The sequence below is a fragment of the Takifugu rubripes genome, chromosome 6 (assembly GCF_901000725.2).
Source record: "Takifugu rubripes chromosome 6, fTakRub1.2, whole genome shotgun sequence".
NCBI lineage: Eukaryota > Metazoa > Chordata > Actinopteri > Tetraodontiformes > Tetraodontidae > Takifugu > Takifugu rubripes.
In genome coordinates, this window is record NC_042290.1 from 4,827,922 (window position 1) to 4,972,100 (window position 144,179).

The 144,179-nt window shown below is 46.0% G+C and overlaps 2 protein-coding genes across 5 annotated transcripts in view; both read right to left on the minus strand.

Moving 5' to 3' along the window:
• Window positions 1–20,341: 20,341 nt before the first annotated feature.
• brinp1 (bone morphogenetic protein/retinoic acid inducible neural-specific 1) lies at window positions 20,342–82,762 on the minus strand. Its single transcript, XM_029837933.1, has 8 exons — window positions 82,414–82,762; window positions 64,811–65,078; window positions 53,354–53,544; window positions 48,377–48,546; window positions 39,297–39,402; window positions 29,723–29,959; window positions 28,123–28,345; window positions 20,342–22,798 (listed from the first exon to the last, which is right to left on the minus strand). Exons 2-8 carry the CDS (start codon window positions 65,026–65,028, stop codon window positions 21,664–21,666), a joined length of 2,280 nt encoding a protein of 759 aa, XP_029693793.1. The 5' UTR covers window positions 65,029–65,078; window positions 82,414–82,762; the 3' UTR covers window positions 20,342–21,663.
• A 41,464-nt stretch (window positions 82,763–124,226) lies between these two features.
• The window catches only part of eng (endoglin), a 26,392-nt gene continuing 6,439 nt past the window's right edge, over window positions 124,227–144,179 (minus strand). The window contains exons 3-14 of one of the 4 annotated variants that reach the window (XM_029837502.1): window positions 139,657–139,799; window positions 135,013–135,126; window positions 132,505–132,673; window positions 131,284–131,461; window positions 131,110–131,206; window positions 130,716–130,911; window positions 130,409–130,557; window positions 130,079–130,309; window positions 129,885–129,951; window positions 127,474–127,584; window positions 127,337–127,384; window positions 124,227–127,257 (exon numbers count right to left, since the gene is read on the minus strand). In XM_029837502.1, coding sequence (XP_029693362.1) covers window positions 127,136–127,257; window positions 127,337–127,384; window positions 127,474–127,584; window positions 129,885–129,951; window positions 130,079–130,309; window positions 130,409–130,557; window positions 130,716–130,911; window positions 131,110–131,206; window positions 131,284–131,461; window positions 132,505–132,673; window positions 135,013–135,126; window positions 139,657–139,799 — 1,625 coding nt within the window. In that variant the 3' untranslated portion in view covers window positions 124,227–127,135. Of the gene's footprint in view, window positions 127,258–127,336; window positions 127,385–127,473; window positions 127,585–129,884; window positions 129,952–130,078; window positions 130,310–130,408; window positions 130,558–130,715; window positions 130,912–131,094; window positions 131,210–131,283; window positions 131,462–132,504; window positions 132,674–135,012; window positions 135,127–139,656; window positions 139,800–144,179 lie in introns of all 4 variants that reach the window. The other 3 variants (XM_029837501.1, XM_011604532.2, XM_029837500.1) reach the window with 3 other exon arrangements.

Below are 144,179 nucleotides of genomic sequence, written 5' to 3' on the forward strand. Positions count from 1 at the left end.
TGAACCTTAACAGTTGGAGCAGAATCACTCCACAAAGTCTATACTTCATACCCCAAAAACATGTGTTTTCAAGACAAAAAAACTGCTTTTGTTGTTTAGTTACTCTTTAATGACAGCGGATTTCTGATAAATGTGATGATTTCTGTTGATTATCAGCGGTTTCAGACCCGCAGTCTCGGTGTGAAACATCAACGGGGCTTATTTTGTATGCTGGTGCAGGTGTGTGTTTGCATCCTGTGTTGGGTGAATTTGAATGCTGTGACTTGTGTAGCAGCCTGTTCTCTGACTCAGGGTGACCATCTGCGCCGGCTCTGACAAAACGCTGACGTTTCTGCTGCGCTCGCTGTGTCAAAATGTTGCCTCCGTTCATGTCGAGCTAATTTTTTCCCCCCATCAAATGACTAAAACACCAGTGGGACCATGATGAGGGCCCAGAATTATCTGTATCAGGACCATCATCCTACCGACCCCCCCACGCCTGCCCGCATCCCTCTGTGGCGTCTCTCGGCTGGTCAGCGCATCATTGGCAGCCCTCTGTCACATCAGTCTTGCTGTTAGTTATGGGGTCCCTCTCCATCTGTCAGCAACAGTGGCCTTCTGGGAATCTTGACCAGTTTTTGACCCGCCTTTGAGTAAATCCCCCACCCCCCCAGGCGAGCCGCTGCTGAAACCTCTCAGAGCCGAATACGTCTAAATCCCCAACTGGACTGAAGGGTCCGTTGTAACAGGATGCAAAACAGTCCATCACCATCTCTTTTCTCTCTAAAATATTTGATTACTTTTATAAATTCGCCACACGAGGCTGCAGGTCCGGAGGGGAGGTGGGGATTCATTCACTCACACATATATTCATTTATCAAGCTGTCTCAGAAGGGGTAAACGACAACGCCGCCCAGCTCGGGAGCGGTCCACAGGGAGGAGCGGGAGGTGTTAGTGGCTGACAGTGGGGCCAAACCATCAGGGCCCCGCCCCTTCGGCTCTGATGGCGCCCCGTGGTATCATTGTCATCCTCTAACCTGAACGGGGACAGTTAAGGCTCCTCCTAAATCCTTTATTTCTTCATTATATTTCCCCTTTTTTAAGTTTTGTTTCTGCTATTTTTGCATTTAGGCATCTGAAAGAGAGTCTCCGATCACAAAAATTCCTTCTTCCTCTCGATTAACTTGGTATGCAAATAAAGACCAATGGAAACTGATAGAATTTTTTCTAAATCTTAATAGTAATTAATGATCACAACTTCTTTCTCATATTCCTGTGCACCAACTGGGTCCACCTGAACAGCCTTCAGAGGAAACTACTGCCCATTCCTCCTCTTAGCTTTGTTTTCTGTGCGCAGGTAGAAACAAATTCCAATTCATGAAGAACCAAGGGCAGCAGCAAATATAAAAGTAATAAAAGATATCCAGGAGATCTTATCCCAGCTCTCATTTGCAGGCATCACGCTGCAAAGCATGCATCACGCTTTTGTCCTTGAGACATTTTCCTCCCTCCATCCCTCCTTTAATACTTGCCCTATCACATGAAAAATGTGATTAAACTGTTGTAGCAGAAAAAACTGCAGCCATATTCCCACAGCCTATCTTTCTGTCTGAAAATATACTCTCCTGCACATGCTTGGCTTTTTTGCTCCTTGTAGTCTAAGCATTCCCATGCATGTTTTATTAAAATTGTCAATTACTGTAATGTGCAAAAAAAGGGGCCAAAATGAGATAAAATGTAATAAATGTTCTGCTTTCTGAAAGTTCCCTCAGGGAAATAATGTGACAGAAGCACCTGTTTGAGGCTACACAGACATACACACACACACACCATTGTACTTCTATCTTTATGAGGACTTTCATGGACATCATAGATTACTCAGCTCCCTAACCTAACTGTAACCATCCTAAATAACCCCCTAACAATCACCTAAACCAAATTCCAGCTTCAACCTTAAAATCATGTCTTAACCCTCCATTGAAGTTGTGAGGACCACCAAAACAATGTCCTCACTTTGTCAGTAGAATGAGTATTGTGGTTCCCTGTCTGTAGCACGCACACAAACACAAAGACTTTGTCACGTTTTCTCTTTGGAGAGACAAATTACATTATCCAGCCTAACCTTCCCATATATATAACTCCCTAACTCTAACCCCCGTCCTAACCTAAACCCAATTCTTACATCAATATTATCCCTCAAGCTGTCCATTGAGGTCGTGGCGCCCAGCAAAATGGCTCCACTTTACCACCATGGCCCCATTTTGCTGGTAGAATGAGGACCTTAGTTCTCACTATGCGAGGAGACACACACACCCGTACGCACACACACACGCGCTGAACACCGTGTTTCTTGTGTGTACCGTCTGCCACGGACAGACTGGAAGTCAGATAGGAGAAGTGTGGAAAGGAGAAGTCGATGATAGGAAAATGGGATTAAGGCCGGACTGAAAGGACGGAGCGAGAGAGTGATGGATGGAGGGAGAAAAGATGAAATGCCGAGAAACAGCAAGGAAGGCAGGATCGGTGTGAGAAATGGATGGACGGCCGGAGCCAGGGAGGAAAAGAGAGGCAGGGAAGATAGAAGCAGCGACAGAGTGAGAGATGGCCGGCTTGATGGTGCTGCTGCCTCCCTGGCCTTAAGCTTTCATGATGGATGGCGTGTTTTTTTTCCTTCCTATCTGGTGTGTCATGTCTGGCCATGCACTGAGGAGCTGTGTTTAGTGACCACTTCAGGACAGAGCAGATGCTTCAGTGAGGGTTGAGAGAAGAGGAAAAGGAGCACGCGAAGCAAAATCCCCCGAGATTTGTTTCCTTTTCTGGGAGCTACCATGACAGCAAAGACAGGCGCTTAATGTGGAGGAGCCAAAACAGCTGCAATAAGGTTAACAGCTCTCACTTTATTGGCTCCTAAACGTTACAATTAATATTTCATACATTAACAAGCATTTGAATGTGGTTAGCCGCTGTTCTAATGACTCGTTTGTTTTTCTAGAATGTTTCGGGAAGACATTGTTTATGTAATTTCCAACAACGGGCGGCTGGCGCGTCCTGTGATCCGCAGTGTTCCGTGTATTCTTTTTTTAATTTTTCATTTAATAGAGCAGCTCAAACAATAACAGGCCTCAATTAACTAAACTAAATAATTTAGCAAAGACTGTTGCATCTTTTGACTCACAAAACCCTGGAAAAAAAATGAGGAAGAAAAACAGTTTTAGACAACAAATTGGCTCGTTCCCTTCAGCTGGGAGTAATGTTTTATTAAAAGCATGCTTTGTTTTTGCATCCTATAACAATTTTTAGATTTAATATCACTTTAACACAATTGTTCATCCTAAACAGCTTGTTCTGAAATAAATGATGGTTCATGCGAGGTATAATTGCCAATAAATCCAGTGGGAATAAAACAAATGTTAGAGGTTTAGACGGATTTATGTGAGTGTGCTGATTTAAGAGCATGCATTACTGCCCGCATCGACATGAGATCACACCGATGGCTCCTGGAAAGATCACAACATATCTGGCTACACAGCCGAACACGTGTAAGCTAGCTAATTTGTCTTTGTTTGTACTAAAATTTTCCATTACGGTGTCCCATTATGCAGCACAGGAAGAATGTTTGGCGATGTTAGAAACAAATGATATCAGGAGAGTTAAATCAAAGGTACGATTTTCCACATCTCCAACCTGGTTTGAGGTCCTTGAAGAAGCTGCACGTCGCATCAGCAGTCCAATCATTTCCAAAGAAAAAGAGAGAATAAACCAATTCTGTTTGCGGAAGGGATCGATGTGGGTGAATTGAAGTTTAGGAGAATGGAAAATCAAATCTGAATGATTCCATCACCACTGTTTCCACTTAGAGGAATGTGCCCGTCATGTTTGGTAATACGCCCATCAAAGTGGATTATTCCTCCTGCACCCGGGGGCCAAATCTTGTTTATGCCATTATCTCTTTGGATCCACTTAGTTGAGACAACTGGAGGAGTCACAGTTGCATCAAAGTCAAAGTGGGGGATTTTTGGGTTAGCTGTTATTATCATCACCACAGCCTGAACCCACTTCTATGAATATTGTCAGCACTGTCGAGGCAGAGTGAGCATTAAAAAAAAAACAAAAAAAAAACAGTGTTTATCCCAAGGACTTCACTGATGCTCCTCTTCTGACCTGCGTTATTATATCTGCTTATTTACACTTGGTTCCTGTGAATCGTAGTGGAGTGTATGTTAAAGTTGCTGCCTGAAGTGAAAAAGAATCGTGGCAGTTGATAGAGGAGCTGAAGCACTGGAGAAGAAGCGCAGAGATGGGAGAAAGAGAGTCTTTTACCCAGCTTTACAGTCTTCAGCTTGGAGGAGAGGGAGGTTGTTTCCAGAGAGACTTTTACAGAAATATACCTGCAGCTCTCTGACTTCAGCTCTCAAGAATGGAGACCTATGTTATGACACACAGGTGTGGGCGGGAGACACGTAATAAAGGAGCAAAATAAATCTGGGTACAGGTTAAAGTCTTTGGATGGATGGAGCGTGGTACCGTGGAGTTAAGCACATCTGCACCTCTGCTTCTTGGGTAGGATTGAGTGAGACACGAGAGCCTCAAAATTCCTCATTATTTTGATCTTAGATTTACAAACCATTTAAAATATCAATGAGAGGTCCTCATACGGAGCTCTGAGGTGCCCCATATCCCACATCAGAAAATATTACCTTCATTCTCATCATGTACTTAAATATTTACAATCTCAGCATCTTCAGCCAGTCTTAGAGATACAACATAAACAGGTTTATGAATATGTAAGATTCACATAATTTCTAAATGAGAAGGTTATAATCTACAACTCCTAATGGAAAGCCACCACCTCCTTTTACCTAATTAAATGACAAGAAATGCTTAGTTTTTCTTTGAGTACTTAAAAAAAAAAAAGGTTATTTGAAAAGATCCGTGCTCAGCACATTTAGCTCATGAGTGCACCTGTTATTGCCCCAAATATCACTGAGCAAACCATTTAAAAAGGCTTTAAAAACACGGCTCATTTTATCTCCATAAGAAAGATCTTTTATGATCAAGTGCTTTTATTTTGGAGGTCATCTGGAGCAAAAGTCAGGGTTTTTTTTTTATGAATTTGTTATACAAAAGTATTGTTTCTGACCTGGATGCAACGGTTCAACCTTTTTAAAACCACATTTACATAACTGGGACAGACTGAGTCCAACTTCTCCGACAGCCGAAATGACTCAAGACCTCGCGGCTTCTAAACTCGGGATAATATCTGACAACTTCCAGCGGAGGTCGAAGCCGCTAACTTGGCAATTTAATTGAGTGTTTTTCTGTTCCAATGTTCCCTGCAGACAACTCTACCAACTTACCAAACAATCTGGTCCAGCCTTGCCAAATCTCAGGCCCTGATGATGAAATGGATTTACTTTGAATTTCCCAGGGCCTTTAAATTGAAGGGCCACACTATTCTCAAATGGAAGGAGGGGAGGTTAGACGCTCCTGTGTCAAATTACCTGGTGGCCTGTGGCAGCGGAAGACAGATTACTGACAGAAATTCCGCTGGTTCCTTAACAACTACAGGGCCCTGCCTCCAAATTCTTTACAAAAGGAGCAAAGAAAGCCAAGATGAAGCGAAATCTAGCGTCCAGATTAAGGTCCATTTCATAGATATCATTTGATGCCAACTTGAAACCCAAAATGACCATCCATAGCTTAGCTTTGTGAATTCTTGGTTTGAACAGTTTCTGTGGCCTTTAAAGTCACTGGAGCTGAAATCTTCTTTAAAGATGATACATTAATCCAAGCTAATTAATCTCTAAGTCAGAAGCTTGCAGACTGTTCTTTAGTTCCCTTGAAAGTGTATTAATTTTAAAGAGAGAAAGAGGATTTGACATATTTCAGGCATGCGTAGCGATGTCTGAACGTGTGCGCTCTGCAGGCAAAGTAAATTAAAGCACAGGGACCTAAATCATTTAAACAAGGCGGCTGCCTATATATTCTTTACATTATTCCCTTTCATTAAGGGGATCGCAGGGGTAATTAATATTTAAAGTCAACCTTCGCATTGAAAGGTTCACAAATTAGCTCTCTGCTGGCTGGATCCGATCGGGCCGCACCATTTCTTCTTTTGTCAGGTGACATTTGTTTTTGATCTCATATAGATGTCACACGGCGCAGGTAAAACTCGCAGACAGAAACACTGAGACCTTTGCTGACCCAACGTCCCCGCATTACAAATCTCATACTAAAACCGTCATTGGCTGGCAGCAGAGAGAGACATGAGAGATTGGTTCTGAAGGTGAACAAGGCGCCAGAGATTTATGAAAAAGCTCTGGCGCGGACCTGTTTGTACTTGGGACACCAAGTCAGGAGTTATTTAATTCTTTACCATTTTTCTTCTGCCTTGAAACCTCCAAATGGAATATAGAACTCGCTGAATGAGTTCTTCTTCCACCATGTCAGTGATGTGTGCGGCGGGGGAAAAAGCATCCTATAAACTCTTCTGATTGATTCTCATGCCGACTTTTAGTTCCCCAGATCTTGAGACGACAATGTTTCCATCTTCTAATCAAATCAATCGGACGACCTGGATCCCAAAAATCAAGGTCCAGGGCCGTAAAAGATCCGATATGTTAAAGAAAGCAAATAAATAAAGAGGCTTAAATTACTAATCTGGATGGCCTCATCTCCTGCCAACCCTAAAAGCCTCTTATTCTTCATCATGGGCCAATCAGAAGGGCCCCAGTTGAGGATCTCAACCTCGTATGAGGTCAACAACTCAGCCAGGAGCATAAGAGCTTTAAAAGTATCATGAAAAGTTTAAAAAACCAATCATGCCTGTATTCCACTAAAACGCACGATTTGACTGTTTGCAAAAAGCATCGCAGGACAATTGAGGCAGATGAGCAGCGAGCAGATAAAATGTCAAGGTGACGTTCGGAACATTACCGCAGTTCAGACCCGTGTCAGCTAAATTTGAATAAAATGGTTGGACTAAAGGCAGGGTGGGGGGTGAGGGGAGGGGGGGGGAGTACTTGCTTCACAGTTTTATGTCCCCAGAATGTATAAAGAGGGACGCGTTGACCTCATGTTCAGCCAGGAAGGACAACAGATAATGTTGCCTACAGCAGCTCAAAGCTGAGCCCATTTCACATCAGAACCATCCAAAATAAAACGCTTTCCTCTTCCTGACAACTTGTTCCGCGCTCGACTCTTTGCTGCCGCGCTAACGAAGCCAGACGCAGATTGCTTTGGACGTGAGATGCGCCGCATTATTCTTTTTAATTAGGGACCTGATGCTTTGAGGCCCTAAACAGTAACTCTAGATAATAGTGTATTCATGTCCAGTTAATCAAAATCCTGTTGGCAGATAATGGCTGCCGGGGGCTCCGCAAGGTTTGCTGAAATTTAATTACCAAGACCATGAATTTTCCACTGTCCGTCGCTTCTTCGCTGGTGAAAGAGGACTGGAACAACGGCCAGTTTGAGCTGGACTATGGCGATGTCGCCCGTCTGTCCCTGGGGGTATTACAGGTTGTTGCTGGGGCTAATAACTGAGCTGGTAGTTGGCTCAAAAAGTTTAACAGACTCTAGGTCACTGTTGATCGGTTGTACATTGTCACCGGTTCATTTGGAACTCTTGATTCAAGCAATAAAGGGTTAAATCTGTTGCGGGGGGGGTCAAAAATGCTTAACGGCTCAAATAGAATGCTATTGGATTCTCATAAAACTGAAACTTGTAATTGTGCACATGTTACAACAATCTTGAATGTCGGGGGTGGGGTGGTGGTGAGGGTGGGGGGGGGGTCTTTTTTTGTTTGTTTGTTTCCAACCGCTTCCTGCAAAAGAGCAAATGATTTCTGGATCCACGTCTCTTCTCTCTCAGCCCGCCGCCGTCCAGACAAACAAATGGAGCCCCAGTCCAGAGCGCGAGCCTAATGCACCACGGAGAGGACATTAGAAACACATATCCTGTTTTATTAATGTGGTCAATACAGTCCATTAGGCCACGGATTTGAAAAGCCACAGAGCCTTTTTCGCGTCCATTAATATTTCCCTCTGACCCACGTTAATCTTGTTTTTATTCTCCCAAAGATCGCAATGTTACTTTCCATCCGGCAGGCTGTACACCAACATGGAGATGTCTATCAGATTTGTATGGTATTTTTGTGTTTATATTATATTTCCCGCCGAGTGGTGAGACGTGTAATGGATATATACGGTTTGTTTTTTTTTAAATGTGAGAGAGGTCAACGCTAAACACAGACACCACGTTTGTCTCGCCTCATTGAATCTTCGAGCTGACAGAAAGAATTGTGGGTCTCTCTTCATTTGGCGTTGCATGAGACTCCACAGGGCCTATAGGGTTAATCAGCAGTTGGGAGGATGTATTTATAACAGCGGATTTTGGTGGTTCGTGAATTATTAAGCGCACATTGCATTAAAATTGCATGACAGCTCTGAAGACTTGGCAACAGAGCTCATGTGAATTTCGAGCATTTCAGTCAGTCGATGTTTTATGATAATTACATCATTGAAATGAAAAATATCCCCGTAGAAGCTCTGAGAAGTAGGTTATTATATACAAGTAAACATAACATTCATTATTGCAGTGTTATATCATGTTTATTACCTGCCTGCTATTAAAAACCTCCCCTTTCCTACTGACAGGACGACCGACGCGCTGAAAGGTCACGACTACCCACAATGCAACGATCAATTAACTGCCTTTACAGACACCCCCAAACGGAATCCCGCCATAAACAGGAAGCCAGGTCATATTCCTCCACACATCCACTCACAGGCTGCGCTAGTCCACCTGTTATGACAGCAGTGGGTCTTCTACAGTCGGGAGCTGCGTCCCCGTCGCTGTGCGGCGAGGCTGAGCCGACAGCGGCGCAGCCCACCTTTCCCCAAACCAAATCTCTCCTGATTCAAAGAGACAAGTGCTGCGCAGAGCTCCTCGCTTTGTCGCGGCCTCATTCCGAGGATCTGAAGCGTTAACGGAGGACGTTCCTCTCCTCTCTTTTGTCATGTATCCCCCATCTCAGATAGCCCTCAGAGATCCTCAGAGATGAAAGCCCTCGATTCATCAGCAGATTTGAAAAATGTAAATGAATTCAGGGCCATTATGTGACTCTTTTAGGAGCTGAGGACTGAGTAAAACGCAAGTCCTTAAACTTTACCAATAATGCCGTCCAAACCTCAAGTTTACACTTAATCAAAGCTATTAAATAGCTTTGCAATGATGCATTTGTGGATAATCCGAAACGATCGACGCGCTGAGAGATGGGTTTGGCATTGGAAAGAAGCAGAAAGTTTTCAGTGTTTTACTTGTGTTTGACCCCCAGCGGCTCCCTGCAAGGGTAACGCGCCCCACCCGCCATGTTTATCAAGTAGTACCAATACATCACCAGTGACACTGGGAAAATTGATGTCAGTCCGATCCTGAGCCCGGCGATGCCACTGATGGCACCGAGCTCGGTGGACGGACATTTACACATCAATTTAGCTCCTCTTAAAAGAGGAAACCTTAAAGAGGACGGAAGCGTCCGTCTCCTCCTCTCACACTTTTCATTAGAGGAATCCTCAGCAGAGCGCCGCGTCTCCGTCTCTACCGCTATTACAAAAGGGCGTCGACCTTTTTCTGGACCCAGAAACGACTCCGGCTGAGATCACGAACTGTTTTCAAATGAGTTTATTCAGCGCTCAGCTGGAGTCATAATGGCAAGATTAGTCCTGGGTTTAATTTTGAATAATTAATATTATATATCTTAGAAAAACAATTACTTTGCTGGGTCAGGACCGCAATGATGCTTTTAACGTTCATATTTATGCTACATTCTCCACTGAAGATGGTGAAAAAAATAAATAAAAAGAGCCAGTGGGATGATGCAAATAGCTTTATTAACATTTGGTCTTCGTAGAGTGTCACACATGCGCTAATGAATATGAATGATTAATGACAAAGTCGCCTCTTTTTAAAAGGAAGTTATGGGCTTTGCTGGCGGGTTGCTGTTGTGTAAATACGTCTGGTGTCTCGCACAAACAAGATAAAGAAGGATAGAGAGCCGAGGAGGAGCAGGCACCGCTCCAGCATGCAGTAACCTTGATGACACCCTTCATTACTATGTGCAGGCTGACATCCTGACAGAGGCATGCAGCACCAGATGGAGGGGAGGGACGCAGCATCCCTCCCACCCTCCGCTTGTCCTTTGCGAAGGGGCGGCAAGACGGAAGCGAGGGTGGGCAGGAGAGACGGGGACAGGACAGAAGTTGCATGGGTGCGCAGCTTGACTGACACTGCAGCGGCTCAGCTCTGCACGGCTGCCCTCGTCCTTGTGCTCGGACGGCGGGGGGGGTCAGAGCTTTGGCCCCGACCTTGCCAATTCAGAAAGCTCAGCCCAGCACATCTCCTGCTTCAATCTGCCCGGACCCTTGTGTGAAGACTCGCGGGGCTGTTTGGATCCACCTCGGGGGGCGGGGGCATCGGTGCTGGAGGGCTTCATTAGAATTTTTAAGATCTCAGCAGGGTAATGATGGCGGGCTCGAGCAAAACCTTCGGACTGACCATGCTGGGCCGCCCCGCTTGTGATCCTAAAGGGCAGCTGAAGCTTTACCCTCCTCTGTCAGGGTCCAAAGTTAGCTTTAGCAGTGACGGGGTTGCGTTTGAATTAAAAGTCACCTGCATGTTGATCCATCAGAACAGCGAGATTCTATCTTCCTCCCGTCAAGGACAATTGTAATAGCGCAGCTAACAGGATTGGAGACTCGGCCACTTTTCTGCGTAGCATTCTGCGGCTATCTGACCTTGGATTCACTCATTGCTGCAGAAACAAGGCTTAAATCCTCATCCACCGTGGTAACTACATATCTTTCCCGGTGCAGCGTAGTCCAAAAAAACCACACAGACATGTTCGCACGGAAGATGTGGATGTAATGGAGGGGAAACCTTTGCCCGATAGCTGAAAATACATACAGTTCTCGATAAAAGTTTGCTTTTTTCCCCCAGATAAGAGGCGACAGAGAGCAGCTTCACTGTGGCGACATGACACAAAGCTGTCCAACGACCCCAGAGCTGTGGGAAACAGTCACGGTGGACTGATCAAAGGTGGCATTGGCAGCAACTACCCCTTTAAGGACATTGGCAGTTAGTACCGGGCTGCCTGGCCGCTTTGTCTTCCTGGCAGCGCTTTGATGAGAGCCCCCCACCCCGGGTGATTCACTCTTACTTACAGAAGTGCACATGGCTGTTGAATTGGATCAAAACAGATTGAGAGGGGGTTGAAAGCACACAGCGGAAGAGTAGAGCAAAGGATTAAATTTGGAGATAGATGAAAAAAGATAGAGAAACAGCGCCTCAGAAATATGACACGCAGCACTGGGCAGACAGATTTAACGTTGGGGGGGGGGGGGGGGGGGGGGGGGGGATTAAAATGTTGAAACACTCAGCCCCATTCATCAGCCCCGAAGGTCACGAAAGGTCAAGTGGCCAGCACGAGTCGCTGGAGCGCCTCGCCCAATCATCCGCGCTCGGCCTTTGCTGGGTGGCAGTTCTGATGGAGGCGCAGAGGGAACCCGGCTCTCCACGGGCTGCCATTAGCATGCACACCCAGGGTTCTGCTGGATCTGATACATTTTCTACAATGATGAAAACTCACTGACACAGATGAGTGAGGATGAGTGGAACATCCTCACCAGTTTGTAGCTGAACGCCGTAGGACAAATAAAATAAAAGGCAAAGTCTCGTCAATTTCTGGCTCCCTTATCGATATTGAATCAGCATTAATTGATTTCCCTCCCCTTTTAGAGCCAAGTTCAGGCAGAAATTGATCAGCTGTAGACACATGCACGATATCTGCATCGGTTCATATCGCGTTTTCATTCTACAGTTGGAGAGAGTCTGACGGGGCTAAACCAAATCAACAGGGTTCTCAGGGGCCCCCGCTGTCCAATAACATTATTTATCACAACACTTTGCTTTGAATAACATGGCTGTTGCTATGGACACGACTCTGGAGGACGTGGCAATAATACCACGGCAGAGATTTAAGTCAGAGTGAGTTTAACAATGCGAGCTGACTGAAACGCACCTGGGAATAATAAAAGGAACACGCGCTTCTGCTCTGGGAGACCTGTCTAACTCATCTTACCAAATATCAGTTCTGTTGTTATCACTGGAAGTCCTCTAAAGTTATTTCATTGTTAGCCTAATGGGTTTTCAGCTAGATAGCTAGATGTTACAGCGTCACCAAATGGCCCACTTTTACTTCGTCAGCAACCTTTTTTTTGGTCCCTGTTCGTCATCCCTCCCACAATCTTTGTCCTTTTCATGCAAAGCGTTTGTGCCCTGATTACTGTCACAGTTTTATTGCTGCTGGCTGTGCAACAAACAGGCCTCCGGGTATGCTAACGACTACCTTGACCTTGAGGCCGGTGAGGAGGGGCCCCAAGGCTCACGCATGGTTAGCTTCCTGCGGTTTATACACAATCAGCAACCGTTTCACATTGCTTAGTCATGGCCGACAAGCGGGAGACATAAAACACAGGAACGCGGGCGTCGTCTGCCTGGTTCGGCGGCGTTGTGAGGGGGTCATTTTTCATCCCGTCATTTATTGGCAGCAGGATCAGTTGCTGGAGACGCATCTAGGTTTTTTGACAACAGATGGCAAAACTGCGTGTTCCCCCACAGGGGGAGGCCAGCTGGCCGCTCTTCACCACGAGGATGGGCAATAAAGTTGCTACTCTGTGTATTGAAATATGAAACATCCCTCTCCGTAGCCACGTCGCACGTTTATGTGTCGTAAGTGATTCAGTGTTTTTATTTGCCGTGCAGTTATCATTGCTGTGTGGAGGGACAGAGGTGCCTGAGGAACATTTAATATGAAATCTATTTTTAATGGCGGCTGTGAATCTGCTGCGGCGTTTTAGAATTGAATTAGGTTTTCATAATCTCGCATTTTTAATACGCTCTCCAAAACCTCACCTTATTTGGATTCACTAGCGCAGTTCGCGTAATGCTAATAAAAGCAGGAGTGCCACGAAAGAATAAGAAGAAGGAGAGTGAAAACAGCCCAAAGACAGAGACGAATGCGCACGGCTGAGGTTGCCTGGTGACGGGCTCTTCGATGGCACACAGGTAACAGAACCTTTGTGATTTACTACAGGAGGTGAGCAGGAAAGAGACCTGACAGTTGCCAGAGTCTGGAAGAGTAAAGTCGAATGTTAATGCGACTGCATCTGGTCCGGATTTGCACCGTGTTTACACAGACGGCCCTAAAAGCATCACGTCAGAGCAAATATGGCGCCTTAAAGGGGCGAATATTGTTAGAACAGTTCGCAGACGGGTTGAATAGACCCAGCTACGCGCTGTGAATCTGAATCTCCCGTCTTTATCTGCACTACGTTGATGAGAAATCCTTATTAGAAGAGAAGCAGCGCTCATAAATCAGCCGTCCTGAGTAATGTTGCGGCGGGGTTAGCGGCGCGGTATTGTTTTAAATGTAACTCTGTTATTAATGGCCTTTCTTCAAATGCAAAAGGCAGCAAAATGCAAGATCCATAGCCAGAGACCTCGCCTGATAATCAGAATGAATTAACCCTTTTGTGTTTGTCATTATTCAATCTGATGTTTGGATCCCTCCCCCCAACGCAGTTAGAAGCAGCGGTTAATATGTTTGAAGTTAATGATAGAAAAGTGGGAATTAAAACATAAGTAAATTAGTATGGTGAGGAAATGTGAAGCCTTCGACGATTCTCTGAAAGACGATGTTTCCCTTTGCTCTTCGACGCCTGTTAGCGCTAGCTTTGCTGTCACGATGACATTTTCTTTTAAATGTTTGACCAGAGGGACGTCGACACAATTGCCAAATCAATTTATGTTGTCAAATATTCTCCCAAGTAGCATGCACAAAACAAAACAAGACCAAAGGTAGCAAATTGATTAGTGTCATGTGAACTGCGCACCTTTTAGCGACAAACTGAGCGCACCATCCCATTAAAATTAATTAATTACCTTTTGCCGTTTGGGAACCATTTAAAAACGGTGAAACGGCGCCTAAGCCAGGCAAGGTTAATTGGGCATTTAGCTCTCAGAGCTCCCCCTCAGCACCCAAGAGGAGCTTGTACCTAAAACAGAAGCGAGTGCTTAATAAAAGTAGCACAGTGACCCCCTCCGATGGCTGCCTTCTCGCCTCAGACCCCGCCCACCGGCCCAAACGCCTCCGCATCATCTCCATCCGGGCTACCACAACTCTGAGCAAGAGGAGGATGAAAGCCAGAAGAAGCGTTTCCTGGTTAGTGTTTGCAAACTGTGATCACAGTTCACGTGTTTACGTGTCGTTACTCCCCCCGTGACAGAGACAGATGGCGGAGGAACCACCACATTTACCAGAGGAAGCAGTTTGTGGAAGACCGTCAGGGGAGAGCGGACGCTCGCTCAGATTCTGCTTTCACGTCACAGCCATCAATCTGAGCGGAGCACGCCCGGATCGAGGAGGCTCCGCTGCTGGTTTGTCAGGGAAGACGAGCCGGAGACCAAACAGCCGCTAGAGGCTTAACGGCACCAATCAGGAAAGGTGATGTCATCGGTCACCGGGCATGCAAATAAATGCCCCCCAGGGAGGAGACGTAGAGCGATGAGGTCTGGTTTAATGCCACACATGAGGCCACATGTTTACCAAATGTCTCTACGGCGACCCCAATTTTTGTTCTTAACGTCTAAAAAGAGACAAAAGTCTCCTCTTCCCAACTACGAGTCCACATTAATGTACTTCAGCAGCCCAGGAAACAGGAAGGGTTATTGCCGTCTATTCCTCTGACAGCAATAGTTTGTGAAGCCGTAACGTTATTTTTCTTCTTTTTTTCCCCCCAATAAATGTGAATGTTTCAAATTCCATTATCTCGGTTATTGCTCGTGGACCTGCTGCGCGATGTCCCGCCTTCACCCAGCTCCAAATCTGATTGGACCATATGGCTAGCCAGGCTGCGCCGGCGTTAAAATTTCAAATTAGTGTTATGTTCAATATAAAGAAATAATGTGCACTGGAGGTCCAATAAGGCCTAATCCTATCTGAGACCACCAAAACATGTTTTTGCAGCAACAAGAAGAGAAATAAGAAATCCAGAAAGAAAAAGGAGGCGTCTTTTATGACTGTTAAACTCAGTTCTATCAGTATATTGAAGGGATATAGTCACTGTCCAGATATTTATGAGTTGATTCTGCTGATGCTAAAGGTTAATATTGGCCTAAGGCACTCTAACTTGCTTAGTTTATATAGCAGCTATTAATGGAAAACTATGCACCATCTAAGTCACGTGCATGTCCTTGTTGTTCATGTAAACATCATTTCTGTTGCTAAAGTGGGATACACACAATAATGATAATGAGGCTATTTTTGTCCCCATTCCTCCTTCCTACAATGGCGAACGTCCAATTATCTTGTCTTATTGTTGTCTCTTATTTTCTTTTTCTTCCTGCCAGAGCTCAGACCAAATGTTTCTTATTTAGGCTGGAACTGTGATGAGATCTGACCACCAATCTTAAAAACATCAGCCCCAACGCGGACCCTCTTCTTGCCTGTCCGTTATGTTGTGTGTTGGGTTTTCTGGTGGCTGCTATGCTTCAACATCTTAGATCACGTGTGACCGCGCAAGAGTTCTGCCCCAGCGCTAACCCCACCAACACAGAGCTAATCCAGAATCTTGGAGGACTTGCTGAGCACCACACAGCTGCTTCACACTGTGCTGTTGCAGCACAGGCAACACCCAAACCTAAACATTAGACTTGGTCTGACAATCAAGCACAGCTATGGCAAATGAGGGGGCGGGGCCAGTGAAGCCGACCAGGTGTAACACATGAGGGTCACATGATGAATCATTGAACCATGGAAAACCAGAAAATTAAGAATAAATGAGGGGGAAATAGTCAGTGGCTTTTATATTGAGGCGCTTGATGCTTTTTTGAAGATGGAAAATTTCGGCAATAACAATTATATCACTTCTTTTGGAGGTTTTCCTCATGGATAATAGATCGCAAGGCAGCATTTGCTGGTCTTCCAGGCTCCAAGTGATGCGGAGAAAAATGACAATAAATGTGTTTTTTCCCCTCTGCTTTGGAAGCTTGTTTTGACGCATTTCTCCCATTTTCCCTTTCGCAAGGATGTGACTCTGCTGTGCACCTGGGGGCTGTTTCACCACTGCCGAACCCAACCAAAAAAAATAAAAAGAATCACGATATTAAGCTGGTAAACGGCCCTGGCTTCTGGCATCCACGGAAAAGCATCAAGGTGTTTTCAAGTCATTTTGCTCTAGCTGTGAGCCATCAGACTACACTTTCACCCAAAAAGAAGCTTTGTTTTTCTGCCTCTTCCTTCCTTTGTGCGTGTCAGGATTCGGTGTTTGGAATGGCCCCGACGCTGGAACTTGCATTTCTGTCATCCACAGCTGTTAACAAGACTCCGGAATAACAACAGCCTTAAGGTGTTTACGGTTGCAGTGTCTTCAATTATCAGGAGAGCCACCCGCCAGGTTGCTTCTAATTCCTTGCAAGGCGAAACTGTGCACTAACAAGTGTGTTTCTCCCCGTCTGCTGCCATCTCTCCTCACCGCAGAGCAAAACTGTCCACGTTTCCTGCTGATGGGCTTTATTTAGCTGACATTTTGGTGCCCAGGCCAACTGATCTGGGTTGGAACGCAGCCCTTTTTGCGGTTCCACCATCCCAGTTTTCATCACCGCCGTCTTCTTTCCTGCCGACCGCAGGCCGCCGGTTTTATGAACTCGAAGAAAAATGTGTCCCGTCTCCAAAACATAATCAGGTCCGGTGAGCCTGAGGGAGGAAATGGACTCAGAACCAAGAACAACGCCGGATCTGGCGCTCCCTCACTGTGTTTGAGGGCTATTTTTCTGTCCTGATCACTGTCGCCTACGCTGGCGTCATAGTAGCGCAACCCTGCCAAAACCTTCGTGAATTACCTTTGATCGACGGCGTCCGCTTCCTTCCTTTTCCCGCTCAACAGCTCTGCCAGGTGCTGCCCCCCCCCCCACCCCAAATCTATCGAATGACATATAAATCAGGCCCGAGATGAAACTTTTACACACTCAGAGGAAAGAAGAAGTCCTGATATTGATTACTGATGCATTCTAGAAAAGGAAGTTGTCTTGAATTTAATTTAAGAGCCATTTAAGAGCATCCTGGCGAAGTTTCTAAATGGGCTTTCATCTCCCTTTTTCTTGCTATGTTTGCTCGTCACGCTTATCCTGAGTTGGGCTTCTTTTTTGGGCTTTTTTTAAAATTAGCTACTCGATATCAAATGTGATTCCCGGCATCTGTCAGCCTGCCTAAAACACGCAGTAATTCACGGTTTAATTACGGGAAGTGTATTTTAACACCCGCAAGTGCTGAAGTAAAAAATCAGCGTCGAGGATTTGAAGATTTGAAGAAACGCTGCGAAGTCGTGTCTTTTAAAAACGGAGACTTTGGAGGAACGACGGGGGGGCGGATTGGATCTGACAGCGGGTGCAGGGCAGGTGAGCAGGTGAGATGTTGGCCTAATGGGCCAACATGTCTGTCACACTAAGAGAAGCTGGAACTGGCGCTCCCGCAGCAGGTGGACGCCCTTCTGAGAACACAGCTCATTAGATAAATTGATAATGTCAAGTCTAATTAGGTTAATTGTTCATTAATTGCAATCAAGTGCGGCTTTACAGAATGTTAAGAAAGCATTTGTAGGCTGTGCATTGCAGCTTTATTAGCACAAAAAATTACGAGATTTCCATGACGACTTGAGTCAAGCTGAAGTTTAGCAGCTAACTTTGTGTTAGCTAGGTAACATTTTTATGAGGGCTTTATCGTGATTTCAGTCAGAGTGTGTAAGAGCGGTTTTACGGCAGGGGGAAACTTCCCCCAAAGTTCCACCTGATGCTGTTGGTTCCAGATACGCCTGCGGCTTCAGTGGCTACCAGCAAAAGTCTGGAGTTTTTCTTGCTTCTCTTTTTCCAGTATGAATGGGAATTCCATAAAATCCTATTTCCCCCCCTCCTGTCCATTTATATCCCATTTATCCTTTCATTTTATCCAATGTTTCAAAGCAGCGAAATTCTGCAGCGGCATGCTAATGCTATATGCTAATTGACTGACTCCCCTGTTTTAATAACATTTCCTGGGTTAAATTACTCTTTTCTTGCAAACTATGAACCCTAATAAATAGTCAGTCCTGTTTATGAGCATTACATGATGCCAGCGACACTATTTGGATGTTTTCTGAATGTTTGGACGTGCTCTGTACATCATTTTCACTATCTGCAGAGATTAAACAGCCCAGATGACATGTTCACAACATTCCTGAACGCGTGGAAACACCTTTTCTGAGTGGATGTCAGCTCGCGAAGGACTGTACAGCTCTCCCTCGACCAGCCTGCCATTCAGCCAACTCGTTCCCAATCTTCTCCCACACTGCACCTTTCACTCTCCTCTGTGCATGCTTAAATCTGGGTCAGAACTCGCAGCCTTCGTCTCTCTGGCTACTTATTTTTCGACAAAATGCGGTGGAATGAAAGTGGATGTGGTGCTGTCGGTGTTCCCCCCCTTTGCCGCTGCCTTTAGCCACGAGACGCAGCCGTATCTTGCACATCGGGATGTTTCCTTTGTTCCCTTTGCTGTTTGTGTGCTAAAGCAAACCCGCCTTTTCATGCAAAACCATCTGCTGCAACACAAAGTAATGCAATGCACACACTGGGGGCACGCCACCGACGGCGTGCAATTCTCTTGTAACTGAGGCAATTTGAAAGAAGGGTTCAAACCAGAGCTGCAGCTTACATGATCTTAGTATAATTCACCCGCCCCCCGGAAAAAAAAATGTGATGAATTACTGTGTTTTATACCGACAATATAGAGATAAAGTGTAAAAACAAGCCGTGGTCTTCTTATTAAATATAGGCTTTTAATGAGAAATAGAATATTATATGAAACATTCATTTGAAATAAGCTGATATTATGAGCTTAACAAAACAGCAGAAATAGTACAGAGGCAAGGTATTAGGTGTAAAAGTCTGCAGACACATCCATGGATACATGTAAGCGACAGCGCGGTAACAGAACAGCGTGGGAGTAAATGTGCTTGTTCGATGGGCGTTTTGCTCAAAACCGATGCACAGTTAGTTTGGACGATAGAAAAACAGTCAGAAATCGAACCGGACACGCGCGGCGGCGCCGGCCGGACTCGGACCGAGAGCCTTTGGGGGTGTGGAGTAGCCTTTATCCTGTCAGTGCCGTTACACTTTGATAATACTGCAGCGGAGCGTGGTTACTGGTAATATTTACAGAATGTACAACTGGGGACCAGAAATAGCCACCGTGACTGCAGGCTGGGGTTGATTTCCCCCACACGCACAAACCTCCTGAAGGAGTTCTCAAAAACAAAGAAATAACACAAACGTGTTCAATTGTGACTGGTCCAATTATTAGGTTGCTTCTGCTTGTTTTGTTATTTTTAGTCATGTTAAAGGGATAAAATGTGTAACAGGCACTTATAATAATAATAATAATAATAATAATAATAATGTTTTCTTCTGTTTCTTCTGTTTAAGAATGTTTTAGTCTGAATATCTTTGCGTACATCCTTTAGGATGTTCACGAGGGGAACTAGCATGGCTGCGCTGCCTCATTTGACTGTTGACATCCCAGTCAGAGGCTGCAGGACAGATCAGGAGTAGCAAAATGCTTAATTGAGGTTAAAAACAATATGAGAGGAAAGAAAATTATGGAGGAGCGTTCAGGGGAAGTGGGTTGACGTGGGCCGCGATCACCCGTGCACACCCCAGCCTGACCTGTTTATTTATTTTGCCACCATTACAGCGTGGCCTGGCACAGATAAACAGCCTTTGGCCTGTTCCCTGCAGGCTGAGCAGCTCTGCCCGGTGCTAAATAAGCACTGTTGACGGTAGGAGGTGGACACTTCCCAATGGGGATTTTCAATTCCAGGGGTTTGAAAGTTGCTTAAGTTCCAAATTGTTGTGAACTAGTTTAGCCAGAAATGCAGGAGCTTCCAGGGCTCTCGGGTTTAGCCGCAAAAACCGAGGTTAGCTTCCCAAAACGCCGGTTTAAGCTCTGCGTGCCAATAATAAGAATTCACCATGGCGAAGCGAACAGCCAAGTTTGGTGACAGCACAGTTTATTCTACATTAGAGCTGAACCAAGATTGGCCAGAATCAGAAAACAGAACAGGGGGAGAGGGCCAACTTAAGAGGACGGATGGAGCTTTTGGAAATCTATGGATGGATGGGAGTGACATGAGTAGCCTCAGTTTGATGTTTTCAGCAACGCCCAAATAATAAAACCGTATAGAAACCGTTACACCGGGCCACAGAAGCTTGCAGATTAAACACTGCTGGGTTTTTTTTTTTCGAGCTTTAATATGAATTCTTTTTTTTTCTTTTGCGTGGCACAACAGAGAAATGCAATGGGTTCACATCACGATTCTTACGACATAATACGCATTCTTCACGCACTTGACTTCTCCCTCCTGTGCTCGTGTCTGCAGCGACTCAAATAAAACGCACACAAGTGTGAGACTTCTTATCCCAGATGTTGACATGAAACAGGGATGTTTACCTCGGGGATTCGTATGGCTTTAAGTCTGTCTGATGTGCCCGATTAATAAAGGTTAACACGTTGCTCTTGGTGCCGGAAAGCGTCACAAATCAGCAGTCACAACATGTACGTTTCTGCAAAAAAACAAACAAAACAAAACCCCAAAAAACAAAGGAAATCTGTACAAAAACAGCGTCCATTGTTTGAGTTGTTTGTTCTGGATCTTCAGCTCACGATGCTGCGGGAGCCTCATCTTTAGCTTTGTGACGCAAAGAGGAGGAAAAAGGAAAACCAGAAAGGACACAACTCGAGTTGCAAACGCCGGAAGGAGCTCTCCGGGTCCGAGGCTCGTCCCGAGGGACACATTCAGTGGACGAACAGCGACGAGCGTCAGGCAGGAAATTGACGGACACGCACTTGCACGCGTGGCCGGGGCACGCACACACTCGTCCACATACACCATATATGTATATATAAACAGCTGGCTTTTGTTGGTTGACCTGCCCCTGCTGCGTCGGCCCGCATGGCTGCGGCTATTTAATCCTTACGGCATATAAACATCTTTAATAAACCATTTGCTTCCCAACGCTGGTTAAAAGAAAGAAGAGATCTGGCCTGCCCTTGTGTTTTATCATTGTTCCTTTAAAAACGCATTTATTACCCCCTCTCTCATTAAAGAATGGCAGTTTCAGACGAACCTTTTTTATCACACCCAGTGAAATCAAGGCCTCTTTTTCTTTTTTCTTTTTTTTTAAAACCAGAACGTAGATATAATATTTCATTTTTATTCCTCTCTCTTTAAAATTCTCTTAGGGAATGACAGACATGCTGGGACAAATATTATACAGTCTCTATAGTGTTTCAATATTCTTCTTTATCTGCCTGAAATGCTTTGCATCGCTGTCTTTTTTCATATTTTTTTGGGTTGTTTTTTTTGTTTTTTGTTTTTTTCATTTAAGAATTATGCTTACAAAGTTAATATTACATCAAAAGGCAGAAAAAGTCCCAAAAAAAAAGAAAGGAAACAAAGTGAAGATGACGATCTGGCGGTCCACTTGTCGGTGTGTTTTGTTTTTTCTCTTTTTGAATTCTCTTTAGGTTTCAGCCCTCAGCAGAGCTTGGCAGTCAGGTGATCTGATTGTTTGAGGATCTCTGTGCTGTACATGTCCAAGGCGTGGTTGACTCGAATCATCTCGCTGTTGTTCAGCTTCAGCCGGTGCTTCAGCATACAAGAGAAGAGGTCCAGCTGAGGTTTCCCGGGCGCCGACGGAGGGGCCAGCCGGTTAATCCGATCTCTAATGTCCAGCAGCAGGAGCATGACGGACGAGGACGAGTAGAACTGGCTTCCTTGCGTGTACGACTGGTTGACCTGCTGCACGGCGCTGCGGAGCAGGTCGCCGTTGAAGCGCAGGCTGTAGCCAAACACCTGGACGTCGGATATTTTGATGTAGATCTGCCGCTTGTTGGGGTCTGCCAGATCCACGGGGCCTGTGTCGTTGCGGAGGCCGGTCGGGATCTTAGCACGGCTGCGTAGGTAGATGTGGACCGTCTCAAAGAAGGTCTTATATCTGTTGCCCAGCAGGAGCGTCCAGTTGAAGCACTGGGAGTTCTGCAGTCGCACCTTCTCCCACCTCGGATAGCCGTGTTCCCCGAAGGGCATGCTCCAGCCCTCCGAGTGGCTCCCGCTGAACGGGTTGACATAAACAAAGAACATGGGGTCGATGCTGCTGTTTCGCATCTGGCAGATCTTCATGGACAGGCCTATTATCATGTGGAGGTAGTCCATGCGGTTCTTGTTGCTCTTCAGGGTCAGCGACATGCGCTTACGCCACCGAGGGTCAAAGAACGTCTCCAGTCGGATCTCGTTACTTATAAAAGTGGTGTGAATGTACAGCCGGGAGTCCATTTTCTGGAGCAGGTACTTTAGTTCCAGGTCCTGAAAGTCCAGATCAGTCTCAAAGCTGATGAACTGCTCGCTGCGCTCCGAGTCCACGTTCTGGGGCTCGCAGCGGCCCCGGACCAGCTTGTAGCCCTTGTTGCAGGAGCCGCACTGCGAGATGTTGGCCAGGCTGCACATGGCGCAGCTGTTGTTGCCGCCGATGATGCACGGGATGGGCCGCTGGCACAGGGTGCCTCCCGTGTGGCACACGCACGTCCTCTGGCTCTCCAGGAAGGTCCCCCAGAAGCCGTTCTCGTTACAGTAGAGGAAAGACTGAACCCTGTTCAGCCACTGCATCACCGACCTGGAGAGAGAAGAAGGGACAAGAGGTCGGTATTTGATACAGAAGCCGTCCTGGAGCCACATTTTCATTCTGGCTCAAACCTCTTTCATATTCCGCACCCTCACGACCACCATTTTAACCCATCAATACAATGCAGCAAGTGCGTCAGACAAGCTGTCACCATGGCAACTGCTGAGGCTTATTCAAGAGAAATTAGAAAATTTGGCTTTTTTTAAAATAATTACAAAAAAAATAAACATCCAAGTGTTGTCCCCGCTGTGTAAACCAAAAAAGACCCACTAACATCTGATTTATTTGAATTCACTTCAGGCTACATGTTCCACTTTCCACCGCTCAGCTCGCCTCTTTATTTTTGATTGTTGATATATATATATATAGGTATATATATATATATATATATATATATATATATATATATATACTGGCAAGATGGTGGTGGCCAACCAGCCTGACATAGTGGTGGTGGATAAACACCGGAGGACAGTGGTGGTGATAGATGTAGCAATCCCGAGTGATAGCAACATCAGGAAGAAGGAACACGAGAAGCTGGAGAAGTACCAAGGGCTGAAGGAGGAGATGGAGAGAATGTGGGGCATGAAGGCAACAGTGGTCCCAGTGGTGATTGGGACACTAGGGGCAGTCACACCCAACCTGAGTAGATGGCTCCAACAGATACCAGGAACCACACCAGAGATCTCTGTCCAGAAGATCGCAGTCCTAGGAACAGCTAAGATCCTGCGGAGAACCCTTAGACTCCCAAGTGTGAAGGAAGGAGGCACCGCCCAGGAGGGCGAGGAAGAAATTTATATATATATATATATATATATATATATATATATATATATATAAATATACATGTTTGTCAGAGAAACGAGAGGGATAAACTGTCAACAGTGTGAAAAACTCTGTAGACACATACAGCCCCAAATCACCAGCAATCCAATAAAGTGGAGCTACGCTATTACATTTGGCATCAGGAACCATCCGTCTGGGTGTCTGAGCGAAGCGCCAGAGGTCGGGGGGACAGCCGGCAGGCTTCGTTTACATGCTCGCTACCAAACAAAAATGACAGCAGTGGTCCTCGGTGGGGCTTTGGTCAGGGCCCCTTCGGGCCCAGTTTCTGGTGCAAAAGGTCAGTGTTAATCGACATCCATCAGCATTGTTTGACAAGGTCCGACTTGTGTAGGGTCAGGGTCGGGGTCAGGGTCAGGGTCAGGGTTAGCCTGCATACCCTCGGGAACAAAGAGGGCGTCATCGTGGGACGTCTGGGCAGCTCCTGATCGATGCTTGGCTCCATGGGGTTAGAACGGTCTCTTAAAACACTTCACGTTTAATCCCTTAAATGAGAGCTACATTTGAACTGAACTGTTATCAAACTGTTGGGGCTGTTCTGCTCCTGAGGAGGGATGACAAGCGTGACCTACATAGGTTGAAGCTACGCTGCGCTCAAAATGACATGAATAATGAAAACACAATAAAAAAAAATGTCATAAGACGATCTGGAAAAAACAGTTGGCAGCCATACATAAACACACAGGAAAGTCTAGTGAACGAACAGGATCGGTGGGGGAGGAGGGGGTTCAGTATTTCCCTAAGGTGACAGGCACTGCTTGATATTCTTAGCTTGCCTCTTCCTCCCCTCAGGCGTCTTTCCTTGTCATCTTGGCACGACTAGACCCTCTTCTCCAACCAGGGAATGTGGATTTTTGAATCCACAGCCGAATGAAGGTTGGTCAAGGTTAGCGTGACACCCTAATGAACCGGAGCACTAACGGAGATTGATGACTCTGCATTCTCAACAGGCCAGAGAGCCCCTCAAAGCTGAAGCGTCAGCGGCTCACCTGGAGAATACGCAACAGCAGGAAATTTCCTTGTGAATGACTGAATCATTTGAACATGTCCGCCATATTCTCTGCACTTTACAAACATTTTTAAAGTTTAAACTCAGACAGGACTGATTTTTCTTATTTTAAAAACCCATGAAAAACACTTTCAGGACATTAACTCATCGCTGAGTGGCAAAATGTCAAACTCAAAATGGAGTCCGTGGGTTCTGCCTGCTCCTGCCTGGATACTCAGTGAATTAGGTTATCACCAAAACACATGCCCACTGGGTTGACCCTAAATAATATGAGTGTGTGTGAGCGCGGTGTGTTTGCTGCCCTGTGGTGGACCAAACACCAGCCCAGATTGGATCTCTGCCTCTGTGCCCAGCAACTGTTGGCCCGACCTCCATCAGAAATTGAAGTGAGTTATGCCAGATGCTATAAGCACCCATGACATCTAACAGTGGTGTAAAATGTCAGGGAATGAGCACTGATTCAAGACCTTGTTGCCAAGAAAGTCTTAATTAACAACAACTCAATGAAAGAGCATCAACGGATGGGTCTCAGAGTGGTGATCTTATTTATTCCTAACACACCTGATATACAGCTTGTGTTGGTTTACCTTTAGAGGAGTCTTAAATTTCTGTGTTGAGCTCTTTGCAGGCCAGAGGAGCGTCAAAAGAATGTAAAATGGTACGTGCCAGGTGGAAAATAAACCCTGTTCAAAGGGAGGAAAGCAGGCCTTTCCTTTTTGTAAATACTTTAATTCCAAAAGCAATAAAGGAAGTCAAGTAGAGTCCGGCTGAACTGTGATGTGAGGGATCACAGGAGAGGCGAGCAATGCTTTCAATGAGATGATGATAAGCCATTCATTAAGGCTGTGAATGCAGCTTAAGGCCTGTCATTCATTAGCTGAAGTTGACGTGCTTGTTTGTGTGACCTTGCAGCACCTGATGAGGGAACGCCGCGACGGGATAACGCACGCTTTGCGCCATCCAAGTTCCTAACGAGCCCCTTCCTCTTCTACGTGTCCTGCATCTATAATTCAATTACCAGACGTGTCGTAATATGATCCCTTCAAGGCGACATGTAGGAATAATGAGATAAATGAGGGAACGTCTCATCGAGGGTGACCAATAAACACGCGTGATCCCGGGGTTTCCCAGTGTGGATGTGCACACACACACACACACACACACACACATATATATATATATATATATGGGCTCACACAGCAAGAAAGTCATCAAGACTCAGTTCTGTAGATGAATTAGTGCCCTTAATTTAAATAAAAGACTCATAAAGTAGTAGATGATCAAATCCAAAGCCTGATTAACAATTGCATTCTCCCACTAGTGTTTGAGTTCAACTGTTAACAAAGCCATTAAAGTTCCCCCCTTTCCTCTTTGCTTTCTTCATTTTTCCAGACCCGTATATTTTCTTCTTTCGATTTTCTGCACTAACAACTTTCTAGAGGGGAACTTCTGAAGATAGCGCGGTTCGGAAAAGGTTAATAAGCAAACAAGATAGTACAGCTCCCCGAGGAGCCGCCGTTCTTCCCACTTATTGATCTGACACAGAGGTGTGCAGCCTCCGAGGTCGGCTGCTGATCGCAGCAGTGGTTGCCTGCTAACTCCTGCTTTGCCGGCGCATCGGCGTCCAAAACCAGCGCCTTGCGCAGCGGTTCACAAGGGCCTCAGATGGAGGACGTATTTAAAGGCGCGCTGTCAAAAACGATGAAGATGACGAGGTAATGTGTGACCGCGCATAATCAGAGGGAGGAAAGTCGCCCAGCAGATGAATCTGGATGGTGTTTAAACCACTGGAGGAGTCAATGAACAGGAGAGCGGCTGTCCAAGTTGGAATACGGACAAGTAGCAGGTGGATGAGAGGCCCCTATCTCGCCCCCTGGTGAGCACCGAGTATGAATTGGAAGGGATCTAAATGGGGTCTCGGAAGGGATCTAGCCTGCTGTCATCCTGCTGCACACATTCCTGGTCACTTGGGCCGGCCGCCGTGCCTCCTGACAGACAGATGAAATGCCGGAAGGCCTCCCTGAAGTCATTTGCATCCCACCTTAAACCACATGGGATGTGGCCACATTTTGGCTCTGATCAGCTGTTGAATGCCGCCTAGAGGGGAAGTGAGGCCTCAGGGACGGGCTGTTGATAAGGCTGCTCAAAGCGAGGCTGCAATAACAACAGTTCTAGATGGTGTTTGCAGTCACACAATCGCCAGATTCAAAACTACAGCTAGTTTCCCCTACACCCCCCAGGAACACCCAGAGTTCCTCTAATACCTCATGTCAGACAGATACCGACCAAGTGTGTGCAGAGGAAGTGTCACATTTAAGGGAAACTTGATGTTCTCCTGTCAGATGTTTTCCCGCTACAGCGCCCGAGACCTCATTGATTTATGCAGCGATGCTTGATAAAAAACGCTGTTTTTTACTTGCTGCAAATATTCACGGATGCTGCGTTCAGGCAAAGGGACTGGAAAATGCTCAAATGCTGAGCAGCCCTACCTACCGCTCCTCGGGGTCTTTAACAGGACACCCGTCCATAACTTATATAATGAAAACACATACTGTTCTGCCCCCACGACAGGGATTTTAGCACTTGTGAGGGAACAAAAGTTCCCCATGTCTGCTAATATTGACACAAAAAGACAGTTCCAAATCTCGGCGCTGCAGCCCGACCACGCCATCAGTATGCAAAGGGCGCACGCTTGCCGACAGAAGTGTGAAAACAAATAAGTCCTCTGATTCAGAAACTGTCTAACTCAACCAAGCAAATAGACACAATGCTCTTATTTCCAGTGCCATCAGGCCCTCTTGATACACACTCCGCCGAAGAGGAGGCACTTTGATAGCGCGCCAGTGCGAACGTTTGCCGACTCGTGCGCAATTGTGGGTGTGCTCCTTTCCTGCCGGTGACAGCTGACAGCTACTCCTTTTCAAACCACTTAAATAAATATTTTACTGATTCTGTTTCCATTTATATGGCGACGTCCCCTACAGAGAACAGTTTTAGAGCAGTTTCAAGCGGCTGCCAGAAAGTCGAAATGTGTTGCAGAGGTTTTCTTCTCGTCGCCGGAGCGGGCGGGGTGATTCCTGACACCACTGCGCATCTGCAGGGAAGCTCTTAAGCCGCCACTGCAGTGGGTGGTGACAGATGTGTGCAATGACCTATCAAAAAAACTCCCACCGCTAGGTTCCCTTTTTCAGACGACAATGCCAGAAGCAAGAGTGCTCCGGACTGAGCCTTGAGTTGGCCTGATGGACAGAAACAACACAGCCATAAGCTGGAATCTATAATGGATGACTCGCAGTGCATGCTCCAAGGAGCAACGATCAAAATAAGACCACCAGATCGTCTGCAAAAGCGTCACCCGACAACAGGATTCATTTTCACATTCAGCATCCGAGCGATTTACGGCCACCAAACTTTTATGAGGAAATAAATTCCAGGGTGATGCAGAGGTCACGTTTCCACCCACCTCTCCCTGGGCATCTGATGGTTTGGGTTGTGATGACAACGGATGCTGAGGCCGAAAAGCTTGCGGGCGGTGTGCTGAATCTTGAGTCGCTGGATCTCCAGGGAGCTCTGGAGGAGCCTGTAGCGGGCTTGGAGGTCCCAGTCGCTCCCCCACAAGAGGTGCACGCTGCTGATGGGGAGGAAGTGAGTCGAGGGCAACCTCTTCAGGAACGACTTGAACTCATCTAGACAACAGAGATGGTGATGAGAAGATGGGATAAATTATTATAAGATGCTTCACTCGGTGCAAAACTGCCTGGATGAATCCCCAAATTATTAGTTACTTGGAGTAAAATAGTAATAAAGAGTGTTCAACTCTAAGAATAAGCAAGGGTAGATTTATAGTTTGTTTTTGAGTTCAATATGCAAAATATTCCTCCTTCTGTAAACCATTTCCAAAGCCGTTTGTTTGTTTAGAGGGCGAGAAGCGCTCTGCATCTGCTAACATCTTTGTTATCTCTGACTGCTCCTGTTGTAGGAATCTGGAAAAGTACAAAGATCCTGAGTGCAGCCCGAGCTCTCACATGCTTGTTTACTGAAAAACGCTGGCCGAGCAGATTTCCTCTCAGCAGCGGCGACAACTCGCCTCATCTTCCTCTCTCTGCCTCACAGATTTTTCTGCGAGCGCAGCTCTGCCGTTCTCGTCTCCGACACCGGCGCCACGTTGCAGCATCTAAAACAGAACCCTCCCGCAGACCTCGTGGAGAGTTTAACCGAATTAACCGAGCAAAGAGCTTTAACTGAAACAGTCAAGACGTGTCAGAGTTTTCTCCACTCCCCTCGCAGGCCTTGTCAGGCCGCCCTCCTACTCCTTCAAGCAGCCCAGACTGCTTCTCCTCCCTCATTGTGCCACATGCATCAAACTACTTCTGAGGATTCACTAAAACTTCCTCAAGATTAAAAAAAAAACGGCATGTCCCTATGTTTAATATGCACGTATGGAAAATGCATGTCACTCTGCCAGCTGTGGGTGGTGTCTGGTTCCTGCTGTGGAAGACACGAGCGCCACGATATCCGTGACGAGGGCACTCCCCTGACGCTGATTCATCGAATCGGGCTTCATTTCCGACCTCAAAACTATAATCACTTTCAATTATGTGAGGCTGAATAGCAAGAACATTTGTTTTAACGTGCAATGCGTCCAATCCAAGAGATATCATGCTCACGTAAATAAGCAGCTGTATTTGTATTACGCTGAATTGTTTTGGGCGTGTAAACAGAAACTTTATTTCCTGGCTCTCTGTGCCTCTTTCATGGGCCTCCTTGTCTGCCGGTGACTTTCTCCTATGGCACATAAATATATTTATCTCCTGCTGGCAGGTTTTATTGGGATGCTTTTATATTTTCAATAATAGATAAACAAGGCGCCTGGCAAAGCAACAACTAGCTTTTTCCACACTGTGAACAAGATTGTGCTGCCATCATGTCTGTAGCAGAAATATATTTGTGATAGATACACGATTGCGCTGGCCATGGCAGCATAGCCTGGTGTGCCCTCTCTATCTCAGGGAACTGCAGTAATTCCAGACTCCTCTGACTTTCAGGGGGACTTTTCGTCTTACCAGAGGCCTCAAAGTCTTTATAAGAGCCAGCCCAGGCGTCAGACATCCCCAGCAGAGTTTTCTCCATGATCTGGATGTCGGTGAAGGGGCAGTTGCATTGAGGATACTCGTCGGCGCACTGACAGATGCACTTGTTGTCATGGCAAACGTACTCCCCCTCCCCGTTGCACATGATGTAGCTCAGAGCGGACTGGACGAATTTCTCCTGCAGGTAATCGGGGAAGATGACCTGAAGACCTGAAAACAGAGAAATCAGACCAGATCAAAACCGAAGTCGTTGCCATGGAGACGTCAGACACGTTACTTATGACCAGCGCCTTTAATTAGATCCAATGAAACCAGGACGGGGAGTCAAACTGTTGTCTTCTGGGTCACATGAACGGAGCGCTGTGTACAGAGAGGCTTAAGAGGCGGTGAAACGGCTCACTGCCCCTCCAAGATTGCTTTTTTATTTAAGGCTGAGCTCATCTTTAGCCGCCTGTTGTGTCTCTCCCGACATGACAACGTGTCTAACTGTGATTGGTGACTGGCTCTTTCTTCCCCAGAACATTCGAACAGTTGTCCGATTTAGAAGGAACAGAACTGTTTACAATATTCTGCTGGTTAGATTTCAGTGGCAACATCTGAGTTTATTAAGTCCAATCTGGACCTCTGCGCCGACGTGGCAGCTTTTTTTTTTTCTGATAATCTTTAGACTCTGAGCAAATCCATATTTCACACTGGGGATCTGAAGCTCGGACAGGAAACAGCAAAGCCGTTCTCTTTAGTCCGGGCCGAGAAAATACATCTGCAGCTCTACGAGCCACTGGATTGGAAAAGCACTAAATAGATTTTTCTCCCCCTTCCTATATGAAAAAGCATCTTGGCGAGGCAATATTTTGTTAATAGGTTTTACTTGAGCACAAACAGTGCTTCTGCAGAAAATAGGCAATCAGGGACCAGAACATAACATAATATCAAATGATAAATGATTGCATTATTATCCCCCCCCCTTGTTTTTTTTGCTCACATATTATTTTTTTTCCACCTTGGGTGCAAATGTGAACTCATTTATGCAAAACCAAAGTCATGCAGCTCGAGTGAAAGGAGAAGAAAGTGTATGATTTCACGCTGAACACCTGAGTGTTTCAGGATGTTGTCACCTGATTGTTGCTAGCATGCGCTCGTAAACCTGACGTCGTTGTTTTGAACATTATGATTTATGTCTGAATTTAGAATTCATGTACAATATCTGGTATTTTCAAATCATCTATTGATTCTATACCAAATAGACTGGACAAAGCTAGTTAGCTTAGCTTCTCTTTGCTACTATCTGACCACTAGGTGTCACCATTTCCTACACACTGGACCTTTACTGTCAAAACAGGCTAACAGGGAACTAAATCCCAGTGCTCATATGATACACAAACAAATATTTATTGCATTAAACAAGAGAAATAAAAAGATATTTGATGAGAACCATTGTTTGTCTGGGCGGGTTGCCTCCATCACACAAGACCGGTGCTGCAGGTAACAGAAAGAGGCAGGAATGGACAGAATAAAGAGAATGGATGGATGGATAGATGGATCATATCTGACCACAAAAGAGTTAGATTTCGTCAGACCCCCCCCCCACACACACACACACACACACGCGCCCCGTCAGGCCGTGCTGTCTGCGGCCCCTGGATCCAATATTCATTTAGCTTGATGTATTCCTGAGCTTGAAACTTTAATGTGATTTGTGGGAGAATCCAGATGGCAAGTTCACGGATCAACGCTGCTCACTGACAGAGCCGGTGCCAGCGGCGTGGTGCACAATAACACCCAGCGCCCCAGCCTTCCTTTTCCCCTCTTCCGTCGAAGCATATACATCACGCCCCCGAAACCTATTTTCAACACACACCCACACGAGCAGTTTTTTCCCCCCTTCCCTGATATCAATGTTTATACCGCAAGATTGCACTGGGAACCATTCGGCGTGCTGACATTCAGCTCGGCTCTATCTGTCTCGCCATCTCTTGTTCCGCTGTCCCTCCCGTTTTCTCTCTCTCTTCTCTGACTTGGTCTCCGTGTGCATCTCTACTGTCTTATTTCATTACGCTCACTCCTGCTCCCACAACACTCTTGCACATGCCCCTTAACAGGTCCCCCATCATTCTTTGGCTCTTATTCGCTCCATCAGTCATTCCTGTTTCTTTACCTCTTCTCACCCTACTCCCCATCTCCCACTGATTGGAAACCTCGCGTCTCACGGGCCTCCCGCTGTGCCTTCTGTGGGGATGATGTCATACAGTAAAAGCACACTCATTTACACTGTCGGAGAGCCGGTGGAAGTGTGAGAATGGAGGCCCTTGGGCCACAAATGGCATTATGAGTCAAGGCGTTTGTCTGTGTGATTCCTTGCTGTTGGCGTAGCAACAAGATACCAAATCTGATTAGGTTATAAAGCTGCTATGCTTCTGAAGAGGGGGTTTAAACTTGCATACTAGTGCTGTCGATCAGGTGAGTGTGCATTTTGGTATCCCCGTGCAGCCATTTGATAACCGCCAACTTCATGCTCTGTCAGTGCACATAATTCCCTGCACCCCCTATGCCTGACTTCCTCCAAATAAATAGCGGCTCAAAGTGGCAGTTAATCCCGTTGCATACACAGGAGGCTAATATATTGCCTTCACGTACATTAGAGAGTATAGGCCGGCAAACATCCCATGAATTCTAAAAACGAGGACTCTGCAACTGTGGCTCTGCCTTTTCATTACGTCTCGTCCTGTTTTTGCGGGGTGATGGATGGGGAGCGCAGGCCGCAACTGAGGCTTGTAACTACCCCAGCAGCCCATTGGCGGCTTATTGCGGCGCCACGCTCCACCTCATAAGTTACAGTTTCATTAGGGATTAATTGACCATTGTGTGACCGCAATTTTGCAAAATAATCATTATTGAATCCGTCGACGCAATAAAGTGGATGCGCTAACATTCCGTTGGAAGTCCTGGTTGCACACATGATACAAAATAAAAGCCCTCTGAACTGGAAAAAGGCTTCTCTTTAGTCCTGGGCTGCCTGGTCCACTTGGGTGACCCGTGGACCTTAAACTGGAGTTGTTTAGGTAGCTTTGAGAGTAACTGCACAGGCTCACTTCAAAAGGGGTCTCCTGTCCTGCAGCTGGAAGGTACATTTCCTTTTTCTCTCCTTATATTTGGGCTTTATTGTCTTCGGAACTGCCGCTGCGCTCGCTGCGCATTAGCGTGGTTTGAGCCCCGAACACTCTTCGGATACTTTGCATTCAAAGTGTAGCACGTACGCTACGTCTGTGTCGAGTTGATTACTGTAGCGTAATTACTCCCAGTCGCACGCTAGCTGCAACCCCAGGTACCAAACAGGATCATTGTCTTGAAATTTAGTTGCACAGCATTGCAGAACGTTTGTGTGTGCGGGGGAAAGATAATTGCTCGAATTTTACGGCGCATTTACAGTGAACATATACCAAACCCAGCAACGAGTCAATCCTATTGCCTAGAACATATTAACATACAAGAGGCTGCATGTGCACGTGGGATCCACCTATCTGTGCAGAACAGAGGTACTCTGTGAAGGCAATCTTTCACGTAGCACACATTTGTGGGTTTGAATGAAATCCATTTATTCATTTTGGTAAACACAAAAAGCAGGGTGCAGGTGCAGCGCTGTCTGTAAAAAGCAGAAATTACACGTGAAACCAGGCTTGGCGCCGAGAGGAAGTCCTGAAATCGCACATCGGCGCGATTCCTGAACAGAACTGACGACTTGAGCTGAGAAAAGAAGCAAGACCCAACAGGAATAAATTTAGGCTATCATTATTTACTTATTTTTACCTTGGGAATAACCCCCGATGCCGTTGCTGTTTATTATGGATACGCATTTCTTTACATTTCGCTGATTAAACTCAAACATGGGAGCGTTTGAGAAATGCCGCCGTCTGTTGGCTGCCTGCTCGCTTGAGCACCGGCGTTCAAGCTGTTCTCTCATGTTTTACCATGTGTTCCTGCACAACAGTGGCAGGGGGGCATTGGCTGGTGAGATGCTGGGCCGGCATCACACGGCCGTGCACACGCGGACAGAAGCACGTGGCGTCCTCCGCAGGCGTGCGTACACACCCTATGGAGCCTCCTGCGGAAATCACATGTTTTACAAGAGCCCCAGAGAAGGGGGAGGAGAGAAATATGACAAGCTCTGACATTTCCATTTCAGCTCCAAAAGATACGCCCGCCCTCAAAGTGTCAGGATGCGCCATACACACATTCCAGATCAAAAGCCCAGATTTATCAGAGAAATTATTTTATACATCCCAGAATACCTGAAGCCATGTGGATCCGCTGTGTTTGTATGAGGAGGCAAACGTTTGCTTTGCACTTTTTAATCATTTGGCAACAGGAACGCATAATTGACACCGCGGCAGGATTGTGTGGCTTTTTTCTGCAGTGGGAATGGGAACAACTGGCATTTATTTCCGAGTCCGATCAGCCAACGCGTCATCGGGGACGAGACAATCCGACCCCAGGCTGGGACGGATACCCAAAAGCTCCACGGAAGGAAGGCAGAAGCATCAACCGCCATCTTGGTGACAGGATGCAGGAAATAAATAAGTCCCTCCTCCTCAGAAAAGTAAAGAAATCACGTGCCTCCACCTTCAGAACACAAAAGATTGAAGATATCGCCGATCAATAGATGAAACTCGGACTGTCGGACAAGGAAAGAAGGCCGAGTGGAGAAATACGAGCCCTGCTGAAATGGCAGACTACAGCTGGCGAGTGGAGCTGGGCGGAGATTTATGGTCCGAGTGGAAACTCACCGTTGATTGACCACTTCCAATTGAAAGCTGACCTCCAGGGTCAATGTGGAATGATTTCATCAGGTTCTGGGGGTTTCGGCATAATAGGAAAAATACGTGCGCACCCATATATTTGATGGAAAGGAAAGCGTTGAGCTGGAGATGAAAAAAAGACAAAGTCGGAGACAAAGATGGAGCGTATGTCTGAAACAGAGGGACACCGCTGGAGCTAATAGCGCTGCGTGTTTAGCTTAGCGCCGCTCCAGCATTTGCTTATTTGCTCACTTCCATGTTCTGCCCCAAAGATTTTCTCCCAATAAATTGTTCCCCGGTAACCAAGGACATTGTGTGCAGTGCATTAGCGTCCAAATCAATTTCGCAACAAGTCAGTCATCGAAGACAACTTAATTGATTTGTGTGTTTGGTTTTGTCGTCTCCTTGGCGTTTGCTGTATTTTCCGCATGAAAACAGGGACAGGCGTCAAGCCACAGGCCAATGAGTATCTAATTCATCACCGGCTGCACGACGCGCCTGCTAGGCTGCTTTAATTTATTTTCACTTCCCCATTTTCAAAAGTGTGGGCTCAGGCTATTCTAACATATTCATAAATCTTCCCAGATAGGCGGGAAAATTGGAGAAACGTGCAAGTTGGGTTCTTGAAAGGAAGAAACAGAGTTTGCTTTTGTTTTTGGTGCCACATTGGAGGTGATGGGATCTGTGAGAGGAAAGAACCGCTGGAGGTTCTAAAGCCTGGAGGCCTTTTCTGGCCCAGTTGATACAGTTCCTATTTTTTTCTTTTGTTCCTGTTGGACATGAGGTCGCGCCACCATCAGTCTTTCGCCAGGTCGGTCCCTGCTGTTAGTCAAAAACTCTCCGATTCATCATCCACATCATCAAATGGGAGGATGATGAAAGAAAACTAGGAAAAAAGGAAAACCCCTTTGTGCTGTCACCTGGTATATAAGATTATCAGAGAGCAAAGACAGGGCAGGCATTTATTAACCACATCCTAATTTCATCGTTTTTGTTCCTAAACTATATTTTCCTTCTAGTTTCCAGATTTTTGCCTGGAGAGGACGAGCAGCAAGCCACACTTTAATTTAAATGGAAATAGTGCAAACAAATAAAATGAATCTGTTGACTTATCGATTACGTCTTCAAGATTGGAATCAGATGGTTGTTTACGATGATTGCTTTAGAATTTACAGTGTCTTGGATGGGCGAAGTCGCACGGTTCACCATCAGTAATTCAATATTGGATTTCCACTGGGTTTCTGCTCATAATGAATTTGAGGAGCTCCATTCAAACACCAGCGACAGGAACCCAGATGCTAACGCTGCTACAGAAATCAGCCTGTGATGGATCAAAGGGCTAATAGCTCAGGTATGAAAGATAATCTGTGCAAATGTTCCAGTTCCATCTCTAATTTAGATGACTGTCAAAGAGAAGACGAGAAATTTCTATCCAGATGGTGCTACCTGCAGCGTGTAGGTGGGGGCTGTGGGAGTGTTCCCTTTAAACATACAAATATACGTTTTCACCAAAAATAAAATAGTATTAGGAGCTGATATTATTTCCGCTGTCCCCTGAACCCCCTCACAAATGCTCGCAGGCCTCTTCTCAAGTTCATTTTCTGACAAAGTTTTTTCGCAGTCCCACCGTTCCGAGGCTGAAAAAGGGACAAAACGCGATTAAAAGTTTAATTAGAAGAAGGAGATGGAGTGGGCTTTCTATTACTACATCCTGGTTGTAACTGACATGGCGCTGCATACTAATACCTGCCTCTTTTAAAAAATACAAATGAAATGTGCCGGACTAAATTAAGTCCAGCTGCGGAAGAGACAGCATCGCCGCCATTGCACATTAATGAGGTGCTCGACAGTAAACGACCGCGCGGTCACCAGTAGGAGCTACATGCTAATGGCATGCTATTGTACTAGCATGGAAGATAGGAAATAACCGTAAAAACCTCAGGAGATGGAAGTTTTTCATCAAGAATAACACAAAAAGAGACATTTTCTGGTTCAAAGATTGAATAAATAAGGAGTTATTAATTACATTTTAAAGTAAAGCAAGACTAAATGATGATAAAGACGTACTCTTGCGTCATTGACGCCATTCTGTGGCTCCAACTCGTCCAATGAATCAACCGTACTTTTTTGTCGCCTCCTCTGGATCCAAGCGATAACTCAGCTGAGTGATGCCGCCGTCCAACAGGAACCATGCATCTCCAACTTGTCAATCTTTTATGAGCCGCAAAAAAACATCCCTGTCGTCAGACGACATATTTTACAGCTCACTGTGCGGTGCCGTTTAACCGGATGGAGACAATTTTCCAACTACTTTTGGAAAAAAATAATACGGAGTGCTATAAATTAGCGTTAGCCTCCATCATCATGGTGAACGTTTTGCATGTCGGATAGCTCTGCCAATAAAAGGCGGTCATTGGTGGTCAGCTGTGACTCCGCCCCCACAGTTTAAATGCCAAAAGGTTTGCATTTTAGCTAATTGCCTGGTAAAAGGTCAACCGGCATTTGATAATGAGACACATGGTGGGCGTTCATTAGAAGTGCTGAGAGCTGCTGGTGCATATTAAAGCTGTCCAGGGGATGGCCAACGTCTTCTTCCTCCGGGGATGGTTTATGAAGTCCGTTTATGGCAGCTTTTCAGAGAAGCGGACAATGCTGCGAGAGCTGCCGCCCCCCCCCCCCCCCCCCCCACCACCACCACCTTCCGGCTGTTCGTTGTAAAGCGATCCGGTAAATCTGTTCTGGATGAATAAAGAGAGCCCCGGCCACCGAGCTTCACAAGTTGCTTCGAACTGCTCCGGACCTTTCAGGGATCAATATTCGTAAATATCATGAGTACCGCGGAATGTTGGGTTGACCCACCTGACCCTAAAAGAATGAAACGACAACATTTCTGCATGCTGAATTTTCCTTTGCTGAACTTTAGCTGCGGCTCAGCCCTGTTTCCACTTCAGCGATAAATCCTAAGACATTTCTAATTGCGTATTTTTTTCCCCGCTGGTATTGGATTTCCCTCAGCTCGCTCTCCTGTGATTCGTCAGAAATGTTGAGTGGGCGGGGCTAATGCCGAGAGCACAAACGTCTCTCTTTAGCTGGGTGGAAAGAAGGAACTATAATGTAAATACTGGGACTGATGAGTTCTGCATGTGATAAACCTAAACACACTGGACTGGGAACCAGGTCCATTCCCAGTCAGATCCTCTTTATTCCTGACATATTCCATTTTCTCCTCCTGGTGTCCAGGCTGTCAAATACCTCACACCCTGACAGATAGTTTACTGGCAGCAAAGACATATTCAAGCCAAATGGCAGCCAAATGTTGTGTTCACACACCTTCATCATCTGCCTGCTGCCTCCCTCCAGGTAGCGTGACAACTAACAACCGTGGCACCGGCGCTGCTGCCTTTGAAAGGGAATGGCAGGAAGGCCGCCCGTGGATCCATCAAGACAGTGGATCAAACCCTTTCAAAGCAATTACCTGCTCCAAAATAATAGAACAGGTGAGGACACGCCCCTCCATGCGCACGCCAAGAGAGGCAAATCAATCTCCATCTCTGTACAGTCTGAACTCATAAAAGCCCATCTTGATTTTCCAGGCAGAGAGAAATGTAATCAGGGTTGTGTCAGCTTGTTTCGTGAGGCCTTGAATGGAACAGACACTCCCATCGTGGGCGTTTAATCTATGCAGAGTCAACACACACACACACACACACACACACACACACACACACACGCACACAACTGAGGTCTTTCAACCCTGAGAAAAATCTGATCAGATCAGATGCAGGACTGATAAACATATCAAAGCCTGGATCATCTCTGTGTTCATATTGTTCTCCTGTCTGATTCTGTTTGTTGCTCAAAGAGGAAAAGTTGCCTTTGGAGACGGACTCGTGCCTCCTTTTCCACTGTGGAGGCCGAGATGCTTTATAACAACCCTCCTATTAACATGTTGTATATTTAAGCACAAAGAGGAATCACGCACCGAGGCCTCGACGCCAACAGTCATCCAGGCAGAACAACAGCGTTCCACACCAGGTTCTACACAATCCAGCAAACTTTAAGCGCTCGGCTCCGATTTGGAGGCAGCGGGTTTTGTCCGGAGGATGGATTGAACTGGCGTTGGCGTTAATAACCTGCGTAAACATGATCGATTCAGAGTCCCAGTCACTCTATCGACTGAGCGCTGAGCAGTTCCTCATCTCAGCCTAATTAACAGGCTTGTCGGAGAGCTGATTTCATTCGAAAGAACACAGTCGCTAATAAGTCAAATTTGCTATTTGCACCTGCTGATCTCTTGATTGGTGAGTGACACGTCGGCGGATGCATTTTCAAACACGGCGATGAAAGCAACTCGTTAATATCTTGAGCGCATTCATGAGATTCAGAGGGTGCTAAAAATAAGGCAGCGCTCGACGTAGCCGCACCTTTGCAGACTGTTCCTATTGTCTAATTACGAGCTGCACCGCGGGGAGCGCCGGATTCTGTTCTCGTGTCTGAACAGTTTATTGTCTTTGAACAAAGCTTTACACATTAGAACACAGGCGTCTCTAAGCACAGCCGATATTAGTGCGCTCCCACAGGGGAAATTAGGTGAGCAAATCTATCGCGGTCCCAATTTCGTCAAAGGCATTGGCAGTAGGGGAGGCGCGGGGCGCTCTCCTTGGCAGAGAGCACTTCAGGCGCTGGCCGTCTGTTTCGGTTTAGGTGAGGCGGTCGTGGGGGAGGGGGTGGGGGGGGGGGGTGAACTTGTTTACCTTGCAGGTGAAGTTTGCTCTCAGGGCTCTGCAGAAGGATGGAGCTGACGGAGTCCAAGTTGTCGTAGCTGCTGCATCCCAGCGGCCCGGACCGTGTCTCCGTCACCTGCAAGAGAATTAGGGTTCGAATGAGAGACGCTCGGAGAGAATGGCGAGCATCTGCGCGTGGCATCGCTCGCAGCTCTTTTCACGCTTTTGCCTCAGATGCACTGACTTCCTGCGCGGCTCTATTGTTTGCTCACTGTAAGACTGATCAGCAATCAGGGGATGGAGTATTGCGCTTGGTTTGGTTTGGTTTTTTTGCACTGGGAAGGAGGCTCAGGAGTTTTCCAAACGATGGCATCTGTTCCGGCACTGGCAAGCTGTCCTTGTGCACAAGAAGAAGCAGCAATTTTCCCTCTTTTCTCTTGTAGGTGCTCACCAAAAATGGAAAATCAAGCAGACAGTTTTGCATCTCAATAGTAAGGCATCAGCATGTTTCTGGCGGCGCGGTCTCTTAAAAATATACTTTACTTTTAGTTCAGAGCTGGAAGGTTTATTTTTTTTCCCTCTCCTACTTAAAACAAGCCAGCAAATCCTGTTTTATGTCTTTGTTAAGCAGTACAATGCTGCGGAGAAAATGATAACGCTGAACTTTATTTAAGACCCAGGTGAAGATTTGTGAGCAGAATATTGCCATTTTATCCCCTTTCAACCTCCATTTGCTAGCCAGCGGCTGCTTATCTGCTGCGCCGCATTAGCATTCATGCAGCGGCGCCCACCACCTGGTAAAGGTAGATCCATGTCAGCTGATTTTGGTTTTCATCAGCTCCTAAAGGGGAAAAAATATTGCTCTTTAGCTGATAAACACTCCACTGCGTTCGGCTACTCGCTGCCTTTGTGTTAGACATTCTGATGGCGTCGTTTTTTGTTTTTTATTTCTGTAAAAATAAAGACTGAAAACAATGCCGAGAGGGAGGTAAACAAACTCCTCCAAACAGAAGGTGAGATATGAAATAATACATGCGAGCTCGTAATTTGAAATTTCCATTAAACTCTTTCCAGTTCCCAACTCAAACGGGTAAACAGAGTACTTATTAGTGCGACATCTTGATGGAGGGTGTGAGACTGACAGTGCGACAGCATTTTTCCCGTCTTTACTGCACCAGGTGGTGGGCTGACACGCAGTAAATAACGCAGATCTATATCCTTCCCGCAGCTCGCAGCCTGCTGGTAAATCAGGGAGACGCAAAAACGGCGTCCTGCAGGATTCCTCCTGACCAAACACGTGAGCACCGCCGCTGTGCACGCGACTTAATCCCGTTTTTAATTGAAACCGGGCGCGCCGATACACCAGGATTAATCGACGATGTTAATTACATCATTGTGACGCGTTTTGGGTTTGCAGCCCTCTTTTCGGCCGTGTTGTCGCCTAATCCGGCCCGGAAACATGTAGAAATGTGCCGCCGCATCCAGTTTGCCGCGCAATTATTATTCCTAGGCACATCCAGCTTTATGGATTATCGAGTGACCCTTGTAATCTGAATGACTTCGGCGGCACAGTTCGTGGCGCTCGTTGGGCTCTTCCTCCAGCAGCCACCATGACAGCGCAGCGCAGATTATTAAATCTCAGGAGAACGTCATAAAAATACAAGGAACAATCAAAGGACTGAAGTGGGCTGAGGGGGATTTAGAGGATTTGGATTATTAAACAGAACACAGCATCAGATTCCCAATGGGCCCCGACTGTATCACAGCCAACAGTCGGAAACCAGAGTTCTGGAACATCCCCTCTTTAATTGTCATCTGTCATCCCGTATATCATCTATGCAATGATGCATACCAGATCCAAAGGTGTGGTTTTTTTCCCCCCCCTCTTGGCGACCGAATGAACGTATAGCACTCCCCAAAGCCCAAATGTTGGAAAGTTTCTGCAGTTTTAGATTTATAAAGTTGTTGCGACATCTCAAAAAAAAGAAAGGACGCTCATCTCAGGAGATGCATTTGAGTGGTGGATGTGTGGGTGGAGATGCAAAAAAGCTACTTTGTATATATATTAGAATAAACCTCAGAGTCTCTCCGTCAGTATGCATAATCAATGCCGGGAATACTAACAAGAAATATTTGAAAAGAGCTTTTTTTTCTTTTTTCCCTGCACTTGGATACACAATGATCCACTCGGAAGAAGCATCAATGACAACAGGGGTCTTTGAAACTGCAGCCGAGCACCTTCGCTCTATCTCAGCCCTGCATCAGCACAGTAATTATGTGTTTTGAACCCTCATTAGGGTCCAACAGTTCAACAGTTCGTACTGCCGGGGCACAGAGGTCAGCATCGTACACAGTTTCTTCATCAGCAAACACAAATGTTCTGATCGGGGCGGACTTTTACAGAACCGTGGATAATTGCAGGCTTCACGCCGCCTCGTCCCAGAGATCCTCTGAATGTCAGAGGACTCCTCTTCTGTCTAATTAGAGTGATTAAGAAGTAGGTCGACGGCAGGAAAATAAAGGACTTTATCAATTTCCTTGTTTCATCATCCTAATACAGCAGCGTTTCTCCATTAAAAGCAGATTGCTGGCTTTTGAAAGTGTTTCTTCCACACTATCTCCAATCCTGTTGTCCTTCCCCAACAGCGTATTGAATAAATCATTTGAAATGTATGGATTTTCTCCATGGATTCCCATCCAAGGTTAATCCAAGCCTTCATTATTAGCTTCATATTAGCGCCGCAGCGCAGTGAAATTCATTTGTCTGTTTAACATACAATAATGCCGTTACATGTGAGTCAACTCTCGGATAAACCTAATCACCTTCACCAAGATGGAGCTCCCATCAGTCCTCACACTCTCTGTTTCGTTCTGAAACCAGATTGACGACTGCAATTTTGCAGAGCCTCAAATTATGTTTTTTTCCCGCTATATTGCATTTCAACTTGAAAGACCAAAGGAGAGATTAGGCAAAAAAAAAAAGCAAAGGAAGGGAAAGAGATGAGAGAAAAGAGCTGAGTCTTAGCTATCTTTCATTACACATCGCCTCTGCCGGGCTCTTCTAATATGCCCATTACCTGCCATTTTCTTAATGACTTGCTATTTCTGGACAGATAGAAATGGAGACGTGTGATCCTCACTAATTCTCCGAGCGTGTTGGAGGAAGATCTCTGAGGATGTTTTTTTCTATTTTTTTGAACCCTTCCAGATCAACTGTGGATTCTTACTTGTTTTCTTTGCAACACAAACATATCTTTTAAAAATAACCCAAAAATTTGCCCCAAATAAGACGATTCGGCTTTGAAGCATTTGAAGCAGCACCCTGCTGAGCGCAACTCAGGTAACAATGAGAATAATCTGCAGGTTTGTTCGTGCCAGATGCAAATGAGTTGTGGACCCTAGCTGGCAAAACCTGGGACGCTGAGACGTGCACGTCATGGCCTCACATGCCTGCACCGCCCACAGCTCTGCTGCATGCAGAGGGGACGCCGGCGTTAATCTGGCCGCGGTCAATCTGCACGGACAGGTGACCTTGCAGGTCGGCGTAAACACACGCCGCTGCCACCCATAATCACGTTTTCCAGACAAGACAGTCGGAAAAGTGGCATTTTGGTTCCATTAAAACTCTCCGTTGGGTTTCTCACCCCCCCCACATACACACACACACTCACGCACACACGCATGGACGCACTGACATTCCCAAAGTGAAGCAAACACGTGTCATTTATTTCTATCAGCAAGGTGGGATATTGCTCACAGCAGGGGCACGCCCCTGACCATTTCCTGCATTCCTGCGCTCTGGATATTTATCACGGGGATGACGTCGGACCCAAAAGACCATCAACAGCTCGAGCACAAAGGATGAGGCCTCCATTCCGAACAGGTTTATATATTTCTCCTGTTTATTAAAGCGGCTGCAGACGCAGCCATGGAGATAAATAATCAAAAAAAGAAAAAGCAGCAGCCCTATGCAGCAGTGCCTCATTACATGGTAACCCCAGGCCAGCTTTTACAGCTCTGGCTGCTACGGCTACGGCTCTTCAGCTGGTCGCGTTTCGTGCGGTTGTGCTTCCAACCACGCCGAAGATGAGATCCATCACCGCCGACGTCTCGCACGCCAGACTGCTCCTCACATCTCTGGTCTCCCCGGAGCGCCGTTGCTTTACATTTTTTCCGTGCTTTCTGACGTCGCTCAGGTAAATAGAACCCTGCGAAGGGCAACGCAGTGGGGATACAGGCGGGTTTGGCTTTGATTAGTCTTCATGTGAAGCTTTACGTGCACGTGAGCCGTGCAAAAGATCAGAGGCGTTTAGAGGACGGCGGTTCACTGCAGCCTGCAGAGGGACACCGCAAAAGCTGTTTCTTAGGGCCGTAGCTCGTTTACTTGATTGCTCATTATTAATCCGGTTTCCACATATGCCCTTTAAATCGTTCTTATTTGTTGCCTGTGTTCGAACCTGCGGGACTCCGGCAACGGTGAAACAGTTGTTTGTACTCCTCCTCCTCCTCCCCCGATGAAACGCCGACATCTGAAGGAAGTAGCTTTGCACCAGCCTGCACAGACGTCTGATGTCATCACAGAGCGATTGCCGTCGTTCCTGCTGGCAGCCCTGATGTTCACGTGGGGCTCCGCTACCTCATTAGTAGTCCAACAACGACGCCATCATTCAAACATTGCACAGAGCAGAACGCAGCCGCACACATCAACGCACAGATTTGACACATCATCTTCGGAGACCTTCGAGTGGTGCGAATCATTGGGATCATTTCTATCAAGCATGGCCTTGGTGCTGAAGTGTCTGTTGTAAGCTAACGAAAGGCGGGTCTTGAACTGCTTCTACACATTGTGCTGCAGGAAGTAACGTGAGGCGAACAGTCGCTTCGGAAAGTGCACCGCTAATGTCATTTTAGCAGCTAGACAGCTAATTAGCTCCTCAACTGCATCGTGTAGCACTGAAGTGGTCTTTTACACTTGACTACCAACATTGAGCCGTCTGGAATGGCTTAGAGTCGTCCAGGAGAAGTAAGAAACAGTCCTCCTCCAATATCTGCTTCATAATCCACCAATCAAAAAGGTGTTAGCTCTTCAAATTCCTGCGCTGCTCATTCTCACGTCCAGGGTTTGTTTTAGGTAAACAGTGTTAAAGATCAGTTTATTTTGAGCTTTTTGGAAGGGATGGTTCTCCCATGTAATCCCGGAGGAGTCGGAACTGAAGACGTCAATCAGGGTCTCGCGTGACGACAGATGTCAGCATGGCTGTCGGCGCCAGTCTCATCATATATCAGAAAGTCAAATTTCTCGTGAGGACGGATCAGACATCGGCAGCTTCTGCTGCTCTCGTCGTCGCAGCGCTTCTCGATGTCACGCACGAGCCCTCCTCTGCGTCCTTGAAAACAGTCATTTTATCAAGTTGTTTTTTTTTTACTGGAGTCGAACAAAACAATGCTGAATTAGAAGGGAGCATTTACAGACTGTTTTTCTTTTTCTAGATAAATAATTTCCCATCCGCTGCAGCTAGCATTTATAATCTCGCATTTGCCTCTAGTGGCTAATTATCATTGCTGGAAATCTGTGGTTGATAGAACATATTTCAAGGTACTTAGTGTCAGTGGGAGAAAAGAAATATCAGATAATCAGCAGTTTTATTCATTGCATCAGTAATTTGGTATTATTCTATCTGCATACATTTGCTTATTAATTGGGTTGTGCTCAGAAATGCGGCGTGAAAGAACTGTCTCCTGTTTGACCCTCTGTGGATGAACGAAAGAGAAGGATCTGATCATAAATATTACACGCCTTCCTTCCTTTATCCCGCCCAGTGCCATCTTCATTAATTCAGCCCCATCTATAAACGTCCGACTGCATTTAAAACAGATTATTCCCAACATCTGTGTTTACGCGTGATAAATTCTACAAATAATGTGTCCGCATAACTAGATATGTTAAAAAAGAAAAAGGTTCTCCCATGTTGCGAAATATCAGCTGACTGTTAAAAAATGAATGCGTGTGGTTCAGCAAAATGGTTCCTTTTTTAATCCGCTCGCGTGCAGACGGGAAATGTCTGGAACATTTCTGGCATATTGACGTGTGTTTTTCATCCTGATTGTAAGTTTGCACTCCAAAGCAGGTCTCACAGGCGCTCTGAATCAATATTGGGAGAGCAAAGCCCTTGTTCTCGGTGTTTATAGATCCATGCCTTCTGCAGGACTCTGCTTTATCTGCACATTCTGATCTCGGTGTGCTGGCGGGGGGACTGGAGAGCTGCAGTGGAGGCAGCCTTTTGTTCCGAGGCGCGGGACGCGCCTGGCGCATCCTGAAACGCCACCGCCACGGTTTAGCCTTTGTTGTGGCTCTTGAGGCTCTCCATTCTGAGCTTCTAGTGATGCGCCGCTATCCATTACCTGCAGGTTTTGCAGTTCGCATCAAGATGTGGAATTATGGCCTTCGGAACCTGAATGTAATGTAAATTATAGTGTAGGCTGACAGGAGACCCTGGACTCTACTCCCATCCCATTATAAAACTGTCCCTGGTGATGAATTAACATCATTGCCCATTAAGACTGTGCCAGCTCCATTTTCTGATCATATATTCCTGAAGACTATATTTATGCCTGTTTCACCCTCTACCTACTCCCTTAAAGCATTTGTGTACACAGTAAGTCAGAGTTGTGAACCTCCCTGTAACTCAAGTCACATACACTCAAAATTCGGATTGTTCCTGAAGCCCTCTGTGACAGAGGAACCCATGTTCACGTCGGTTATTTCTTCCTCTTTGGTTCTTAGCCCTGCTTTACTTACTAATTAAAACACAAAGTCCTTGAACACAACCTGGAAGCAATATCTACCCCTGTTTTGCAGAACCTTTTTTTAAATGCTCCCTAAGTTCAAGCTGGTGTAGACGTCTCACAAGTTCTCCAGGAAACTTAAACTACCTCCCTCACATGCATTCCCATTCACACCATCGAGCCAAATCACTCATCCGAAGCCCCGTTTTCCTCATTCCGACGACACCTGACCTTTTGAAACACGTAACAACTCCGTCCGGCCCGCTCTGCAGAAACGTTTGCATGTTACAGCGACTCGCTCCCTCCGTCACCTTCCCTCCTTGAGATCCTGACTCAGCAGCCACTGTCAGGTCTGCTTAATTCTGTCATGCTTGACTCGCTGCTACCTGGAGCCCCGTCTGTCAGGACCCCTTAATCCATTTGTCACTCACAACAACAAAAAGCTCAGAAGGCGCTCCTTGAGTGGAGACTGGGAAGAGGATCGCTGGACGTCTGGGGAAGTTGGCCGGGAGGAAGGAGCGTGTGCACATGTGCACGGCAGCAGCGGTGAGCTTCCGACTGTTTTTTTTTTCCAAGGAGAATCGATTTATAGCCGCAGTAGAGGAAGAGCTACGCACCAAATCTCATCATCCACTGCTATTTTGACAGTGTTTGTGACCATTTGTGATTAACTTAGGGACAATCTTCCACAAGATCAGCATGACAACGGTAACTGCTGCCAAGAAATGAAGATTTGGGAGGAGGCTGTGAGGAACGGGGTATGTTTCATGACACAGGAAAAATTGAAGGAATTAGTTTTAACGGATCTCTACGGTGCCTCCCAGATGCCTGCAAAAATCAAGGAATAAAAAAGAACAGCAGTTTGGTCTATAAAATCTGGGTTCAGAGCCATTCGTCTGGTTATTTCGAACAGCACAATGCTGATTTTGCATTATTTATATACAAGAACTACAGCAGAAAATTGTTCTGCAACAGCTTTTTCCTTTTTATTTGATGCTTTTGCTGCCGTATTTTACAAGCAAACTATGAAAGCCGAAATAAATTCCCCAGATTTATGCAGGCGGGTTTGCATTTCCTGTGGACCGACAGTTGTTTACTGTCACCAGCTGGAGCACCCTGAATTTGGGGGATCTTTTGTGATTTACATCAAGCTGGTACGATTTTTAAGCTAACAGACCATCAGTGTGTCTAAAAACCTTCAAAGATGCAGAATACTCATCTCTCATCGCAAATCAGCACTTTCTTTGATGAAATCCTGGTAGTTTTGATGTCTTTATATTGTTTTATATGCTATACTTATTGGTATTTTAGTTTTTTGTCCTTGTTTAGCCTCGGGTTCGATGTGATAGTATATTTACTATAACATCAGCAGGATTTGAGATGGCAGACACAAATGCCGCCTCTTTGCATTGAAAGCACAAGATTGTGATAAAAGCCAGGAAAACGAAAGGTTGGATCATCATTTTATTTCTCCGTAGACCTTCAGATCTGAGTCTTCTGCCTGTCAATATACTGAATGTTTACCTATAAATAAATGTTTTAGGAATAATGCTCCGCTGCTTTAGGTTATTAGAGACCCTGGGCAATACTGGAGGACTAATAAAAGCAAGTGGTCCCTTATGCTGAACTACAATATTGCAGAAGCACAGTAGGTCATATATCTACCTTTTTTCCCAGTTGTGGCACACTTATTGCATAAAGTGCCTTGGAAGGTACTCGTGAGCAAGGTCAGAGCTGACGGTGATGCAGTCAGCCCACGGCCAGCATCACGATCAACCACGAGGAATTAAAATGCAAACAGCTGACCAGCAGAGGCGCGAGTCGCCGCCCCACTGGGTCCTGTGGAAAAGTTCAGCTCTCAGGAGCAATCGATTGAGTATGTGTGGTCTGTCCCCTTATTTTCAAACAGAAATTGAAAATTGGGAAAAGTGGGAGGGCTGTAGCCACGTACGTCAGCCGCTGCGTCCGCCGTGTTGTGAATTCCCAATTTTTCACTGCACAGCAAATCAGTCCCGTTAAACCACGCTCACTAGATCCTGACATGGATATGCTTATAGGGAGTGTGTTGGGAGCACAGTCATACATGCGGTGTGCAATCCATCTGTTGGAGCCTTCAGGTGGAGGTTGATGTTTGTCACACAGTCACCAGTTCTGAGCTTATTTTTGGGAGTTTATGAGCTAAAAGCTGCTGATTTTCCGTCGCCTGTCTTAGACGTGTTTTATCTAGTTTGTTTTATCTAGTTTGCTGCTAAACAGGCTAATTTGGCGCATTGATGGTGGCCAATGTATCCCGGTGAACGTTAACGTTAATGACATTCACTAACCTTGATGGCGCCGGTGGATATCTGGATCTCGTGCAGTCTTCTCATTGTGCCGTCACGATCGATGAAGTAAGACGAGGCCAACTGATGAAGGGCTTCCACATTCTGGGTGGCGTTGGTGAGCTTCCTGTCCAGCATGTTTTTGGCCAGGTACATCGTCAGCGCCTCCTCTCCTAAAGACGGCGGTGGAAATGGAAAGAATTAAAGATACCTTCCTTGGATTTGGAAAAGATCATTTGATGCGCTTGAGAAAAATGTCGGCTGAATAATACTGTGAGAGTTGTCCAGGCTTTATTCCGGTGTCAAGCGCTCCTAACTGGAGAGGTAGGGTAGAGACGTGAACATGAAAGCGGTTTGAGGAACCGTATGACCCATTTTTACAGGAACTGTTTGAGCATTTGCCGCTTCATCAGCAGCTGGCAGCGTCCCTAGAAATGTCCCTCCATTTACCCCTATGGGGTGGGTAATATTTCCAAGCGGGGTCCAGTGATACCACCGCAACACCGCAGGAATTCTATCCCGTGGCAGACAAAAGCACCACATTCTTTCGAGCAACTATAGGAAGGCGGAAGACAAACTCGATTATAAAGATGCACAATTACAGAGCGTCATTGCATTCAGAAATTTAATTAGTGCCAATAGAATTAGGAAACTGAGCTGAGTATCGGTGCTGCTGCAGCTGGCTGAACCACGTGGAGCCACTCGAGGCCAACTGAGCCTGTTTATCTGAGCAGTGGGACAACGTGGCAGGTTTCCGGTTCTACTTTTAGATTTGTTTTAAGCATCACCAGTCATGACATTTCTGTATATTTGTCATGAATGGGGTCAAAAAGGTATTCTTTCCATCACATTCTGGGTGTTATACCTCTGCCAGGCAAATGGGGGCAGTAGAGAGACAGGACAGATACAACTTTTGAAAGGTTTGTTCACTTTCTATGTACCTTCCTGTCATTTACAGTAAAGCAACATGACCACAGTATCCAGGGACTTTCTGGGTCCAGATGGACAGTGAAGGACCGGAACTGGGATATTCCTTATCAGATCCCAGCACATGTCCTGACAGGCCACTCTTGCTGGCAGCATTGATGCCAGCCTCCTTTAATCTTTCTTGGATCAAAACATGCAGGTTTTCACGGTGGCGTAAATGGGAAGCGGCAGGCGAATTTTGAATCTTTGTAATAAGCTCAAAGCGATCGATCGGGTTTTTCCACAAGTCCAAAACCGCAATTCTGAGAAGTGATAAGCGGGAAGCTCAATCCTCCTCATTTCTTCGCAGCGTGTGTGCAGAAAGGTAGGATTGGATTTACACACAACTGGCCGCGAGGTAAACACCAAAACTGGGGAATGTTGGCAGAGTTACAAGTGCAAACATTTGCGGAGACCCGGACAATCTCCCCGATTTGCATTTCATATGTTTGCTTGTTGACACACTATAAAGGCTGAAGCTGCTCGCTCTTCACACATCAAGTTTTTCCATCTCCCCCACGTGCAAACGCACACAAAGCAAACAGGCAAACATTCCATTTCCGCGAGCTCGTGCGCATGTGCGCCGGCCTCTTCAGATTACCGTTCACATGACAAGACCGCGCGCCCACGACCCGCTCGGGAGCCCGTCACATATGCTCAGGTTTCCATTCGTGTGGACGCTGATTTAGCTACGGGCGACGCGCTATAGATGGTCACTTAACTGGCGGTGACGGTGAAGAGCGGTCAGGGCTGGTAACTCATGATTGGTTGGAACACCAGCTGAATGGGGACAGGCCCCCTGTCTCTGACACTAACCCTGCTCTCTTCCCCAAGGGGGGGGGGGGGGGGGGGGGGGGGACAGTCACTTCCATACAGTTCACTTACACCTCTGTATAAGAAGGGTCCTATATTAAGCTCCAGATCTGCCCTTTTCCATCTCCCTGGCATCCTGGCAGGGCCACAGGGGAGGTTTCAAGGGATTTTCAAGACATTACTGCTGGTCAGGTAAAATCATTATCTCCGAGTCTTTAAAAATTCATGGGTGTGCAGCTCCGTGTGAGTAATACCTGGTGTTACGGTGTTACAGAGGCACCTCGCTGTCAGAATTAATCGGCTCACGCCGAGCTCATGTGTTTACAGCTCAGAGTTGGGCTATTTTATATAAACGCCTTTTTACTGGACTCCATGAGCGTCGCTGAGGCCTGCTGGGCCTCGCATGTGAATACTCTTCAAACTAGCCCAAATTCAGCCACTTGCTAAGTTTCTCTTTCGTGAAGACAATATTTTCGCCTCCTGGTGATGCTTTCATCTGTTCTAATCGATGTTGCATTTGGCTGGTGCCATCCACTAAAATGATTGATCCCTGAATCCTGAACCCCCCCCCCCACACACACACACACACACACACACAAGGATCCAGCAGCATTTGGTTTAACATCTGTATTCCTGTTAGTCTTGTCCTCCCCCCCAAGATTTATGCAACATGTTTCTCCTGAGTAATATTCATTTGCACCGTTCCTCGTGAATCACAATCCTCTCTTCGCTTTACTTTTGTTGTTTCCAACCACTTTTCTTTTCTAGCCGAGCTGAAACCCGACGGGCCAGACTTCCTGCTCCCGCTTCTGGCCACATTGTTGATTCTTGCGTTTATGAATAAGTCAAGAACAAACTCCTGGATAGCTCTTTTTAGTGTTTCCAGAAGGCACAGAAGGAAGGTCGGCTCAGCAGGAACATGTTTGGTGTTTGGGAGACAGCAGGAAACGGCACAGAGCCCTTTCTGCCTTCTACAAAAAGGCCTTCTGACTCCACACAGAAGCACAATTTCCTTCATGCAATGCACATTTCAAGCACTGATTGTTTCCCAGTCTCTCCATTCAGGGATCACGATGCAAAATGTGATCAGGTTATGACTCCTGGCTCAATCACCAGCTTGTGCCCGTCGCCCCCTCACCGTCTGGCATGGCTCCCTCCCTCCGCCGCGACATCCCTCCTCAGAGGTGTCTGAGTTACTGCACAATTGGCCCAATTTCTCTCTCCGGGCATCAGGATGCATACAGAAGAAGTTTCAGTGGGGAAAAAAGGCTCCGTAAATTCAAACCAACAACAACGGGAGTGTCAGGCACAGGGCTGGCATAGGAGGGGCAAACATATGAGGCAATAATGACTTGAGAGCCAGAGATTTGCCCCCTCCTGACCATGTTCATCAAATCTATTACCTCCTTACCCTCCTGCTAGGGAGCAATCCAAACTAAAACAAGGAAAGAAATCACAAATGGAGGAAAAACATGAAATTAACTGATTGAAAGGTGCAATTTAGGGTAATTCTTCTAGATTTAGCTGAAAAACCTAAATGGTGTCCCAGCGTGCACCTAGAAAAGGGGCAAGCTGCAAAAATAGGCTAAATAAAATCACTCTTTGGGGTTTGAAATCAGGAATATCAGTTAGTTTGTGTTTTATTGACAAAATAGCAAACAATACAGCATTTTTGGAAGAGAATAAATTGATTCTTCTTTGTGTACATCTCCAAACGAACGTATACATTTTCTGAGGTAAGTTGATGTGAATCGGTGCTCGCAAAAGTGATCTTTAACAAATCGTTGCGACGTTCGTTAACTTATATAAAAGTTTTAATTGCAAAACCTTTTTTTTATTCCTTTAAGCAGCATGACAACACGAGTGTTTCCGAGGCCGAGTTTTACACATCTGAAGCCACTCGACGACGCTTCACGCGTGGCGATTGAGAAAGAGCAGATTATCGCACTAATTATATCTTTGAAATGCATTTGGCAGCGTAATCACAGCTAGCTGCCTCCGTGTGTCCCTTTCAGATCCAGATAAGATAAGAGATTGGAGGGAGAAGCCATTTCCACTGCCAGCGAGCCTCACTTCCATTTTTGGAAACACATCCAACACTCTGATATCGCCCATTAAAGGCATTTATTCCTCTTTTGCGAGGAAGCTTTAAGAAATCTGATGTCATTTCTGAAATTAGTCGTGCTGATGCAGGAGGTGGCTCTATTATTCAGATTTAAACAAGTCATCTGCTGGTCAGATCAGCCTGACAGATGTGATAATCGTTTCTTTATACTCACTTTTGAAGTGTGACCGAGTTTAATTTTGCGTGCGTATGTATATATTACATACAGCAGGTCCATAGCATGTGTGTTCAGTCTATATTTAGCTCAAATATGCAGAAATACTACATAAATAAGTAATTCATATACTAGAAATATTTAGTAGTAACACCTTTTGCTGTTGTTAAACCCAGGTTTTGGCATCATATACTGTAGTTAAGTTGTGTTTTTTGGTTTTTTTTTTAATTGAACTTCGGTTCAGCCTAAAACTAAAAGAGACGTTGAAAACAAAAGAGAATTTTGCGTAATGGTTCTGTTTTTCCCAGCCCGCCTGCATTAGCGATAGCCAAAAGTGCTATATGCTGCTGGAAGGGTGCATGTCTGCCTGACCTGAGGGCTCACGGGAGCCTGAATGCAACATGATGTGTTTTTTTGTCATATTTATTTCATGCTTTAGTAGACTGGCAGTGTGATTGACATGCAGGGGTGGCGAGAGGTCTCCATTTTCAAGTGGGTCAACCAGTTAGCATTGTTGCAATTTCATTTACGAGCGTGCTCACAGATATTCCACCTTTTAAAGAATTAAATTTAGTTTTTATCCCGCTGATGTTTCTCCCTTTGTTTCTGCGTGAAATGAAACATGACGCAGCCGACATTTTCATGGTTTTTCTCTTCTGTTTTTAGAGCTGAAATCACTCAATCGTGCCCTCACGCTGCTCACACATCAATCGTGTTATTGAATTGTGACAGAATCAGTCATTCAACAATATTTATTTGTAAAAATAGGGTTTAAAAAAAATTGTGGCGTTCGTCAGGGCCCCTTGCTGCATTTCACAATCATTTTTGTTATCAAATCATTTCTGCTCAGCTAAGTATGAAGATTTATGGCAGCTGACAATTGAATTTAAAGGTAAAACTCTGTGCTGGCAGGTGCTCTTACCCCCCAGGGTGGCTGAGATGAGGAGGTGCGTCCCATATTTCTTAATGATGGTGTCGATGAACTGCTGGGTGGTGGGTCTGCGGCCTAGCAAGCGTACGCTGCGCTGGAACTCGGGCATGAGCGGCACGGGGTTCCGGATCAGGTCCCTCCTCTCGATCGCTGTGTTCCTCACCTTCCAACGTGCAAATTCCCTGTTGAGGACACGGGACCAAGCAGGAACGTGTGAACGAGGGTAATGAAGCTCTTTCATGTGCAAAAATGTCAACTGGCTGTTTCGACAACTGCAAAACAAACCCCCCTCTTTTCACAGAATGAGGGACAACGTAATTTCCTTCGTTACAGAGGGAATTTTTTAAAAGCATTTCCTGGGAGTCAGATTTAGAGCTCAATTAGAGTGAGTGTATGACTCAGAGTGCAACAAAACCTCTATTAGTTCAAGCAGGCACATCGGTTTAATCCAAAGAGCCTTCTTTAAATGAAATGGGGAGCATCAAATATGTGCTTTAAAGAAAACAAGCGCATGTATAAAAATGCATCGGAAACCATCAGGAATGTTTTTGGTTGGCATTTTTGGACCAGTGTTCAACATGGACACGACCACTTATGCTCCCACTGGAGGCTCCAGCTGGTCTGGATCGTATGCACAGTGCAGCCAACACTTCCGGATAGTCCGTCAACGCTTTGTGGCCCAGATGGTGGAACGTTCACTTTAGCCAAGTCGCCATTGCTCTCCCACCGTCCTCAACAAATATACTCTGACGGGACTGGAAATTTCTAAAAAACGCTTCATGTTCTGTTGGGTTCTGAAAGGAAAAAGGCGCTGGGAAAGGCTGGATTTAGTTTCTCCTCTCTGCCGCCGCCGCCGCTCCCCAAAGATATCCATTCTTTTTCCCAGAATCCACCTCGTGCTTCTGTCACTGCCAATTATTACATAAAACTTTATACAGCGCCCATATGTACTTGGACCCCACTGCCCCAAATTATGCACGGCAACAGATGGAAGGCAACATGATTCAGTGCTCGACTTCACAGCTCCAAGCCCGGTTTAATGGCCTATCAAAGGAAGTTAAGATGAGATAAATGGCATCGGCGCTACACGGGATGGAGAAAGGAAACATAGGTGATTATTGCCTGGAGTAAGTTGTGTGGGAGGACGTGCATCACATCCTGCTGAAATTACCAAATACATAAACTGAGCGCCATAAAACATTCTTAGATTTATAAATATCATCAAGGATGCTGGCGGTCTTCCATAGTTCACGTCTCTAACGGCGGCGATCGAGCCTTGATGGCGCACGAGGAGCTTTGTGTACAGAGAGCATCCACTTGTTGAGAGTTATGGAAGCTGTAGAGGCGCGTAGTGCGGCCAGTAAATGCACATCTTTATCTTCTCAACAGGATTATTAAACATCAGAATACTAACGCCGCAAAGACAAACAGGTGGACGAGGACGACGCAGTTTTACCGTTTCGGGTATCGCACGCTTCCCTCAGCGTTTCCTTTGGATGTTTCTTAATAAACTCCCGTTAATATGACTTCAGATGAAGGTTGTTGGAATATGAAGACTGGAGCAATCTGTTTCACTACTTTGATGCTAATTGCTTTTGCAGGATTCTGTTGGGAATATATGTTGCCGTCTGTAACCTAAAATGTGCCGATGGCGAGTTTTTTACGATTTAGGCAGCATGCTGAGCGCATTTTCTGCTTCAGTTAGAGTCGGACTCTGTCATCGCTCCGGGGAATATTCTCTTGATGTCAATAGAGGCTGGAAAACAGGCCCATGTCGTGTGTCACCACAGGCGTTTTGTTAATTCTGACACCGAAGCTCAAAGCCAGAAGACGACGAGCTAGAGCTGATGAAAACGCCACGTGTGCAGAGAGACGGTACCTTAGAGCGCGGCGCGGTGGCGACACCTCCGTGGAACATGGAGGCGCAGTCTACTTGATGACTAGTGGATGACATCAGTAAGTTTTGGAACTTAGTCGCGGCGCGCTGCATTCAACCCCTGTCGCCACCGATCAAAGTCTTACAAGCAAAACATGTTTAAAAAGAATCACTCAGATCAGGCCTGACCTCTGTCACGTCTTTGTTGGCGTGGGGGGAGAGGCAACAAAACAGAAATAGCTGACAAAATGCTTCTTTCACTTTGTTTGCATGAAAGGAAGGAGTGAAAATATGACATCGAATAGAAAGTGAACATGGTAGCGTCTTCTAAATGGGCCGACAACAGTGCCGCGGCCCGATTTATGGGAATCCTTCCCATAAATGACAACTTATTGAGTGTTTACGCTTCGCTCAGGATGATCAGGTTTGAACTGTCACTGACGATGACTCAACTCTGTCGCAACTCGTGTCGCTGTTGCTGTTGTCGTACGAGTTACGTCACGCCAAAGACAGAGGCACGCAAGTGTTGCAACCAAAACGCCGTTAGATGCATCCGTCTGCCTGTCCTGACAAATAATTCGGGGAACAGCGTCCTCGGCGTCGTTAAAACTTAATCAATTTTGCGCGCGGTTTGGGGGAAACATACCCTTAAGGGACCTTAATTTAGCCGCACGGTGTTAATTTATGGATAAAGATACAATATTTATCAAGCAGAAAGTCTTACCATATCCAGGGATGAATGATTTAAGATGCTAAAGTCACAGCGAATGTTTAATTTAGAGTAACATTATTTTGTGTATTTGGGCCCACTGAAAGCTTCCATGTCCGTGACGCTAAAGGTGCTCGCTAGCCGGCGTCATCCTGCTTATCTTTGGCAATGTTTGTTACAGCTACTGCTTCAGACAGCCGTGCTATTTTTAACCATATTCCAGGGTTAAGATATGAATATTTTAAGGAATGATGCAGATAATAGCTCACTGTTGCACACTACGTGGTCCTATTGGAATTGGTTGGTATCTTTACCCCCAGACTGCAGTGCCAACCTCTGGTGACCATGGATTTAGTCTTAGGGCTGTCAAAATGGAGGCTTTAATGCTGACGATTACCTTTTAATAGTGAACTTGAGCTAATGTTTTAGATTGGCAGCAGAGCATAGAGGGGGGGAGTGGGACGAGCAGGATAATGGGAAAAACAATAAGAACCACCCCGCTGGTCCACTCAAAGGCTTGGAGTTCAGGAAAAACAAAGAGTGGATCCCATGATGAGGATGTAGCGATTCACACACACGGCAGGGAGGCGTTTTTGTTCTGCTGAAGCCCTGAAATACGATCTCAACACAAAGACTCAGGGCTTCAGGTTCCAGCTACATCCGCCTTTTGTCATTAATCTTTGTATTTCCTGGAGTAAATAAGACTCAGGGACCTTTCTCAATTGTTTCATCATCACTAATGTATGGGTAAACCGTCATTAATTCAAATCACTTGATAGCTTTAATGACAGAATGTTTAAAGCTGGAAGACACAAAGGAATCCTTTTACCATTAAATCTGAAGCGTCTCAAACACAAGGCAGGAGTCTAAAAATAACCGATATTGCATACAAAAGAGTCAGTGCTTCGCAATTGTCTTGGAATAAAAGAAGAAAAAGCATAAAATGACAATTTGGAATTCCATTTCTGCTTTTGGTGGATTCAAAGGTCCAGTAGGTTACAGTATTTCCACTTCAACAGAGAAACGATCAACACGGCTCTCCTTTACTGCATCAATTTGCATTGATGCAGTAAACATTCGCTCAGCAGATTGAACGCGGTTGTGAGTAACCCTCTGAACCAAAGGGAATGGCGGGCCAGAGGCCTTCCATGACATCTTCATCATTTTTCCAATTTAACTGGAGAATCTGTGTTGCCTTCAAGATTGGGCTTGGTTCTGTGGAGCCCGCGAAAGGCAGAGCCAGGTGGAATAAGCTGTGTTTGTTTGATGCTCCTGACGTCGGTTGTGTTGGCCCCCGCTGATGGGTGAAGGGACAGACGGCCATCAGATTTCATGCTTTGATGAAGGATGAACCTTTCATTTTTAGTCATTTGTTCCACTACTTATTTGTCGGGGTGACTCGGGTAATACTTGAATTGCTAGTTGAAGAGGATACAGCACAGACACGTGGGTTTTATCTCTCCTCAAATTTGTTCTCATGTAAAATTGCTTCCTTCCAGCAGTGAAAGACAAAAAAAAATGCTCCTGCTGTCTTGCTAATTCACACATAAACTCCATATAAGCAGAACTAGCTTGTACCTGATGGGGCTTTCAGGCGCTAACGTTTAGAGAATGCTAACATCAATAAGCTCTGGATTTTATTTTTTATAGAGTTTTTGATGTAAGAAGGGCTTGGAAACACATGAGCCACGTGACTGAGACCAAAACCCCTCATTATCAGCCGCACATTGCAGCAAATGCTGCGAACAGACGAGCTCACTGGTCCACGATTTCAAAGAAAATGCTGGCAAGCTGAACAAACTAGGGGGACTTCGATCCAATAACAGTGCATCCCCCCATGAATGACTTATGTGTGTGAAGCAGCTTTGTCCTCCTACACGATATTGACATTTTTCCTTTAACTCCCTACACGGTGTTCCCACACAGGCCGCGCACGAGCTCGCCGTTCCCTCGGATGAAAGCAGAACTGACATGGATCCCAGCAGGCAACACCACCATCCATACGTGCTGGGTTTCTCCTTTGAAGGACCGATACAAAGAGGCCTCTCGTTAGTGATTTACATTGTGCAACGTGCTTCTGTCTTCTGTCCAGATCAGATGGTCAAAAGATCAAAACACGACGAAGACGCAACGCACTGTTAACTCTGGCGAATCGCTTTAAAACTCACCCAACCCAAATCCGATTGCTCACTTAAAGTGGATCAGATTAAAGAGATCCATCTTGTGTGGAGAAGGAAGACTTATTTTGGAAAACGCCCTTACACTCCCACCTCACTCCTACTTTTCTGGTGTCTGGTCATTGCGAGGCAGAGAAAAGGGGGGAAATGCGACGTTTCGGGGTAATAAAGAGGCAAAGTGCAGCAAAAAAAAAATCAAACGCATTTGTCAACCTGTATGAATTCCATTTAAATTGTTATGGAATAAAACTTAATCCCATGCATGGGTGCTCCAGGAAGAGCTGCAGAGATATTTCTGTCCAGCTAATGGGGGTGCAGACGCCGTCTCGCAGAGGCTGGGAGAGCGTCCCTCTGCACACGTTCGCCCGGTTTAAATGGTTTTAAATACCTCGTGGCTGATCACAAACACCCTCAGGTTGAAGCCTTGGATTGTTGATGATAATGATGCCGATCACATCGTCGTCGGGGCTGATTTAATAAGCACCGCGTATCTGCGGCGGTACCTGCAGAGAATATCCATGGAAACGAGGAAAACACGGTGGTGTTGTCAGAGGAAGCAGAGGCACAAAGAATGGAATCTGCAGAAAAGACGAGCGCGGCGGCTGCCAGCGCAAGAGCAGCCGAAACAAAGGAAAAGGCGGACGGGTGTTCTTTGCGAAGGTCAAGGGGTTATTTGGTCCACAATCCGCTGATTTGTGGAGACACCTTAAGCTGCTGCGTTTTGATAGAATATGTGTTTCGAAGGCAGAAAAAGAAATCCCTGATTCTTAATGATGATGATACTTGAGCTGATATCTTGAAGGCCGCTCCAGAGGAGCTCTTTTACAGCCTCTGCTGTCGGAGCGGCGTGCGAGGGCGGCTTGGGCGCACAATAGACAGCGCGCAGCTGATGGCTCCTGAGTTAACAGCCAGGTGGCGACTGCAGCGTTGAGAGGCCGCTGTTCGGGTGTGGCGTGACGTTCAGGCACCTTAGACAGAACCTCTCCGGAACAAAATGGCACTTTTCGCTCCTTAGGAGTTGTAGACTGTTCCGTGTGCGTGCTAGCTTGCGTGCTAGGATGCCATGGAAACCTCTGTCGCCAGCGTCGGACATCTTTGAAATCCGGTGGAGATAAGTCGGCTTTTGTGGGGTTTGGTTCGGGCGTCTCGTGGGTTTTGTCCAAAGTAATCCTGACGTCATCAGGATTGGAGTGGTGACTTTGTCGCGCCCCCTCCCCCCTCTATGGGCGTGCCCTTCACGAGGTGACGCGGCCCTGCCGTTCACCAGGGAGGGTGGCACACATGTCCCGCACCTTGAATTAGTCCGCTCTTAACCCCGACAGCTCCTTCTGCCCTCCTGCTTCTCCTCTAATTACCATCTTTTCCCTGAGAGTAATTAACTTGTCCCACAATGGGGGATTTCTGCCGCCGGCATGTTCTCCACCCCTTCACCAGCCCCCGTTGCTCCTCCTAAACATATACAGCTAAAGGAAAACAAGCATCAGCACGCCTTGCCTGATTGGAATTCTTTGGGTGGAACCGCTGCCGCGCTGGTTCCCGCCGTCATATCGATGATTTGATTGGTTTTGAATCGCAGCCTGGACACAGAGGCTTGGGTTTTTGTTTTTTTTTTCTTTTTTAATTATTTGCTCCTGCTGCCAGGATGGATTCTTAGAGCCGTACCTCCCCCACAAACACAGAGCCACTTCTGCACCAGGAACCAGAAACTGTAGCTAAGGGGCTCCCCGGAGAACCACTTCTGGCAGCGCTTCTGTTCTAATAGAACCTTCCAGTGGTTCTTCCTTTACAATTAGAGAGCAGCGCGCAGTTTTGTAATTCAACTCTGTGACCTGGCGCCTCATTCGTGAGCCCCGCCACCGCCTGCGAGCCCATGTTGGATCTGGTTACGGATGGACCGACATCCTATGCGTGACAGGATGGCCGTGACTCACCTAATTCACATTCATGCCCCAGAGTGGACCTACGGAACAGACTGAATTAATGTTGCGCTTCATGTCTGTTTTAACAGCCTCCATCCTGAAAAAGGAGGTCTGGTGACGTCATCAGGTCAGGCTGCGGCGGGTTTGCTGCGTTTCAAGGGCAACAATGATGCCGCAGCGCCTGAAAAGCACCCAGCTGCAAAACTTGTCACCCTGACGGGGGGAGAGGGGTGAAAAAAGACCCATTCTGATAAACACGTGATTTCCTCCGCGCAGCTATGATTACACAGCAGGAAGGGCTTTAATAATGGATGGCTTTTATTTTTCCTTGGCAGGGACAAGGTGCAGCGGGTTCATCGCAGTTTTGAGTCATCTGAGCGCGGCTCCTTCCTCACCCCGTCCCTGACCTCACCGTCAGCCCCCACCATTACGTCGCAGCCACACTCACCTCATCAGCCCCTTCTTCCTGTCTGTAACACTCCGACATTCTTAATGACGCATTTTTAGCACCAGCTCGCCGCCAAGTCGCGTCCCAGTCCCCCCGATGTCTGCTGTGTTTCTGCAGTCTGTTTCATCCCCCGTGACTTCCTCTTTCCTTTGGCTACAGCCTCCTGAATTAAAGATGGCCGGAGCGCCCCCCCCAACTCTGCACATTACAGATGGCTCTTCCAAATAATCAAGACCATAAAAAGAGCTAAAACTGCAGATTTTGCTGTAATTTTGCCATTTCTAGTTCATTAAAATGTTTTAAATATCATAAATGCGGCTGCCTTGCTCCTCCGAAAGAAGAAAAAAAACCCTTAAAGATAAAAAAAATAATTTTGCATTAAAAAGGTGAAGCGAGTGTGAAGATTGAGGCTGTGTTTGATGAGGAGTTTAAATTAGATGGAATAAAAGAAGTTCTTTGCACATGCAAATTATAGCCGCAGATTATATATTCACGGTTTAATGCTTATCAAGTGTTTGTGGACTGAATATACTTGGGAATAATTATCATGAAGGAAACGTGGAGTTAGAGGAATGCATAATGTGTGTGAATTAAATATAACCGTGACAAGTCTGACAATTGTGGATTTGAGGCTGGTGTGGAGCTGTACAGGGCTTTGAGTTTCAAATCATGACAACATTGATCCTATATTTAATAGAAATATCCCAATGAAAATGAGTTCTCATCTATAGCTGCAGCTGCTTTGTGAGCAGAGCCCATTACAGCACCGGAAAGACTCGGGAACACAAAGGCAGTGTGAAAAAAAACTGATCATTAAATTCGTGAGGTACTGCTTGGGTTAGAAGGGGAAAAAACACTTAAAATGTGAAAACCAAAGCCTGTTTTGGTTTTGGCGAGGTGCTAGAGTGAGTCAGAGAAAGGGTTCCATTCAGATCTGTCCTGAGTCACTGGAGATGCTGATTTGCCTCCCATACCTGGGTACATCGCATAATTTCCATGATCGGCTCTGCCAGCTATGAGCGCCCCGCGTCTTCCTATATTTCAGATCTCTGCTCGCTAGCTAGGTTAGCATTCAAGTCTACTGAAGCTTTTCAAACCAGAACTGCAGCTGTTAGCATCAGCATGTTCTGGGGTCGTCTAGCTTCATCTGCTACGCATCAAACCAGGCGAAGGAAATTAATTAGTGGAACCAAAAAATAACAAGAAGGGTTGCTGTGACGAAGGCGCTGAGGCTCTCCATCCTCAGCCGAAGATATACGAGGTGAATCCATGAGAGCAGAGACAACAGGACAGACCTCCGATATGATATAGGTGAGTTTGAGTCAAATATTTAACAGCAGGAGGCGCTAGAGGCGTGGGCCTTGAGATTGTTTGCACAATCTCCCAAATCAAAAGCTCATATCTAATAATAATATTAACAATGTCTGATCTCCAGAAGGTGAATAGACAGCCATTTATTTCAGCTAGATAGTGTTTTGCCAAATATGATTTAAGGAAGGAAATAGTTGATTTAACATATATACATAAATTTGCCGTGTCTGTTTCATCACCGCGGGCTCATCCCTGCCTGCAGTTTGCCCATCTCCAACGTTATCCATCACCATTATGCAACGTTGCAGAGAGCTGGAGCCAGTCCCAGTTATTACTGGGCTGGATGACAGGTCGGCTTACAAGGTTACACAAGCACACAGGGTCAGATCAGCTACAACTTATAAGACAAAGTTGCTGTACTCGTCTTTAGACTGTGGAAGCTGTAGCAGCCAGACTGAAGATATGAAACTAAAGCAGAGATGCAGCCCAAAACGCCTGTCAGCATATGAGAGAATTACAGAGAAAGCAGCTATTTAAGTGTCACATTTTACCTCAACAAGCGCCCGCTCCTATTACAGCTGTCATGGGTATTTTACTAAATTCTTGGAACAAGGTGAGGCTAAATGTGAGTGTGTGCAGATGTAATTGATAAGGTACCAGTCTCAGAACAGTGCTGGCATGCACCTAAGGGGCCAAAAATAGAATAGATCTAAAAGCAAAGCTCTGGTTGTTTTATTGTTGATGCTGCTTGGTCTGATTCATCGGTTTGGTGCAGCCCAATAATTCATTTTTAAATAGGTTAGCTCGTGCTATGCTAATAATCATTTTAGCTGCAGGCACTGATTGAAATATTCACATTGCCATTTTGAAATACACACTTTTTTCTTGTTTGTTTTGGTCATTGCTGCACATTATATTAGACTTAGAGGTGCACTTTTTAAGGGTATTCTTGCATGTGTAATTTTTGGTAATTGCAGAACCTCTGGAGATCCAAGGCCCCGGTGACGAGTCCCTATATAAGCTCGTTCTATTCATTCGCTCCTGCAGTGCCTTTCAAAGTATGATCAGCACTATTCATTTTCATAAATATTTTTTATTCTAAACAACCCCCATCCCGCCTCTTTGATTACAGTGCAATGCTGATTTGAGGCCTTTAAAATGCATTAATGGCGAGCAGATTTGCATTTATATTGGTTTTTCACTCAGGCACACAGGAACCTGAGATAGAGCACCGCGAACAAAGACCAAAGAGGGAACACGCATCATCTGAAACACATTCGACCCCATAATAAGGTACAAGCAGCAGAACCAGATGCGAGCGCGAGTGGAACAGGCCATCGAGAGCAGAAGCACAAACATTAGGCTGTGGCTCATGCGAGAGCAGCTCGGAGGAGGCGGTTAAAGAGACTGATGGACGCCATTGGAGAAATGTGCGTTCATATGATATAAGAGGAAGGGGGAGAGGGAATTTAGGGTGAAAAAGGTGACAGAGTTGTCATGCTTGTCCAAATAAATGCCGCAATAATGTCTTTAAATCTGCAGGAAGGGGATCATTTGTGGCTTGTCTCATTATCCTTAATGTGATGGTGACCTTTCCAGAACACCAGACAGGAGACTCGAACGCCCTAAATCTGTGTTTATCTGGCAAATTAGGCGGAGTGCCCTCGTTATTAAAGATGGGGCAGATTTGTTTGTTGGCGATCGCGTCGGCATTGTCCGAGCAGCACGTCCCTGAAGTAATACCTCTCGATAAGAGCGCCTGGAAGGAGTGGACGCTTTGTCCCCCTGCAAATCTGATTCCGCCACTTTCCACCGCTAAATCGTCGAGGCAGCGCGAGTCCCCGGGGAAATTTACAAGGCGATTCAGTCCTCATTGCTGGTTAGAGGAGAACACGGCCGAGCAATCACCGGCGGACGAGGACAGAGGGGACGCGCCATTCCCTTCCAGACAAAAGTCCGCAGCGCCTCATGTCACTGCTTTGGCACCAATACGGGTGAAAGACGTGTTTATGACTGAAATGATGTGTAGGCCTCCTGCTGGGACCAGAGCCAGCACGCTGCAAACGCATTTGTTGGTGGTCCTCTAATGAAAAATGTCATTGCCGCATCGTGTGCCTGTCTGTTAAGAGGCAGAAACCACAGGCGCCACCTGGGCACCACGATCCCGGCGGTGCCCAGGTGGGAGCAGAGCAGTTAGCGGTTGCGCGGATGGCGGGAAGCTGGAAGTTGCGTCTGGATTCTCTGTGCAACCTCTTCCTCTGTCAAGCTGCACATTATGCAAATACTTTGTTTACTGTTGGTGTGACAGTATCGAGGCATGAAAGCCGGTGGGGACTGAGGGCTGCGGCACAGTACCAAGAGAGACGGAGGCGGTGGAAGAGAACACGCTGCCAAAAGGAGCGTAGCGCAGAACTCCCCGCCTTTGTCTTGCGCTCTCTATACTTGTGAGTTAGCGCACGGTTATCAAAGCATATTATTCTAAGAAAGTTGTTGTTTTTTTCCACCCCGACTTCTTTTTTCCTTCACCTGTGAGGCGACATGAGAGGATACAGCCGCGGGGTGAAGTATGCAGAGCGCTGGAGAACACAAACCGGCTGGTTATTGGTTAAACTTGGTTTTAATGAGTCGCATTTGTGTGTTTGGGTGAACCCGATTAGCCATTTTACCATCGGCCAACTGCACTATTAATGCAATCACAAAAAAAGCACTCTTAACTGGTCAGAAGTGTTTAATTAGGCCGTATGAGTCTTGCCAACTCATTAAATCCTAATTTGCACGGGAAAAAAGCTGGAGATATTAAAGTTCTTTTAACTTATTTAACACTCATCGGCCATATAAAAACAATAGGCTTTCCCTAATAAGGTGCTTTTTCTGGACTATTCTGGATTGTTTTGTGGATGTGCAGCTTTAGGATCCAGTTGGAAACTTTGGCGCCAACATCTTAAAAAGGTTGCACGATGGTGCACGTTGCAAAAAATTAAAACCACAGAAGAAGAAGAAGAACTCACCTATAAATCTTATATCTGGTCGTAAAGCCCTGGTGGAAGATGTCCACAAAGGACAGGTAACTCCGGGAGTGGTGGAACGGTCCACGGTCAGAGATGAGCCAGTCATATTGCTTGGCGACATGCTGCTCAGTGGCCGACGGGTCCTGGCGGGAAGACTGAACTGTTATATGGTCCCATATAAACAGGAAGCAGATGACCTCAATAAACCTCCAGTTCATGCTTTTTCTTAAGCCGCTCTCTGTTCATTCTCGCTCCATTCTATGGAGACCTGAGGAGAGAGAGAGAGAAGAGAGGCAGAAACAGAGAGTCATTACACGTCCGGTCTATTTTAGGAGCCGCGGATGTCTTAGCGTTAGGTTAATTGTCTTGTAGCGAACAAATACAATAGGGCCGCTGTCACTGTCGCTTCACCAAGACATGCATTTGTTTTTCTTCTCCGCCGTAGATTCTTTTTCATTTCACTCCTTTTTCTGTTTTTTTGGGGGGGCGATCGCATGCATTTATCCGCTTTGCTGACAAGCGCCTCCTCTTTTATGATAAAAACGCTAATTGGTGTCATGATAGCTCCTGACAAGGTTAGGAGACATGTTGTGACACTCAACCGCAGGAGTGAAAGAGATACCATGTCCCTTTACGCAGCAGTGTCAATTACAGCTGGGGGGGGGGGCGGCTTCAGCTGTCGGATCACAATGTGATGAATCGCTAAAGACGCCGTGATACAAAATGGCAACCCTGGGTCAAATCCAGAGTAAAGAGAGCAGATACAGCGTCTCATTGCCTGAATTGGTCCGCTTATGCTACAGATTAGAATGTATGACCATAACTAATTAGGAATTTGATATTAAACAGCATGTCTCATTTAGTTTTCCTGATTGCGACCAAAATTGCAAAATAATGTAATTGAAAAAAGTCATTTCAAACAATACACTTCCTCCCAGCTTGGAGACATTATTATGCAGCGGGCAATGAAAAGTCTCTGATAAGGAAATGATTTCCATCAATAATTGCATTCAAGAACTTTGGCCCCTGGCGATGGAGCACCCCAGAGTGTGCCATCAAGTGCTACTGTACGCAAAAATCCTTCCTCCCTTCATGGTTTATTAGCCAATAAAGCGCGATAGAATATGGGCCGGGAAAATTTAATAGCCTTAATCTCTTACTGTTAAATACTTGATTGCAAAAGTTTAATGGCGTCTTAAAGAATGAAATTCTTTTGTTATTTCACAAAACCATATCACTTTTCAGGCGAGCATTAACCGCCGACCTCCTCCTATAAACACTGAATCATCTCTTGCTGCCTCATTGATTAGCAGAAACATGGCGACTGTGCTAAACACTCCAGAGTTTACAGGGAACACTTTCAATGAAATCTTTGCTTTGTTAACACCGAGGAACCGTCCCTCAGCTCAAAGTCCTCACTCAAGGTTGATCACCGCTGCGTCACGCCAAACGAACCAAACAACCTCTAGAAAACCTCAACAGTTGTGTCTGATTGTGTGTTGTTCGCAACTAGCTGGGCGTGCCTTCACTTCAGGGGTGTCGTCAGACCCGATTGGCCGAGATCGAGTCAGCGTTGGTCCCCCGCTCAGGATCAATACCGGACACCTTTTCAAACAGGTGATTTGAATGTTTCCACGGTGAGAGAAAACGTGTCCTTATTAGCAGATATTATAAGCAACAGTTCCCATTTGTTTGTGCAAATATGCAGACGCCCTCACTCAATCACTCAACAAAAACAGGGGTAGAACCGGCTGTGGGGAGCACTTGAGGTGATTACTTAATAACAGTGCTGCTATGTTTCAACAGCTGCTTTAATGCTTAATATTTTATGATTCTAAATAGAACCCTCCGCTAACTTAACGGCACAGTACAGCGTGCCAACGGGAAAGGTCAGATATGAAAAAAATCAAGCTTTCAGCAGCTGTTGAAACAATTTTGAAAAGGATTCTGCTCATCCTCATCTTCCTGCTCCACCAGGAACGCAGCAGGAAGCAACAATCAGCAACAAAATAGCACTAGAACAGCAGCTCAGGCCTTTGGAGGCTAACGTCAGGTCTGTGAGTGCACGCCTGCAGTAATGAGAGGGCAACTGATCATTACGTTCATAAGCAACCCTGAACCACACAGTAAACTTTGAGTTTACTCTGTAGGTGTGAAGTTTAACTGAATGTCCTCTTCATGAGGACGCCATTGAGCCCTTAAACAACAGAAGTGTTCTTGTGGTCCAAAACGCTGATATTGTTGTTAGATGTCTTTAGGAATTGCTTTGATTTTCTCAAAAAAGGAGGTTTTTCTTTCGGATTGTTCATTATTATAGAAATGTGCTTCAAAACAAAAAGGGAGAAGAAATATGATCACTTTTGTCGTGAAAAACGATGCATTGTTGATGAAAGCGGCCACGATTCCGCGGCGTTGCTTCATTTCCCATCGATCCGAAATGAAAAAGTCTCTGTTCGCGACATTTTTAGCAACCACCCCCGCCCCCCCCGGGCCCTCTGAAATTTTGAGAGCTTGCAAATTGATGCACCTTCACATGAAATAGAGGGTGGTGAAACTTCTGACATTTCGCAATTAAACTCTCAAAAATTAACTTTCACTTGCGAGATGTGTTGATTCCCCACAAGAGCAATTATGCAGCGCTGTAAATAAGCCACTAGGAGAATGGTGTTCAATTAGCCTCGCAGGAGATAACAAGTTTGGTTAATAATTGTTGTAGGGTTCCCACAGGAACTTTAGTCTGATGCCGGGAACAAGGAGAGCCAAATATTTTCCCAGAGTACCTCAGGGATCGTTGAGCAGGGGTACTGCGAATGTGACCGGACTGGAGTCGACCATTTTGCAACAGCTGGAAAAGCTGCAGTTCGGAGGACATTTTGGGGACGTCATTATGAACTGTATCGGTATCTTTAGTGTCGCTTCATGGACATCCGCACGTTGTCGCACACACCAGCCGTCAGAATGATGATGAAATATAGGAAATACAAAATGGAATCTTAACTCGATTAAGCCATGTCTGTCAACATCTCTACTTTTGGTGCCCATAAAGGAGTTGCATCACTTCACCAATGCGTAAAACTGCTGGTTTTTCTAACCTCTGAGGGGGGATGTATTCCCTTGTAATGAAGATGGGTTAAATTGGGTTGAAGTTGGGTTGAATTGCCAATTTTTAGGCTGATTTTGTGTTTATTGACATGCTAGTCTGATCGGTGTAAACCACACACCAAATGATATCATGGATATTCCATTAGTGGGGGCCTGTGTGACACTCCCAAATTATTGTAGACTCTGCTCCAAATGTGCCGAGGGCTCCTGTTGGGTGGGTGTCCTGCTGCCGTGTGAGATCCGAGCTCCCACTGATCGCGCGTTTGAGATTGGCTCCAAAAATATGTTTTGGTGGGAAGTCAAAAATATTCTCTCCTTTGTGTTATTTGCAGATTACTGGTATTTGCACAGTGGATTAGAGGCGCACGGAGAGGAAGAGACAGCAAGTGGATCACGCTACCCTTGAATAAGCAGGGGGGGGAGAGAGAGAGGGAGGATGTCTGCTTCAGGAAATCACAAGACAGAACAAGGGAGGCCTGTTTTCTCTGTCCTCTTTTTAAACAGCCTTATTCATGCTGCAAATCCCCCCTCCATTCTGGTTCATTCAGGGGGGATTCAATCTCCATTCTGGTCCCGTCATTCGCTTTGCCAATCAATTCCTTTCTCCCCTGTGTGGGGCCCTTAGTGTCCTTTTTTTATTCTATAAAGTTAGCAAGAATGGGGATCTTGTTCCTCCTATTTGTATTCTAAATTCCAGCAGCAGTAAGAAATCTGAGGAGAACGGAGGCTTCTGTGAGAAGACAGGTAGACTCAAAGGAATTAGAGCATCCATTCATGTCTCTGAATGACATCTGGTCACCAAAATGCAATATTCATTATATGGCGTCTCTAGATGGAGCTGTTTAAGCAGTCGGAGGCTTTGCTCTGAACTGTTATCAGCACAGCTGCCTCCGAGCCACTTAATTCCCGGCGATACCGACACAATGTGCACGGTAAAGCAAAACCTCTGACTTAAGGTAATGGATGACTCGCCGACACGAAATGAATTTCTACACAGCTCTAGGTTGTTGTTTTTTTTTTTTAGAGGGGGGGCGGGGGGTTGCCTTCGCGGCTGACAGCTCTCTGCAACGTGACCTCAATGGGCCCGGGATGACAGAATGAGGAGAGCGAGCAGCGTTCTGTCTAAATACGCCGAACCTTTGTCACACGAATTCAGAGAATTATTCCAGCGCTCGGAGCCACGTCTGGGTACGCGGCGTGATGGTCTGAGAGGCGACAGAAGACTGGGGAAAACCATCTTCGCTAACTTTGTTTGCGCTGGTTTCGTTCTCCTTCTGACTGTCTCCCCTCGTTTTTCTTTTCTTTAAAAAAAGAAAAGGGCTGCAGCGGCACCCCGACCCTCAGAAAACATGGCTCAGCAAGCAAACACTCCTTTTGGTAATTAAATTCTCTGGTTGGTCAGCTACCAATCAGCCCGGCTCAGGGATCAATGGTTGATTTTAAAGAGAAAACTAATCCACTAATGGTCGCAGTTATTGCAATTTACCTGGCCGCAGAATTATTGTGTCCACGTCTGTTTCGAGGGCGGACGGATCAATGCGAGCCGGGCAGGGGCGTGGCCAAGGGAAGCGGGCCACATCTGTCAAGTGAAGCGGCGCGAGGAGAACGCCTCCAGGTTTATTTGATGGCCGCCCATAGCTTTCAGGGGCACTTTATGAGATCTTCTAAACTGGGACGGTCTGTCATAAAGCAACCTAATTGCTGCAGGTCTTCAGATGGAACAGGAGAGGAAACGCTGGATGATGTCATACATGCGCTCGAGATGCGGTCAGCGATGGTGAAAAACCAAAATTCCATTTTAAAGCGGTTGGGAGTTAAAACATTGTCGATATTTGGCAGTTGTTGCTTCCCATATGAGGATGTTTGCATCTACTCCGTCTGCCTCTGCAAAGCCTCGTGCGTGAGCCCCCTATAGCCCCCCCCCCACTATAGAAATCTGACAACAAACTTGTCAAGGTGCTCCTGAAATATCAGCAAAGGTAAACCCCGCGACAGCGCCGCGGAGCCATAAATCAAGCGCACAGCAGCGGCGATTCGCGCGTGTGTTTTGGACAAGCTGCTGCGAGCCGATAGGACAAAAATGTAGAAGGGACTTTCCCTCTTTTAGCCGCCATGATCGACACGGGCCCAGATAGTGGGCAGCAAAAGCCGCGCCATTTGTCAACACACGCGCCGCCGGCGCTTAATGCTGCCACGGGTGCGTTACAGATGAAGATTGATCATTTGTCAACTCACAAATTGGCTTTCAAGTGCTTTCTCTAATTACTCCGTGGTTTTATTGATGAGAAACCGCCCAATGCTTCACCTTCGATCCCACTCACTCGGCACATTCTTTGTTTTAAAAACGTTGTCTCTCACCTTGCCCCCCCGTCGAAGGTGTCACGGGGGCAACGCGCTCTCCACGTGTTCTTCACGTCGCACCTGCTCAATGCGGCGGGAGAGAAAGGAGCGACCGGCCTCGGAGGGCGCGGTCGCTCCTGACACGAATAAAAGCCTGGAATAAGAGTCGCCGGGAGGCCGCCGACGACCCCCGCGCTGCACTGTTCCTTGCTCGTGCATCGTAAATGTCAAGCGATGTTATCCACCGCGCGGTTCCCTACGAGGAGACCCAAAAGGTCCGGACCGAGAGGAGGAGACGAGCAGAGGACCCTTCTGTGGGAGAGTTCGTGCACCGGATGTAAGATGAGCCCGAACAATGCGAACGCCCGCGTGGCGTCGGAGCGCGTTTATCTTTGGCATTTGTAACTGTGTAATTTGCAGATTTCATAAAACAACAGTTAATGAAGCTGCAGCTCACCTCAGGTCCCCGTTATTGTGGTTTTTAGTCTAATTACCACTGGAATTTACCAGCATCCCTCCCATCCCCTTCTGCGACTGATCGCCGTAATTGCTCGCGTCTGAAACATTATATTTAAATCTCTCCATCAGGACTCTGGGGTAGGTTGCGATGAAGTGTTGTTGCGCGGCAACAGCCAGATTGAAATTGGATTGTGGCTGAGACGCATTTCATTTCTGATACGTGTGAGGGGGGAGCGAGGCGTCGCCGGGGCCGGGGCGCAGATTGCTCCCCCCACCCCTCCTCGCCGCGTCACGGGTTCAGGGAGATGCAACTCAGCCCGTTCGGCCTCCCCGTGATTCGATGAGTATTCCGGGTCTATAACAGGGTCTGAGGAGAACGATCTGTTTTGCTCTCCGGCGGCGTCGGCGGGGTCATACTAATTCCTGCCGCTTTGGATGGCAGGATAAAAGCCAGCGGGGAGGAGGGGAACTTAGCCTTTTCACTTTTTCTGTGTGCGTTTCTGACGGACTGAAATAAATAGCAGCTGCTGCCCTCTCCAGAGGCTCCGACGCTGGCTTCACGTGCACGGAGGTTCGGCCAGCTGCTGTGGCTTACTTTCGCTCGTCTTTGCTGCTCCCGTTTGCTCAAACCGGTTGACACACAAGAATTTACTGACCTCGTTTTCCCTCCCCAATTCCATGTTTACTTCCCCATTCGCGGCACACATGACGGATTGCTAATCACAGCACTTTGGCATGAATTCCATATTGGGCCCTGTTCTCCGGCTGCAGGAGGAAGGAGCCGTTAAGGCCCCCATTGTTCCCGACTCCAGCCCGTAAATGTGCAAAATGGAGAGAAAAGCATGAATTCTATAAATCAGAGGGATCTGCAGAGGCACGGAGCAGATGGTGAAAATTACAAAAAGACCCCCCCCCCCTCAATTCCCCTCAGATTAAGTACTGCAGGGCTGAACTGCTGCGTGTTGGGCTGCGTGTCGGCGCTGCGTATGAATATCAGCATTGTGAGGGTGGTTCAGAAACGGCTTAATCTGCCTCACAGAGCGAACTTGCTCTTTGTTGGCTGCAATTTAGTGTCATATCCCACAGTCTGTCACATGCACTTATATTCCAATTCATCTCAGTGAGCATTACAGCTTCTCCCAAACAAGGCGCGCGGGAGATTTCCATGTGTAAATCTGCCTTCCTTACATCTGAAAATGACACCGCATCTGTACTCTCTCGTCTATAAAAACCTTTAACGGCTGAGGTGTTTCACTGCTTGTAGTCTCTCGATGAATTGGCTGCATCTCCCATTTAGCCTTGGGAGCATCTTCAGTGATTACCTTCCGGTGCCAGCGATGACAATTAAATAGGAAAAAGGATGGAAACGCTGGATTTAAATGTATTCGTGTCAGTTTATCACAGTCTAATTGCAGATGTACGCGCGGGTAGCCAATAAATCACAGCAGGTACAACGTGGGGTTTATTATTATCATTGATATTCTAGTTTTATTGGGGTTTTTTGGGGGGGTTGGGATTTAAATAGCACAAAGTGGGACAAGCTCAAGGTTTGGGGAGATGTTCAGTCATCTGCACCAGCATAAAGTACACAGATCCCGCTGTGTAGAGGCATCCTGAGCAGACATTTTCAGGCCTGATATGACTAAAAGGATTGGGAATTTTGCTGAGAAAAGCTCTTTCTTTTCTGCAGCATATTCTGTCTCTTCTTCCTGGGAGGTTATCGTTTGCAAACGCGCGCCCTTGATATAGGTTATGGCAGCCGCCTTGCACCCATTCCCCGAGTTAAAATTGAAAATGGAGCATTCTCGACCTCTTGCCATTGAAATTCTTCCACTTTTTGCCTTGTTCTCCTCTCAGGCTGACATTATTTTAGTCAGGGGCTCAGATATTCCTCTTTTTTTCGCCACCAGTCAAACATTCCCACCTCCAAACTGCCTCAGACAGATGTCAGCAGAGTTTGAGAGCTTCCCTCAAATATTTATATGCCGGTTGACGTGGGCGACAAGACAACTGGATTTCAAAGATGTCACAGGTAAAAGGGCATGACTCTGTCAAAGCAGTCGTGTGAATGAGCTTGGAGAAGGTCAGAAAGAGCTGATGTGAGAGATCAGCTAAAGAGAAGAAGATGCTAATAGTCTGCTAGGAGCTGCAGGAGTAAAAGATGCTCTCTGAGATCATTTCACTTCCAGGATTAAATCCCTGAATGAATTGTGTGTTTGACAGCAACAATATCCTGCTGATATTAGGCGTCCACAGACGTGAGCAGCTTTCCGGGCCCTGGGAGCACATCAAACGCCGAGCAGACGGCGTTTGGGAAACGCTTATGCAGAGAGGAAGAGCATCACTTTAGGAGAAATGATATTTTGTTTGGTGAAATTACGCCTAAAGGGGCCGTTCAGACACAACAACTTCTGAGCGCTGCAGTTCGGGGTGGTCATCGCCCCGCTGCTCCCCACAGTTCACTGGTTGCGCTGATTGCTAGTAAGTCGTTGCATAACGCGCCTCTGATTTTCTGGAACCTCATCTGGCGAGTGTGCGCGCCGAGCATCCAGCGATAAGAGCGGCGAGATTGATTTTGTTATAGTGCCAAAAAGGCTACTGAAGGCAGAAGAAAGCAGTAAAATGGGTTAATAAAGAGCTCCGTGATTAGTGATTAGCTCCCATGTGGGCAGAAAAGAAGGAGCGCATCTCAGACTTGTCTGATTGGATGATGAAATAGGAGGATGCTGCCCTGTGAATGTTAAACTGAGACAGGACCGCAGCCAAGAGGTGTGCCTTGGAAGGAGTAATGAATGAAGGAGGAGCCGAAAGGTGAAAGAAGTGAAAACGAAGCTGCCGTCTTTATTAAACGTTCGCTCGGCTCAATTACGGTGATAAAAGACTTGTCAGTTTGAACAAAAGAAGTGTGGATCAGAACGGAAGATCCCCAGCACAGATTTCACAGCCAGATCACCCGCCTTACAGCGGGAGGTAATCCATAGCGTGCTTTTAAACCCGATCCGACTTTAATAAAGTCTTTGCTTCCTGTCCGGTACCGTGATTGGTGGCGTTGCTGTCAGCAGAGCGCGTAAAGCTCAGGTTAGCTTCCGCTCGGCCGTTATCGGCCCTAACACGCACGTACGTGCGGCATTAATATGCGCACTGTGCCATGGCACCTAGCATTGATGCCAATAGATTAACGAAGGAAAGGAGGGAAGCTTTTCAATGAATTTGAAACTAGGGCATTTGGACTGGAGGGAAATGTTGCTAACAGAGAAGCTAACGGCGACGTTTCTAGCCACCATCACATGAAAAAAAACCTAAAGTGAACATCACACGATGTGAACTAACCACATGGCATTTATAATTTATCTGTTGGGAATTAAGTACAGCAGCATACTTTCTGAGTAAATTAGAGAACACTGCGCTGGAGCAAAGGATCACTTACTGGGAGTTTGTTCGCTGTGCATTTTCTCTCAGTCAGCGTGTTGTCAGGTCTTTTCCCAGCCTACCTGAGACGTGGCTCGCTGGGTTTTTTTGGTTTTTTTATATGGCTTTTTCATGTTAAAGGCACATTTCTTCATCACAAGCGGAGCCCAGTGCCAGGCGGATCTGTGCTACCCAATTCATCCCTCAAACACTTAGAATCTGTCTCTCCGTGTGAGGAACAGAGCGTGGGACTGATCGAAGTAATCTGGATACTTAATAAACCATTTCAAATTTAGTCGAGGAGCGACGAGAGAGTGTCAGGTGCCAGGTTTGTGCAGGGTTGGTGCTTTTCCTGTTTGAAAGAGCACCTCTACCTCTCACTGGAACATTCAGGAGCATATATTTTCACTTTTCTCCCTTCTTGGCCTCGTGGTTGTTTCACCTTACAAAAGCTTTAACAGTAGAAAAGAACAGACGTCTGATGAATCCGTTTGTATCAACATCATCAAATCATCAACATCCAGCCCGGTGAGGTCACACCTTTGACCTGTTTCAGTCCTCGTGCGACTCGTCTCCAACTTGTTGACATTTAATCTTCGAAAACCTCAAAAACAAATACAGTCGTAGGTGCGCTAAGCTAGTTGGTTGGGCTTTTTGGGTGAACTCTTTTTGTTTGGTCCCATTTTACATAAACAAGAGCATAATTGGTTTATGAGGAATTGCAGTCATTTGCTATCTTTCCCTTTGTTAGAATTGGATTACACCTGTGACATCATAGACCTCAAGGATACTCAGTAGCGAGCTACCAAGTTAGCAACCCAGCGGTGAACCGGCAGGACCACGGAGAACACCAATTTGTGCATAAATTGGTAAAACCCAGAACCATGTAGGAGTTTGCTGACCACCAGGCTCCTTTCAGTCCGGTCACAACCAGCAGGCCGTGCTGCGGCCACGTGCAAAGCGACCTCATCATTCCAGACAAAGTGCTTGTCTCTTATCACATTCTGCCACCGGTTCCAATAGAAGGTGAGTCGGGATCAGACGCGTCGCGCGCGTTAGCCGTGTCGCTCGCAGGTGCGTTCCTGTCAGATCCTCCTCTATCTCTTCTTTCTGTCCTCGTAACGTTGAAATTAAACAGGTTAGCGACGTATCCTTACTCGCGTTTGCATCAGCTAAAAGTAAACCCCCCCCCCCCCCCCCCCCCCCCATCTGTCTTCTTATGCCATCAGACCTGGGAGGAAAAATGAAACCTTCTTTTTTTTGTTTAAGGGGCTCATTTTACATCGTCACACTTGAGTTATTTCATCTGGAAAATCCTCCTGACAAGTTTCACTTGACAGAACAAGAAAGGATTTCTCCCGCTGACCCCACTTGCTTCAAAAAAAGCCCCCCAAAAATCCTCTTGAGGTTTGCAAACCAATTCCGTAATTGTCCTCCATCTCCCGCCATACCCCATTTCCCCTTCCTGAACCCTAATGCATCCCCGCACTCGCCATCCCTGTCACCCCGACTCCCCTAAAACGCCATCAGGGGAGAAGCCCACTCCAATTTCTCTCCACCTCTAGTAGGTATTCCCTCTGGTTCCACCATCACTGCATGTCAAGATTAAAGAATGGCCCCAGTAAGGAAGAAAGAAGATAGGAGAGGAAAAATAGCGCTCCATAATTACTGCTAAATCGAGCACACTGCTCCCTCCTCCTCCTCGTCCTCCCCATCCACCTGGCCCTCATGTCAGTGCGAGGGGCTGACTAAGTTAAGCTGAGGGGGAAAAAAAAAACTTGACCACGCCAGCCACTTTTTTTTTCATCCCCTTCCTTGCACTGCTGATATTGCAGTTAAGTTCTGGCAATTCGGGGCCAATCGACTGACTCGGAGCTTTTATTCACCCTCCAATTGCCTCCTCTTTGAAGAGGGACTCACAGGCCTAAACTCGCACAAAGCCGCTACAGTCGGAGCACAATGGCGCCGGCTTTACACGCGGTGGACATCCCTATGGCGTCTGGCAGAGTGGCGGCTTATATACGATGATGTCGTGTTCATGCGGACTATAAATAGGAGTGATGCGAGGTTGGGTGTGCATTAACAGTAATTGCAGGCCTGTCAGCCTGTCCTGACCTACAGCGCCTATAAAACACAACCAGGAGCCACCGGCCTGGAGCTGCCTCCACCATACTGCGTTTCCAATTCATTTCTTGTATTGATTTGTCTATTTTTACCAGCAGGCAGATATTTTCTAAATTTAAATGGGCAACATTTGATCCTCTTTTCCGGAGCCATGCTGATGGCTGACCTCGTGCTCTTTCCCCCAATCTCCAAATACTACCTCTCATCCTGGATTTCCCAATGTGCTTTGGTGTGGCTTCTTGGAGTGGGAATATCGGAAATGAGATTGGGATTTTTCCCGAGGAGGAGGAGGAGGACGAGGACGAGGACTAGGAGGAGGAGGAGGAGGAGGAGGAGGACGAGGAGGACGAGGACGAGGAGGAGGAGGAGGAGGAGGAGGAGGAGGAGGAGGAGGTCCTCTGCTCAGGTGTGTTCTAATAAACAGTTCAAAAGCTTCAGTTTGATTCCAGAGATGCTGGATTTCAGAAGATGTTTAGATGCCCCCCCCCCCCCCCCCCCCAAACATATTTCCAGATTAAAAGCCTTTGTACTGAAAATGAACCATAAAAACCTAATATCATCAGCAGACAACTGATCAAATAATTGATTTCACAGCTTTTTCCAGCACATAATTATTGTTATCCCACCTGGTTTGTTGCATGTAAACACAGTTAAAGGAAACAGATCCAACATTTCGATGACAGCACAGAGCATCATGTGGAGTTTCATTTCGAGATGTTTACTCAACCCGACAACCCACATTAATCCGCTTCCATCTGCGTCGGAGGAAATTGGTGAAAGTTTCTCCTCTATGAGATCTTATCAGAGAACATGTAGAAATAAACAGCGGGAACGTAGAAATTAAGCCCACCAGCGAGGAGGAGAGACATAACCATGGTTACCGTGGCAACAAACCAGGAGAAATAATTGACTTTGCGAAGTTGACCGTTTCCATTTTCCGTCGTTTATTTTTTTTCTAAAGGTTCAAATCGTGTCAATTAATTCCAGTAAATGATCTGGACAGAGTATCTAGCCGCAGCACTCCTGGCGTCCCCCGAGAACCACCAATAATAAACAAAAATAATTAGAATAAAAGCTCATAAAGATAATTAAAACACGTAACCTTTGAGGGGACAAGAGCTACGAGTATGAAAGCACTCGTAATTTAGAGTTAGAGAACATAAAGGATGTAATTATACACGTTCTTTCATGTCGGATATTCTGCCGCCTGCACACACACACACACACACACACACACACACACGAAACAGTATACAGGCAAGGTCAGGTACAGAAAATCTATAGCTGGTAGTTCTGTGAAAGTGCCGTGTCAGGTTGTTCTACTTCTTCTGGAGGAGGGAGCGGAGTGCCGCTACAGCACTAAAGTTGGAGCAGGAACGGAGCGGTGCTGCTCCGCTGTACCTCCAAATGCTGCCTCTGCCTCCTCGGTTCTGTCTTACACACATGACTCATGTTCAGCTCTATGTTAACACATGGAAAGTCATGGAGGTGCCCCCTTCCCCCCCGAGAGCTCAGTAAGCTACTAGCGCTAAGTAAACGTTCCTGGCACCAGAGTCGTTTGCCAAAGCTTTATACTTCACCTCAGAGATGATTTGAATATTTAAATCAGGCTGGTTTTGCCCAGAGCTCCAATTTGAGTGAGACGCAGATATTGAAGCCAACAGCGTTGGCTCACAAGCAACACAAAGGTCACAGGTCAGCGAGTGAATACATTCCCGGCTCCCAGATGACTGTGCAAGTGTATAATTTTCATGAAAATGGAGATAAAGTCTTAACACAAAGCTCGTCTTCATCTGGGCAGCACATAAACCTCTTTCTCTTTTCTTAAGGAATAATTGGGATGGTACCTAAAATATCCCAGCAGGAAGAGCGTCTCGCTCGCTAGTCAGCGCTTGGAAAATTGGGAAAGATTAAAACCTTTGCTGCGAGAGGCCTAATTAAATTTTTTTTCTGACAGATTATCATCCTGTAATTACTGCCATCTCAAAATGAGGCTTCAAACACAGGCGTCTCGGCTGACTCTGAAGTTCTGCTTTTGGGTTTTTGAATAAACTTCAAGAGTGGATGCGAAGTTCCCGGGCTTCGGCTAATTCTTACCGCGTTCTCCCATTTCTAAGCAAAATAACATGGAGAGTGGGCGCCTTTTCTTCGGGGTTGTATTGAAAAGAACAACCTGAAATTTCCGAAAATCGACCAAGGCTGACACGCAAAACATCTTCCAGGCACATTTTCAATCCCAGTTTTTAAAGAGGCCCATCTTCCAGTTGACTTTACTATCCAGCCAGGCTGACAGCAGCCTCCCGCCTGACTAACCTCCGAGCTAAGCTAGCTGCTCAGGAACTGCTGGGAGGAGCTGCTGGGAGTTCCTCTGTCAGAAAACGCTAACGGGGGTCGCTAACAGTAGAGCATCTGGTTCTTTAACGCTCTGAACATCTGTCTTCCAAACCAAATGGTGAGTCCCGAGCCCTCCTACCTCGGTGACACCAGCTCTCTTTGGCAGAAAAAGACAGATGTTGCACATCGTGTGTGCTATAGCATATATATTAGCCCATAAGTCACTTGCCTCGGTGAATGAAATCCTCATAAAGTGAATCCAAATATGAAGATGCTTCTTCTGAGGGGGGTTAAATCATTCTTTAGTTATGCTAAAATGGAAGTTTATTGGCTAGAGTACACTTTAAGCAAGTTTTTTAACTATAAGTCTTATTATCTTTCAAGAGCTTCAAATTAGTACAAAACACTGAGCATCTGGGTCTGTTATGAAATCATTCACACACTGGAGCTTAGAAGCCACTTTTTGCTCCCCTGTGATTTGCTCTTGATGGAAAATGCTCTGGTAGGCTAATATAGAATTAGCATTGGGTAATGGCGCCATGACAAACATGGTGTCCAGGCTGTTTCTTTTGCTTCACCACAGCAGAGAGTCCACCACAAGCATTCAATTCCCCGTAAAATCTGTTTACGCCAAGGCTGCCCATACGTTCTGCACGCAGGTTGAGGCGGAAACTAAATGTGCACCTCAAGTTTTCCAATTGTCAGCTTCTGGTCACGGCTGGACGAACTCGCTCCCGGAGATGTTCCTGGAGCTTGGAAATGATTTTGTTTAAAATACCTTCGGACGCCATCTCCGGGCCGCGGCGGATCAAATGATATTGCTGGAGGGAACACAACAGTGAAGCAAATGAAGTTAGAGGTTCTAGTGTGTAATCACGGATCAGCTGCTGCTGTGGAAGACCGCAGCACAGCCGAGCGACTCCTCTCCCTCCGCCCTGGCTCACGGCCGTTGGAAATAGACGTGAAAACCAGGCAACAACGCGGCCCGATGCAGTCAGGCAAGATAAATCACCCCGGTTATTGCTGTGTTTTTAGAGTTATCATATTTTAAGAAGTAATAACCGAGCTCGCTGACAGTGTTTAATGATTCAAGGGTCAGGATGGCGGCGGCCCCATTTAGCACCGCGGCTCTGTCCACCTGGCAAGCGGGAACCATTAATGCGGGGTTTGATATTTGAAACAATTAAGACGAGAATAACCACAGAATTAATAGTTTGTGGCGTCCTCGCCCCCCCCCCCCCCCTCCCCCGCTGCTGCTACAGCAAAGGAGGGTGGACGAGGAGACCGCAGACAGACAGAACAGTGTGAGCTGAATCCCTAACTAGTTCCAGAAAACTCCCCAGTTGGGTTTGCATGCCGGTCGAGGGGGTTTTTCCCAGCCCGCCCTCGGCCTCACCGCGGGGGCTTTGCGCCGTTTCTGCGGCTCCAGTAAATTTCATTCCGAGATGGCCTTTCACAAACCGCTCCGGCCGACCGCACTAACAATAAATCATCGTTTTCCCGGCGTGATATATGTCGACGGCGGCTGCTGCGTGTCAATATTCAGGTGGGACGGCGTTAAAAATGCAGACATTGTGTAGTGAAACTCTTAATGGGGGATTAGTATTATTGGATTGTGTCCTGGAGTGTGATCAACCTATTTAGAGCCACACAGCCTGTAATTGGGAGCCTCAAATGGTATTTCTCTCTTTTTTTCCCCATATCGTGCAGTAACAAGTTAGACCCGGCGGCGCCGAGGTCAGGCAGCTCCCGCCGGAGGTCGGTGGATTCTCGAAAAACACACTCAGATCCCCGCCAGCAACGCTGAGCTTTTGCACATTTTCCACAAGTCGTCACGTCGCCCTGCTGTTTGTGTCATATCAAAACAGATTTTCTTGGGGGTTTGGGGGGGGAGTTGGGGTTTCAGCCTTCTGGTGGCTGCAGTGGGCATCTGACGCCAAAGCAACAAGGGGAGACAGAGAGGGGAGCTGCATGAGAGGGGCTGAGAGAGGGGCCTTCTGGGCTCTGCCAGTACAACACTTGTGCTGTTCTCTCTTCTCCACTACAAAAACAGTTGGCAGACGCAGTCCTGACACAGACGGCACACCTGGGCGACTGTGCGCGAGGAGGAATGTTTGAAATCAGAATCACTGACCTGCAAGTCTGCTTAGAGCCGCTTTCCCCGCTGCGTTTCAGGGAAACGCGGCGTTTTCCAGCTGACTCCCGATCAAATGACTGTGTTTAAGGACCTCTGATGCTTTGTGCTCCCTCTTGCTAGCATCATCCTCCACGCTGGGTCATCTGAAGCCACGACACATATTTAGCCCTCAGCCACTGCTGGCATTACCATGCTGGCATTGTGATGTGGAACGCCCCCCCCCCCCCCCCCCCCCCCCCCTTCTAAAAGTCATTACACGTTGCCAGCTCTTTTTGCCACTGAAAAGGCCACCAGATTGAATGAGGCGTGCTGAATGAGGCAGCTTTTCTTCTGCCATAGCTGTGGGACTCGCTGCCCTCGGAGGACACGGTGGGAGCAAATATTGGGGGATGTATCGATGTGCTGCCATTACGACGTTCAGTAAAGATATTAAAGCTTAAACTGGTTCACATTCCATGCGCAAACCCCCTCCAGAGCCACGTGCTGTGAGTACATACAAGCCTGTTCCCCGTCTGAGTGATGCGTCATGTTTATTTTGGATTAAACCAAGTCTCTTTCCAGCCATTTTGTCCTAATAACACACGAATATATGAGCTGAATATGACAAACCGGCAGGATTGTCAGACCGGGGAGAGCAGACGGCTGCTTCAGGGCCATTTTCATGCAGAAGCCACTTGTCTAATTCCATACAGTTGGTATCAGTCTCATCCACGTTTCTCGCGCCTGTAGCCGCGCGCGGACACCTGCGGAGGAGAAGAGCATGAGCTCCCCTCGCAGTTGGTCTGTGGAACAGCAATCAGATCTACTTGACGGAGCACGGAACGCCAACTTTGCCTCGCCGGTGACACGCGCCAGTCACGCACACACACACACACACACAAACAAACACGCAAGCAGACGCGCGCGCAACAAACAAGCGTGTACGTGCCGGGTTTGGCGCGCACACGCCAGACCTTCGTCGGCACGTCCACATAAACACAGATGCTGTAAACTGTCCGCTTGCACGCACAGTTATTAATCTAGAACGAGCCATTCACAGCAGTGCTGGGGAGCTGCTGGTTGTTGGAGGAGCAGAAGTTCTGCGCAGCCCAACTATAGTGGCTGCTGTGACATTATTACAGCTTTTCTGCTGATGCACAAGCGAGAAAATGAGCCACGGCTGCAGGGGGGCAACGCAAATGTTGTGCTCGCCTTTGCGGGCCTGCGTCCCCGCCACCACTCTGGACTGCTGCCCCTCTAATGCCACTCATTAAAGATCTGCGTAATATGCCAGCCGCGTGTCCCGAGCTTATTGTTCCTCCCGGCACCTCTATGTCCGCACTTCTGCAGCATCGCCGCCGCACAGCGTGCGGGAAGAGGACGCAGAATAGAGAAAAGAACCGATTTGCATGCTTTTGTGAGATGATCCTTGGGTACCAACCTCGGAACGCGGCGTCGACAGTCAGTCCGAGCGGAGCCGAAGAGGATATTAAAAAAGGGGGGGGGCAAAGCTTCACAATAAGAAGAATAAATTACCCCTCATCCCGAAAAGCCACCCCACTGACACGCTGACCACGCAACATCGCCATAACTGTGCCATAAAACAGCCCTGCCTCTTCCTCGTGTTCACTAATGAGCAAGAATATATATATATATACATATAGATAAGGCAGAGATGATCATGTCATATCAGAGCTCAGGTCGGGATAGCAGCACTTACCTAAAACTGACTCTCGCCTCTTCGCTGGATCTGCGGTCCGGGATTCGTTAGTTCTCCAGCCAACAACTTCTGCTGGAGCATATGTATCCAGTGCTCATGCTGTCGGCTCAGTCGGTAATGTTGGATTGCGGACGATTTGGCAATCCTTTTCATGCTCAAGAGGAAAAAATCCTTCGTTTCGGTGTGGTCTCGGGCATTGGCACACAGAGGAATGAACTAATGAAGTCCGTCTGGAGGGAAGGGAGATGAGGGGAGCTCTGGACGTGAGATATATGCCGACGTGTTTGAAACTGTTCCCTTCTCTCTCTTTTTTTCTCCTCCTCTCACACTGTGGGAGCGGGTGTGGGATGGATATCGAGGAAAGGAGGCTGGGATGCTCAGACTGAGGGCGCAAAAGGGGGAGGTACAAAGAATACAGTCTAATGTTGTGGAGGACGGTCACGGCAGACAGTAAGGGGTGGGTCTGCACTGTATCAGGCCGGGAAAGAGACCGTGTGCGAGGATAGGGAGCTGCTTCGTGACTTTCCAATGCTGAGAGCTACTTATTGAGACCAGGTGATTGATTTGCAAGTATCGAGGTGAGGAGAAGTGTTGGAAACCTAACCACGGAAAAATAAATAAATAAATAAATAAATAAAGGTTTGAATCACAACTCGAGTATGTGGAATAATTGGGATGTGTGCAACTTGGATCCAATTCAGTTTGGGTCGAACCTTGATATTTTTTATATTTTTATTTTATATTTTTATTCGTTTCAAACATATAGCTAAAATCAAAGACCATTGACAAAACATTAATCAATCAATCTTTATTTATATAGCGTCTTATACAATCAAAATTGTTTCAAGGCACTTTCCAGAATCCCAGGGCCTGACCCCAGACAAGCAACAGTGGCAAGGAAAAACTCCCCTTTAACAGGAAGAAACCTTGAACAGGACCAGGCTCATGTAGGGGGACCCTCCTGCTGATGGCCGTCTGGGAAGAGAGAGGAGAGGAGAGGAGAGGAGAGGAGAGGAGAGGAGAGGAGAGGAGAGGAGAGGAGAGGAGAGGAGAGGAGAGGAGAGGGAGAGGAGAGGGAGAGGAGAGGCACAGAGCACAGAAACACACACAAAAAATATGACGATTAAAACGATTAAACAAATACAAAATATATACTTTTAGGAGTTCCAACCCTAGATCTATGTTTGTATTATAACTATTATTCATCCTTTGGTGAAACCTGAAATGAATCTTATTGTCTTCATTACTTTTAGAAAGGCATCTATAGCAAGACTGTAATCATCTATTGTTAGAACTCAATTTTATGGCTCACATATTCAGAAAAGAGATTAAAACTTGCCCACAGATAGAAAAGGCAGAAACAGGAAGATCCAGCTGCAGGTGTTTATAACCAGCATTACATTAGCATATTTAAAGATACAGAGGTGTGAATTCAATAAACACATAGCATATTTCTGCAAATATCAGGGGCAACAGAGTTCAGTGTTTAGCGGCTGTTTTTAGCGGGTAACAGTCAATAGCGCCACTGTCCACAGTGCTGGAGCACGAGTCATCATGAGTGAGCTTTAAACGCTGCTGTCCATGGTCCTGAACACAGTAGAACCTTGTTTTTGTTTAAACTGCTGTCCATGGTCCTGAACACAGTAGAACCTTGTTCTTTGTTAAACTGCTGTCCATGGTCCTGAACACAGTAGAACCTTGTTCTTTTTTAAACTGCTGTCCATGGTCCTGAACACAGTAGAACCTTGGTGCTTTTGTTTAAACTGCTGTCCATGGTCCTGAACACAGTAGAACCTTGGTGCTTTTGTTTAAACTGCTGTCCATGGTCCTGAACACAGTAGAACCTTGTTCTTTGTTAAACTGCTGTCCATGGTCCTGAACACAGTAGAACCTTGGTGCTTTTGTTTAAACTGCTGTCCATGGTCCTGAACACAGTAGAACCTTGGTGCTTTTGTTTAAACTGCTGTCCATGGTCCTGAACACAGTAGAACCTTGTTCTTTGTTAAACTGCTGTCCATGGTCCTGAACACAGTAGAACCTTGGTGCTTTTGTTTAAACTGCTGTCCATGGTCCTGAACACAGTAGAACCTTGGTGCTTTTGTTTAAACTGCTGTCCATGGTCCTGAACACAGTAGAACCTTGTTGTTTTTGTTAAATGCTGCTGTCAGTGCTCCTGACACAATTAAACATAATTGTTTTAATTAAACGTAGCTCTCCGTGGTTAAAAAAACAATTAAACATTACAGTTTTTAGTTAGAAGTTGCTGTCAGTGGCCCATTGAAAACATCATTAAAGGTGCATTATGCAATCTTGAATGGGTTCAGCATGATTGTCTCAGATCTTTGCCATCATCTTTGCCCTTCATCCACGAGCTGCCTGGACCCTGAATACTCTGTGGAAAAGCCTGTTCTCCTGAGATGATGCAGGGGTCACAAACATTGGCTTCAGCTCAAGTATCTCAGTACGTTTATGTAGTACAGATCCAACGCATGTTCAGGACGGTCACAGAAATACTGGGGTGATGGGCGAGCTCGATGTGACGTTTAAAACATGAGTATTTTAGCTGCTGTCCATGAAACATCATACAATAGTAGCAAGGAGATAGGCTGCATTCTCTTGCTACAGTGTTTCACAGCAACAAATAATTGACAATTTAGTTTGAATTTTTAATGTGAAAGTAAAAAAAAACATTAACAGCTGTTAACAGATTTATTTAGGACCATGGGATGTTCTATGAACACAAGCCGAGGGTTTTTTTTAAACATTTTTTTTTTTTAAATTTGTACAAGCAAATCATGAAATAATACTCAAATATGTTACAGAAATGAACACTTATTTTTTACATTACATTTTTAACCCAACATTTATTAAAGGAGTCCAAAGGTGAAACCATTCAATACTTTCATTTTCCATCTAATAATCTTTGATGGGCACGCCTATCAGCACCTCGCAGTTACATTTTCATTTAAAGACTTTCTTGCACAAAAATCTATGTTTAAAAATGGATCTTGGTACCATTCTCTCTATTGTGGCCGGAGAAACTCAACCACTTTTCAATTGTCACCTCGCAGTTAAGTATTTGAAAGTCCACCGATGGGCAGAGAACATGGCAGAACCGGCATTTTCACAGAACTCAGTGAGGCTAAATGGATAAATGGGGCCATTACAAAGTCATTAGCCTGGAAGTGGTGGTGCCACGTGACAGGTTGCCTTAGCAGTAGTAGGCATAAACCACTCGAGGGATAATTAAGGTCCTTTCATTTAATAATTTCTTGGGCTATTATTCTTTTGCCTGGTTGATCGGGCTTTTCAGAGACTCCAAAGAGAAGCAAAATTTCTTTATGATCTTAAAAACAACATGGTTTTCACTAATGGTTACGCAAAGCTCCATTGCCAAATTTAATTTAACAAAGACATTTTCAGTAAATTCTCCAACAATCTTTTCTACCTGAACATCTTCAAGGCCCAAATTAGCCTTTTCCGTTCTGGTTCAGTAGCAACAAATATCAAATTGCATTTTCTAAAAGCTTCGTTACCATGGAGAGAGAGTGTTCCAAATTAGCCTCTCATTTGGCTTTGGAAGTTCAACAAATCTTTGAAAAACACATCATCTCCTATCTCCTATCATGTTTATTTTTCTTTTATTAAGGCAGATTATTACTAAAAAAAATGGAAGGAGTGGAGGAGAAGAAAGTGGCCCTCAGAAAAACCACCTAAATCCAGAAGTTACGTTAAAGCAAAAAGCAAAGTAAAGAATGCACTGGAAGCAAAAGTTGACTTTTTATGAAAGTTTCATTTAAGTTCTACTGAATATTACATCAAAACGCCCATTAAACACATTATTACTAAAGGAATCTTGAAAAAGTAATATCTGAGATGTTCAACATTCATCCAGAGCTAATACTCTCAGTTGGTGCTGTTCTGTCCAACAGACAGCACATAAATAGGCTCAGATAAATTGCATGTCTGGTAAGTATAGTAAAATATTAATGCCACTGTGGGCTTTTTCCATTTTGTCCAAAAGGGCTGGATAATAAAAACACAGTTCTGGCTGCATTTTTAAATTTCAGACCTCCAAATCCTCCTTTAACATTCCTCATTTCTCTCTACCTGTTTACTATTCACTCGCTGATTCACTGGGGTTTTTTTTAGCTGTGAGGTTAAAGGACAATTTTCCTTCATTTTGAGCTTAAAACAGCATTCAAAACAAACAAAATGTGACCACAAATAAACCCAAAAAAAGGGTGCAAGCTGACACAGCAGTTATCGTTGTAACCACGTGCAGATTTTTTAGACTTTCTGCCAATTTATTACCTTCATATCCTACTGAGCAAAGAAATCAAGAATCTAATTTGTGTGCAACACCTCCATTAATGACATTCTGTAAAGAGAATTAGCGGGTGATGTGCTAATGTGGAGCCTCATTATTAGACAGCGCTTGTTCCTTTCTGCCAACTATTATCAAAGTTTGTAACTCGCTCGTGTAACTCTCGGAAAGAGTTGTCAGGTGAAAATAACATGTATCCTCAGCAGACGTGCCTGAATTACCCACCCAGCTAACCCCAGCGCAGAAACAACAGCCTTACTGGAACTATATTTATGGGGCCTGTAATGAAGTCATACCTGCCTCCTGCTTGGAATCCATATGATGCCTCTACCTCCTGGCTGCCCACAGGAGCGTTAATGCTCGCGGGATTGACAGGCCGCTAATGGTCGATCTCCGAGGTTGAGGCCACGGAGATATTTCTAACCAGAGCTTGTTGAGGAATCCTGTCACGCCGTCGTCAGTCCTCTCCCTGCCAAGACTCTGAAAGGAAGAGACAGTCGTCCACGCACGCAGCAGCTCCATCAGTCATCAGTGGGAGGGAGGGAGGGTCAACGCTAGGAAACAGATGTCTACGTCAACCTCATCGGCGCTCCGCTGCCACGTTGGTGAGGCGCAAACAGTGTTTTAGAAACTTTTCTGAAAAATGATGCGACCAAACAACCACATCCAGACCGCAAACTCTGCTTTTCTTTCTATCGATTTTTCTTTCTTTACACTCTAAGGCTGTTTATTTTTTTATTTTTTTTGGTTGGGCCAGAACTGTTCGAACTCTGCCAAGGACTGAATTTAAGCACTTTCCTTGAAAGTTGCAGCATTTGATTTGGAAACTTAATTTCAATCCCTTTTTTCTTCACAGAAGATGTTGGTAAAGTCAGAGTGACATCTTGGAATTCTTGTTTCATCATCGATACATCATTGATAATAACAGCAGAAGGATAAGATACTTAAAGTGTAATTACACACCAAGGTTTTGGCTAACGTGCCACACACTTTGATTATGGGGCTCATGGAGCAGGTAGAAGTAGAGTAGACTGTAGGATTTCAACCTATAGAGGGCAGTCACTCTAATATTAAAACTAAACTAAAAGGTCAAGAGTTGGACCAGAACAAATCAACAGCAACTCCATCTGGATTCAGCCGGTGTACTTCTGCTGCTCGTTACAGCGTATTTTGATGCAGCATTTGATCCCATATCACTTGTTTTTAAATGTGGCGCAAGTACTTCACAATCACACCACAAAGCACGCTCTGCCAACATATGGCAACATAGGACCCATCTCCACCGGAGGCGTACATTTGTGCGTTGGTCTGTGTGGATGCAGCTGGGGCTGGATTTTTGCTGCTGTTGTTTTGCTGTGAATGGACAATGTTTTGTCCTGGTCGTTTCAACACAACCATTTGCATTCCCTTCCAGTGTTTATGACTAACGGAGAAAAGAAAAAAAACCTAAATCAATATGCCGTACCTGTTGGGCGTCTTCTCTCTGCCAGGGCAACATAGGCACTGGGATATATAAGATCTATGGACCATGCAGTTGTCACTCGCAGCGCAGAGCCGACTGCACGTCCACATTTTCTTGCTATTAAATTGCTAATTAGGTCATCGCCAGCTTCTGAGCAAGTTATGCCTCGATGCAAATGACAGGAAGAACAGTTGTCCTATTAATGGACGCAGCGGCTGCGTGTTCCAGTCAGTCAAGAGTAGAGAGAGATGGCTGGAGCTGAAAGAGAGCATCCCCAAGGCAGGTGGAGAGCTCAGTGGTACTGACACATGTTAGGTCCTTTAAGCAAGCAGGGGGGTTCTTCCTTTAGGGTGAGTGCAAATGGAAGCTAATGCTAGCTAACCATGACTCATCACAGAAGTAGCTATAGATATTTTAAATACCATTATGTGTTGCAGCATTATTTCGTACAGTTGTGCTAAAACTCCTCGGCCTCCTCCAATAATGTTGCGATAATATGAAACACTTATGTCACAAGTTCTCTAAGCTGCAATTCATTTGCTGCGGATTCTGGAAACCCCGCTGACACCGGCGCGATGGCCTTCGACCTTGGACGAGGAAGACAACGAGAGCGCGGCTGGATACGATCTCACCGCGTGTGACAGAGATGCGGCAGTGGCGCCGCGTGGGCGGCTGCACGTTGGAGAAAAAACGAAAACCCGTTCTTCTATAATTGCCCGTCTGGCACCAAAGGAACAATGTCGTGTTCGGTGAAGCACAAAGAAACAAGCACTTTAGATTCTCCGAGTTTGTGCTTTGACATACAGTATATACCTGCGATGTCTTCTGAGGAAGGGGAGGAGAAGTTCTCTGGGGGGGTGGAGTAAAGGCCTCAGTCCTGCTCCTTAACCTGCACCTCTGCCACCAGTGGGGTGTTATTGAGCTGCTTGCTACGCTTGGAGGTAAAACAGTCATAAATCATCATTCTTTTGTGGATGCGGGGACTGAACATCAGTCGGAACCAGGATTTATTTGCCTAATGTGCATACCCCCCTCACCTCTCCTCACCCCCCACCACCACCAGGATTGTTTACTTATCGCCCACTGTCCAGTAAAGAGCCCAGTAACATCCAACTGTTATCCAGGGAACTTCTGAAAAAAAAAAAAATCCGGGTGTGAGGAATCTGACTCTTCTGCTTTGTGCGACTCCTGACAACTTTTGTTTTAAACAGCTTTTGTTTGTTTTGCTCCAGACAAAGGAAAAGAACAAGCACGATTATAATGGGAAGGAACACAAAGCAGCCTTGAGAGCGATTGTTCAGCCTAAATAATTAAGCAGTGATTAGCATGTGGCTAAAGGCTGTGTGAGGGGCTCAGTGCTGGGCTGTGGACTGAGCCTTGGCTCCCCGTTTGTGGAACAGGCATTGTTGCAGCCAGCAGTGAAGCAATCTCACGCCTCCCACTTTTCCATTTAACACTTGACCGTCCCATCCGGAGCGCTCTCCAACCTAGCAAATGGTTTTCATTGCTTTTGTCTCCTCCTCATTTCACTGTGTTTTTCCAACCTTTAATTTTACACCAACGAAGGACGGATTTTGTGGCTGGACCACGATAAACATGCTCTCCCCCAAAAATTTCAACCTGCCGTTTCCAAAACATTGAGTTTTTGACCTTGGCAAGATGTTCAACGGGGTGACCTTGACCACCCTTCTCTAATCTCCGCCATTTCCTTCATTCTCCATCAGTTCATTTATTTTTCTGATGTAAGTGTGCTGCTGTTGTTGTTAGTCATTAATAATAATAATAGAAGCTGTATTACGTTCCTTCCCCGCCGCATCGACCACCCTCTTCACTCCATCCATTTACCTGTCCAGGATCAACAACGATTCCACTGACTCCCACACGTGCACGCACAAACCCCCCCATCCATCACTGCTTTTCTGTACGTCTCTTTATTATGCTGCTTGCTTTTTTAATCTCATAATTGTGTCACTTTATTTTACAAACTAAAGGAAGCAGATTTGTCTGATTTTTCCTCATTAAATATGAGCAGGAATATTTTTTTATGGAAAACTGGAAAGATTTGAATGTAAAAAAAAAAAAGGCAGCGGTAGGATTAAATAGATCTGTGTGTAATAAATAGCAAAGTTTGTGGCGAGCACAGTCACATGCGGTATTGAGGACACAGAGATAAATCGCCCTCAGTCACAGAACAACCTCTGTCTGTTCGGTCACGTGAGCATCGTCCTGTTTTTGAATAGAGCAGGAAAATAGCTGTGACCCAGACACGGTAATTCCAAATTTCTATAATGGCGGCCACTCATCAGAAAAAAACGCTCCGCCGAGTCCCTCGGCGAGATCAAGCAAAACAAGATCAGTCTATTATATGCTGACCTCTGGCTGTGGGGTTTGTAACAAGCAGAAACCAAGCAGGGAAGTGGAGAGAGCAGCACCTGTTCCTCCGACGTGACGGCCCCTAACATCTGGATAAAGACGGATCGATGAATAACGTCTACCTGAGCGTAGAGCCTCTGCATTGTTCCAATCTGCCATATTGATGGTGCAGATACCAAATGGCGGCACTCCTTGTGCATTAAAAGCGGATTTCTGTCTGAAATCTTGGATTGATGGTGTGGAAAGTGGATGTCTGGAGGAGAAAGAGTGCAGCAGACGGTAGACACCATTTTATAAATGTTGTCATCTCATTGTGACAGATGCAAACCTCTGTGTTCCTGTCTCTGCGTCCCCCTTAGTAAACACAGACTCACATAAACTGGCACACGCTAACCCCCCTGAGACACGCAGATCCGAGCTCCAGCCACAGCACAGACTGAAGGAGATGGATCACTCTCTTCCCACTTGAGCCGACTGACATTCCTGGAGCCCAACATCCCCAAACTCTAAATTAAATGAGCTGTAAAATTTACCCAGTCAGGTATTTGTGTCAGAGTAGCAGGTTGTCGGAAGCAGCTCTTTATATTCTCTCCGGCTCAGCGTGCGAAGAGATGCCAAGACAATACATTTACACCGCGGTCCACAAACGAGAAATCCGTCTTAGCTGACCTTTCCTTTTGCCTGATACTTTTGTCTAATTTGATTAACTCGCTCAATAACGTCATCTCATGTGAGCGATGCCTGGATGACAGCTCAATCTCATAATCAGATGAGATGGGTTGGAAGTTATTGAGCCCAAGTCGGTGGGGCCAAATCACTCCATCACACGTGCCGATCCCACCCGGGCTCTAATGTAATCAGCGCGGGGTCCCCTCCGCCGCCGCTCCGGCCTTTTTGTTGTTTGTTAAATGTAATTGGATGAAATGACCATCGGATAGCGAGGACGGCGGCGCTCTGAAAAATGTGACAAGACAATCATTTTCATTTACAAAGTGGTCGGAGATGGACTCGGGCTCCTTCTTCTTGAGGTGGGGGTGAATCTGTCGATCACCGACCCGTGAGGGCGACAGCAGGGGCGCCTCGAATGGCGGACGGCGTTTGACTCCCACCACTGAGTAATTATGCGCAGCAACATTTGGAGGAATAAACAGCAACTGATGGGAAACAAAATCCACAACAAAAGGGGAGGCGGACAGCAGAAACGGAGCTTTGCAAAGAAAGGATCTGACAAGGATCTGTGTTCGTGCCCAGGAGATCTCGCCTGTTTACATGTTCACTTTCAATGTTGTTCCACAAACATTCCGTTTTCCAAAACGCAGATTTTGGCTTCGTTTTCACAGGCAGGAAATCAACAATTAGAAATGCAGCATTTTGGGTCTTTGTTACTATACTGTTTTAAATGAAATAATTGATTTCATGTTGACTTTGATTGTTTATCTTGTTGCTGTCTGTAAATCTTACCAACAGAGAAATGAAGAATTATATAGAAGGAATAATAATTTGTCAAGTTATTGGTTTTTACCAGATGATACAGTCTCGGGTCTGCCGAGGGGGAAAAAAAAAAATATATATATATATATAGCAAAAGAAAAGACAAAAACAGACAGTTGTGTTTTGAATTTCTATACTGTTGCTCTTTAATCTGACTTTCAGATCTCACCTGTGGTTCATCTTCATTCTTCACCTTCCCTGCAGTGTCTCTAAATCCCTCAAAGCCTTTATGCAGCCGGTGAGATAGCGAGGCAAACATCCCATCTTTTCCGTACTGTTTCTTAAACTTTGCGCGGAGTCCCTTTGTCATCCTACGTGTGCAGAATGCCGACATCTCAGAGAATGAAGGGACAATAAAATCCGCACGCAGCCAGTCTACTGTAGGTAAATATTTTATCCTGTCCCTCCCAAATATCCACGGAGTATCTTTGTATCCTGGCCGTGACGGGGACTGAATTAAAAGGGTTTGGAATGTTCTCAGGAGTAGGGAGTGGAAGGATAGCAAGTGAAGTCCTGCAGCCAGCCACTAGGGGATGATAGAATTTGAAAATTAGGGTGTGGTCATTAGCTCGGCTCTCCTAACCTGTCACTGCGTAGTTGTCCTCTCTGCATCGTTTGTCCATATCAGAAGAGAACAACATGGTGCATTTGTTCATAAAAAGGTTGTGTGCGTGTGTGTGTGTGTGTGTGTGTGTGTGTGTGTGTGTGTGTGTGTGTGTGTGTGTGTGTGTGTGTCTAAAAAGCCCATTCTGTTCATCTCCTGCAGTGCAGTCATCAGCGCCGCCGGCCCACTCAGCATTATGTGCAGTCAAGAGGCAGAATCTCGCACAACTGTCTCATTCCGAACCATTTCAACACAGTTTCACCTCTTTATTCTAACCACACATGCGGTCAAAGATATGCATCTCTGCCCAGTAGGTGGCGGGTTGTTTGTGTTTTGAGACATGTGACTAATTGCACCCTTTTTTTCCTCTGCGGTTTCCGTTCGTAATCACCCGTGGCCGCCTGTGAGTGCTGGACTGGCCGCCCTCAGCCGCAGCGGCAATTGATTTATATGATCCACGTTGCTCACATGGCCCCGCCACAGAACTAGACTTCATCATCCAGGAGTGCCACCTTCCGGGTCCATGCATGACGGATGAGCGGCGGCGCGGGTTGCGGCACGATTGCGCCATAGCACCCTCTCTTTTTGAACTACGAAAGAAAGGGGGGGGGGGGGGGGGGGGGGCACGGCGTGATCGCTGATGTGCTTGAATGTGTTTTATCGCTGTGAATTTATTACTTTTAATGAAATCATCTGGCATTCAGCTGTTGAAGCTTCCCCCGTTACTGCAGGAGCTTTGATGTGGTTTTTGTCTACTGCATGTTTTTTTTCCTATTCACGACGGGCAGCGTGTTGCTCCTTAAGATCTTCACGTTTCTGCTGCTGTATTTCAGATCCCAGCTTCATCTTTTGGGCCTTTTGCTCGGTCTCCACCTCGAAAGAGAGCAAGAACGTCCAGTCTGCCTGCTCGGAGCTCAGAACTGTGCCACTGCATCTGGCGCGAAAACAGGCGACCAGTTTGCTGCGCTCACGTGCCATCTCCACAACAGATGACACGCTGATGGATGCTATGGAGGATCAGCATGATTCCTTGGCATCTAGCTGCCCACAAATGTTTCCCCGGCACTGTTCCCCGGTTTGAGAAATTTAAAGAGAAAAAGCACATTATTGTAAATGTAGCTACTTCCACAGGGCACCCATAGTTTTATAAAAAGGTATCTTCAAACCTTCCTGCCAGTCATTCTATAGCTATTCTTGCACCTTTAGCTAAGCTGCTAAAGGCCGAGGCTGCAGGAGTACAGTGACCCCACTGACCCCGGTTCAGTTTTAGAGCCTCATCAGCAGGATAATGAACTGTTTATTTGCAAGTATGATGCATGTGGCTCTTCCTGCCTTCCTCTGCTCCTATTGATTGGCCCATCTGTCCATCAGTAGGACCCCCCCCCCCCCATGTGAGCCTGGTCCTGCTCATGGGTTTCTCCCTTTATAAAACTTTGTAACTACTTTTATTTGCCAGTACCTTTTCTGATTTCTGTGCCATTACATCCGTAACAATAGCCATTATTTGCACGACTATTTTTCCTTGGGAAGATGCAAACACAATGTTCTGACTGTTGACATGCGGAGAAATAACCGACGGCGTTGCTTTTGTGCTCTGACTCAAAAGGGGTGTTTTAGGGACGTGTTTGCTTTTCTACAATGCAGCGGCGTCGCGTCCATGCACGCTTCTTTGAATGTCCCAGGGACAGAAACTTCACCTGTGCTTGCGCTCGGAAACTAGTTTGTTTTTACTCTGAATAATTTGCGAGAAATCTGCTTCCTGCCAGAATCATTATTTGACAGTGAGGCCTCAACTTGGAAAAAAAGCTCTATAGTCGTCCTTGGTCAGCGTAATTCCACATTCAGTCAGTTCTTTGCGGTTTGATGAGAGTATGAGTGCCGTGTGCATGCACGGGGGAGGCAGGGGGATTCGTACAGGCAAGTCTGTCTCTGAATGTGACGGTCACACGCAAGCAAAACAACAGCAGGGGGGACGAGGTGACAACTGGGGGAACTCATAGGGATTCTGTTTAGGTTCACTCCGCTCTGGAGGAGCTGAATAGACCCACCGCAGTGATGCATTTGGCAGGCGGAAGCATCCGTCATAAGTGCTGCATATCAGTGCGACCGTAGCCTGGCGAGAAAACATCCCCACAGCTTGATCCACGGCCGTCCGTCGATGCCCCCCCCCTCGCTCCTCGCCCTCGCCGTCTCCCACCAATCAATGCTTGACTTTGTGCTGATGGCGACTTCGCCGAGGCGGCTACCGGAACGCATCGAGGTTTAATATAAAACAGGGAGACCTCCCGCACATCCATTTCCCAAAGAAAATAAAATGTAATCTAAATAACCGAGACTGTAACCTTTGGTTATATCACTGATGAGGAAATAATCTGTCCTTATATATAACATCGCTGCAGGTCGCCTGTAGTTAACATATACACACACCCTCTGTTTGATTTTAGAACCAATTCTGCATAATTGCCAGCCATAACCTTTAGATAATACTGAATGACCTTTAGCATACTGCCGAGCCCTACACTCTGAGTAATCTAATCCATCAACTTTAAAATCATTTAGCAGGTGGTGGTCTGATAAGCTTACCTGGCTTTGATGACACCACAATGGCTGCAGTAATTTGCAGATACAAATCAGAAAATGATTTTTGCATTAACATTCATCTCCAGGTATTTGCAATTGCCCCGAGGTATGCTGAGGAGAAAAAAATATGATTATGTGCCTCAGCCTGCACTTCAGTCGCGTCTTAATTGAGGAAAAACTGGCATTTAATTAACAATTGACCAAAAGGAAATGAGTTTTATTGATTTGTTTGCGAAGGGACAACATTCATCTGTGCATGTGCGGCTCAGGAGCCCAGTCCACTGAAGCCCTGAGCGGCGCACAGATGAATGTCACATATTAGAGGTTCTCTGCAGAACATGTGGCTATCAGGAAGGGAAGCGGGCCGGCTGATCTATACTGACACGACCCTTTAAGTGTCCCACAACCCGGCATGCTGTCATAATCCAAGTTTTAATGATCTCAGACGAATTTATTTTCATTGCTTTGATGCAGCCTCCGCACTCCTTTCTGTTGTTGCGTCATTTAAACAGCACATTGCTCAATGTCCAACTCTGACCTGGCTCTTAATGAGCAGGACAAGACTGAAATCCATGTGGTCAGCAGTGTTTCTGAGGACCGAGGGTCACGCAGGTTGAAGGGAAGCCTTATGTCATCGGAGGAACGAGGAATTTTGCAAACGAAAGGAGATAGTGTGAAAGACCTACCTATTATAATTTTGACCTGATGGTGAAAAAGAAAAAGGCTATCAGCCTCACATCTAGTTCCAAAGCTGCCAGGTCGGTCGGTGGCCGCGATGGTTCCTTCCAGATCACCTCAGCAGCAGAGCTGTGTGGGCGGAGGAGCGTGTATGGGGGAGGAAAACAGTGCCAAGGCTGTAGCTCATAACACTGGGTAAACACATGGCAGCAACGCACACACCCACACACACTCACGCATCCGCAGGGACAACACACACGCTCGGCTCGGCTCCTCAATGTGCTAGCAAACCTTTATCAAATGAGGAAGAGGGTTTTAACATTCACAACCCAGCTCCTGGTTCGATCATATACAGTCACATCCCGTCGCTCCGAACCTCACATCCACTCTCCACATGGTTTCTTTTCCCTCTCCTACCCTGTGCTGCGATCCACCCACTGGAATAAAGTTTTTTTCCCACCCCCTCCTCCCTTTCATTATCGGGTATGAATTCCTCGATTAGGATGGGCTGCCTGTTGTGCAGAATCAAGTCAAAACAGCCACGAGACAGTCGGAATAAAAAGGGCAAATTAAAAGTTAAAAAAGAAACCCCACTCTGTTCCTGTTCCCCAACGGATCTCGAGCTGTTGCAGACTGTTAGACAGGGAGAGTAATTCTGATTCTGACTCATTGAACTGGTTCAAAGCAGCGTGGGCATGCATGTGTGTGTGTGTGTGTGTGTGTGTGTGTGTGGGTGTGTGTATGTGTGTGTGTGTGTGTGTGTGTGTGTGTGTGTGTGTGTGCATAAATAAGCAGTCCAGTCGTTCATCATGGTTTCATTTCTCAGCCTCATGAATAATGTCAGTGCGTACGCCTCCATTTGATGTCCCCCAGTGTGGGGCAGCATCTGAAACTCATTGTAAATCAAAATTAATCAATTGAATAGAATTGATTTAACACACCAAACGCCATGTTTATTTTGTCAAACTGTGTGGAAGCCTGATATGGAAATCATCCGGCGCACACTTCAACGTGCGCTGTCAGCGCGGTGAGCGGCTGCTAAATTGCATTTTGAGGCGGCGGTTTTCTTGAGTTCGACAAAATGTAAACTCGCAGGGAATCTAAAACAACGTTGTCCGTAACACGAGGAGTTAATGAAACATGACAGAGATGCCAGTGAATAATTAAACCGTTGCCTCGTGGACGTGGAAGACCTGAAGGAGCTGCCAGGGTAATCAGAACAGGGGGCCAAGACAATTACTTGATTAGCTTCTTGGATTAATTGGCAACTGTTACGAACCATTAACGCTGACACACTTTTATCAATTTCAGTCAAACGTAAAGAGAAAAATGAATAAATGTCACCTGGACAACCAGAAGAGCTCTTCTATTTGGAATGGAACAACGTGGCGACGTTCATTCACGACGGAAATCAAGTGTCGGCTGTAGTGAACAGAGAAGCCCTTCAACAATCGGCATCACGGCAGTATGAATATAAAGACGCCGACAGATGGCCGACAGCCTCGAGCGCTCTTCAGATCCCCGTTTTTCTACATCTCTGGGTTTGATAACAAAGATGAGGGGAAGAAAAAGATGGATGGAGTTCAAAGATGCCCGACAGATGGACGGCGGTGGCGGCCGGGCCGGCCTCTAGCGCTCGTAATTAAGTTGCGTAATTGCACAGATAATGAGTCGGTCTGCCTTCGAGTTAAGGCGCTCCGCGACACGCGGAGGCCATGCTGGAGATGTCAAAAACGATCCGAAGCGGCCCCGTTGCCGTCTGCAGACAGATTCAGGCCTCAGCCATTTTTACTCGTGCGTGTCACCATTAACCAGATGAATCAATTTAAATTCAACCCGCCACCCCAAAAAGTTTAATCCCTCTCAATTAATTTGCCTTCCAAAAGAATGAGACTCCCAAAAAGCAGGAGAGTTTATGTTTAGGGACAGAGAAGGAACAGAGAAAAATGTCCCGGTTCACTTCAGGTGAGCTTGTCCATTTAAACCCCCTCAGTGGTAAATGGAGCTGTTAATACAAAGCTCTGTCACTCTACCTGCTCCCCCGGGCACTAAACTTCTCAGGTGCCACCTGCACTTAGAGGCAATGACCATCTATTCATACACCCGTGGTTACAGCCACGTCTTCGGGAGGATTTGGGGGCTTCGGTATTTGTCCAGGAGATTTATTGAGCTGCTGACAACAGCTCGGGCTCCTGCGTCAACCCCCCCCAAAATTATAACTGATCCGAAAGACTTATTTTGCAGCGCGAAACATCCTTCCTGACTTTGTGGATGTCGAGGGCAGATAAAGCTGTCACAGCCGCAGATGCATGACGCCAACGCCCCGGGAATTTTTTAAGGCTTTTTCATTAAATGTGAAATCATGACAACAAATGTGCGCGGCGGAGAGTAATGCCGGCCGGCCGCTAGCTCGCCGGCTGCATCTAATTCGGAGGCTGGTCTCATTTTTCGGTGGAAGGAACGGGAGGGAGACGGCGTGTTTCTCTAAGATGGAAGAGCGGATGCTGTGCACTCTGGGCCGCAGCAACAGTTCTCCCCGCACTGCCGTGGAAGGTCTCATCCCAAACACACAGGAAGTCACTCTCAGCTCTTAAAAGCTTTTCGTCTGGGAGCCCCACGTGGCGCGCCGTCTGAGGGCCCATCCCATTTGGCTTCCTCTCTGGCCCTCAAGCACCCGTTAAATGATAAATGGGCCATTTTGATGAAAATCCTGCACCCAGAAGCAGCCTTTAGCTTTGCAGATGCAGAGAGGAGAAACAGTTGCAGAGAAAGATGAAGGTCGTGCAGAAGTGAGACGAATATGTTACTGCCTGTGGACACATGCTAATAATGGTGTCGTACTTGCTCAGGTTTTACAAACGCAACGATTTCTGAGCTAAAATCTGATCGGCAATTTCAATTTTAAACACGCTAATTTTTGAATGACTGTCAAAGGACAAAATGGCAGACGATCAGCCTGATGCATATTCAACGAGCAGAGTGAAGAACAGAACACACACCATCTTTAAAAGAAATTAAGACCAGCACAGGGCGGTGTAACCTGCGAGATAAAATCCTTCTCAATACGTGTCAGCGGCTACAGGAAGGAGATTTAATCAAGGAATATGAATTCTTTATGAGCAGCAGTGAAAACAAAGGACAAAAACAAGTCATCTGAGGGGAAAGCCGAAAAAAAAGTTTCCACTTTTTAAGGATTTTATAAACAGAAAAAACAAAACGCATATTCAGAGTTTTAAATCTCTATCCTGCTTTTATGTCTGCAGCCTTTCAGATGATAAAGAGGTAGAAAATTACAGTCTTCAACTGTAGCCTTGTATGGTTAGCAGGGAAGAATCAGTCAGGAGCACTATCCTCTGCTGAACACAGCAGGTATTTAAAGTAAATTTTGGAATTACACTCCAATTTAAACACTCAAAGCATGACTGAATGCACACAAATGTGAGCTTTGAGCAGCTCTTTCTGCTTTTGCTGTAATTAAGCTTTCTGCTGTTTGCAGCATCAAAAAGACGGCCCAACCGCAGCCTATAAACATTAAAAAAAAGGATTCATCTTCAAAATGGTGTTCATTTTCAGTTAGTACTATCTGAAAAGCCTCCATTTGAGCCTGCTCACTGTGGTTCAACCAAACTTTGTTTCAGATAAATCTATATTACTGACTTTTTGGTGAAAAACAGGACATACATTATGTCTGCGTTGATTTTCTTTGCTTCTTAACGCACACGTTGACTCCTCATTACCATGTTCTACGCCTGGCAACTGTTCGCTTCCAATTGCACTTGTAGGTAATCTTGTCAAACGTGGGCTTCAATCCCAGTCCCTTTTGAACAAAAAAAAACCCCCAGCAGGTATTAGCCTACGCTGTGAGTGAGTGCTGGGGTCCCACTAATGATGCAACGCCTGAGGCGTGCTGACAGGTCTGCTGCGCAGGGGCCGGTCTGGACCTCCGGGCTGCGGATGCTCACCGCTGACAGATATTGACTTCTTTCGAGGCCAGGCCTTGAGTTAACGTGTTGGTGATTACCATGTGCTGCTTCCTGACACGTGCCGCGTGAGGCATTTTTAGACGCTTAAAGCCTGACTCCGGTGTGCACTTACCGACTTAAAAAGGGAAATTTGATCATCACCCTGTTTTATTTAGAGACTGAAGTCATTCGAGTAGATGTTGCGCCCATGAATCCGCCATCACATTAATCTGCCGTCAGCCATTTTGTTTATGTTTGACAGGGAAAGCTACGCTGCAGAAACCAGAGCTCCCAGTCCGTCTCTGAAATTCACCAGCTTCAGGAAGCGTCGTGAACTGGTATGATCACAGTCTTATTTTCAGACAGAGAAAAAAAGAGGAGGATTAAAAAAAAAAAAAAGAATCCAGTTCAAAGCTCGCGGGACGTGCGCTGCCTTTAATTGCAAAGGTGAAATGAGAATGTGATAATGACTCCGCAGATACGGAGCAGCTCTGGGAGGCTTCGAAACATCGACGCTTCCTTGACGCCGACACATTTCTAATACAAAGGCCTCCCAGTGGCTCGAGAGTGACGATTTCACTCTCAGAAAATACATTCTGCCCACCTTGGAGACCTCTCGTTGTTACACAGAACCTGCATACGTGACCATACTGACGATCTCGGTCATTATAAGTCGAGCACACCGCCAGATTGGCAATGGTTTGCTTACATGTAGAGGAGCAACAAAATGGAACTAAATGAGAGCTCCTGTTCAACAGAAGCGTTGGAGATGTCTTGTCTCGCACATGAGAATTTAAGTGAAATTCATCCAGTGAAGCTGCGAGATATGGGACCCATTTCCATTATTCTTCCGAACAGCAGGAGGTGAAGCATAAAAACTGACGGTTGCCATGAAAACATGGCTCCACGTGGGGACTCTCATTCTCTGTGGCTTTAGGTACCCATTGAAAACCGACTATAATATTACGGAGTCGGGCAGATTTCAAGCACATTTTGAGAAAAAAACTCACTTAATAACACAGCTCCGAGTCCGCACAAACAACACTCCAAACAAAAGTTGTTTCAAGTTCAGGCTTTGCGTGGAATTGCTAGCTCTGCGGCTCAGCTCAGGGACTGCAGGATTGTGGGCAGTCCAGCTCCCATCAAGATGGACCACTGCCGTCTGTTTAAACGGTCTGACGTGGCAACGCTGCCTCGTTAATGTTGGAGTTTGGAACAGAGTCAGGGAGGCAAACGCAGAGTCGGTCTGTCGGAGACCGCCGCGCTTGCAAATTCATATCTAGGGCTCAAGAAACGAGGGTTTGACGAGTAAATCCAGGAGTGTATGTAGGACAAAGACAGGGGGACAGGAAAGTTGGCACCTTTATCTCGAATTGATAAAAGCAATATAAGCAGGGGATCCTGCGGGGGGAGGGGAAAAAAAGCATCCTCAGGTCTCAAAGTTTGCAGCAAAAGCACATTTTGACCATTTGTGCATTTCCAAAATGCATTTTTAGCTGGAGAAAGGCGGCAAACACATCACCAAGAACGCAGACGTCAGCAGAAGTCATCACTTACAACCGCAGGAGGACAGTACACAACAGCTCAGATTAGCAGAATATGGGGGGGAAATCCAATTAATCAAGAGTTGAGCGGGAGAGAGTTTAAACGTAATCTCCCAGAGGAGGAGGCTTCATGTCTCCCATTGAAGCGTGTCAGAGTTCAGGGGTTTAAAGGATTGTAGCGCAGGCTTACCACGTCTGGACAGGGACAGTTATTGAGTGCACTCGTCCTTGGGGTCGGACAAGGGCTTACGTGCAAGTGATGAGAGCGACAATGGCAGTCGTCCCCGCTTGTGTCCCACAGTGTTTGGTTTTGGGAAGGAGCGGAAGAAAGAGAGCAGAAGAACACACCGAGCTACGGCTGGAACGATTAGCGCTCTCTAAATTCAATTAGCATGAAGGGATTAGCTGATGAATCACACAGTTGCTAGAACGTGAATAGATGATGCATTTAATTCCTCCTTAAATCAGAGGAATTTGGTCGATAAATATGTCCAGAGGATGGGTGAAAGAATGACTGAGCTGGTTCTGAAATGATTTCTCCATTTTCCTTTTCACCTGCAAATTTTAAACTAAACTCCGATGTGCACTGCGGGATGAAGTTAGCAAGTTTCACATGTTTTCTGACTTACATCATCACACAGCTTCCTCAAGATAATCTGTCAATCAGGGTTGAGTTCCCCAGCTCTTCACATCCCTGCTTCCTAGGTAGGTAGGTAGGTAGGCAGGCAGGCAGGCAGGCAGGCAGGCAGGCAGGCAGGCAGGCAGGCAGGCAGGCAGGCAGGCAGGCAGGCAGGCAGGCAGGCAGGCAGGCAGACTCCTGGACACCTATAGAGGTGTTGTTGAGTTGACCTTGCTGGGAGCACTAAACAACGGGTTCCTGAGGTGGTTCATGGAGCAGGTCAGAGATGGCTCATGACAGACTCTTGCTGATCACTCTCCTCTGGCTGATCAGGGCCAGGTGCGATCCTGCCCTCTGCATCAGTCTGTCTAGGTCTGTCCTGACCACCTCCACCTCCGTGTCCTCCGTGGACACTGGTGTTCTTGCTGAATGGACAGTTGAACGATCTGCCATGTTGTCCTTTCGGGTGACGCCAGGTAACACCAGGTAACTGTCCCTCCCTCTCCAGATGACTTTTTTCTTTTTTTGGTTGCTGCTGAGCCTGGTGAATGTGTGAGTAATCGCATACGCCGTCATTAGCTGCTGAATCACTCATCTGCCCACATCTCCACCACTCGCCTCCATTAGCACAGAGTGAAGAATGAGCTGTTCACTGAGTCGCTTTTGAGTGTGAAGGAGTTGCGCAGAAATGCATCAATTCATTATTTTCCATGTTTAATTAGGTAATGATTAGCCAGATTAACCAGAACTAAAGCGACTATATCGCCAAAAGCTGTAAGAAGTTTTTGAATGGCCTCTGCTTTATTTGTTGATTTTTGTTTGTTTGCTTTTGAAAGAAGATGCCGATGGCACTCACATTTTATGTGGAGGTCCCCTTTCACTGATTGAAATCCTTGGGGTGGGCCACTCTCATTTTTAGCCAGGGGGTCAGTTTTTTGCTGGCTCTACAAAAGCCACACAGTCGTGATTGAGTGTGTTCCGCTGGATCAATAACGGAGGACTACTCGGCAAGGACAACAGCAGATTCCCCGATCCTGGCCCTCCCCCGCCTGCACACCTGCGCAGGAGCTTTTCAGAACGACCAGGGCCCCCTTGGTTAAATGGTGGACACGATGCGGCGTCACGATAAAACCCCCCTCTCCCCTCTGAGAGTTAGGAGAAACGAGCTCTCATTAGTCACCCGTTCCACAGCCCGCCTGGAGCTGCTGCCCATGCATTGAACACTTCCACACCCATGCAGATGCCCAATACTGCTCGACTTCCAATTGAAAATGCAAAATGCGATTTCATTTTTCATTAGGTGTAATAATCCCATCGGGCGTTTCCCGAGCTGCTTCATATTAGCATTTATTTGTAATCTGCCTGCTGTTGCCCCTTTAGCTGTTTTTGCTAGCCGGCTAGCTGCAATGGCTTTTATGAGAGCGGCGTGGGAGGTTTACATATTTTCAAACTGCCATCGTGGCTTGCAGTTCATCTGCTCGCTTGTTTATCCTTGGCCATTACCGTAATTAGGTCTTTGTACTGGATGCCGCAGAAGTCATAACAAGAGCTCAGAGCAGCATGTGAAGGCAGAATGGCAGCAAACAGAGCAAAATGGGCTGCGTGTACTACTCTCCGACGCTATTTAAGTCTAGCAGCCAACACTATAATTGCTCTTTTCAAAGGACCCCTGCTTTGCGAGGACACAATGGGGTGACCTTTTTGCAATTGCTAAAGTCTTTTAGCAATTGCGCAGCGATTCCTTTGTAGGCCATCCGATTGCTGCTGTCAGCCTAATGACTAAATAAATGCGTTTGAGCAGCATTTTCTCTTCAAATTGCATTATTGTAACAGAAATCATGGCGTCTCTGCTAATGCCACGTCAGTGTTTGAGTCATGTTTCGGTGGTGAACACGTTCCCAAACCGCCAGCTCAGATTCTCGCCATCTGGCTGTTCTCTGACAGTGTGACAGTTTCCGATAGTGTTTGAATTACTAATTTGCTGTGGAAGTACTCCAGTGATGAAAAAGATCCACAGGAAATGTAATTTTAACACGTAACTGCAGTACTTACCCAATAAATTTGTCATAACAAGAATTATCCTTTCCAGGCTGTAATTTAAAGCAACTCTCCCTCAACAAGGTGACAATTGTTTAAAAAAAAAAACAAACAATCAATGTGACATTTCAATATGTGTCAAAACCCCTAAAAAGCAAGTGCCAGGCACAGTGAAGCTTTTGTAAGGCTTTGCTTTGATTTTCTTGAATCCAGCCACAAAACCGAAGGAGGAAAAAACATGAGATTGCCGGCCAACATATCTGCCAGCGTGTCTTGGCCTACACCAAACACCAGATGCCATCTTACAAAAAAGGCTATAGCAAAGCCATGGCGCGGCGTGCCCGAACTCGAGTGTGAGCAAAATCAATAAAGATACAAAGGTGTGGAGTTCTGCCTCGGGCTAACGTAGCACTACTTTGACAGACATCTTTCACAAGGACGCAAGGAAAAATAAGCGTTTAAATTGGATTTGAAAAGCTGAATGTGTTTCATTGAGGCAACAAGGCTGTTCCAGGTCTAGTCTGCACAGCTCCTGCATCTGGAGGATGATTGTCACACGGAGCTCCAAATTTAACAGACTTGACAGCTAACATTGATTATTTCCACACATGTGAACATTTGAGCGGTTATTTTCCAAAAAAAGACCAATTTTTACTTTAACTGCCCTCAGACTATTTCTTTATTCTTCTCCCTCTTGCGCAATATTGATGTTCTATACTGTGGTGTTCATTAGTTAACCCTTTTTTGTCGGTATTCGTTGCATTCACAGAGCAAAGACCATTTCTTGTTCTATAAAATTGAGTCTTTCTGACAAACCTCTTTTGTTCAGGCAACGCTCCATAAGTATGTTTCTGACTCCGTTTGTCACCGTTTATTTCGGTGAATAGCGGTGCATCCAAGGTTCGATAATAATGAGCAGTGAGAAGCAGGTAGCACGTGCAAGTAAATGGAGACGGGGGGATTTGACAGCCAACACCAATACAAAGCAATTCCAATAAATTTGCAAAGTTCCCCCTCAGACATGTCCCAGAAATAAGAATATGTTTTATATGCAAATGTGTATAAGTGCGGCTGCTGATGGGAGACTGTCTTATTCAAATTGACCCCTGCTGGTTTCTTTATTCCCACTTAATCTTCTGCTGGTTTGCAGGCTTCACAGCTTCCACTGCACAATTACCAGGTAGGCACATGGATGCATTTAGCAAGAACTGTTCTAACCATGCGAGCAGTGTTTGACTCTTTCACGGCCCTTAAAAAGATTTGATTTATAATCTGTAGGCAGTCTATAGGTGACTGTAAGTCCACTCATCCAGTCCTGCACATTCAGACGTGTCCGGTTGCCGAGTTGGAACGGGAAAATGTTCTTTCTCCGGGTGAATGGGGGGTAAAACATGTGGGAACACAGCCAGCTACATATCAAAGGAGATCCTATCGCTGCCTTCTGTGTCATGGGATGAAATAAAAATGGTCTCAGATAAGGTACGCGAACAAATTTAGCCACGGTGCCGGCTTTGTTGTAGCAGACAGTGAAGCGATTAACAGTTTGCAGAGCTCTGAGACATATCAGTGTTCACAGTAATGAGGTCAGTTGCTTTTTTTTTTGTTTAAAAGAGGTTTGACTACCTTTCTACAGCGGACATGGAGCTCAGGCAAAGGGTTTTTTTTATTCCAATGTGATTAGGAGTGTGATTGATCTCAAATGTGAGGTAAAATGCGAGCGCTTATGTGGTCAGGAGCTGTTGATTTCGCAGCCATGCAGCCGAAATTTGGGGGAACAGAATATGTCTTTTATAGCACGTATCCAGCCTCGTGGGCAGTTTGATTTGGTTTTTTCCCATTTTGATTGGTCGGGAACGGAAATTGCAGCAGAAAAACGCCCTCTCTTGTCCGAAACTTAAGCCGTACAGATTTCGCCGTTGTGCTTTTGAAAATGCATTTTTAAGCTACGTATCAGTGAACATGGATGAAAATTCCACCATTTTTCTACAGTAAATGGCCAAATGTTGGGAAGATAATTTCCTGAATCCACTCGACACACAAAAGTGATCTGATTATTTTGAGGTTTGCGATGATCTCGCTCTCCGAAATTTGCCATGCTACACGCGGCTAGGCACGCTACAGCTTTGTTCGAAAGCTCCCCGCGGAGGCTGAGTTTACTTCTTCGCACTTTAAAAGGCTACAAAATCAACAGCTGCTCAAAGAAACCAAGTTTCTCTGTGAGCTGCTGTGTACCTGTGCCCATGTCATGTCTGCTTCCTCTGTAGGCCTTCTCCTTTCTACTGCTTCTTAGGTGTGCTTTGTACATTGAACATCAGTGAATTTACTCCAAATAGCATGACTCCCCCCTACCGCCAGTCATCCTTTCTATTTTCTGCATGTTACGTGAGTAGCATTGATGCGCCTATCCCCAGGCGCTGCCCTCACTTTCTTATTCAGGAGGTATGGTCTCTTTAAGTAGCCATCTATCAGAAAATCAGTGCCCTAAACCAGTTCTAATTGTGCTCAGTCTCTCTGGTGGTCCCTGCCAATGCTGCATCACTTCAAGTGTGTAATACCAATCTATTAATTTCTAATCCTTCCTTTTTACAAGAGAGGGAGTGTTTCTTTGTCTTCCACCCTTTATCCTTATTTCATTTCCCCCCGCTCCTTTTCGGAACTGCGTTAGCGGCAAAGTTTTCCCCGGCTCACTCTCGGCTACATGAAAGCCGCGGCCAGAGCCAGCGGCAGGCTCGCTGCAGGAGACGCCTGTTTGTCACGGCGCCTTTCGTTAGGCGAAGAAGAGAGCTGCAGACGGTGTTGCTCAGGGCAACACTTTAAGTATGGTGACACCTCCATCCATATATCCTCCACAAGTGCTTTCGAGTGCCATTAGAGGGCTCTAAGGCTATGTTAGTGTTAATCAGGTTTAGCTTTTGTGCAGAGAATCCATTACAGCGTCGTTAAAGTTGAGCGGACAGCCAAGGCTCCAGCTAACCCATCATTATTCACGTAGCTCTTGAATATCACACCTCTTCGTACCTCTTGTGATTTTGCTCTGTTTGTAATATTTAGCTATTACGTGCTATTATTAGAAAGGTAATATCAACCAAAAGTAGACACAAGGGGAAGTTTCAAGCTAAAACAGGAAGTACAACATGAAACAGCTATGCTAATTACTGTAGCATACCTGGCACGGCGAGCCACAGACTCTCATCTTCCAGGCAGGATTTCAAAAACCTTGTTATTGGGTTTGCATTTAAAGAGCTCTTGTGTTTGGATCTTTGTACTCAGTCTATGCTCTGATGTGCTTCTGAAGCACAGTAAGTGGTAACAGAGGGAGACCGGAGCAAGCTGGGGCGAGAGACTAGATGCAACTGCAGCTGTTCAAAAAGGCCACTCTGAATTTACTTTCCAATCCATCCTTTTTCCCATCCTGTCATATATATATTATCACAAAAGGGGGAAGGTTTGCATTAGCTAACAATGCCTGCCTCCCTGAGGACAGCCAGCCTTGTGGGACAGCACTGCTTTGACCCACTCCGGCTCACGAGGGAAGGGGTTGGGAGAACGTCACTTGGCACCCGAGAAAGCTGCTAACCACTGCTTTTCTTCTCTTCTTCTCGGAGAACTTAAAACTTCCTGACAGTGCATCAGGGGATGGAAGTCAGGCCCAATTACATGTGGGGAGACCCCAAACAGGTTGGGTCTTACACAGGGTAAAACAGGGTGCAACCCTAACCTGAGGATACACTGCCTAATGTTAGGGTTCGGGTGGTAGTTGTTAATGCATCATAGCAGCCATCTTATTCCTGATTGGGGTCAATTATGGGGATCTGAGCCCAGCCCAGCAGTTCCTGGATGACTGCCAAGAATCCACAAGAACAACCTGCGACCTTCACACAGACAATCCAACACGCATGTGTGTATTTTCCTGGTTTGCATACTTTACCGTTTGTAGTAGTTTCATTTATTGCTTGATTTAAAAAATAATTAAATAAAGTAGCTGACTGGCTCAGTTGATTCTTTGTGTGCTGCTTTAAATGTGGGCTCCATGAAGGTCAACAAGAGTCGGTGCAGACCAGAATGTTTTAGGTTTGACAGTCACGTAGCAGCAATCCCCTCCTGACAAAGTGTAAGCACACGTGCACTTATCTAATGTTAATATCACTTAATGGGACTTTAATCACATCTCTCTGCCATCAGTCATGTCTAATGTGGGCATGGTGCTCCCGAAAGCTTTACAGATCCTTTTGCCTGCGTCACCGTAGCTGCCCCCCTTCCCCCCACCCCATTCCTTTGCATCTCTCTCTCTCTCCGGGTGATATTCCACATCTTTGTAACTCCCACTTTGCATCTTTAAGCTCTCCCCTTCTGATCCCCTCACTTTCCCTTAGAGGTGTGGCTGTCATGAAGATGAAGAACCAGTCTTTGTGTCACTGCCTTTTGCCTGGCTCGGCTGTTCATCACCTTTCCATTCAAATGCATGCACCCCCCTGCCTCCTCCTTCGGCCCCCACCCTCTCTCCGGTCCATCCTATATCAAGCAGAGAAGCCCAGCCAGGAACTGTTCAAACAAAATGCTAATGGTCTGCAAATGGATCCCTTCTTCCCATCGCATTGCCTGGAAGCTGGCAAAGTATAGATCGCAAGAGTAAACTGTAGAGAGGGATAAAGGCCCAGCCTGGAGACATACATCAACCACCGTGTTATTGGGTGACAGCAGCCGCTCTTCCTGGAAATCTGTTTGCTGAATATTTGAATCTTCAGGGAAGTCCTTGACATCAGGAAAACAGTATATTTAGCATACACAATGTCAAATATGGCACATCAGTCATTTCCTGGTGCAGTGATGCGCCCGACTCTGCGGCATTTAAATATAAATAAAGCCCAGAATAAGAGCTCATGTAGAACTCTCATTATCTGCTATGCTCCCGTTATTCTGAAGTGGATTCTGAAGTGGGGGTGGCCACCTCCTGATGGGGTCTACCACTGCGCCGGTGTTGGATCAAAAGAATTCAGGATCCACACGGCTGTGGGGAGGAGCGAGCGTCTGGCGAGCTCAGAGTGATGAAACAGGAAGGTTGAGACAGTTCATGCTCAAATAATAGTTGACAGGCGTCAGTAGGAGAACTGATTTAAACTCCGACAGCTGGAATAGGAACGGCTAAGAGCAGGCTGGGAAAACTAAACTGCCCAAACACACAGATAATCCAAGGAATGGATTCCACCCCGGTGGAACACCAGAGGCAGATATTTCTCATATATTTAAGCTATTTGGAAAACCGCTTCTCTCACCGCTCCAAAGCAAACCTCCCAAAACCAAATTAAAGGCGTCTGAAATTCTCCAGTGACAAAAAAGTATCGAGGTAACTTTGGAAAAGATTGGGGGATGTTTGGGGAAAACACAGAGCGGCAAGCTCAGTGTGCCTTCCCCCTGGTCTGAAGTCTTTCCTTCAAAATAAAAGAAAGGTTGGTTTCAGAAAAAGAATACGCAGGAAATAAAGTCGAAAATATTCAATATACATATATATATATATATATACATATATATATATATATACATATATATATATACATATATATATATATACATATATATATATATATATATATATATATATATATATATATATACACACGCGCACATGCCTACGCAATAGTTGCAACCTGCCGACACTTCAGCGACTTGCATTTAAGTGTTTTTTCTTGCTATACAATGGCTAATAACATTTTACATTAAATAATTACATTTAATGCTCCACAATTAGACAAAGGCAGGGTGCACAAATTCAACTACATAATTAGGCTATAATTACACAGTATAATGTGAATGAAAATGCAACCCAGTCCTTTGTCAGTGTTAAGTCAGGAAAATTAAGTGGAAATTACAAGAATAATGGAGTCTATATGAGGAATACAGAATACTGATGAGCCTGGATGTAAATACTATGTTTCAGTCCATCACTGCAAACTGATTTCTGAAGCAGCTAATCACACAAGTCTTTATTAACCTGTTATAGCACTCCTGCGGTTGGAGAATGGCATGTGGATTTCCACATTTGCCTCCGTTCTGAGCACATCTGGTAAAGCTGGAGGCTGCCGACAGGACAGCAGGAGTATTAATGATTCCCTTCAGCGGGTGTCCCGTCACACCGTATCCTCTGACCTTTCCCTCTGAAGAAAACAGTCAATGGACTGGTGCAGCGCCCAGCCAGACGCCTTTTCCTCTCGCCTGCTGCCCACCAGACATGTTAGAAAGCCGAGCATGTTCGTGGGACGGGGGGAGGGGGTGGGTGCGTTGCGTTTATTGCCTTTTCCCCATGAATTTTAACATCCGCCCGTTCAGCTTCCGTCATTACCTCGAGGAAACAGCTTTTTCATTATGACACTTTTTTTTTTTTTAAATGCATTTGCGGCCTGCTTCCTATTTACTTTTATTTGATTCCCTCTAACTGCAGTGCTTTTAAAGTTCGGCGTTCCAAGCGAGGCACCACACGGCCGCACACTACAGGTCAGCATATGCTGGGGATTAACAGCTCTGAATGGATCACGTATCCTGACAAGCACTCAAGCTGTCAAATATCGCCCAGATTCCCCGTTGCACCATTAGGAGGTTCCTATGGTCCTAGGTCATTTTACAACAGGAGCTACCCCCACCTCGCCTTTATTTTATACACCGACAAAACAAATTAACGACGGGCCTTAACGATGCCTCATCTGCTTGAAACTGTGAAAAGCGAGGCGCCTTCCAACAGCGAAGCATCAACCCTGGAGTGTCTCTTTTCCATGTGTTCAGAAGAGATATCATAGCTAGCACATGCCTCACTGCTTCTGGTTTTGTTTTGTTTGAAGTTCCCCACAGGCTGTGTATCGCAGCCAGGATCTACCTTCTGGGGAACCAACCAGGCACTCCTCACATACAGAATCTTCTCCACGGGCTCCGGAGTTGCTTCTCTTGGTCTTAACTGAGCTGAGATGGTTTTTCAGCTGAAAATCTGATCTGATTGTCTCATTAGCGGTTGAGATTTACTGGAATTATACCCACCACTGACTGACATACGCCTTTTTGTGGGGCAACTAATCGAGAGCCATTTCCTGCCCTATTTGTTCAGCGAAACTCGAACAAAGACCTGGTATTCAACAGCACTGAATCAGGATCCCAATACCGACATCAGCATCACAGGTTTGGGGCTGACTCTGTTTGTTTTTCCGATTACATCTGCTGACACTTCATCCGACCCAGCGTACGTGTACGCTTCCCTGTCCAGCGGGAGTCCAGTCTGTCATCCAATTAGGACGAAATCCGATTTGGCTAAAAGGCTCCATCGTTCGGGAGGTCTTTTATGAAGCAGGATGCATTACAGCTGGGGGGTTGTTACCATTCATTCTCACAGCAGTTAACGCGTTCTGCTGCGGCCCAAATGGAGACACCTTCCTGCCTCGTGTCTGAGGCAGTCGCTTGATGGCAGAGATTGGTGGGCTGCAGGGGAGGGGCAACAATTGTTAGTCCAACAAATTAAAAAACAGATCTCAATGGCTCTTGTTTATTCAACAAGCCTGTGCATTATGATATATCTACCATTTTACAACACAAATGACACTCAACACTGCAGACGGAGCTCCGTAGTGTTAACAGGAGTGATGATGGCTTTGATTTTAATTTCATCCCTGTTCCCACAGTGCCAAAACACGTCAGCATTCCCAGGTTCAACCCGACCTTAAAGCCATGTCTTTTTCCATTATTGGTAGCACATCTAAGGTTTCAGGTGGGGCAGGTGTTGACAGCAGGGAGCTGAAATATATTTCTCTGACCTCGGGAAACTCAGCACCTATGCTCTCCATTTTACAAATGTAGGAGCTTTAAAGGGAACAGAAATAATAGAAAGACACGGTTCAAAAAGTAAAGTGCTGCGTTCTCTGATGGAAAGACATTGCTTTACCTGGAAGGAGGATCTTCAAAAAGAAAGAAAACATCAGGACAAAGGGGAATTGCATTAATGGAGCTCAGCAACCCGGTAACGACCATAGATACACGACAGATCGGTGGGAAAACTTCAACACTGGTTCCTCTCTTGTAATTAACTGCCCCACAAAAAAGGAAAAGCAACCACTGACTCACGCAGGCAGTTGGACCTCCCATGATTGCACTTTTCAAAATTACACTAATGGAACACACATTTGTCAAAGAAGAGCATCAGGTGTAACACAGCTGACCTCTGCTGAAGTCAGAATAGATCAGCTTTTCATTATCACACTGTCGTCTCTGCCCTATAAGGTAGAATTACCTGTGAGTCAACACCCAATCAAGTTTCTGCCCTTCTTGTATTTATTTCTGACACTCTCAGAGCTGCCGCCTGTAGCCAGTCGGCGCTGATCCCCGACTGACAGCGTGACATGAAATCATTCTGACAGCAGCCTATTAAGGTCCTGCGGCTGAAACAGAGCATTAATCTCCACTCTGTTGTTATTTCATAGCGTCACAACCTTTCAACGCGTTTTTAGCGCAACACTTGCCTGATCTCTTGGCCGTCAAGTGCCAGTGTCAGGGAGGAGGAGGTGGGGGGTGTCCCAGCGTGAGGGTTCACGGGTACGTGGTCTTCTATAGGCCAATTTTGACCTTCGGGAAGATGACTGACACTTTTAAATGCTATTAACAATTAGTTAAATGACAGGATTTTAGCAAAAAGGCCAGAGGTGTCGATACGCATCAACCGCTCTGAGAAGGTAAACATTTACAGACAGTAAGTGTCGGAGCGTCTGAGCCGTCTTCATTATAAATAGCTGAGGAAAACAAACTTTCCTCCACTAGGAGCCCAGCAGCGGAGTCAGTTTCATCGGCATCTCGTCGGACGATCTCTGGGCGACTATCAACCTTTGCTATCGCACGTTGTCCGTGAACAGGAAATTTAAAACATAATTCACAGAGGTTTCGGCAGGAGCGCCTCATGACTGACACAGAAAGTCCATTTGTGTGTTAATGGCTGGATACTGAGAATTATGCTAACAAGGGTCAACTCTGAGACATTAACATCAAGCCCATATTCATCTCTATTCACCCAAAACCCTCCGTGTGTCAGAATATTTATTATATATTCTGGAATATTTGATCCCAAGTGCAAAGCCAGAGTTACCGCACAAACCGCTCATTTGCCATCCTCCAAGCATTTCTCTTAAAAAGATTGTTCAGAAGTGATATTTCGGTGGATGCTGCAGAACTTGTTGTGCCTGATGGTCACATCAATATTTTACACATCCATCTGGAACAAATCATAGCATTGACAGAGCCAGCGTCAATATGGCCCAGGGCGTCTACTTTACCTGGAGATTCATGATGAAATGGGAGACAAACACATTTGTGCAGCCCGAGCAAGCCGTCACGCTGGAACCGCTGTTTTATTTATGATTCGGCTACTGTCTCATTAGCTGTATCCACTAACTCTTGTTCTGCATTTGACAGTATTTACAGATGATCCTCAGTGCGTGCATTAAATTTACATATTCCCTGGCATCCGCTGGCACCTGAAACAAATAACATATACATAACAGGAGGCAGCTGCAGAATGCCAATGCTGGAACCCTGGAGGTCATTATGGAATATTCCCATTTCAACCAGGATTTTCACCATATAGGAGGAAAAAACCTTGATGTATAGAAGGGTCGTCGCCTCATTTCAAAAACTTTCAGTTTGCTAGCCGCTCGGTGGCTGAATTCTTATTTTTTCCATTTATTTCTGACAATCAGGTTCTCAGAGGCAGCTGGTTTTTGGGCCACAGAGAGATTTTCTCTAACTGGATTTTTAAGTCTGTCTTTAAGGATTTGCCATCTTCAAACTTGACATTCTGGGATGGCATATTTTTCTTTGCCAATCTATTCCAGTGAAGACAACTTCACTTGGGAGTTGGAGACAAAGCAATGACTTTTCTTATTGCTTAAACAACCCCGAACTCTCCCATTTCTGCCACAAGGCAGCACACGTAGTGATTAACCTGGAGTGATGCACCCTGCATAATTCAACAAATTAATAATTCCACGCAACTGTTGGTGCAGGTCACAAGTCAGAGAATAGATCAATAGGTGTGGGCTTCCTCGGAGAAGCGTGCGTTTTAAGATGCGAACACATGGCAGAAGCCTGCTATGAAGCATAGCTTATGGCCTCATATTTTATTACCTTTTGATGAGAAGTCCTGTGGTGCCATTAATCAAAAGCAACACGGCCAGACACATCCTCTTAAGCCTCCGTTAGGCTCAGCTCCATCTTCCATCCCTCAGAGGCACCAACCTCCACCCTGCATTTTACCTTTAGAAGTAATCTGCAGGCACGCAGGGCAATTTCAACCTTAAACATCTTCACAAGTTACTTCACTGAAACGAAGGGCTTCAAGGCCAGGCACCGTAATCAATGCCTTGGCGTGGCAACTAACCTTTTTTGCCACCATTTAAACACAAACTATTGAACTATTGAGTCTTCCAGTTCAGCTCACCCCAACATAAACACTGGAATCAAAGCAAATTCCTCTGGAATTCAACAAAATCTTAAAAGTAGAACACACTGAAAACCTTTTGAATGAATGGAATCCCATTCAGACACTCCGCTAAAACGCTCAACATCCCCCCTAAGGGACTATCAATAAATCTGGCCAGCTTACGGTGACATCTCCTTCCTTTGTCAGACTTTACAACCTTTACAACCTCTTCACTGAAATTTCTTTGTTGTGACATTCTTTTCTCATCGATATTCCAAGTGACATCTGCGACAGCCTCAGCGGGCCAGCGTCAACCATTGATTACATTCCTTCTCAAAAGCATTGCTCGTGTTGGTTTGGAAACACAGCATGAAAGCAATTCTATTTCGCGGGAATCTGACACTCCTCTGGTGCTGCAGCTTCTAATAAACAATCAGGAATGCCGAGGAAAGATACTACATTCTAACCATGTGAACTGATGGCCTAAATGGATGCATTCATTTTGGCTTGTATTGTGGACAGCTTTACTCCTCAGTGGTGGGTGTTTTGTGTAAAACGAAACTAGTGTTGAACCTTTAACAAGGTCAGAAACAAGATTTTCATTAGAGGGTAAGTCTGGAGAGAATAAATGATGAGAGAAAACTTGTGACAGGAAAGCTGGCGGTACAGGTGTAGCCTGTCTGTTTTATGAAACAAGGGTGTTGGGTTATGTAATTACTCTGTCGCCTGTTTTTACCCCCGCCCGCATTTGTTTTGATTAAATTCTGGTGCATCCCGATATGCTCTGTTTGAGTGCTCTACAAAGGCTACCTGACACACTGACAAAGGCTGAAAGCCGCCTGTTTAAGGGGGATAAGTTGTCAGGATGAATATTCATGTTACACTAACTGAGATATCGACTCCAGCCTTTTTTCATTTAGTCCAAATTTGCCGGATTGCTTAGCTGGGAGAATCCAGCGCTGTGATGTGAGATGAAACAAAACGGGGGAACTCCCAGAGGCCCATTTAACGCTCCACTGTTTCAAAGGTGTGAACTGACGCTGCAGGTGTGGATATAAAGGTGTAACACACTATAAACACACTGCTCATTAAAGTAAAAGGACTCAGTCGCACTTCTAGGACGTCAACCTGTCCAGCTATGACACAAAAGACAGGCTGAAATGACAGTTAATTACCAAGAGAACCCTCTCAAGGACTGGTTTCACAGGCGGTGTGCACTCACCATCCTCTGTCTGATTCTTGGCGAGTGTGCATTGTTTTCCAGAGCCATTGCCACGGTGCCACGGCACGGCCAGGAGGTCTGCTGGGTCCCCAAGTATGGTCTCAGCAGCACGGAGACCAAGAGAGGTGGAGGAGGCAGCATTAGGACGATGACCCGAAAGGGTAAAGTACTGCCAGAGCCCCGACGATTACCTCCAGCAGACACCTGCTGCTGGGGCGAAGGCCCCAGCTGTGAAGACTGGTCCCTCCCCAGTCTTCACAGCCCAGCACTGAGTAACTCGGTTGGCATCCAGGTCAGGGCTGGCAGATTTGCCATTGGCGTCCTGTTTTTTTTAACACGCTGGGCACATGTGGCCAAGGTGGGAGACACTGGAGAACCTTCTGCTGCCTGCAACATCCACTTGCATGACAAGTTTGATGGTGATCAGTGATGGGCTGGGCTCCACTTGCTAGGCAGAAATACTCTGACTGCTGCCAGGTACCAGGATGATATTCCATTATCTACATAGATTCTTCTCAATGAATTACACTGTATACTGTAGTCGGTAATGTTTTTTATTTTTAGTAGGGATATTTCAGTCCCTGAGATAGTTAACCATCTTTAAGGTTTAATTGTTATTGTGCCTCACATGAGATCTCATTATCTTCCATCTGGAAACACCATCAAGTTACATATAAAAACATAGATTTAGAAGTCCATTTGTGAATAAATGTAGGGGTTATAAGCACAGATGCCGATGAAAATCGGCAGAAAATTCATCGTGAGGTATATTTTTCATACTTGTTGTGGAGCTTCGTCCCCCAAGGATGTTATGAGCGTTTCTCCGAAGGCTGATAAGGTTTTCTATACATATTTCGGGAATCTGCTTGACTCTTTGCAATACTGCAAAAACTGAAATCTTCGTGAGATCAAACATCTTTAAGACACTGGCTTACATTTGTATATTTAAAGAGATCTTTCTTCTAGTTCACACAGAAGTCTATTCCAGAAAGTTCTATACGGCAGAGAGATTGTAAGACTTGGGCGGTGGAACTGACAAGCAGCGGTGTCTCAGTTCGAGTCCCAGTGCAGACAAAACGCGGAAGGTGTTCGGGTAGTAGGGGAAGGTGCCAGAACACCTGCCGAGGTACCCTTGAGCAAGGTACTAAAACCACATACGCTCATATAGGGCCCTTCAACAAACCGGTGACGCATGCAGGTGTGGACTCTGCCTTCCCCCACTGTGTGCGCTCCCCGTCACCTCCGAAAGGAATAAATTGCTCCAGTGTTATGGACAGTATGGAGAAAATCTTGTGCTGTGTGTGCCCAGGATTTGCTGTGATTACTGCAAAAAAAGGGCAAAACTGGCAGAATCTACCGCATCCAATTATGGGAGTCGCCCTTTTCAAGAGGTCACGGGCTGAATCTCCCTTCATCAGAAGAAATGGGTTTGTAACCTGGGAAGCACAAAGAGCTGTGGTGATCTAAAGCATGTTAGCAATAACATATTATTACTATAAGTCACCTTAGTGGCAGTGCTAGCAGCAACACACTGGCCCTTTAGCCTATATGTGTGCACAAAACAGCATTTTTACACTATTCTAGGAGAAATTAATGCATTTCCGCAGCAGCTAGCTGAGTTTAGAAGCATTTGCGTGAAGATTTCAAACTATCAGACTATCAATTCCAGAGTGATGGGGGAATTGTTAAGCGGACCTTTGACTCAGAACCACATAGAGACCGCCTACATAATGAGCTGCTGTGGTGGCGGTGCACACCTCAATACGGATGGAAACCTGAAATACACCGCGAGAAAACACAAATGAAAAGAACAGTTTGTCCTTGAGAATTTCTCCGAGCTCTTCCCAGGCATCATGGAAAGAGGAGATGGATGGTGCTCAAGGGAGAAAAGGTGGGATTCTTCTCTGCATGGATGAGAGGAGAACAACTGGAAAAAGCATTACTCAACAAGATAATGTTACCGAGGACATCAGAGATCTCATCTCACACTCCAAGAAGGAAGTTGACAGGGAGAAAAAATCAAAAGGACAAATAGAAAGTCAAGACGGACTTCATTTGAGGTTGAAAGAGCAGAAGAATACGTTTAGAGATCAGGAAGGAGCTAGAGAGGAAGCTACAAGGTCTATGAGAGAAAAATCAAGAATAAAATGGCTGGAGGAAGAAAACAAAACCTGCTCAAACCCCAGCCAAATCAATTAAATGGCCAAAAATGGGAAAGCTGAAAGAATAAGATCAACAGCTGGAGGAGAAATGAATAAAGCAGCGTTTTAGACCAGGCGAACAATAAAGTTTTCAGTTGAGGAAAACAACCAACTTGCCATCAAATATCAAACTTCTGAGACAGAAAGAAAAATTTGCTGAGGAATTAACATCAAAGCACAAGGCGGGAACTAAATAAGATGAAGAACAAACCCCCAAAGGACATCTGTCTACGGATGTAGGAGGAGGAAAAGAAATTGGCTTCTTGTTTTACAGGATGAATTGTGCAGATTTGTAAAGAAAGTAACAAGTGAGGCAAAGAAAACCTACAGTTGGTTTCAAAGGCGGAATCGCAAATCAAACGAAAAATGATTCCTAGACGATCTGAATTACAGAGCAAAGACGATATCAATGGGTTCTGTCTCTTTGCGAAGGTCTACAGGTTTCTCCCGTTGTTACTTGGGAACAAAGGGTGTAAACGGCGTTCGGAGGACAGACAAAACTGAAATACGTGATTTCACTTTGCATCAAATAATCAAGTGAGGTGTGACACAAACACCCAAACGCTGGATCCAGCCTGACAACACCAATGAAATCTCTACTGGTAACGTGACAGGCTGTGTACAATTTAAATGTTCCTGTATATTTCTATTGAAATGAAATTTCTAAAAAAAAAAAGAAGAATCCAGCTCAGTCTGAGACACGCTGAGCTCTAACGTTGACTTAGTCACAAAGTGAACGTCTGGAGTGTGGAAACAAGAACAGGAGCAAAGGAAAGGAGGGATTCATCTTCGGTTCCAAACAGCCAAGGAGCTTCTTGGCTTAACCTGAACAATACGAGACGCCTGAGACACGCTGAGGCGAGGAAAGAGCCATGGGAGGACGTGCGAGACGACATGCGGACGCGGACAGAAGGGCAGGAAGACCAAGACAAAAGTGGGGGACAGATGGGTAAAATGAGGACCAGGTGGAGACAATCAGGACCGTCAGAGACCGGAAACACAGGCAAAGTAAAAGCACGTCATAAAGACATTAATCACCTTCCTCCATCATGCAGTGAGAAGTCAGAGGCCCCCAAACTGTAATAAATACTGCCTTTAATTTGTTATCAGCCCTGGAGCAACCTACACACCCACAGGATCCACTCCAACTCGCTCTCCTTCCTGTGGCAATGATCGATGTAGAGCCCCCCCACTGAGAAAAGGTTCCTGTGACATCAAATTAGGGACTTCTGCCCCCTCCTGTGGAAGAGGAGCTCCCACGGAATTATTATTATTTCACAATGGCGGCTCAGCCAAAACAGCATCTTGTCTTTTTACCCCTCTTATGGGGCGTTGCAGGCGCCACAACCACGGATGGAAAGAGCGGCCAAACAGGAAGGCTACCCCGGTCTGACCTCGCCAGAAACGGGCTGACTTTGATATTCCCCAAGCACACAACAAACGCCGCTCCGATTAAAAGCCTTTTATTCACCGTGACCTTTTTCTACCCATCTTTCCTGGGAGAAATCTTCCCTCCTTCTCCCGGCATCTCAGTGACAGGCCATCCCCTCCAAAACAAAAGGCCAAGTAGTGCAGTGACACAAAGCCAATATGGGAGACTTGTCCGCTTTTGAGCGTGTCACACTGTAACCTCTGTCTTATTGTTGTTTACGCCGCCGATCTATAGATGAGAAAAGGCAACCTGAGATAAGACGCGATGATTAATCACCGCTCTCCCGCGTCTGACGGACATTCAAGGCGGAGGATCTTCCCAACGCATCGCAACCCAATACCTTCGTCCACAAACGTTAAATTAGCATTTTTCGTCGATATGATTTTTTTAACGCGTTTGAAGCTCAGATATTGAACCCTGTGAACTCCATCCCACCGTCCCCATGGTTGACGAGAGCCGCTCTGACACCCACCCGATTGAGTCCCAGGGTTCATCTTTGTCCCAAACGTTGGTCATTATCGGCGTCTCTATGTGGACTTGACCTCGTGTGCACAACACGTCAGCTCTGTGGCTGAACACGCAACCAGTGCTCTTCTTAATCTGATTTTTTCATACTTTTCTGGTCAGGGCCATCTCTCCCAGGCTTCAGGCTTTGACAGTCGATTTAATGTCAAGAGTTTCAAACAGACAAAGTCCTCTGGACCAGCAAGCGTAACAAAAGAAGCTGTCGGTGCATTTTAAAATGATTGATTAAAGCTGCTCTTTGTAGAAGAACACTTTTACTTTGAGGAAAGGAAAAAACATATAAAGAGAATGTTTTTATTTCGCATTACATAAGCGGTGGATTAAATTACTCAGATATTCATGTTTCAGGGCTTAGAGAAGCCTTGTGGTGTAATAATGTAATGTTTCCTGGTGCTACAAGCAGAATTAAACGAGTTCTCAGTGCTGGTGTTGCGCTGCTGGACAATCTAAAGCGAACACAAAAGGGAATTTTTTTGTCTTAAGGCACCGAAAAGGCAGTATGTTGAGGTAGGCGTTAAATCTCCATCACGATGATGCCCTTAAGCACATTAGCTGTCCTGCTAATCTAATTCACAAATCTAAGCACACATGTCGGTGAATCACGAGCAGCCTTCCTGAATCTGAAGCACCGTTACGCAACAAGGCTCACAAGTCTCTTTTGAAAATACTTTTCTTTTCTTTTCTCCGTTGCCGTTAACAACATAGTGGTGGTGGCAGGAAACTCTTTGTATTTTTTGTTTCCTCAACATGTCAGTTGTCTAATGAGCGAAACCAAATGTATGCTTCCACAGCTATAAACATGCTATTTGCCTGCGAAGAGAGATTAGCGACTCAACTTTGCTGTCTGGGTTCAGGTGAAAACAGATCCGCCACACCGGTATTCCACATCCTGACGAGCGTTATCTAAGCCCGGGAAAATCAAAGGCTGTTTAAAGCCGTCGTCTCTTTCTCACGCTGCACATCAAACCGTCTTTGGTGTTTGTGTGGCGTTTGGAAAGAATCATAATAATTAGATTTCTGCAGATTAACACACATGATGTCCCCATAAATTCATTACAGCTGCATTTTGGCTGAATGTTCTGTTTGTTATTGTCCAATTGGTCGGCGCCACCCGCGAGTAACTTTATCTCCCGGTCCAGCTTTGCATCCACCATGGCCAATTCCTCTCTCCCTCCACCTCCAAAAACTATCCTCTTTGCACAAAGCTGCCTCATTCATTCTAATTAAGCCAACTGAAACTAAATAGCAGAGGCTTTGTTTACAAGGGGCTAGCTGTGCTCAGCAGTCTGTGCACGGAAGGCGGGTCTATACAGCCTGTCAGGGATTTATCTGGCGCTACACTTAATGCTTAAGCTAATTTATAAGAGTATTTGTTTTCCTTTTCCTTCCCCATATCTGTTCCTGTGAGACTTAGTGGCCTTCAGAAGAAGAAATTGTTATCATTGGCGCTTACATTACGGAGCCTCTTTAAACACCGCACAAAGTAAGAACCTCCATTGGATAATACGACTTTTGACTGGTGCCTGATTATTGATGAAGCCAGTTTATTTACGTTAATTCAGCCGGCTGTTTGGCACCCATGAAGAGAGAAGGAGCATTTGCATTGTAAAGGATGGGAAATCCAGAATCTGATGAGGCTGTAAGTGCCGGGCTAACTCAGAAGAGGGGGAAATACAACCTAAAGTATCCTTCGCATCGGTTTTATTGCCCGGTAATGAGTTCAAGGAACAAAGGGTCAACACTCGCCAAGGCGAACTGCCGGTTTCTAGGAGATGCACTCGTTGCTCATCAAATGGTCGAGGAGAATGTGGTGTCAGCTGCGTTTGCAGCGTCAACAGTTTCCAGATGTGTTCCCATTTCCAACGAGTGACAGTGACATTACTCGATTTCTTCTACAAGTTAGCTACGGAATGTTTGCTATTCACTGCATCCCAACCCTGCGCCAGCTATTTAATTTAGCTATTTTATTTCCTGCCAGGATTCTGGTGTGAGCCTCCCTGGAATGCATCCTTTTCCTCTCCTACTTGATGGACATGTGACTTATCTCAGCTGGTGTAGGGAGGGTTTGGGACCGACTCCCAGTCGGTCGAGCAGGCGGACTGGGCCTCTGGTTTGGAAATTATTCGTCACCGATTTTTACCAAGTTGACTTTGTTATTATCCTTCTCTGGCCCACATGACAGCAATGCAATATTGATCCCTGTGTATTCTGTGCAGTTCTGTGTGTTATTATTCAGGCGAGGCGCCGCAACTTTGGTCGCGGACCGAAGTTCCCGCTCAGTCCAACGCTTGTTAGTCTTGTCAAAGGAAGGTGGAGCGAGGCCGCAGCACCTCTGAGGTGTTGGAGTCACGTCGGCTCCAGAGGTGTCTGAATTCAGAGGAAATGGGATTGGCCCGGAGCGCACGGCTCTGCCTCGGAGTTGGAGGATTACGAGGGTCCGGGATACTGGGAGAGGTGTGGGTAAGCGTATGTGAGACTGTGACTGAAAGTCTCAGTGTGGCTGAGAATCTGGGGAGAGAAGGACTCAGCCTGTACACACACACATACAGACGCGGGCACACACACACACACACACACATAGAGTGTAAACAAGCGTGGGTGCAGCACGGAGCCCGAGGCTGCGAGAGTCTGATGGATAGGTGGGGGATACTAGCTTGCTCATATACAGCTTTCTCCTGAATCCAACATGCCTTCTGGGCTTTATGGGCTCCATGTAAGGATCAGTCACAGATTTCCTAATCTGATTCTGTGAAAGGTGTTTCAATGTAGATCTATGATAATGTGTGGTGTAGATCATGTCACAAATGTCATGGCTAATACACTTTCCGCCACAGCTAGCTGCAGCCTGTTTCCAGCGCCTCTCCGTAGCGGCGCTTTATTGACAGCCATTGTCTTCTTCTGCTAATGGGGGCAAAGCGGGGGAAATAAAAAAATAGAGCACCATCTGCTGGTGGCCATTGTTGGTCCATCTATCAGGGTAATTAAACGTAATGGGCCGTTTCCTTGCAGCCACATATTCTGCGGCCCTACTAGCAAATCTAAAGCTATAATGAAAGCTACATCAGGAAGATTTGTCTTTTTAATTCCATCATCATCACCTGTCACCTCGACACAATCGGCAATTTGGAGAGCAGTTATAGACCAAATGCAACGGGAGATACAATCAAGCACTTGACCTTTAGTGTATATAACTATATCATCAGGGTCGTTGCTAGAGGAAGCTCAGGCTCCTAACACACACACATCCTCCTCCTCCTCCTCACACACTCTAATTCTACTATATTTGTGCAGTTTTCTCTCCCCTTATACATGCAAAGACTTAACATAATTCTCAAGTTCATTTATATGGACTGAATAATAAGTTTATTAAGGGTCAGACACTTAAAGCACATGTTGCCTATTCTGTTGCCCTGGGAGCCTAGCAACACACTTCTGTAAGTAAATTGGTTCTTCCATGGCAACACCATCTCACTTACCTCCTTTCTTACAGGAATAAATCTCTAATAATCTTTTTTTTGTTGATGAAAACCAGCCCTGAGCGTAAGAGCAGCGAGCAGCTGGCGTTTCACTGCATTTACTGTAAATGTCAAGGCGGCAAAAGCAAAAAATAAACATCCACCTCTGACTAAATCACACCTTAATTTTTGTAGAACAAATTGGCGAGTCCCTTGGGTCGCTGTGTGCTCTATGCATCGTTCAGAAGACAAGGACAGATTTGTCTTGAACCACCTCGACAGGTGCACCCTCACACCGAGTATCCCTGTATCCCGCTGCAAGGCCAAATAGTTCCGATTCGGCGGATGATTGTAGTCCATGTGCTGTTCCAGGCCTGAAAGCATTATTGAATTCTTATATAATAAAGAAGCCTCAATGACAGGAAGCCGTAAATGGGTGAACCATCATTTTATTATCCGCCTCAACAATGAAGGTCCTATATATTTCATAACACCTTCACTGCAGGACTTTTTTTTTCTGCCTTTTTGAAGTTCTTTGTGCTTCAGGTCTCACATACGTCGGTTATTTTGCCCACAAAGGCCTGATTTTCTGCATTATGTCAGTTATAAAAGCCGCTGACACATGATCAAATCTGAAGTAGAGCCATTTTTCCCCTCTTCCAGCTCTGTTGATGATTAACAGTGAAATAATCAGTCAGAGCATCAAGAAGTCGGCGCCAAGCCGCCGAGCAGCCAAATAAAACACAAAAGTGAGTTGTTTATTCTGTCAGAGCTCTTGTGAGCGCGTTACACGGTTCCTCTGCGATGGCGTCTGTCCTGGGAGACGGCAACTGTGACAAAGGCGGTGGTAAACAGGCAGATATTTTTGATATTTGCTTTATTATGATAATTTCAGACAACACATGTACTTCTTCGGGGACATCAAAGAATGGCGCGACTTCAGTCGGCTTGTTCCTCGACAAACTACACAAATAATACTGCATTTTATAAAGCAGTTCTGTTACAGCTTCAGAGGTTTGGGTACAAACAACAAAACAAATCTGAACTTAAAAGAAAATTAGACAGTTTCCCATTCGCTCTTGGAACCCCCCTCCCCCGCACACACACACCCACACACAAGGACACATATATTTAATGAACTCTTTTTGAAAGGGGAGCAAAGTTCCTGTCACAGAAAAGGAAAGATCTGCCGGGTTAACAAGCAAATGATGTGGCTACGTGCTTGTCAGGACTCACGAGAGCGGGTCGGCCCAGGTGCAGAGGCTGACATTTGTCTGAACGGGGAGGAAAGCCCAAATGAAATAATAGGATTGTGGAATATTTTAGTTGGAGGCTTCCCCGCATTGAAATATCCAGACAATGCGATGTCAGGATGTCGCCATCGGCGCAGATATGTCATGTTTTTCGGACAGTGGGGTCAAAGGTCGCTGTCAGACAGGACCAACAAAAACAAACCTACTGTCTCAGACGTGGGGCCCAGTCAGCACGAATGTAAAGCAGAGAGAATGGAGGAAGTGCTTCGATTATCAGTTCTCCACAGACAAAGGAAAAGAAAAACACCTCCAAGTATTAAAATCATACAATTACAACTCAAAAGGTTTTTTAAAAAAAATATATATACTACATACAGACATTAAATACAAGTTTATCTCATCATATTGCACAAATACTCAAGTGGCAATTTGTACTGGCCCTCTCTGCTCCATCTGTGTATAGACAAACAGTAAAATGTGCATGAAAGAGGGACAAGCTGTGCACGATGAGGAGGCAGGTTATGGCAGATGCTGTTCGGGTTCGCGCTCAAATAAATAAAAGACTTCGGATGGGAGGAGCGCGTGCATGTGTGTGGCACGCGTCAGCCGATCAGGACGTGGCCGATGATGTAAAGCTCCAGGGGGGGAAGTCGCGAAGACAAATTATTTACTTGCGCCACAGCGTGTGTGATGGGACTTTGGGGAGAAAAAAGAAAAGAAAAGAAGTGACTACAGACACGTTTACACTTGTGCGGGTTCACGGATCAACCGTCACAGATGTGGCTCATCTCCATTACGCAGCGTCTGTGCAGCTTTAGCACATCAGTGGCTGATGCAGCCCATCTAACGTAGACAACAGGTGCCCCCCCCAAGAAAAAAAGATAACCAGACCGACGAGGAATGTTGTGAATCAGTCCTTGCAGGGTCGAAGCGCGCTGGTGACACGTTTATTGCTACTAACTGTATTTACAATATACAGTCTTAAGTTCAAAAGCTCAAAAGTCAGAGAAAGCGACAGCTTGTGAATTGCTAGGCTGGGGGAAGGGGGGTGGGGATCCTCTAATTAGGCCTATTTGATGAGACAATTTTATATATTATCTTCCTTACATTATACAAACCCAATTGCACCTAAAGTTTCACCTCACGAAAGTGGCGACAGTCCGGTCACCACGGATCAACAACCGTTTGTTTATCACTGCAAAAATCTCTCAGCTGGAAAGCTCCAAAACCCATTAGAAGCCATTAGGCACTCAATCTCTGATCACAAAACAGCATTAGCGTCTGACACCGAATATGTGCACGCACGTCAGACAGACAATATTTGGCCAGTGTCGTACTTCAAATCTTTACACGCCACAAATAGCTGCAGCTGGGTCACGAGGATCACGATGCAATCAATACTGTCCACACGATTAGCTGCGATGTGTGAAATTTAGAATGGCGGCGGCATCTGTCAGCAGATAAGAACTTATTCTGTTCTAGTCGGTTCTGGGAACTGCGGACCTTATGCAAGAGTAAGGAAAAGTACAGGAATTTCAACTCCAGACGGTCTATTTCAGGGAAACTCCACCCTGTGGGTGTAGCCGCGCGAGTGGCGCTTGGTTTCATGCGCAGGTCTGAGGTCTGAAAACTGACCTAATTCGGGGCACATTACTCATCTCTGAATATGCAGTGCTGCTGCGTTCGTTACTGGAGCAGTTATTGGCTTGGAAGTGTTGCTGGCGTCTCCTACAGATACATTTATTCAGCTAAAAAAAAGAGCAATTGGTTAGCAAGAACTAGCGATTATCAAGCTACATGAGAATAGAAGACAAAAAACAGTCGAGAATGTTTCTATATTTGAACTTCACCCCAGAGTTCAAACTAACAGGAGGTAGCTGTAAATCATTGACCTCAACCTCAAATTAAGACAAAGGGTAGCATTTCACGGACTTTTGATGTTTATTTTCTTTGAGAGCTTAATGCGTGATCTCTTTAAAGCCCGAGGTTTTGTTGATCATTTGTTGGACCGAGCTAGGCTAAAGCACTTTGCATTTTTGTAGCATAGATGTGAACACAAAGCCGCTTTTCATCTGTTTTTCAAAGTCATTCTTTTGACTGGGTTGTCTTCTGCCTGGCTATTATTGTGCTGCCGTCACACAAGCACAATTCACCGAGTGGAATGCGGTGAATTTCCTGGTGGCTCTTGGGGGGATATGGTTTGTTTTTCCTGTTTCTGGAAGCCATTTTTTTTTGACTGCCCTCTTTAACTTCCTGTCTGGGAGCTTGACTCTACCACAGAGGTGAGCCCCCCCATCCCGGTGCCTCCACCCCATTCTTTTGTGACAAACTCCCACATTACCTCCATTTTAGGCTCGCATGGGAGACCAGGCTTGTGCTTTTTAAATGAGAATTTGAAGAGGACGCATAATGGACAATAATAATGCTTCTCGAGCATCAGTCAATACAAGACAAAACCCACATATGAGACTTTGACAGAAGATGGCGGCCAGCTGGAGGAGGTTACTCAGATGTAATCATGCCATGCTGCTGGTGGGTGTGCTCTGGGTGCTGCCGATGCTAGCGTTAGCGCTGCTGTTCTCAGAGGGGGAAGGGTTGGTGGAAACAGGTTGTCGTTTCGCTCCTGAGCAAGGACACCCTGAAGGAAGGAGAGAAGGAAACTTATGACAGGATACAGGGGGGAAGAAAAAAAAACCACGAAAGAAACGCAGCCTTACCGGGGAGACCTGCTGCAGTGGAGCTAATGTCCAGCCCGCTTGGGTAGCCTGTTTGAATCAAAATGTGATCAGTTTAATTCCACACGACATGATAATTGGACCTGTATTTATGGACCAACTCTGTGCGGTCATTTTACCTGTTTTAATTTTGATAAACCACAGCGCGCCGATAAGTAACACTCCAATCAGAAAGCCTCCGAATGCAATGCCAAGTACACCGGCCAAGCCGAAATCAAAGCATGGAGTGGCTGAAACACACACAGGACAAAAACAATGTATGCAAGCTTCATTTACAGAGCTTATCCGAGCACCTTGGGGCGCTGCAGGAGCAAAATAAGTTGCACGGCTTTTATTCAACTTCCAGACACGCATACAGAACCGATAAATTACAGTTGGACAAGTTTCCGCTCCTTTAATACAACCTTTCCCTCTTGAAAGTGAGAGAACACGATCAGACCTTAGACTGCAGAGCATTTATAGTAATTACACCTCTGTGAAAGTTGAATTAAAACAGGAAAATTGCTTGCCATTGGTGATGTTCTCTGGATCTCTGCGCACTTGCCAGATCCACACAAAGCACTTTAACGCTCAATAAATGTTTGGTGGGAGAAATAAAAACCCGAGAGAGCTGCGTCAATAGCAAAATCCCCTCAGATTTGTCGTGAAATAGTGAAAGGACAACACTGAAACATTGTTTGGCCTTTGACATGCAATATTGTGAGACAGATTGTGTGACAAAGGCATCCCAGCGCTTCAGCTCACCCACGAAACGATGACCTTGAGCTAGTCGCTGCTTCAACAAAGCCACACCACACAACTGTGACAGCTTTCACCATCAGCGCCACTTTCACATTTTACTTTACCAAATGGTACAAAACACCCACAGAGTACCTACTAACAGACAACTGAAGGTTTTAAGAAATAAATGGGAGAAAAACGTATCTTTGCTGCAACGGATGGAGCAAGAATCCAACATTAAAACCATCACCTTAGCAACAGTAGGTTCTCCTGCCTCCCACGGCCTCCTGCCCTCCTGTAATGTGCTATAGGCTCAGAAGTGTTCTGTTCCTAAGAAAGGCGCTTTAACTCTGCAGCATGAGGATAACTACTGCTTTATGAGCTTACAGCAGGTATAGAAACTTTTAAAATGGACCTTTGGAAGGACTTTTATTGAAAATATTTGTTTTTAATCAAATATTCTATACAAATAATGTGTTAATTTAAAAAAAGGATAATTTAATACAACTCATTAAACCGAAACAGTGACATCTCCTGGGCTATCGTAGGTACTGCAGCACATACGACTTTTTGACAAGAAACAGCACAGCTCTCTAATCTTTGTTTTCTTCCTTGTGTGATCTGTTGCTGCACTGGTTTGTATTAGGTGAGAACTTGACAGCAAAGCTGAGTAAACAGGAGAAGGCGGCAGACGCTCCCATCTACGTGGAGATCAGGAGACCTTTTCTGTGACTCCCTGAGTGAAAGGCCTGTCCTGTCAACCTGCCCAGAACTGCTGATATAAACCTCGCTGACACAGGGAGGCACATAATCAGAACACAGCACTGTTCCCGTGCGACTATTCCCCTGGCCTGCAGCAGTTCCTGCTGTCTAAAAGGACAAACGGGACACAGGAAAGCACGGATGAGTAGTTCAGTCCGCTTCCCCATAACAGACACTTTAATCACTCTTCACTGGAAGGAAATGGAAGATAGATTAAGCTTAAGTAATAAACAAGTACCTTCCAGTATTGCAAAAATGTCTGCAGAAAAAAAAACTCCGGTGATTGAATCAACATTGACTTCCTTCTATCTATTTTGTTGTTTTTAGTCAGAAATTGAATCATTTGAATTTTCCTGAGAATACATCATCTGCCGGGGGACTATTCTTCCTTTGAAGAAAGACATCTTTACTTGTATGAATCAATCGGTCTGACAATAGCACAAGGCCCGGTGGCTCTGTTTGGACAACATACACAGTCAGACTCCCTGGAAAACACAAAAGACCCCCCCCCCCATCCCAGAGGGCCATTACTTGTGATTGCGGCCACAAGGTCAGCCTGCAGACCTTCCTAAAGGACAAGGCCCCTTGCTGGCTTCGCCGCACATCCTGAGTTCACTACTATGGTAACTGCCCTCTCACAATTTTTAACATGAAGGCAACAATAGGAATGAAAATCACCAGCCGAGGCCCAGACCGGGGGATTCATTTCTGAGTGCAAGGAAACGTAAAAGTAATGCAACTTATCCAGCCCATAAAAGCTGTGACAGTTTGTCTTTTACAAGATTAAATACAAAAACCTTTATTTTAAGAGAAAAGGTCAGGCAAGAAATGACAGAAGTGGCATTCTGGTCTTCATTTGAAAGACTCTCCACATGCGCAATTCAGCTTTTTGTGCACTGGGACAGAGATATACATGAAAGACATGACAGCAGGGGACTTGGCACATGCTGCAATACCCTCAAAAAGCTGCCTTTTAATATATTTTCATTAAAAAGGGTATGTGAGACCGAGCCCCTGATGGATATTTTGGAGTTTAAACTGAACTCACTTGGTGGTTGCAGACATGGCTGAGTGACCTTCAGGTTCCTCTTCACTCTTCCTCCCTCTACACATATCTATTACAGTAATAAAGACCATAAAAATGACATCAAAACAGAATGAATATATTTAAACTGCTGCTTTTCAGGGGGGGAGAAAAAAAAAACACACACACAACCAATAAGGGTCTCAATCAGCACTTACATCAACCCAGCATAGTTTGACGGAACACTCCAGGTCCCACGTGGTAGAAGTCAGCTCCTGGAGCTGATCTAAGGAAAAGCTGAGTCGCACGCTGTTAGAACAAGTGTTGGAAGCGCAGGCCTCTGGGATGAAGGGGAGATCCTTCACCACAGGAAACGAGCCATTGGAGCTCACGAAGCAACGAATCACTTTAATGGTAAAGGTGATATCTCCGATCGTGTGCCCTGAAATCTGCAGGGGAAACAGAGAAAACGCAGGGACGTGTCAAACATGGGTGCAAGGGACATGCATTAACTCCAGGTAAGAGAGGGCGACAACGGGATTTCTTGCCTCGGCGTAAACTCGCTTGTCGGTCTGCACTTTAGCGTTGGGGTCCAGGGGAGAGTGGTAGTCTGGGGAGGTGAAGAGCTGCATAACGAGGGGCATCTGATTAGGGGCATTCGTTGTGGAAATGGCTGGTCTTGTGCTTGGTTTGGCCCCTGGAATAAGACCATAAAAGAACTTCCTTCAATGCCTCATTTCTGTTTGGTTCCCACTTCACGCAATCAGGACGGATCCAGGTTGGTTTGTTTTTCACGTGGAAGGAAAAAAGGCAAGAATACAATACGATGCTTTTAACGGCGTCTCGGCGCCTCACCTGCTCGGTTATCCTCCCGTCCAACAACCAGCAGCATCATGGAGTCCTCTGGCGTGACTTCGGTGTAGCTGGTGAACGCGCTGACTTTGAAATAATTTAAAGCTGCCTTTTGTACGGTCTCGGCGCTGTCATTGTTCAGCGTCAAGAAAGGCGGAATCAGGGCTGTCATGGCGGACATCCAGATGTCATTGTTAGACTGCAGAAACAGACATGTTCAAATAGATCACTTAGAGGCTGTCTTGTATAAGTGCTCGTCCACTAATGAGCATATTTTCAAAGGCTTTCAGGGGCGAGGTTGTTATGGAGTCATTTAACCGTCATGCGGTGAGATGAATCATAGTATTGACAAGCGGTGTGTAGCATGTGGGTGGGCACTTACGCCGAACTTCTCTACCTCTGGAGTTAGAATGGTCCACGTGGTGCCATTAGGGCCCCTGAGGAACACCATGATCTTTTCAGCTTCTGATCTTTTCACCTTAAGCGAGATGTTGCTGCTGATATAAAGAAGTTCAATTAGCCAAGGACGCTAACACAGGGGGCCACGTCTTCAGGGGGGCAAAGCCGTTACCGAATCGGGGCGTTTTCTGGGATGTTTATGATGTGGAGCTCGGTCTGGTCGCCCGGGCTCTGATGCGGCAGGCAGCTCCTGACAGAGGACGACCTGGTTTCTGTATCGAGCTTCATGAAGCGCTTCTCTGTCACGTCCTCACGTTGGAGGGTGCAGTCACGAGAGTCGGCTTTAGTTCCTGCAAAACCACATCTGATCTGTCACCACTGTGCACCTACTGCTCACAGAACAAGAACTGAAATAAATGAATTCATAAGCATAAATAAAGTGAACCAGTTTTTTCTTTTCTTCAAAAAAAGGCCGACAAGCTGTTTAGTGATTGCGTCGGGGACGTAATGGCTTCAACAGTAAAGATTCCGGTAAGAGTCTGATCGGCCTCCTCAAAGAAATGACGTTACATGGCCAAGACTGTTGAGATCTAAGGAACGCATCCCCTGCCTCTGACCTGACAGTTGTGTTATGGACTCGACTCCAACGTGCTCCTTTGGACTTTTCCACCATACATTTGCAGGAAAGGAAGCTAAATGAGCATTCTGCGTGCAGAGATCAACAGTTCCTTCTGCAGCGCGGCCGTCTGCGGCCTCCCGTGATGTGTTCGCCGCGCAGTCTTTTGAAGCGCCTACAACCCAGCCTACGCTAGTTCACCTGCTGGCTCATTATGGGCCAAAGACTCTGTTTAAATCCTGGTATAAACCGCATCGCAGCGTGACTAACGCCAATGTCCTTGTTTACGATGAGTCACCGCGAGTCCACATTCGCTGAAAGCGAGAGCGGCTGGGAAAACGTATTTCGTAATGGAATCAAACCATCCAAAGTCGTGAAAGAGGAGGCTGCCGGCACAATCAAGGTGGGTCGAAACAGCCCATCCTTGCACCAGCGGCGGAGGATAGACCCCAGCCTAAATGCCAGCACTGCCCGAGCGTCCCGGCTTCTAAAAGGAACGTGTCCCTTCTTGCGAGGAATGAAAAATGAAATGATTTTATGGGGCAAGAGGCCACAGGAGATTAGTGGGCAGACGAAAAAAACAAAACACATCACATCCGTGCTTTCCCCTGCCGAGTGGCTCCCGGGCTGATGCTAATGCCGTAATTATTGTGATCTTCACAGCAAAAGAAACATTGTTTTTCACATTACAAAAATACATTTAAAAAGTAGGAATGAAAAGAAAGAGGAGAATACGCCTCAGATGTGTCAGGTCACGGCTGAGCCGATGCCACTCACCATCCTCGCCTGTCGTCGTGGCCTTTATCAGATTTCGCACTTTCGTGAACGAAGTCACACCCCCAAATTTCTGCCGCGCCCACTCGACCAGCTCCTCGTCGGCGGTGGGGAAGTCTTGGATGCTGGGAGGCTGACCCCCAACAGGGACAATTCTGGAGTCATTTTTGACCTGCAAAGAAGAGGCCAGGTTACAGACTTTCACCCACACAAAAACACCAAAGTGCAGCTGCGAGGCGGCTTTATTCTCATATTCATCAGATATCTGAGCCGTTTTTCTTCAGCAGTATCAGAACTGTTTGCCTGTCTCTGGTTTTCCTTTAACACCCCACCCAACTCTCCCTCCATTCTCTGAGCTGGGTTCTATTAAAAAGAAATGTTTATTATGGTTAAGTATCCATGAGTCCAGTTGCACAACCCTGTTGGAGCCACAGTCTTTCCTTTGCTTCCTGAGCGGGGCCAGGAAATGGGACCTTTTTTAGCTTTGTGCGTCACCGAGGACGGCAGGAATCTGGCTCCATACAAGGTATAAATATATACATACGTCCCATTGACTAGACACCAGCGTTTCCTCGTCTTGATGGGGAATAATGGAGTTTACAAGTGTGAAAAATGAGAATAAAGAGGAGACATATGTAGAATTTACTCAGAGAACTGTGCCTCCAGAAATGTCTCATCTTGAGCTCAAGCTTGAGCATGTTTGTCCTTCACCATCTAGTCCCAAGTGGAAAATGTTGCGTAATTACTGTGCCTCTTCATGCACAATTGTTCCTACTGACGTGCACAATAGCTCAATTTACTGAAAAAAAAACATAAAACTTTAATAGGACCTTAAAGTGAGATCACTGAGCTGAAAAATACATCTCTTCCTTGAAACAAGTGTTTATTAAAAATGTGCATCCAGTATGAATTAATGTATTTGTTTATTAGGGGGCAGCTAATGTCCCTCTCCCGACCTCACAGGCATGTGTGTGACTGCATGTCTTTGCATCTCAAGACCAGAACAAAGGGGAAAAAGGGAGGAAAAAGTGGAAAATATTTCTACGTCACCTTCAATCCCTGTTAATAAACAAATTAACTCCTAAGAGAACTTCCTTAATCTCCCAGACACGCAGACTGGTGCTCAGCCAACTCCCAACAATGGGGGTCCTGGCGCAGCTGGCCCGAACGGAGCCGCGCCACACCGCGGACGTCACGGGCCGTCAGCACCCAGTGCAGCTCAAGCCTGAGGGAGTCATCTGTCTCTGTTCCAAGAATAGTTGGTTGAAAAGAGTTTTTAAAAAAAAAAAAAAAAAAAATGCGGAGGGAAACTCCAAAAATAAAAGAGGGAAAACCAGCCGCAGCAGCACCAGGCGGACGGGGAGACGGACGGGAAGAAAAGCGGAAAAAACAATGGCGTTTCAATGGTGACGCTGGATTTTAATTGAGATTAGTCTCTGGGAAGCCTGTTTGCTCCATTAGAGCTGTGCGCCCTGTGAGCCGGGCTGAGGCCGACAGGAGCGGCGAAAGCGACACTAACCAGCTGTCAAACCACTGACGCACTCGCTCAGATGCAGCACAGACGCTGTTTTTCTTCCTGACGCTGCAGTCTGCTGCGTAACTGTGTTATCCCCCAGCGAACCTGCTCATCCTCTGAAAACATCCTGCAGCCACAGAGAGGTTGTCCAGGCTCCTCTCAGGATGGACCATGGCTGTCAGCGTATTACCCAGCGACGACACCCCAGAGAGGAATGTCTTCGCTGATTGTTTTTTTTAACTATATTTTCATTTCTCCCTTTTGACACGTCCTTATCTCTCAATTATAAATGCAATTTCCATTGTGCGGGGATGTGGCAACCAGCCGTCAACAAGATTTGCACTTAAAAATGCAAGCAAAACAAACCCTGCTATGAAATCCGTGTCGTTTTCCGAGGTTGTCGTCAAAACCTCCAGATTGGGCGCCGATAACGTCAAAACCCACCACCGATAAAAGTGGCTTATGCCGATCTTTCCAGCCAAGAACATCTGGATGTAAATTCAAACGTTCACGCGGGACTGACAGGAAGAGATGTCACCCACAAAAACTGCTCAGTAAGCAGAATAATCCGCAGGCGTCTTTAGTCCAGTCTGTTACAATTAAAACTCTATTGTTGGATGAAAACAATACAAAAAAAAGACTCCCCTCGGGTCCCAAAACCACTTTGCCCACATAAACTGCAGGATAAATCAGGACAAAAGCGAGCTAACAGGAGATGCTTTGCAGCCTGGCCGGCTTTAAATCGCAGATAAAATATTGAAAGAGTGTGTAAAAGTCAGAATCTCTCGTTTTATTGCAACATTAATCCCAGAGTGGCGCCATCAGCCCCGCTTGTTGTTGGCCACCTTTAATTTCTATTACCTGTTTTACTGCGCGGACAGTAAAAACAAGATTCAGAAAACTGCCTCACACAGGCTGGGAAACGAGCGAGGTTCAGGAGAACTCGGCTGAGGAAGGAGAAGGGAAAGGGTGGGACAGATTAGAGAGAGACTCACATAAAGGTTTACGTCCTTGTTGAGGCTAAACGTAGCGTAAGACAACTTCGCTGAGGTGAGGATGAGGTTCATTGGCCTGGAGTTGTTCATATCCAGAAAGAACAGCGCGGGATCCTGGGAGGGAAAAACAACATATTCCAGTTTAGACATCCTAAATTCAAGGTTAGTGGAGGTGTCACCTCCATCAGTCCCCTCAGATTTGATGATCCGGGTAAGGGGGGTTTAAGGATTCCTCGTGTTGGGTTTAGAGTCTTTTAAGCCGTCTACTTTTATTATGTACTTTCAGGCCAGGAGAGGATCGCTTTTATTCACTGTATTTATTCCAGTGTCCCCACACAAGCTTCACAGGAGAGAAGAAACACTTTTCAACACTGTTTTCAGACTCTCCAATAATCTTTAACTTGAAGGATGTTGCATCATGTGACTTCCCTCCCATCCCTGCTACAAGCAGGAAACACATAAATACACATAATTTGACACATAAATGCAGGGAAGTAATAATAAGGAAGATAAAATTACAAAAAAAATACATCAAGGAGTTATCGATTGAGAAATAATGAACAATAAATGTAATTAACCACATCAATACCAAGATTATAGGCCACGCTGTGAGTTTTATAGGTGCATTAAAATGTAATTAATTACTTTATATGCGATGAGAGAACAACAGGACCATTCCATTGATGCGATGCCAGTGTTTGAGAGTACACCTCAGACCCATGCAGGAATGGGAGAATAACCATAAGTGGTCCATTTTATGCAGATTTCCTTGCACACTTTCTGAAAACCAGCTGGGGGTCGTGACAATAAATGTAGCGCTCTGCAGCTCTGAAAGGTCAGGGGAGAAGCGTCTAATGGAGAACAGCCGGTCATGTGAGGGGAGCCCAGGCAGACGGGCAAGAAGCTGTCTGTCCTACGTATCGACTGAGACGCACGTCCAGCTTCCATTCCTGCTCCGCACAACCAGGGGAGATCAGAAGTCAGAAGATGCAACTATTTTTGATCCCTCCTTCCTCTAACTGGCAAGCGAGATCCTCGACTCGTGCATGTATATAAAAATCCAATTAGCATAATTCCCCCACATAACGTATTACCTCGTTAGCTACTTTTTTGAGACGGGGGTAATACAATGATGATGCGATTTGCTAATCACCACCACAGTCACTCTCAATCAGCCCTAATTACCCCGCTCCACACGCGTGTAATGTAAAGCTGCTCCTGGTACAGTTGGACGTGAGTGAGGAGCGAAGCGCAGAGCAGGCACTTTCACTGTGGGATAATAAGTGAGGGAGAGGATTCCTCCTTTTTCCAGGCACACTGGAGTAATTCAAACACATCCCCGGTGCTAATTACTTTTACTTTGCACTGCGTCCTGCATAATTGGGTTTGCAGGAGTAAGAGACTCCTCGGCCCAAACCGGCTTCAATTTCATGAGCTGCTGCATTGGTGTGAAGGGACAAGCTTGTGTGTACAGCGAATAAGGTGGGAAAACCTCGCCAGCACCAGACTTTCGAGCCGGTTTACCGTTGAGGAACAGTTCAGGACTCTGTTGTCTTCCACAAATACTTGATTCTGTTTATTTGGCAGCAGAGTGTTTTCATCGCCGGGCCTACTGAGAAGACAATGAGCATGCTGGGGAAAACGGCGTGGATCCCTGATATTAAATTCATTTCTCCGCTGCCTCGGCTTCATCCGAGAGACCCATGGCGAGCTCGGGCTATGGAAATCTTCAGACCAGCGTAGAGCAAATTAGGTCTGAGGAGACATCAACAAATTGCCTATTAGCAAAACACGGGTGTGTTGGAGAGAGGAGCTCGCAGGCATTGTGGACAGAGGGATCAGTCATCACACACAGTGAAGGACACACACCGAATCATTTTGTCCATTGAAGGGATTACGCAGAAAGGCTGCTGTACCTCATTATGTCCCGTCTGTTCAAAGAAACCACCAGAGGGGGGAGCTACAATGCATAACGCAGAGAGAAGAGAGAAGAAGTAAAGAGAGCAGTCATGCGTGCCGTGTCGGTGTTGCCATAATGACGCGTTGTGAGGTGGATCTATGTGTATCGCGATGGCTTCCATTGGACTGAAGGGCCTTCCCACCTGCTCCTACCTAAAGCCTGCAGTAAAACGAATCAATGGCCTTTCTTGCGGAGTTCATTGCGCTCCACACAGGGACGACCCAGCGGCGCGCTACTTAAATTAGCATTTCTAACGAGCGTAGCTGTCTCCCTGTCTAGTTCCCTTCCCTTTGTCCCTCATGGACGTGCGTTGCGTCTTATGAACGCAGCCTCACCAGGACCCTGGTTAGTCACCTCTGCCGTGTCTGTTTCTGCGCTTTCAAGATACAATTGTTTTTCTTTTGGGATTTTTTTTTCTGAGAGAGTTTTTTTTTTACAAGGGCCTTTGCTGATGCAGTTTCCAGTTATTCTTTTGGCTCTCTCCCTTTACTTGAATTGGCTCCGCAGCCAGAGTCTTGGCCGCGATCCAAGATCCTGACTACCGGAGCCAGTGTGTGACATCAGCGGGCCTTGTGCGAGCGCGAAACACTCCCCCGATGCTCCACTTTAACTCTCCGGGCAGCCGAGCTGTCGGATTCAACCGTCTCTGTGAGATTGCACATCAGAGAAAAAATACAAACTGGAATGGGAAGGCGGCGATAAGAAATTTGAAAAGCGGAGGGAGAGGGAATAAAAGCAGGACTGACCCGGGATGGTCCTGTCTGACCGGACGGATTGGCAAGACATGAACGCGTCCGCTTTCCTGCGTGTTTACAGGGAAAATCAGCTCTAAACAGACAGCCGAGAGCAGATAAGAAGTGTGTGTCAAGAGATCTTAGGCGTTTTTTTGTTTTTTTTCTTTCTAAAGGATAAAACACCCACTCAACCTCCCCACAAGAGAACAGAATCTGTTAACTCTATGCACCATCCACCAGCTCACGCACAGCCAAAATCCTCCCACAAACCCCCACACCAATTTAAAGAAGCTCAGAAACTTTTTTATATGCGACTTTTTTTGGTAAATCTCCCACGCAGCATAATGTTTCTGATTTCAGGCCTGATCAGGCCCATTCTCGTGATATGTTTTAAATACATAAGCTTAATATCCTTCAAATCTAAGGCATCAGTTACATTACAAAAGCAAAGCAACTGAGAATAACAGATGCTGGTTGGACCACACAGCTTCCAAAGTTACAGAACGCATGGTTTCCACCAGCGATGTCTCAATTAAATGACGTGTGCAGTTACAAGCTACACAACAGCGTTAAATGTGAGCATCTTTGATGAACCTAATTATTTCTACATTAGGCATCAGGACAAAACAGCACCTCGTTATCCATTATGCATGTTAGCAAGCACTGTAATGATCCCGCTAGCACATGAGCAGATTAGCCAACTCGGACTACGTTAGAGTTGGTTACAGATACGACGGCAGCCACGAAATGAGCGGTTTAAACATTCGTCTTCGTATTTAAGGGTTCTTCATTATTTTTCTTTATCAGTTGAGCGCTTAATTTGTAATTTAGAGTAACGTTTTCTCAGCAACAGATCCAGACAGGCGGGGTGTTGTGCAATTCTGCCATTGTAACGTTTTGGCCGCATTAATATCAATTTTCCTCATTGCAACAACAAATGAGAAAGAATGTCCCAAAACTCAGAGACAAAAACACACGGCAGCTGTTATAGCAGGGACTCTGGAGCACACGTACGCACCAGGCTGATAAAGAAATGACTAATGTGGGCTGATCGAAGCCGCCGGACAGTGAAAAATGGAGTCGGCACCAAAATACCAACATATAGATTAAAAGTTTTCTCTCAGTACATTGGGACGCCATTCCCTAAAACTAAAAGTTTTAAAATCAAAGCGGTGCGATAAATTCTCCTTTAAAAAAACAAGCCTAAAAACTGTCTTGGGGAGCTTTTCAGTCATTGGAGTCTGTTCAGTGTGGAGCAAACCGAAGTGCTATGTGGGGAAACGTGCAGATTCGGTCTGGCATCTGTTAAAATGAAGCAGATATTTGGTTGAACACATTTCTTTATTTACTTTTTTTTTATTTTTGGCATCTCCCAGCGTGGGAAAAAGGTTTAGAGAGTTCAAGTCAGACTGTGAGGAAACATTCACTTTTTTTAATCTCCACTTTTCCTCCATGTAGATACAATCTAACCTGTCGTGTGACCCCGTCCTCCCAGCCAATCAGGATGCAGCTTGTTGGTAATTAAGGTGATTAGACAGAGAGAAAAAAGCAGTTAACTAGGAACTGAGTCTTATTTGACAAATAGGCTGTGAGGTGATGTGACAGCCTACATCTGCTTGCTGTTACCAAGCGACTAGCTATCTGTCATATTTAGTCCCCTCCTCCGCTCCAGCCAGCCCAAATCGGATTTTTGATAAATTGATCTGCCGACAGCTGAGAGGCAAAACAAGCGCTGCTAAGTAACAGTCACACACACACCAGCCTCCACGTTTGACTTTGCAAGACTGTCACGCAGCAACATATGGCATGCAGACTGACAAAGTGCGCAGCTGTGCACAGAAAATGAAAATCTATCCAAACTGGTACCCTAATAAGCGCCGACTGGCATGTTTACGAGGTGTTAGACGCAGCCACACACGCTTAACTCTTAAATAACCCTGACATGCTTACTGTGGAGTCAAAGTTCAGGCTGAGGATGTGGACCTCTGACTTGTCATTCCTGACGAAGCTGCTCCAGCATCCAGTGAGCATCTCTCTTATGTTGATCCACGGGTTGTGGCTCTTCCCCTCCGGAACGCAGGTCTGGAGCAATGCTGTGAAAAAAAGAAAAAATCCAGCACAACTCGTTAAGTGGCAGGATCAGAAAATAAAGTTCAGTAAACTCTCTGGTGCTGAAGCTTATAGTGCCAAATGTCAAGACATTATTTTCAGGATGGCCTTCCCTTATCTGATGCCTGCAACACTTATGGAGCAGTTGAATACTTTTAGCTTTAGCTTCCATGTTTTCTCCTGGAAGTGAAGCAATTTTGCTCAGCTTCAACCTAAACAGGAAATCATTCGTACATGGTAATCTGTAATAAATTATTCAACGCCTCATTTACTGGGACAGTATTTTTCATGAGAGCGCGCTCAGGAATTCATAGGAATACAATCACATTCCAATTGTACAGTCATCCATTCAACAATCACGTTCATTCTTTTCTGCCCCAACTGTAAAATGTGCAGCAGCTGCTTGACCTGGAGAACACTGACCAACGTGGCAGCTGCAGAGGCATAAAAACACAATTCATTTGCATTTATTTCAGCTCAAGGATTGGGTTATAAAGTAGGAATAAATACAGGTTAATAGTCTGCAATGGTCTTTTTCCAGTCTCATAGTCTCACATTACAGAGTGCAGAGGGCCCCTGACCTGTGTCATACAGCCGACGTCCTCAGTGAAATCACACACAGACGTGGGTTCACTCTCTTTATTAGTCATCCTGAAAGGATTTTCCAGCTCTTGCTTAAATGTGTGTGTGTGTGTGCATGTGCGTGCAGGATTGCACTGTTTAAAAGTGAATCTGCCTGTTCGGGGTTTATCAAACATGTCAGGTTACCGGCCTGCAGTAATCCATCAAGGGCGCTCACCTACCAGTTTAACCTGGGAATTTCTCCAGAGGCGGACTTAATCCAGTAGAGTCCGAACACTCACTCAAATTGTTAGGAACAAACGACTGGGCTCTGTGTGTGTGTGTGTGTGTGTGTGTGTGTGTGTGTGTGTGTGTGTGTGTGTGTGTGTGTGTGTGTGTGTGTGTGTGTGTGTGTGTGCGCGTGTGAAAGGACAGTTACATGTGTCCTGACTGGGATCAAACGACTCCCCAGACCAAAGACAGCAGGCCAAAAAAAGGGGACAAAAAAAGCGAGCAAGACGCAAGAAAAAGCGGGATGGAAACCAAAGTGAAGTAGGGAGGAGGAAGGGTTAATGGGAAACTGCAAAGTTAGGAAGGTCAACAGGATGTGCCTTATTTAGAAGCGCTGCTAATCAAAGCCCTTGGTTGAGACAATGTCATCACTACTGCTGCCTGAGAATGGACAGACAGCGAGATCAAGATCGAAACTGATGAATGTGAGAAAGAAAAAGAAAAAAAAAAACATAAAGGAGGGAGGATGGACGTGTTACATAATCTGCTGCGAGGGCACCCAGAGTGGAATTTAAGTGGCCCTATTTGTCAGATCACAAACAGCTTTGATTCCAGGATCTGAGACATTAATAAGCTAAACTGAAAAGGTTTTATTCTGTTGTCTGGATGGGGGAGCTACAACACTTTTTCTTCCTGTCCAGCTTTTTTTTTTCTTTTTTTTTGGAGATTCATCCTTTTTCACCCCCCCCAGCAGCAGAGGTCAAGGCTGATTTCCTGTTATTTTGGCCGACTCTGCTAATGACTGTTGCTCAACCTCCATAAAGTTATTTCTCTCTTGTTCCGCCTTGACAGAGTCAACAGCCCATAACTGTCGCCCGAGAGGTCTCCCTATAAATCACGCTGACTCGGTAAACCTCTGCATGCGTGTGAGCGGGTGCGCATGAGCATGCACGCACGATTCATCTCTTTTTTTTGCGAGTCATCTTCGGATGTGGAGAACATTCATTTTGCCCCCTTGACCCCGGAAATGCCAATGGCCCCTCTAAGCGGTCTGCTGGTAAATGAGGTATAGAAGAACCATTCCATTCTCGGTCCTCTTTATCTACTTATATCAGTCCTCTGCATTTCCCATTCCATGCGAGACATGTTTATGGATGCTGGTGATTTCCATTTAGATGTTAGGTATGAGGGGGAGATGTGAACTGAAAGCATTTTGGGACATTAGGGAGGGTAGAAAATACCTTCAATTCATGGAAAGGACGTGTAATCAGATTTGATTGTGACCGTTGCTTTAACTTCTAACACAAATTTTTGTTTCAGTGGCCAGGGACATCACGTTAAAACGGTTATCAATTTGATATCTACGCCTCCGCGCACGGCTGCCAATTGCCATGGTAACGACACTATATGGCCAACTGTAAATGGGCACTCTGGCAAAATTCAATACAAATTAAACTTACTCCTGCAACTGGACGGAATGGGAATTAAATGAACAAGGGTGCAGCCAAATATCAGCCAATAATGGACAGTTTGTCGTCAGTGAGGGCCATTTTCCTGAATAGCCCTCACGCCTCAACGGCAGAATAACTGAAAGTGGTTTAACAAGGACAGGCGGGGTTAAAGGTACTCGACTGGGCCAGCCGAGAGCGTTTCAACAGGGACATCTGCGACTGTTCGTTATAGGGATCCATTTCAGCATCCGTTTGACATTAACTCTGCAGCTTCTGTCAGTCATCAGATGAGGGTATTAGCAAAAATGCAGCCTGCGGATGGAGGATTTTATTAATATTCAGCTCTTGATTATCATCAACAGAGTCCAATATATGAAGCAAACTGTTCCAACGAAGCCAGTAGCTATCCATGGCCTTTAGTACTGGAGACACTGAGGATTTATTACAAAGAGCCATCAAAGGTGGCCCCTCCAGAGGGGACTTCCTGTATTTCTCTTTCCTCTACTGCGTTTTGTCAGAAGTCCGAATACAAAGGCGACAACTGGCAAGACGCGGGGCCCGGCACCACCCTCGCCATGGCGCAACTCACACAACAGTGAGATGCAAACCCCCACCATATATAGCAACCCGTGGAAGACCAAAGGAGACTTCTTTTATTTTGATAGGGAGTTTTTATTGCCTGTCCCCCATAAAATGAGCGCAAATCTCTCCAAAAGTAAATGCTTTTTTGTACAAAATGTGCAACTATCACACTGGCTCTGCCGGCACATCGGCAGGTCTACCAGAGGCCTTGAATTTTTAATTTTTATCACACCTCGGCTAAATTTTGATTTATATTCAAGGGACTTTATAGCTGCAGCCCAATGACAAGTTGCTTTTCCACTCACCTCGTTAGTCCCTGAGTTACCTGATTCAGAGAAAGAACGATGGCAAGATTGAGGGGAAGAAAGAAGGACTCTGACATCAGGGAACTTCAAGACCAAATGTCTCCCTCGGGGTGAAGTAAACTGTTTGTGTCAAGGCTCCTGATGGGGAAGGGGGAAGGACGGGGCTCAGCGGTCTGATCAGAGTCCACTGCACAGGGAAACCGGAGCTTCAAGGCTGGCCAGAGTCTCTGGACTCCCAAACACACACACCTATTGTCCCGACGTTTCCGCAACTGCAGATTGAGGTCTGACCATCCACAGGAAGGTAAACAAACCCTTATCAGTGCTCTGCAGGGGCCCGCACTGTCCCCTGGCCTCTCACCCCTGCATGCTACACATTACACACAGGATTCCTGACCATCTCACCTCCCACCAGTCAAGTCTTGAAATTCTACCAAAAAATTCTGCTGATTAGCCCCTCTAATGGGGGCCTTTTGCCTCATATGCCGTGTGCTGCGTGTGGCGTCTGCTGGAGAGGAACAGGGGATGTGATAGCGGGTCTGGAGACAGCCTGTCTTCACACTGTCTCTGTTTACACCTCTGGGAGCCATTCGTCCGTCCTCTCGTCGTTGTCGGAAGCTGGCTAAACAACAAGTCTGACAGCGGCGTGAGGTCTACAGCTCCCTCCTCCCTCACTCGCTTTGAGGACTGCCGGCTGCCAGCCTGCTCTTTTCCCATGCAGAAGGATCAGACAGCATCAAATGACCAAAAGTACACAGTCGCGTTAATGTGCACGTCTGGTAGGGCCCCCGGTCACCATCTTTCATTGGCTACGGTCGGTTTTCTCCCATCGCTTATGCGGTTAGTTCATCCCCCAATACTGACAAAGCACCAGCAAGACCCAATTAATTATCTATGTGTTAATTGGTGAGTAGATTTACTAACCTGACAGGTTTCACACTAACTGTGAGCAAACCACAACACGAGTCACAACAGCGACTGCTCCCAATCATTCAAGATTAATGTAGCTTCACGCAGCATATGGTTCAGTACCGACAGAGATTAGCTCTTTTTTTTCCTTGCCAGTAAATATTAATGCTTTCTGATACGAGGGAGGCATAATAATGAAACACATTTGAAGGGAGCGGAGTCAGAGCTGTGATCTTTGACCCCAGCGCAAACAGGGGAGTAGACAAACTACTGCGGTGCGAGAGATTTAAAAAGCTAGCGCTGCCGTGCTAATTCACAGTTATTT

Coding starts and splice junctions, on each gene's coding strand:
- brinp1 (XM_029837933.1), bottom strand. CDS start 65,028: ATGAACTGGAGGTTTATTGAGGTCATCTGCTTCCTGTTTATATGGGAC. Junction 48,547..53,353: donor CATCTCAGCCACCCTGGGGG/GTAAGAGCACCT, acceptor CGCCGTCTTTAG/GAGAGGAGGCGCTGACGATG. Junction 28,346..29,722: donor TAAAGACTTTGAGGCCTCTG/GTAAGACGAAAA, acceptor TCTGTTGTCTAG/ATGAGTTCAAGTCGTTCCTG.